Source organism: Stegodyphus dumicola, chromosome 10 (genome assembly GCF_044657685.1).
Source record: "Stegodyphus dumicola isolate Sdum_Otavi_A_Nest chromosome 10, ASM4465768v1".
Classification (NCBI taxonomy): Eukaryota; Metazoa; Arthropoda; class Arachnida; order Araneae; family Eresidae; genus Stegodyphus; species Stegodyphus dumicola.
The window spans coordinates 127340734-127464882 of NC_140777.1; the positions used below are offsets into that span (position 1 = coordinate 127340734).

A 124149-nucleotide genomic window follows, 5' to 3' on the forward strand; every position below is an offset into this window, starting at 1 on the left:
ATGATACATATGTGTGTGTGTGTGTGTAACATACGTAGATGTAACTAAAGTGTACATACTGTAAATATGTTTTTAGAATTCTTTTATTCTTATAACAATTTTTCTTTTATAACAAGGTACGTAACTCACCTCTGACAATAGCTTCTCTTCGCTTGATCTTTATAAATGTCAATGAAACACCTGTGCAGTACGATGGAAGTGAAGAGAATGAAGATGATTTACTGCACAGTTTAATTAGAGCTTTATTGCTCCTCAAATGACGCCTCATCGTCAGGTGCTAGGGGCGCTGGATTGTCGCGGGCAGCTTCGGATAGAGCTGACGTAGCTGCAGGAGGCGGCATAGAGGCAGTAGGAGGAGCTTCTGCAGAACGTTTTTGGTGCACAAGAAACATCGTGATGGGGAGTTGTGACAGTACCTCCTACATACAAAGCCAAGGCTCTAGGGTTGTTTGAACGCTCTGTCGTCTCTCTACTTTGTCAACACCTGCCTCCTCGTGTTCTGGTAGTGTAGTGAACCGACTGTCGTTTGAAAGTGTAGTACGCTGTAGTTGAATATTTTACATTTGCGAATTATTTTATTATTTTTATTATGCCACACAAATACTGTGTTGCAACATGCAAAGGAAACTACAAGAATGGCTCGAAGGTGGTCGTATTTAGTTTTTCTGCGGAAGAAGATCTCAAAAAATAATGGATTTGAAACTGCAAACGACAAGATGGATTCCAGCCTACCAAACATTCAAAGGTAAACATGCATTCCATTTTTAAATTAGAAAATTCCTTACAGATTAATGCTATTGAAACATAAGTGACTTGAAAATATTAAACAAAAAATTCCGACTGCAAGGGAAATAACATACTAAAATTCTATCGCATTCAACCAAAGCAAATAAAACGAACTTTTATATTATCGTTTCATTGCTTTGCATACAAGCATGGTTATGTATTTATTTAATAGGCTGAAATTCCTTTTATACACATTATGAATGAGAATTATTAATGAACTCTTTAATTAATATTTTACCAGGACCATCGAGATTTTTTAACATGTACATTGGTTTGTGATTCATTAATCTTGCAGGAATTTTCATTTATGTAATACAGAGCTTATGTTGAGTTTTAAAGTGATTATAAAATGAATCCTTTTCTCAATAAGTATTCAATATAAAATCCACCTGTCTTATAATATTCATATAATTTTGATTTATTAGATAAGCATACAAAATGGATCAATATTAAAGACGTTAATTTAAAGTTGTTTTAGATTTAAATATCTAACTGTTTGGTATATTATTAATTGCTTTGATTAAGTCCCATTATACCTTTTATATATTTTTTCTTTTTACAGTTGAATGTATGCAATACCCTATTATATTCTAGGAGCATTTGAGAACGCATTTTGCTCATAGATCATGTAAACAGGAAATTAATGCTAACGATGCAATGTTCTAAATTTTACTAATTGAAAAAACCGTTAAAAAATTAAGAATTATAAGTAAAAGAAAACAAACATATAAATTGAATAGTGTTTCACCGTAGTTATTTTAATTTCTGGAGTAGGTTACTGGGTGTTAAAATAACCTGCTAAGTAAAATTGCCACATATTGTAAGCTTACTAGTTTTCACTGTGCATGGTAGCATAAATCCTGATTAGCTTATTAAAGTGTTCCATACACAAATATATATCAGTTAATATCATCTTATACCAATAATGCCTAACTTGTTCCTGGCATTAAGTTTTTATCTAAAAGCACTTACTGGTGTTTGATTTATTTGTAGTTGTTGCAGCCGAATGTAAAAATGTTTTATTGTATTAATAAATTATGTAGATTTAAAAAATTTTGAAAAAGTAAAGAAAATCATGTGGAATATAAACAATCTAAAAATGAGCAATCCACAACAATATATTGTCAAAACACATGACACATGATTGTGAAATTTTCACTCAAAAATCACATAATAGCCTAAAACATTTGATTTCTGCAAGTGAACTCTTAAATATACAAATTCTTGTTTTTCTCTTTTTTATTTCATTACTTAGCACTTATACTTCTCTTAATAATAATTATAAAAAAAGGGAGCAATGTTTTTTTAATGATTTATGTTTTATGTTCTTAAGTATAAACATACATATGTATACAAGTAAATTTGTACTTCCGGTTGTGAACATGTCAGTTCTCAAAATGTTCAGCAAAAGAGCCAGTAAATTTATGGCCGAATGCCAGGAGTGAATGCGAATTGCTTTATCCATCAAATTGATGATTAATCATATTCTTTACATAACTGTATTATCAACTTTTTGATTGTACTTCAATAACCAAGTGCTGTCTTCAAATATCTGAAGAGAAAATTATTTAGGATGTAGCAATTATATGTTACTTGATCTGTGCATTTGGCATATGACAAACAACAAACATGTGCTAATTGTTTACGCTTTCAAAACTTTGCTAAAGCATCCATGGCTCTTTTTAGCTCAAAAGGGCTTTTAATTTTATTTTGGGATTTTGCCGCTTAAAGTGGATTAAATGGCTGTATCCCTTTTCAAATTATTGCCACCAAATATTATCGCTTTGTATTACTTTTAAAGAAATTAAATAACGAAGAATCTACATGTAGAAACACTGTTTGAAATAAAATATTTTCATCTCCAACACACGAGATTACTGCCATTTGGGAATGTAAGATTTTTATCTTTTAGCATCGAATATTTTCTGAATATTTCTTCATCGAATATTGCTATTGAATTGAATTTTATATGGCCTAAATGCAAAGAGCGTGATATTTAATAAAGTTATAATAAAACAGGAAAAGAAAATTTAACATTGATATGATGACTAAGAAAAGAGTGAAGAAATAGAAAAATGTATGCTAACATTTAACACTACATCGGTAATTCTAAACATATCCTGCTGTTAAGCTTTTAAAAAATTTGTGGTTTTGTTGTTGAACTGTATGTGGTGCAAATGGAAAAAGAAACTATGCTTAATAACAATGCTAAAAAAAAAAAAAGAAAATAATGTTAGTAGAAGTGAGTACAAGAGCAGACTGGTAGACTGCGAGGTCAGCGAGAGTGTGAAAAACCCTGATAAACTCTTGCTTGGGTCCATCAGCAGCTGAGCGGCAAAGTTGCTGAACACTGGTCATTCAGTTCGGTGGTTTACCCAAATGTATACAAGCCAAATTCCTTTAAAGTGTCCTCCACGAAGACATCCCTTCTCTTAGGCAGATACCCCTTGAGTGCTTTGCCATGATTAAATAAAATAAAACCCTTTTGGGTGACAGTTAAAATCTGTATTCTTCCAGATTTTTTTCCCCCTTAAGTTGGTAATCTTTAGCATACACATTATACGCTTAGATTAGATTAGACTTATAAGGTCTATGCATGTGTTTAAAAGGATGGTAAAATGCTTACCATTTCATAATTTTTTTAACTTTAATGCGTGTTTATTTATTTATTCTTTTTTGTATTGAAAGGTGTGTGAACTTCACTTCAAACAACATGATGTTCTGAGACAAACTGAATTCTTTGATGGAAAAACTGGAAAGAAGGTAATTGTACCACTTTCATATCCTCGTTTAAAAAATGGAGCAATTCCAAGTCTGTTTCCTGATGGTCCGAGTCATCTTAGCTCCAGTGTTTCATCAAGGGAGTAGCCTGTAGCTTAGCTGAAAAGGAAGAGTATGAAAGAAAACACGTGTTTTATAACTTAGATGAACTAAAAATTTGTCTTGATACTGTGATGTTACCAAATAACTGGATAGTTATACACAGGCCCATTCATACCATGATTCTTAATATTTCTAATGACAATAATCCAAGAATTCTAAAATTGATTGTAATTTGATATAATAAAATCTTCCTCATAATAAATACTCTATCAAAATCTTGGAGGATTTCTATTATTTCATCGTTTGTCTATAAAAAACTTGATTAGCATCAAATTAGACTGAATTTTTTAAAATATTTTTAATGATAAAAGAATATGTTAGTCAGTCAAAATGTATTCTAATTTTTTCAAGGAATAAGAAGGAAACTAGTGGAAAAAATGGTGAATATGATCTAGGCGGAAAATAAAAATGTTCAATAAATGCCAGGTATGTAGTTCTTTTTTGAAAACAATCTGAACATAAACCATTGGAAGAGAACGTTGAATGCCTATATTGAATCCCCAGAGAACGGGCTGGTTGCATGGGTATTTTCGAGATTTTACCTGAGTGTAATATAGACAAGCTACATTCCCTTAGGAAATCCTCCACGAAGATATACTTTTTTAAGCAGATATCTCTACTGTACTTTGCCACAATACATTTCTTTTGTCAATCAGTTGTAGGACCTTTAAAAATAATTTAAAAACAAATTATGTCTATTCTTTATCATACTTAGTTTAAAATACTGGTTTTCAAGTGCGCGCTTTTAAATATTATTTTCGAAAAGCATGAGTATTAGGTAGGTTGTTGAATTTACGCATGCACACTGATGAACAAGGTTTTCCAAAACAGGGAATTATATTACAGCAGTTTCAGAATATAGGAATAGAAGGGTTATAGGGTTGTTATTAATCTGGATGCAATTTAAAGTCCTATAGATCATACTAGACAAGTTAGCGAGTTATCTCTACGTCTGAAATATTATGACAAAGTCTTGAGAAGGTACAATTAACATTTTTATTCCACCCAAAATTTTTTAAATAAAAGTCACAACTTGTGTTACAGACAAACCACCAGTTGTGCGATATAAATCAAGCGATAACAGACAAACCAATTTAAACGTTGTTAAAGCAGTCTAAGAATACACGGTCAAATAAATAAGCTATAAACTTGCTCAATTAATTTTACCGGCGAGTAAGTTTAAAGATTGCGGAACCTGAAGATTGCGGAACGAGTTCTGTGGCGAGGAACGAACACAGCTTTTAAATCCGAACAGTTCCGATATGGTCACTCCTGACTCCTATAAACTCTGAAAGAACGCGAGTAACTGGGAATAATATTTGGCAATTTAATTATGACGGTCTGATGTTCCACTTTTTACCTGTGCCTATACCTGTCTAGTTAAACAAACGAACGGAAGAACAGATATACTTTTGTAGAATCTATAAGATTTTTGGAAACAAAAGGCATGAAAAGTTAACTGTGATTCGGGTCTGCGGTTCATGAGTGGAAATTCCGTCATTCAGTTCCTCACCAGGTCTCTAATTACGGATTTTGCAATGCTAGCTTGACATGTTAAATCCCTTATTCAACGAAAGCACGTGACAATAGTGCCACATACTTTTACCAACTGTGTTATCAGAGGTCTTTAATAAAGTTCAGGTTAAGTTCTATCGATTAAAAGAATTCGATTAATTTAACTTTAATTGACTGACCTTATCTTGATATAACATTTACTTGTTGAAAATATTCACTGCATCTACTTTCAAGCCGGTAAAAAGGGAAAAAGGGTTAAAATGTATTCGTATTTTATTCTTAATTAGTTATTCATTTTCACATTCGAAAAACATAGCTTATATTTGAATGAATAAAAAAGTATTCCAGTGAAATGGATATTTCATATATCAGTTAAAACATTCAGCAAAATCGCTTTACCCCTTTTTTCATAATACATTGAATCTCCAAATATTTAAAATTATCAGTAATCACAATCGCATTGATAAGCTATCATTATCATATACCTTTTCAGCCCAAGCCAAAATTCATTACAGTTTTCTTTACAATAGGCGATACAATAGCAAAGAATCATCTCTTATCTCGTAAACAGCGTTCAGACAATGCTGTTTCCATCCGCGGTCGTTATTATCAATTTAATAAGATAGCTCTATTAAAATTGAAGACAATGAACATAAAAACATGAAGAGGGGCAGGAATCAAAGTCCGCAACATTTCTGGAGGTGGGAGGATCATTAGGTTACGAAAAAAATTTCACTGGACTTCTACTCGGTTCCGGGTGCTCCACGAGTAACGGACCTGAATTCCAGTGCTTAATAAATTCCGCTCTTAGTTGGTTTCAGAGGTATGGAAACTATTTTATTATATATTCATTTACCTTAAATTCAATCGCTAAATAATTTCAATACTCTGCAACTTAATTATTTTTGCATTCTGTTATTATTTTTATTGTTCTTATTCCCTAATTAAAAACGCGGTAAACTATATTAATTATTTTTGTGTTATACAGTAAACCCTTGCCGAATGCGGAGGTGACATTATTAATGTATAGGGCATATGGAAATTCCGCATTCCGAAAAAGTAACTTTCTGCGGAAAAAAATCTGTTAGGTATAATTCAAATATAATATAATATATATATATATATATATATATATATATATATAAATATATATATATATATAATTTACACAAGCCTAAATATTGCTGTAATTGAAAGAAATAAACAAAATAAACATTAACTGAAAGGATTTTCATTACTGCTTAATAAAGAACGTGATACGATTAATTTTTAAAAGGCTGCTGATTTTTGCTTGGGACAATGAATGAACTCAAAAGTTTCGGGCGATGAGGAGGAAGGAGTTTTTCAGTGTCTCTCATAATGTGCCTTATTTCTTCATCTTTGCAGAATAGACAGTTCCTGTGCCTCGTTTAACAGACCGTTTATTTTCTTGCAAGAAAGGGGCTATACTCTTTTTCATTTTCACTGCTTTCACTGTGGGCTGGTGTTATAAGATCAATTAATTCTTCATTCGTAATTTCTTGATTAATTCTTTGATGTCTCCTTCTTTTGTATTTGAAAATCCTTCGCATCCATTTGCTGTTGCTATCTATCATTTGTTTTCATACGTTTTCAATTAAAAGAAACCCTTTAAAATTGTTTGCTTCTGGCCAGAGATGATGCCAGCAATCATTCAATGTTGGCTATAGAAAGTTGAGGTGGACATGAATGAAATTAAAGTATTGTACAAATTCAATACAAACAAATAAGATAACGCGTATATGCGAAATAGCATTCTGCAAATGCGCCCTGGGCAAAGGTTTTCTGCATGATTATTATTTTTCTCTAATTAAAATGTGGTATACTGTATACTATATTATTAATACATTACACGATAGAGAAAAGATAATTAAATATTATATTATTCCACCGAATACGAAAGAATATCTTATATTTCAGCTACAAATAAGCTGATCTTATATTTTCAAAGGTGTTTTCTTAAAAAAAAAAAAAAAAAAAAAAAAAAAAAAAAAATGCTGTCTTATATGTGAGACGTTGTCACATATGTAAGTTTGATATGATAAAAATGCTTTTCAAGAAATATAATTAAATTGTCTAAATATCACATTTTGAGGTGAAACTTAAAATTATCTTACTTTTAATGTAAAAACTGAGGAATAAGAATTAAATTAATATATATATTATTGTTTAATGCTAAGCTACACTTATAAAGTGCTCGTGATTTTCGGAGAGGTATTTAAAGAAACGTGCAATAGTATGTTTGTCACATTATTAAAATACCTACGATTATAGCTATTTTAACTAAGTGATTTTAATTAGTAATATTTTTCTATTTTTTATGGCATATTAATTGCAGTAAAACCTCTCGTTAGACCTTCCCAAGACGACCATCTCTAAAAGGGATGATCTTCTTGGGACTACGTCATAATTAAATTACATCAATCTTTGTCATAATTTAATAACAGCAGTTAATTAATGGTCTTCTGTTAGAACGCAATTACATAAAAGTATTAAACACTGGTGACAAACAGGCTCTCTAAGACGACCATTTTCACAGAAATCTAAAACGGCCTTTAAAAGGAAGGGCCATCTTAGTATTATTATAGCATTTTTTTTTTTTTTTTTTTTTTTTTTTTTTTTTTTTTTTTTTTGTAGCATGCAATTTATTCCTAATGTAATCGCCACCCCATTTGCAATTTGCATCTATAATATTCCACTTATTTGGGGAGGGATGTGTTCTGACAAAGGCAGCACTGATCTTAGATTTGGAAGCATAATCTTTTTTACCTCATTCTGTAAAGCAGAACGGGGTAATACTGTGATTTTCCCCATTCATTTTATCTTACCTGATACCAAGGATTTTTTTTTTTTTCTTTTTTTTTCGTATCTTTTTCAAGCTGATTATGGAACATTAAACTAATTTGCAGCTTTCAGATATTCTATTTGCCCGATGATAATAAATCCTGTAGCGTTATTGATAACTTGAACAGCTCATTCCCCTCTGTATTCGTATATTTCTAATATTATTTCGTATATCTGACACAGAAACGGAGTTAAAAAAACCGTTTACGGTATTACTTGATAATTCATTACGAATAGAGACATTAGGTATATTTTTGGAAGCAGGAGAAAAGTTAGCAACGCCTTCGCCGGGAATCGAACCGCGGATTCTCAATTACGCATTGAGCATGCAGACCACTACACCACTAAGGCACGCGAAGAAGGCGGAGAAATATCTTATATACTCCCCCTTTTATAGGGCGGCTGGGGTTTTTAGGAAACCCAATGCTGGGTGAGGAGAATCATCATCCAGCACCCTTTTAGTTCGGGCGCCACTGTAGAGACATTAGGTATATTTTTGGAAGCAGGAGAAATGAAAAATTAGCAATGCCTTCGGCGGCAATCGATTTGTGGACCTCTTAATTACGCGCTGAGCGTGCAGACCACAAAACCGCGAAGGCATGCGAAGAAGGCGGGGAAATGCCTTATAATAAAATCGAAGAGTAGTACACTTAATAATATGGGCAAACAAGGGTAAGCTTGAATAGCCCATTTCGCTATATATTTGTATATTTCTAATATTATTTCGTTCCATCTGAAACAAAAGCGGAATAAAAGATTATCATTTAGAGTATCATTTGATAATTCCTAACGAGAAATACATTATAGAACCAAATAGAGTAGTGTGCATAATAATTCACGCGAAATGAGTAAATGCTATCAAAGTTGAGCAAATGTCATTTCTGCCCTAGGACCGTTTCTAAGTTAAAGGTTTACTGAAATAAAAAATCTGATGTGTACACCACATGACTTCCTTGTACGGAATATTAAATTATACGCATTTTTTCTTGCATTTCATTTAAACTTATTGGAATGAATTAAATCTACTTCGACAGCGCATGAACCACAATAAAATAAATTCATTCTTTAAAATTCACTCTATTTGTTTACCATAGCGACATTCTGGCGCTAGGTTCAAATAACAGCATTATATTATATTTAGTTCATATTATAACTCTGAATGCACAAAATTTATATCATTTAAAGAATTATCTAATCGTTGCCATATGTTCTATTCAAATAATATAATAAAGCTAGAACGATGTATGAAAGAATTTAAGCACACAAAACAAAAAAGAAACAGTTTTTCATAGACGATTCAGTATTTCTCATTCAATTAATTCAGTTCTCACTTTGCGACAAGGCAAAAATACATAAAAACTCAAAATATCTGTATTAAAAATTACGAAGTAAATCTTAAACATTTATTTCCTGGAAAAAATATCAGAAAGGATTAAGCATGATTTAATTCGCAATAATAAATGAAGGCGTTATCTTTGTTGTTGCGAAGCTTAGTTTCTCTAGATTGGCAACAAATCCATTATCCTGCTGTTTCAAATGTAAACAAGCAATGGCCGCCATAAAAAAAAATGTTAGGCTTAGCAGCACTTAAACAACTTTAAAATTGTTGATAATTCTAAAAATATTGTATACAGATTTATTAAAGGCATAAAAACCTTAACCGGAAGATAAGAACAACATAATTCAATCATTTTTAAAGCAAAAAATGCACATCTTACAAACATATAAGAGTAAAGAAACTGAGATCACTGAGCCGGGTAACAGAGTGGATATATATATAAATATATTTATATAGGTTTGGTGCAGCCGATTGCAACCAAAATACGAGGTGCACATCTACATGTTATAGCAGTCCTATATACAAAATTTCAAGGTTCTGAGGCTACTCGTTTTTGAATTATGCGAGATACGTACGTACGTACGTACATACGTTCGTACAGATGCCACGAAACTTTCTCTTCAGAATTCGTTTTAAAGCAGTTTTGTAATTTTTTTGGAGGAAAAGAGTCTTTTATTGTGTTCTTATGTATAGATATCACGCAAAAACTTCATTAAATTGCATTCGATAGCTGTCAAAATAGATATTTTCGCTGAAATATGCTGCCTGAAACTTTTCGCGATTAACAATACATCCTTTTTACTTCGTACAAGGAAGTAAAAACATGATAAAATAAACTTTGTGATCTCCCTGAACTACAGCTAAATAGCATATCTTTTGTTGACTTGTTCTGGCACTAAAGGATAATGGCTTACCTTGAAATCATCAAATATTATAATAGACTGGTCAAGAACTAGCAGATTCATAGTTTTCAATACAAGTATTCCGCAAATTAAATCAGAATTATTTCTACATTTGTTAGCAAAACAAAGAATAATAGTTTTAGTTATCTTGTACCAAATTTCAGCTCTTTCGTTTGAGAATTATGGGATAATTTGGGCAAAAGTTTACAATAGGGTGCTCTTGATATTTTTGGCGGTTTTTATGACGCCAAGAACGGAACCAAGAAAGCAATATTTCGGAGATAGGATGTTATCTAGAAGAACGCCGCAAACGTATGTTACAAAAACAACAAAAATACTTATCTAAACTTGTGTTCTTGGCTATATCTCATCGTCAGAGTCGAATGACTGTCACACATATTACGTAATGCTAATCAATATAGTCCCAGAATCGATCCTCCTGCTTCTGATCCCGAGATTGGTAACTCCGCAAAGTAGGAATATAAAATGTCATCCGACGACTGCCGAAGATCCCGCTTGCGAAACTCGCGCTTAATGTGGCTCCACATATCCTCGGTGGCGTTGGCATGGCACCAGTTTCAAGTACCTTTCTCGCGATAAACCTACTCATAACCATTCGGTTGATTCTTAAACTCGACCATACACATATCTTTCCTACAAGCTTGACATTCGTAGCGAAAACTAATCAAATTTTCATTCATATACCAAATCAATTAGAACTATTTTACCCTTTCGCTCTAAGTCATGCAGAAAAACCGAGTATTTATCTTGCCAGACATACTTCTTAGTCGAAGTGACGGGACAAGGATTAATTAGAACCAGCCAACAAACGAAAATCAAAGGTCAATTAACCCAATTAAAATTCTAATAATTCAAAATATGGTCAAAATTATAAATACTTGATTTGTAGTACGTGAAAATAATCCCCCAGTCACTTAATGAAGAAGTTTCAGTCAGTTTAAGCCTAAGAAAAGCACTGGCACTTAATCCCCCCAAAAAGGCTGCCATAACTCTGGGGAAAGAGTCAATTCTGGGTTACTATAAAATGGAGAATAGCGTCGGTATTTGGCGCCAAATCAAAAGGCACCCTATTTTACATTAGAACCGAAATTTGTTGTACTCTTTCTCCAAGTTTCTTCCTTAGGAAACATTTTATTTTAATTAAACACCATAGGATTAAATAAAATAATTACAAAATTTAAGTAGTTTTTCTCCTAAAAATATTTATTATATGTTTAAATGTTACATTTTTTTGGATGGCATGGCGAATACTGTGCAAAAGTATTAGTAAACTTAAATTCAGTTAATTGACCTACATGGTTTAACAGCATATCTGCCTAATGTATAATCCTATCTGGTTCATCTTTTCCATCTTCTAATTTATTGCATACAGCCTAGTAAAATCCTTTGGTCTTCATTGTTTTTGACTCTTTGCGATCATTTTGCTAATCTTCCTTTAATGCATTCTGGAAGTCCTGAAAATCAGAAATGATTTCAACAAGTTCCGATATTACTTTAAACCAGTGTTTGTTTAATTTTTAAAAGTGTCTTTTCAAAAACGTCTTTTAAAGCGCTTATTCTTGCGAAAGACTTAAAAAAAATAACCTAGATGCATTACACAAGTCAAATCTTCGAACGACATTGAGAATCTACGACCATTTTAGGGATCGTCTGCATAATGTCACTGTAAATGCACTTTGACAAATAAAGGTAACATTACCAACTCCATTAGCCTTATCTATCGCAAAATAAAATTCCAGCAGTAATGAGCCACTTGATTTCTTGCCTAAAAGTTATTAGTTAAGTAAAAAGCAAAGAAACTGGCATTTTATTTTTAACATTATTTATGTAATTATTATTATTATTATTATTTGATATCTTTCGAATGAAGCATAAGAAATATCGGCAAAGGATAATCTGCATGACGCAATCACGGATAACTTATAATCGAGACTTTACAATTATTACGATATTTAATATTCCTTCTCAAAACATTACATAGGCGCTTGTCCCCAAACCTCTCTCTAGAGTACATTTGAATCCTAGCTTAAAATATTTTAAAAGTTAGAAATTTCGAATATTTTCAGAAAATTAATCTTATCTTAACACTATACAAAAGCTTTGTTATAAATCTGTGGAATCGACATCTACTTCAACTAATATAATAAATTAACACTTTCATATAATAAATATGCAATTAAAATTAGCACGCGAACTTTACTCTGCATCAACACATAAAAAAGGAAATGGAGCTGACTATTAATTCTTTTGAATTATTGCACTTTCATTGTTGCCAATTTCAAAAAGTATTCTTTAAAAAATAATATAATATCTGCCATTCCTGGCAGAGGATTAGTTAAAAGTTTTATTATTCTCATACAAATAGCTAAACTTATTATAGCAGTAAAATAGGGCCTACTTTTAATTATATTTCTCTATTTCATATTTCATTGTGAAAAAAAAAATTAAGTATGATGCTGGTTAAACTGATGATAAGTGAGTATTTTCTATACACTATGTGTACAGGTTGTTTCATATTGAATGGGACAAAAAGCATACCCGTGAATGCTGTAATTAAGTTATTTTGATAAACAGTGAAACTACAGTTATCCAAGCTTCTATAGATGCTCTATGTGTGTCCCTCCAATGACACTCGCAAACATCCAGTTACCACACTCGTGATAGAATATCCTTTGTTAATGATTCGAGCACTTAAGTTATCAGCTGCTTCACTTGTTGTAAATGCTGGGGAAATTGGAGGCACAAACACTTTCTTTGTCTTTAACAACACCCATAACAAAATTACGAGGGATCTAGGTATCTCGGTGTTCGAATGTCGTAGCGTTTGTCCCAGAACGTCCACTCCACCACTGGGGTAGACAATCATTCAGGTACTGGCATACATTTTTGTGTCAGTATGGTGGAGCACGGTCTTTCTGCAGAATGAAGTCGGAAATCGCTTCCTCAGTTTAAGAATAACCACACTGATGACATATCTTGGTAAATGCACCCGTTAACCGATTTTTTCCACTAAGAAGAAAGGACAAAAACACAATTGTTAGAAATGGCGCAGAAAACTTTCATCTTTGGAGAATAACGCTCATGTTCCATTACACCATGTGGAATTTCTACTCAAAATCGTAAATTATGATGACTAACTTTGCCAGAAACGTGAAAAGTGGCTTCCTTCGTAAACAAAAGTTTGTTCGAAAACCATATATCTCCAGCTTATCTTGCAAATTCTAGTGGAAAGTTTCACACAAAGGTTTGTTGGAAATTTTTAACACCTAACCCAAGCCATATCGTTACATAAGGCACACTGAGTTCAGAACTCGCATAACGCGTTGATTTTGTAAGATTTCGTAAAAACGTTCCAAAAATTTTTTTCAACCATTTCGCTTTGGCCTGCTGTTCATTCTGAACTGGTTTTCTTATACAAAAGGCCCCATGTCCCAAAATTGAATCACCCACCGTTAGATGTTGTGATGATCCGGTGGATCTTTATTGAATTTCGAACGAAAATGTCTTTAAACGGCAGTAAACGGTGATGTTTTGGCGTATTCCAAAACACAGTACGCTTTCTCCTGCATGGACGGCGCCATTTTGATTAACAATGCCTCTAGAGGTGATTTTGCAATCGGAAGAATTTCGCCAGATTGTATAACAGTAGTTTCAGAATTAATTTATTTTAGCTTAATAAATCTATTATACAATTTGTACTATGCTATTCTTTTTGTCACATTCAAAATAAATACCCTGTTATATTGGTATATATTTTGCTCGATTTTGGTTCAAATTTGATTAATACGGAACTTTTTGCAGGTGTCGAAACATTCGACATGGCGCCTCAATTCAACAGGATAGTTAGCGTCTTCTTAGTTTTCATCGTTTCTAGTTATGCAGCTGGTAAGTACTTAAACATAATACTTTTAATTACCAATATTTTAGAAACTTTGATATGTATGAAACTGGTGCCCTAAGAAGTAACTCATAACTGTTAAACTGTGAGTAGTATGCTTTGTGTTTGTAAAAATATGTATGATAGAAAAAATATAAATTTCTAGAACATAAAAGTTATCGATGGGATTGGTCTTAGCAAGCAATATTAAATTACCACATTCTTTTATAAGTATTCAAAGTTTCTCCTTATGATATAGGGAAGAATGTTTTATGAACTCTATAATTTCTTGCAGTGAGAAGAGATAAGCAAATTGGTTAAGCTAGATAAAAGTGCACAGATGTTTTGCAAATTACACAAAATGTAACTTAAAAAAGGTTTATATACAATAACATTTTATCGAAAATGGATATGATAATTAAAGCACTAAAAGAAAACACAACTAATCTTATAATTTAATGGGAATAATAGAGTAAATAATTTTAAATACAGAATTCATCTGCAATTGAAAAGCGTGGGGCATCCCCGATAAACTTAAATAGATAATGGCTTATACATTCGATTAGGCAATTAAATTATTAGAAAATTTAAAAAGGTGGTGGTTTATGTATCTGACAGCGCAATTAAATTAATCAATTACGTTATATAAGCACTCCTCGATTTTGTCGCAGAACTCTCTTACAAAGAAAAAAGTATTTGGACACTTTGAACAAACAATTTATATTTAATAAAAACACTAAAATAATGGAACGTTAAGTATTTTAGCTAAAGGATATCCTTTAGCTAAAATTCCTCTTTCCATGCACTTTGCATGGATTCGAATAATTTTAATAATAATTGATAAGAACGCCCTGTATTGTATTATTTCTCTCTAGAAACTGCTTTTAGTTGAGCTTTCGAAAATATCATGCTTCCCTATTCTTTCTCTAACTGATACAGTATATGCTTGATAGCATTCAAATAAAGAGAATTTGGAGAAGTTCTGACAACTTCAAAGCGGTTATATAATAACCACAAGTGAACTTTTAAGGCTATGTTTAAAATCATTATTCAGACAGAACTTCAATGAATTTTCAATTCCAAGTTTTCTTGCACATGCTTTCAGGTTTTCCTTAAGAATTTTGTATATTTATATTTATTCATATAATTTTCTATAAAATTATATTTCCCATCCCAGAGGCAGCGAAATATCTCTAAACTACGAGTATTATGCCATCATTATGCTTAGTCAATAAGTTTCTCTGATTCAGTTTTTTACTCGGGTTTCTCCACACAATAATTTGTGCATCGCACTCAAATATAGTAAATTTTGAGTTGTGTGCAAATATAATATTATTTCAATATAATAAACATTAGCTTACGAAGGAATTTGTGAACGCCAGGCGTATTTTCATCGTTTTTCTTGTTGATGATGATTTTATTTTTTGCTGATCGCCCATTGCATCCATATGCTGTATCGGCTTTTCTACAGTTTGGGATTAACTTTAAAATAATCTACTAAATCCAGTGTAAGATTCGAAGCATTAATATTTCGGTTTTATTTTATTTTTCATAGAATAAAGTTTCGACTCATCATATTAGCTTGTAATGTGGTCCAGACTTCAGCGTATTTTCAATGTAATATCCATCGTTTAATAACATCAAAGGTAGTCGAACACTTTACATCAAGGTTTGTTTCGGATATTCCAAATACTTTTACGATTTTTGGAATAACGAATAGATAAATTTCGAGGAGAATTTGTCGCTAGTTTGTAACGCCTTACTGTGCTCACCTCAGATATGGAACTGTTAATATAGTTTGCTAAACGAGTAATAATATCCAATTGCAGACGATAATTCTTGTGATGTATTTCCATTTAAAACAATAAAATTATGACAAAAATCTTCATATGCCGAAGCATCTCAACCTAAGTTTCGATTGGCCAAATTATTATGTGTGTTGTCGACTAATATGTTATGTTTTGAATAAATTATTTTATTACAAGGAATATTTTGACGATATTTACTTTGTAACAAGAAAGACTTAAAATAGACAAAAAATTCAGTGTTAGAAAAAACGTTGGATCTGTGTTTCAGTATTTAGTACAAGATCTATGCAAATAAATTTCAAAAATACAATTTTCCGAAAACAAATATGTGCCACTGTATGTAAATAATAATTGTTGCGGAATTATTTGTGCTTCAGATCTATAAAATATTCTAACATTCTTTACATTATTATATTTTGCTGTTGTTGACCTTTCTGAATTTTAGCGGTTGCTATGTCAACTAGCCATTTATTTATCATTTAGGAATAGTAATCCGCAGAAACAGAATAAAAAAGAGGAATCATTTATGAAGAGCTGACTTGATATTGTAATTATATTTTGGGTGCTAAGTAACTGTTGTATAATTTTGTGTACTTGTTCGATATAGGTATGCATGAAATATAAAGTTTTTGAATAACATTTTCCTTATATGTTAAACAAAGGCAATAAAAATTAATCTCATTTCAAAGATGATAATCAGAAATGCATTAGGAAACAACTTTTAAACAGTTAAAAGTGCCTTTTGCTATTCCAGCAGAATCACTCAAACTGAAGCGAAAATTGATGAAGAAACTGAACTATTTAAAAGCAATAGATGCAGTTCTTAAGGAAAGGATAAACAGGACACACAATCTAGAACCTTAAACAGGATTCTTTTACTTTTGAATTCGACTCAGTTGAAGAAAAATGACATATCTAATTAAAAACATTAAATATTTTTATAGAATTATATTACGTAATTTTTCTTTTTAAATATATTTTAGCCCAAAATGGCTATTAATCTCAAAACATGATTTGTGTTTTTTTTTTTTTTTTCTTTATATTCGAGTCTGTTGCAACGCGGAAAAATATAAGATATTTATCTTTCATAATTAATCTGTTTATTAGTGATTATAAAACTAAGCTATTTAAAAGCAATGCATATAATTCTTTAGAATACTATTTTTTAAATTTTAAATCTGATTGATTTCAATAAGAATGCATTTAATTCATGATATGTCTAACTAAAAAGATTAAATATTTTTATAGAATTACATTACATAGTTTTTCACTTTTTAAATATACAGAAGATAGCATTCCCCTGTTAGTCTAAATGCATATTTATCTAATATCCTACAAAATATTTCGCTATTCCACCTGGACTATCTCTATCGATAACTTCTACTGATAAACCACATTAAACTTTAAAAGTGCCCCTTTAGGTGAAATTTTAAATCTGAACCCCTTCAAAAATTCTTTTCTCTAAAGGGGAGTTACATTATATTAGTGTACATTTACTGTTTGATCACAATATATTATCTATATTTGCACTTTCACATAAGCTACACGTTGAAAGATAATACTGAAAATGCTATAATATTTTAATATATTTAAAAAAATAATCTTTATTTGCGTCCATGATTATATATCCTTTAGCAATGTATATATAAAGAAAAGCTTCCTTCAATTCTACTGTCCCAGCTTTTTCAGACGTCACAACAAGAATGCACACTGTTATAGATGGTTATTATACATCACTTACGGTGCACGGATTGGAAGCACTACTCATGTTGGTGGGATAGAAATCACGAATTTCTGAAAAAGATGTATTTTTTTAAAGGAAACAGTAACATCTGCTTAGATGCGAAAGAATAAAAATAGATTAAAAATATATCTACCATTCTGATTTTTTACATTCCAGCTAATATAAAGTTGTATTCTCGTAGTATGAAATGTGTGATTCACTCAAAAAGGTTTTTAATCGTTCTTTGTTTTCAAACGGAAAAGTGTTTTTCTAATAACATTTATTCATAGTTACTTAATTAAGGTAGGACACTTTAGCCACTGGAAGATGACCGGAAGATTTTATTCAGTCTGAAAAGGCAAAAATTTCCTCTTTTGATAGGATTGATATATTTTCGGATATTAATTGCATAATGCGGTAAAAACAATACCATTTACTTTCAATTGCCAAAAAACTGTAAAATTTAAATTTATAAATTTATTGAAAATTAAAATAATATATTAGTCTAATTCAAATTCATAGACATCAATTACTATATAAAACTAATTAATTTCAGAATGGCTTATAAATTCCTTCGGCTTTCCAGTTCATTAAGATTATTGAAATATGTGTTCAAACCTGATTTAAATTGTATTCCAATTTAACTAATAAAAAAGTGTCATAAATCGGTATTTGTGTAACATAAAATGCGACAGTTCTACTAAAATGTTTATATCGAATTAGCTGCGACGTCAGAACTGAAGGAAGCTCTAATCTGACTTTTATGGTAAGGATGCGCCCCATACCGCTACACTTTTCTGTGCTCGTAGATAAGTCAAACTTCCTGCTTTGCACAACGCGAATCGCTCTGGTTTTGGTAAATTCTGATGATGAGAAAGGTTCGTTTAAGGAAAGTGTAGTTACTCCAACTAGTGTAATTTTATAAAAAAAAATTATACTTTTAGTTAGATATCTTATTTTTTAAATTAATCCTTATTTAAATCAATTAGTTAAAAAAGTAGAAATATATTTTTAAGAACTGGGTTTATTTCTTTTAAATCTGTTAGTCTGCTATACTATCGCAGAAAAGTTATATTTTTCTGTTATAATATATAATAATAAAAATCTTACGCTTTGCTGAATAACAATACGGTGATGAATGGCATATAAAAATATTTTATTTCAGGCAGTTGCAACACACTGATTTTAAATACCGGAGTTTGTTGATTGCGGAAAGATAATAGTCTCGCGGGCTGGAGATGAAAATTTGTGTATTCGAACAATATTGCCACTGCTCGCTTTCAGATTACTGAATTATAAAAAAATTCATTAAATTCGTACAAAATAAAAAATAAATCAAAAACAAATTCGAAATTCAAATTAGGGCTTCGAGGTGTTCAGTTTTGGGCGGAGAAGTACGTACGTTCAAAATTTTGTAACTCTTTGAGATGTCTCCAAGTTTCAGCAATGCGTGGAAAATACAAATATGCATTAAATATCTTACATTCAGTCTCTTGTTTTTGATATTAAAATGTTTTACTTCGTACAGTGTGGCTCCTGCACATTTTCAAGTATTTGAATTTATTAATAAAAAATTAATTAAATGCATACGAAAATAAAATAAGTCAGCAACAACTTCGAAATTCAAAATTTTAGTTTCGAGGTGCACGTGGGCTACTTGTGTTAAAAATTCGATAGCGCCTAGGTGCTGTCGTTTTTCAACAATGCGAGGATCATACAAACATACATACAAATTCCTCATTATGTAATAACAGAGATAATGTTACGGGAAATGTCTAGCGGCGGTAAGATAGCTTCCCAGCAAGGCGGTTTTAGGATTGCCAGAAAATGGCAAGGGAAGCCATAAGTGCCGTATTTGGCGAGAAATATGCCCAGTTGGCGACAAAATTTGTGATATGCATAGACGGATGGAGTACCTTCTGGAACGAATTCTTACCAGTTAGGCCCAGAATGTTCTCGAACGCAAGCCAAAAGCTATATAAACCTTGCTGATGCACGGACACTCAGTCTAGTGAGTCTATTGAGTGTCTCGCAGTCGAGTTGATCGTCAATCTAGAGTCGAGGTGCCTCGTCACTGTATCGCGAGTTGGTGCATCGAGAGCGTGCATCGTTGAGGCTATCGATTGCTTATCGTAGAGTGCATCTCGAGTTGTAGCGTGAAGAGTCTCGAGAGTATGTAGAGTTCCAAGAACGACTTAATCGAGTCGGGAGTTGTACTCTGGTGCTTTGCCGTGAAGCTGTCTCCACAGTTATAGCCTGATATCCTGAAGTCTATGTTGCTGATTGTTTCAGTGTGCTTGTCGTAGTTTTCAACGACTGTAAACGTGTTTTTGGAACTGTCCTGAATAATATTGGCTAATAAATTATATTTTAATTCTTCATCAAGTGTTACTGTTAATAACTCCAACTTCACGAACCCGTACAAGAACGCAACAATATAGAGTGCAGAATTAAAAATCATCCCACTTTCTCTTTTCATACCGAAAGTTGAAATGGAGCGAATGTTTATTTATTCACACTATGACTATTTAAGACTATTTAAACATTGGAAAGGAAAGAAAAGGACAAAAGGTAAAATGTCTTTAAAATATCTATGATTTTAAGCATAATTAATTATATTTTATGATTACTTTTGATAAAACAGATTTAAAATATCTCATTTTGTTAAATTTTTTTAATAGATCCACCATTTCCTCACATCAAAGATTTTATGGTTGAATTTTACCAGACAGAAGTTCAAGTAACAAATGAAGAACAAGTAAGTTTTGTATACATTTCTCTACCTCGTTAAGTCATTAGCTATTATTCAAATTAGCAAAATCCAAAGAAATAATTGCATTCTGAGATGAAATTAAGTAAATAAAAATGATAGATAAGAGAAGCATCCCAACATAAAATAATAAGTTAGATAAATAAACATTGACCTCTTTTTTCAATTTGTTTTTACTCGTATTTAAATATTTATATCAATAATTCTGAATAAATTAAATGGAAAAAATAACGAGGCAAGAAAACTCCAAATTAAAGTGTATAAACTAGTTAAAATATATTAATATTATAAATTCAAATTCGTGAAATAACAAAAATTTTAATTAGAAATAGATTAGAAGAACAGGTAGAATTAAAAACGCTAAATAAAAGAGAATACGAAACACCCGGTGATAAATTCAGTAATAAAAAATACATTGCATTTAGCATGGAGGAAATAGATAATTTTTCTTCTTTCAGCAAGCTACAGCTTTCGGCACAGAATACTTCGACAGCACTCAAGGACGAGGATCGATGAATCTTTTGATTATGGGTCTCAGGCAATCAGTTTACTACTATAATGAAACAAATGAAATACTGGAGGTTAACGGTAAGTATTTCTATGCATTTAATAAAGTAATTTCATTATTATTCAGTTAGATTAGGAACTTAGAGAAATTTTCAAGGGTGGTCAAACATGTGAATAAAGCAAGTGCGAAGCATAATATTTTGCAATCACCTGCAATTGCCAGTATAGAAGAGAAGAAGTGTAAAATGCGGCTAGCACTCTCCTAGTATTGTCACCCATAAATTGGGAAAAGTGATTTTTTGTAAGTTACAACGTCATTGTGTGATATGGCCCATTACTGACATAAGGCACGCGTGCGGTATAGCAGCGACTAATGTGATATACAGCAAGGAAACGTTCAATCGGCGATGAGTAATGTTTTGGAGCAATGAATATGTTGTATAATTGGCAATAAGGTTAGCAGTTTTCCAGTATTGTGGTACAGTATTGAAGATGATGTTCCATAGAAGTATTCAACAGACGACACAGTTTCAACTTACACTGAGAAGTGTTTTATACGGGACTTATTAATTTTGGAGTAGCAGCAAAAGTCCTTAATAGCTAAATTGGAAGTTAGGGCCATGCTAAATACCGTATTCTCGCGAATATATGCCACACTCTTGTATAAAATACATTCTTAATTTTAATCTCAAATAAAAAGAAAGAAAAATATTTTTGAGGATAAGCTGTGAATAGCCTATCTACCGTCAATAATATCTACAATAATTTCTTGTTTGGAGGTGTAAAAGCAGCTAAAAAATGAAAACAGTCCTTACCACACACTGAGACTAAAATTTTTGTTATCGGTTAAAAGGAACATATTTCTGAGTGTAGGCATTTCTTATTTAATGTCGGTACCACTAGAGTAGTTACTTGCACTACCAGTACCACTATCGCTGGTACCTGTTAAAAAAACGTATTTTATACTCAATCATTAAATACGTGCTGGTGTGTAGTACGCGCCGATGTGTTGTCACATTTTTGTATAATCATTCGGATATATAAGCTGAATTCCTAATTTTCATCTGGTTTTTGTAAAACGTAGGTGTGGCTTATAAACGAAAAAATACGTTATTAAAATCATTATGAGGATGTTATTTTAAACTGCAATTTAAAACATAGAAATATTATGGTAAACTAGTAACTAGTATCTATGAAATTCAAAGTGTTTGAAATGACGAAGATGCTTTTATTCATAAAGCATATTGTGTTAATTAATGGGTTATTATGATTTAATCTTTACTACAATTTCTTTTTTCCCTATACCTCATTAGAATGCAAATCAGCTTTGAATGCATTTAAGCTGAGCGTTCAGAATCTTAGTTCAGAGTGCTTTTGGAGATTGCGTCTGTAATCTATGTTTTATTTGTGTTAGTAATCCTCGTCAGCAATGCTTTAAACTGATATTTTGGTTAAAGCATTCTCGCTAGCCGATGAGTTAAACTGTGGACTGGCAAAAAGCATCTTCATCCCGTTTATTCTCTTATATGCATAGTGCAAGACTACTGTATCAATGTTTTTATCAATGCGCTTGAATTTAATTCTCTGTTAGCTACAAGTGGTGGTTTCATCTGCAGCTCAAGTTGTGCCTTTACGCTCAGCTGAAGCCTAAAAGGTTACTTCAAACCTTCTTCAGTAATTTGTGAGTGTATAAGAACACAGCAATAACTCCCTATCTGTCTAGTAGGATTGCGTGACTTTTTAGTTTCAGGTTGCAGTTACAATAGTTTAAGATAAAGATTAATAATATTTTTCATTCTCAGAAGAACAGCATACCAACTTACTTACTGAGAGCGACGGCATTGCTTTATTTATTATAACCATTTCCTCGTACGATTGTGCAGAACATAATTTCTAACTGATTCAAGCATATTGCGTATTTTATTAGACGAAATATTTTCTCCAAGGCATAACATAAAATGTTAAACTATACTTTCCAGAAACCCTGTTACCACAGTTTTGAAGCTTTTTGTTTTTATAAAACTTAGTTACGTCATTTAAAAAAAACACACCACCTCTTTCAGCGACAGCATGTGCTTAGGATAAATATTTAAATAAATAAGGTCTCCAGCCTGATGTACAAACATCATGACTATCATTTTTTAATAATTTGCTTTATTAGTTCTATATAGTAATGCTCATTAAATGATTTTGATTTAGTTATATGGTTGTTTTTTATGATAAAAGTCACAAAAATTTAAATAACTATTTTAACAGCTACAAACTGTCAGACATGGGACATTGACGAATCTATATACTACTATCAAAGCGCATTTTACGGATGGTTGAACAAAGACCCACTTGTGATTGGTCCATCAGCTGCGCTTTGGTTCGCCGAGAATTATAAGGATAAGATAGTAAGTAATTATATTTGTAGCTAAAAGTGCTGATTCCTCTTCAAGAAATGGAATAAAAATATTTAAAAATGCAATTAAAAAACCTTTTTAATACACTAAACTTTTATTTAAAACGACTATGATAATAAATGCACTAACATAAGAAAAATAATTTATCATATAGTTTAATGGGAATAATAGATTAAATAATTCTATTTACAGAATTCATTTACTATTTTATAGCGCGAATTATAAAAACGCATGGCGCTTATTATAAATTTAAAACGTAATGGCGAATGCATCTATCTGATAATAGAATCAATTAAACAAATTTTGTTATTTAGCGCTCCACGTTCTTATTGTTTGCCATATAAAATTGCAGATAAATTCTGTAAATAGAATTTTTTAAATTAAGATCACCATTAAAATGGCTAATAAGATAAATCGTTTTTACCGTTTTAGTGCGTTAATTATCATATTCTTTTTAAATAAAAGCTTATTGTAAAAAAACGTTTTTTATGATATTTCATTTTCTATTCTCTAGTCTGAGTTACATCTTATCAATGATGAAAATTTTAGACATTATTAAAACATCAGAAATAAATTATAAGAAAATTATGATATAAAGAAAAATAACTGAACGGCATTCACAGAATGAAGAAATTGCTTGAATACTCAGTTTCGGAAATTGGATATAATATCAATATTACAATAAACATTTTATTTGAAGCTGAAATGGAAAAAAAAAAAAAAAAAAAGAATATCTTCAATTCGTCATTCAATGTGCCAGCATGGCAAACTTCGTCATTAAGTGCGCCAATATGGCAAATTCAAAACGCTTTCTGATCCGGCTGCAACACATCTCTTTTTTTGCAGCTCAACCGGTATAGTAGTTAGCGTCGCTGACTGCCGTGCCGAAGGGCTCGGTTTCGAATCCCGGAGAAGGCATGGATGCTTGTAAATGTATAGTGGCCGTGTGGCATGGGGGTACTCTAAATATACGGCGAGCTGAAAGTCCTCACAAGAGGTTGGTGGTAGGGGAAGAGGGATGAGAGACCATCGATACCGTCCCCCGGTATGCTCTCCATCAAAATTAGGGGCAGAATTGAGCTAAATAGCATTGTCACGTGGTGCTCAAGGCTGTTACCAATGACAGGCGTGAACTTGCACTCCTTGCCACGAGAAATGTCGTGGGCATGGGCCGCCTATAGGTCAGACCAGTAAGCATTAGCAACAACAACACATTTTTTTATAATTCAGAAAATCGTCCATTTAAGATTTTTTATCATTCTTGTTTCGAAATAGGGAGAAAAATTTGTTTTATAATCTGTGAAAATTTATCCGATACATTTTTAGGTGTTGACATTTTAAAATCATATAAATAATCATAATCGTAAATCGTCTAAAAATTGAGGGATTTACAAAAATTTATAGGAAGTAAAAATATGTCTCCGGTGGGTTTTTTTTTATCAAAAATAGGGCATTTATTGTGAAAGAACGGTACGTTATGTTTAATTTAAAGTATTGTCCATCGCTAGTCACTACTTTTCACCATCTTTCTAGCAGCTTCTAGCAGCATACGGATACTGCATCGAAAGAACCCTTAATCTTTCTAGGCTATCTTCAAATAAACCTAATTTTTGGTATCTTCACATAATGTGAAGCGCTGCTCAGACAGGACATGCGTCATCAGTCGAAACAGGTAATAATCAGAGGGAGCATGTCTGATGAGTAGCGGGAGAGGTAATTTGAGTGTTTGCAAGCAAGTTTTGATTGGCGCCGCATCATGTGGATGAGAGTTATGCAGGAGAATAATTTCGTCTTGTCTAAAGTAGTAGTGGGAGCATTTTCCTTTGAGTGCTCGCCTCACACTCATCAACTGTGTTCGAGACTCCTAATAAGACCTCGTTCGGTATGAGCAACTCATAATACATGACACCAAGTTGATCCCACCACATACGCATTAGAATCGTTTTCCATGAAATTCGGCTTGGCTATCGATGTTGAAGCATGACCAGGGGTCCTCACGATTTCTTCTTTTTTGAGGTATTGTAGGGGATCCAGTTTTAACACCAGTGACTGTACCAATACAAAGAAAACCTATCGTTTATGCTTAGCAAACAGCGTTTCAAATGTAAAAAATCAGCTTTCGAAATTTCTCGATTACAGTTCGGATGGAACCCAATTTCCTTGCTTTTAAACCATTCCCAATGATTTCAAATGAGGTAAAATTGCTTGTTGAGTCACTCCTAATGTAAGTTGTACTTGAGTTTGACATGAAGCTTCGTCAAATAATTCTTACAGTTATTCGTCGTCGTACAGTTTCATCCTTCCACTCTGTTCTTTGTCTTCGATGTCAAATTCACAGTTCTTAAACTTTTGAAACAGCTTACGACAACTGCTTTTACTTCAGGCAGCCTCACCATCAAGCAATCGATGCTCCTCAGCTTCAGATTTCTTTGAATTAAAGAAATAAATCAAAGGTTCCCGCAAATGAAGCTCATTCGGCTCAAAACTCGACATTTTCGCATGGAAAAAATATATGATACTGATATAAAATCACTAATATTTCAAGCTTATGTTTGTAAAGGTATTTTATCGCTGTATTCGTTGGAGCTAGCAGAAAAATTCTTATTTGTTTAATTTGTTCATTAAACGAAGATGTGTGCGAAAAATCGTTTAACCGTCAACCAAAAAAAAAAAAAAAAAATCTAAATCGAATTTGGAAACATCGCTTCATTGCATTGCATTGTCATCGACCTACAGTGCATATGTACAAAATTTGAACTCGAGCGCTTATCGGGAAGCAGGTTAAAAATCAATGACAAAATTCCAACCACACTGAAGTAGCATGAGTGAACTAACTAAACATTTATGAAAATGATATAAAACAAGTATATTGTTATTACCGTAAGTACTCATTTAAAGTCTTCATAGTAGAACTCAAACTTGCGTATATACTTTAAAGTGATATTTTCTTAAGTGTTTTCTGTGGAAGTATTTACTTTTCTATAATTTTACAAATGCATAATAAGGAGTGGACTATCGAAATCAAATGATTTTGACACCGAAATCAACTCCATGAAATGTAATTCAAATATTTATTTAATTTATAGGACAATAGATTGTATTTTCTTAAAAACAATGTTTATAATGCCATTTCCCATGCCATTCTCTATTTTTGAACAACACACTTTTCAAATTTCTTCTCTATTTGTGCAGCTACTAGTTTGCCATACATGTTTTGTATATTTCTATAGCTCTTTGAAACACGTTGATTAGTGTAGCAGCAATTATTTTCTGTTGTTCAAGGGAACTTGTGCTATTATGTTCAGTTAATTATTCAGTATTACAATTTTTGCTTCTAGGAATACAATGGACAAACAACTGTTAGAGATATCAAAGTCGATAACTATTCATTGCCAGTTTTAGACGACAGGGACAACGTGACCATGTATTATTATTTTGCTGGTAAGTTTTATAAGGTTAATCATTAATATTTAGTATATTACGAGAATTTTGATACAGCTAAAATTAAACGTTTTTTTTAAAATTCAGTGAATACTTAAACCATTCAGAATACGGATACTATATATAATTAACAGAATATCACATATTAGGTATTCCCCGCTGTAATACAATTCTTTTTTCCTTGCTTCATTTTTACAGAGGATTTACGTTAGGTCTACATTTCGCTAATTGAAGAAATTTTGGTTTTCACGAATAAAATCAAACATGATTGTAGCATTCAGTATTTAATTTTAAGAGAACACTGGGCTTTCTGGATGTTATCAAGAACCAAATGATGGAATATGAGTGAGGTTAAGTTTCCACGCCTATTGTATCTTAAACCATATCAGATAGAAACATCTACAACAGGAGAAGTATACCAAGGTGAGGAAGTATGAGCTATTTAATTTTCAAAATGAGGTACACCTTTTTTACAGATATAATATCTGGCACAGTTTGAGAAATTTTAAGTGTTAATACAGTTACGGACGAATTAATACAGACGAATTTTAAGTACTAATAGTATTTTACATATCAAGGCGCTATGCTATTTTTTTCATCTATCGCCAGCAAGACATAGAAACATTAAGTACAAATCTGGCAGTCCAGTCTAAGTCAAACTTGTTAATAGGGCTTTAGTGATAGCCCTAATTATCGAGACCTGAATTGAGACCCTAGATTGAGACCTGAATAATCAGAAATGAATGATGTTGACTTCACATAGGAACTGTACAAAGAAACGATTAAATGCAGAAATAAACAATTACAATATATTAAATACCAAAGATCAATATGTAGTGAAGCTTCCGTGCGCTTTTATTCATTGTGGCACTTAAGAGTAAGTATACGGTTCTTGGCATGGAATCAAATAAGTTTTCAGTATGTACCCCTGAGTAATAATATTCAATATTGTTTTCAAGCCGTATTATCTATCCAAGTTTACTCTATTAGTTGCTGAACGAATGCCACGAGCGTTTTGGCGACCCCAAAGTTCCAGAAATGCTCGATAGGTGATACATCTGGACAATGGTATATTAGTAATGCATTAGTGAAAAAGAAAAAAAAAACAATTAAAAAAGAGGAAAAGTTGATAGCCTCATTTCCTAACAATTAACTAACAATAAATAGTGCAAATATTGCTAAATAATTAATAATGAGTAAAAGAAGCTGAATTTTAATTTTATAAAAACTATTAACGAAAAACTAACCCAAACTGTTGATGATATATCGCATAATTTAGAATATTTTTTTATTTTTTATTTTAGTGCGAATGTTTGCAACAACGAAAAGTGTTTATTCAAGAGTAATCGATCAGATTGGACTATTTATGAAGCTTATTAATATATATAAAAATAAGATGGCACTTTTAGATATGGTATCCAATAATTCACTTTTAGATATATATACTTACTCACTGAGTATTATTTATATGTCCATACTTTTCGTTCGTTTCTTAAGTTCTGAAAATTTAAACATGATTTCTTGTGTAAAATCTCCTTATTCGAAACCTTTAGATAACTTTACAGACTTTTTTGGAAAAACATTTCATGGCAACTCTCCTCTTAAAGGTCTTAGTGCCTTTGAGGACGATAGTAGTAAAAAGGTTTAATTTAAATTAAAAATGCTAATTAGCAATTTTATTAACAAAGCGCGAAATAGCGTTATTAATTCGAGATAGGAAGAGTTCATATTTCCTGTTACTGTCAAAAATCTGCATCTGTTCTCAGTTTTACATAAAACTGCATTTTCTCATATTATTTTAGTTTTATATGTTTCATAAAACAGTTTTATATTGTGTGCATGCACATTAGTTTTTATATTAACATATCGTGTTATTTTGCTATACTGTATAAAGCCCTGAATCCTGCCGTCCAGAGTTCGGAATGATTTAATATTCGGACTTCTGGTCCAATACAATTAAATAAATATATAAATAAAACGGGAAAAAATTCTGATAAAGTCTAGGAACGGAGAATATAATACTCAACAAAAGAAAGAAACTGTCACGTAAATGATATTTTTCTCCGCTCTGAGATTCTCCACTTTCAAACGCCTGCCAGCTAGGGAGTGGCACCGAACTGCACCATGAATTGATTGACGCATTGATGTTAGTCAGGATCACATTTTCTATTTTTGAATGGTTGGGAGGTGGTTAACACTTTTACCATATTGTCCTAAACAAAGAGTAAAGCCTTAATGAGGTAAGGTCCATATGCTTTACTAAATTTAAATTTACTACAATCCAGAAATTTTCAAAATCCGGAATCGCCGAAGTCCTGACGATTTCGGATCTCTTACTTTATATTGTATATTATCCCAAATAAATTCATTCAGTTTTCTTCAAGAGTTTTCTAAAAATCAGTCGTTTTACTGACGTAAGTATAAGTTTTGAGACGTTTGGGAATGTTCAGTATCAATATGTTGAAATTTTTCAAACTTGATAGAACCATCACTAATGTTACAATGCGAAATTATAGATTTTGGTGTCATAACATAGAAATATTTTTATTTCACAGTTAAAGAATGGACTACGCCTTATAAGTACGAAAACTTGCGAGTTCCTATTCGGATTGAGGCAAGAGGTGTGTCGTCTAAGGACACAGCATCAAAAGACCAATGGCTAGTCATCAATCAGATCACAGATTTTGCATACTTCAGTCCCACGATTAGCAAGTGGTTAGCATTCCAGGTAAGGGTATAGATTTTCTTCATATGTCTCTTGTTTCTTTAAATAAATCGCCTAAAGTAGTATTTGGTTTGTCTACGGATACATAAATAACTAACACAAATGTTTTTCTGCATCTCCGCAAAAAATTCAAGAAGCTAACTGACAAATTTTCTTTGTAAATACTTTGAATCTCAAGTTTTAAATATAAAAAATTCCAAATATGATATTTCATATGAACTCTCTTCATGAAGCTACTAACTATCTAATGGCGGTTATCAATTTTAATATTAATTTAACTTTCAGTTGACATGTTGCCTGTCCACGACACCAGCTATAACTTTTAGCCATTACTTTTCTTAATACAATATTTCTTATACTAAATTGCATCATGTGATGGCTATGTTCTGCTTATAGAAAGTGAAACTGTATATCTGTCAAGTCCATAAATTGAAAAACAATACAGAATACAAAGAAACCTCAGCTCACGAATTTAATTCGTTCTTGAAGGCAATTTGTCATCCGAAAAGTTCGTAAACCGGAACTATATTTTTATAGGAATTAATTAAGTTCGTTTTTGGACCACTAATGATTACTTATTTAAATGTTAAAAGGGCCTTTTTGTGTGCAAGTTCATAATACAGAACTAATAGAAATGATTAAATTTAGAAAAATTAAACAAGTAATCAAAAACTCATTTTAATTTTACTGTACCTGTTCGAAGGGGAATGACTGGCTTAAGTATAAAGTGTTGAAGAACAGAAAGGAAAGAGATGTTATTGTTTGGATGAAGAGTCCTTTTCCATTTAAATATCAGACAGCTATCTTCCTGGGACATCTGTTTTCACTTTTTCTCTCTCTCTTAGCGCCATTCGACTCTCCTTCAGATTCATTGAGCTCCAGTTTCTTTAAACATTGTCACATATGATCTGTTGCTGTCTACGTTTTAAAATGCTTTTTATAATGAGTCATAACATTATCATTGAAAATGCGTTCGCTGTAGCTTGATACTGTTTTAACAGTGCATATCTTTACGTGAAAACTGGGCATCTTGCTTCCTTTTGCAAACATTTCTCGAACACATCCTTCCTCTGCTTCTGAAGACCTTCCTTTCACAATCGCCTTTGTTGCTATGCCTGAAGTTGTATTACCTTCTTGTTGAGCTATTTTTTGTCCTTTATTAACTCCTCCATGTGTTTATTTTTAACTTCCAAACCCAAGTCTAGTGTTCAGTATCGTACATAACAAAAGTTGACCTAAGTGTCAGACTTGTGCCTAAGTGTTGACATCATTGTGCCAGCAAGGTGTCGTACGAAGTGTTGACGACACTGCGCCAGGAAACCATAATTTCTTTCAGACTGAATCCATAGTTCCCGTAAGTCGCTTCCTGTTTCCCTTTTTTAATGAGAGTTAAGAAACCGAAAATGTTAAAAAAATATGTTTCAGGAAGTCCATGATTGCTAATTATATAACATAGGTTACCTCAAAAGATCTTTCAAAATCATTTGTAGCCGACTTGAGTATTCGTAACTCGAGACATTCATTGTCCAAGATGTTTTCTGTTCCTATAATTTGTTCGTTAATAGAATTGTTCATGATGTGAAGCCTTCATAATCCAAGGTTTCATTGTAAAACTAACTGGAATCATTTTATTTTATTTTTTTTCATGGGCAACAACTTCCACAATTACTATTAATATCTCAGTTTAAACGATCGTGGAGGTAGTCTTTCCTGGAGTTCTTTCCACATGGCTGTTTTTTATAGTAAACATTCGTGTCTTTCACTTTCCCAAACAGCAATAACAATGCTAGGATAAATTCTTATCTTGCCAGTCCCGTTGTAAGTTTTTATTTATTAACAGTTATTTTTATTTTGTGAGCCTTTCCTGCTTTCTCTTATTCCCCTCCCGTTTCCTAGCCAGGGCCTAAATGAGTTAGGGTGAACGAGAATATTTAAACTATTAGAGTGAAAAGTTTAAACAGAGCGGGATTTCGCTATTGTGAACACACGTTGCTATTCTCTTCCAGCTGTTAACATTAATATTGGCCACCCATTCTTGTCGCTGAGTTAGTATTCAGCCGGTGTAGGTTTCTGAGTTAAACCGGTTAGTTTAAAGTGAAATATGTAGTCTCGCACTACTCTTACCTTTGAACTTTGTCTTTCAAGTTCTCACCGCAAGTGGTCCGTGTTTGTAAGCACATACTTTCGTGCCGACTGTAATTTATACAATGTCTAATAAAAGGGTTTTTTACACCCTTCCTCTGGTTGTGTTCATATCCAAGCCTGCGCCAGAATTCGCAAGGATCAACACTTAGGTAGATCTAGTTACATTTTATGATGGCTAAAATTAGATCTTTCAACGTAACCTCAGGATCATTTCGACATGTACTAACCCATACTACAACTTTTTCATGATTCTACCGAATTGTTTATATTTCTAACGTCATGCCGTTTCTAACGAGTTCATGCATATTCAGTATCTTCTTCGCTAATATGTAAATCAGAACACGTGACCCTCATGTGAAATGAAAATGTGCTGTTTCAGGTTGTAACGTTGCGCGCCTCCAACTTGCACGCAACCAAGAGGTGACTGTGAAAACTGGATAAAATACAGAGTCTTGTGAAGGGTTTAAGTCCCTTTTTATTCAACGTAAAAATTACAATTGCGTGCTCTTGACGCTCACAGACTGCGCCAACTCGGCGGTCAAATAAAAATAATAACCTGAAAAGAAACTAAAGACAAGACTCTAACTACGAGGCTCTCTAAAATAACTAACTCACCGCGTTTTACAATACCGCTGCTAATTCAGCAGACTTGAAGCTCACTTGAACGATTAACACTACTTCCCGCCAAGCACATAGGCCGAAACGCGGGGTTCTTCAAATTCTCGCTAACTACCTCCGCGCTCGTGAAGTAAGAATATCACACCCCGAACTCGTTTCCTTCCTATTTAAATTATAATACTTCCGCTGATAATTTGAATCCTTGCGCGTTCTACTAAAATTTACATATTCTGGCATTGGCAGTTCCAGGGGAAAGTAAGGCTTGACAGGAAAGATAGTTTAAACTTAAAATAAATGTTAGTTAAAATAAATATAAACCCTACATTTTCCGCTGCCAGAATTTGGAAAACTTGGAAGCAGGTCCTACAAACGACCTGTTGTAAGTTTCTCTAATTCTGAACTAACTGGCGAGAACCTCGTTTACACAAAAAAAATCTTATGTAACCAATTGTATACTAAAATTCTGTTGATCGTTATAAAGCTCTCTTCTTACAGCAACTTTTCCTGGACTTCATCAATCAATCTTGGTCTTTCCTTCCAGCATCTGGAAGGAATAAGTATCAGTATCTTTCTAAATACATTATAATTTACACTTTCTTGACACAATAAATTTTTGTTTTTAAACGATTCGTTTTTCTTAGTTATTGCTTACTTCACATTCATTCAATTTTTCAAGCATTAATTTAACTTTACCCTGGCTCTCCACCGTGTGTGGTGTCAAATAGGAATATTCGTGTTTTAGTCTTACAACACTTCCCCTAACCACCATGATTTGTTAGAATTCAACGACCAAATAGACACACCTTACTCGACATTCTGCAACTCAATGAGCTACTTTAATATTCTTAAAAATTCAAATGTAGGTGGAGAACCCTACAAAACACATTCATTCTAACTTCCCCCTCATTCATCTTTAAACATGCAGGCTTTCGCTCTAAAGCATGACTTTATCTACAATTTAATACTTAAATTTTGACTTCATTGCTTTTAAGCATTCACTTTTAGCATCTACAATTTTATGCTTCTAGACTAAATTCTACTTTTACATAACATTCAAGTATTTACGTACATTTACAAAATTTTAATACATATGATTTTTACAATTTACCATAAAATGAATAAGAGAAAATAAATTTTTACTTTACTCATTCTTCGCCCAGCTGGCGGCACTGTAACTAAAATTCTTATTAGTACAAGAATACGAAGTTATTTTTATCTTCGGCCAAATTTTGGCTTTAACATAACAGAATTAGTCTTTCGACCAACAGAAAATGCTTGTTTTTAGCTTTTACACTTAAAGAAAATAATACTTTTGCCTTAGCTAAATAAAGTAAAACAAACCTAAGTCTCAACCGAGACATATTGACTTTCGTCAAAACATAAAACTTCGTACTTATGCATAACATTTCGGAACAAAAGAGAAAAAAAAATTTATAGAAGGTTTTAACTTATCTTTGAGTTTTCGATGCTTGAAACTCCGTCATTCGTTTTTGGCAATATTGGTCCCAAGTTAGAGGTTTCATGGATGTTAATCTTCTCCTTACTGCCCTCCGAGTGTCGTCCACATTACTTTTTCTTTTGCGTCCTCTACATGCTGGCCTCTTGACGGAGTAATCGTCTGGTTGTTGGCCTTTCCGTTTCTCCCTGGGACGGCTGGTCTTGACGTCCTACGGTCTGGAGTCCTTCTTGAATTTCTTCTGTTCCTCGTATTTTTGTGCCTCCTGTTGGCGTTTCAGTTTCCGGAACGGCGGCCTTGCTGGCACCTGACTCTGTGGCCGTGTGCGCGTTCTCCTTGATGTGTAATTTCTCCTGCTATCCTTTGTAGGTGGTGTTTTTCTCTTTACCACGGTTTCTTTACCCGGTGCATCTGTATTTTTGTTTTTCTTAAACGCCGGAGTTTGAAAATTATTTTTTCTTTTTGATACCGACGTCCGGGTTGTAGAAGTGCTAGGTCTCTCTTCAGTTCTCTGTTTCTTGGGTGGTGGAATAGTTGTTGTCTCTGGCTCTTCTATTTCGTTTAGACTTAAGTCCTGCAAGAAACTTTTAAGGATTTCAAAATCATTTGGATTATAGTATTTTTTCACCTGGTCGGGACTTGCTTTACAGATTTCCCCTCTCTCGTTCTTAAGATATAATACTACTCCTTTGATTTCCTGGATTACATAGGGGCCTTCAAACTTTGGAGCTAGCTTTGCCGTAAAATTGTCTGGGGCACTTGATAAAGAAAATTTCCGCTTCAATACTTTATCCCCAACTTTAAAATCTGCTTCACGGCGTTTTCTATCATAATATATTTTCTGCCTATTTCTTGCCGTATCCGAGGTTTTAAGCGCCTGATCAATCAGCTTTTGCACATCTTTTTGTTTAAACTCCTGCTCTCTTTGTTGCACAAAGAATAATTTATCTAAAGGCGTAATTAATTTTCGGCCTAAGAATAATTCTGCTGGAGTTTTTCCCGTAGTATCATGATTTGCCGTTCTTAAAGCATAAGCTAATTCATTTATGTAGCCATCCCAGCGCTTGTGATGTGTGCTCACGTAACTGCGAATTATTTTTACTATATTCTTATTAACTCTTTCTGCTATGTTAGCCTGTGGTCTATACGGAACCATTTTGATATGGCGTATGCCAAGTCCATTGCATATGTTTTCAAATATTTGACTAATGAATTGTTTTCCGTTATCGCTAATGACTTTTATCGGTGCACCGTATTTTAAAATGTATCTGTGTAAGAATGCATCTGCGACTGTTTTGGCTGACGCGCGTTTAAGTGGAACAATTTCTGTCCATTTTGAAAAATGATCTACTATTACTAAAAGAAAACGATTTTTATTTAACTCGCTCTGGGGGAAGGGACCAAGAAGATCTATGCCTAAAATTTCATTCGGAAATGTAGCGCGAATGCTATTTAAGTACCCGGCCGGGCTGTAATTAATATCATTTATTAACTGACATTGATTGCAGGACCTGTAATACGCCGTTACTATTTTGTATAATTGCGGGAAATATACCGTCTCGCGTACCCTTTTTAAAGTCTTTCTGACCCCTAGATGGCCCGCTGTTTTTGCTTCGTGCAACTCCTTCAAAATGCTTAATCGAAGCGAGGCTGGGATGACTGGTTTATACTCAAGATTTTCGTTTGTTGTTTTCGTATAGAATAATAAATTATCTATTATTTCATAGTTTTTTGCTCTATTTCTTATCCCATCGATATCTGTATGCTCAAAGCTTTCGGGGTCTTTCAAATAAGCATAGATATTTCCAAATTCAGGATCAGCTTTCAGTTCAGTAATAACCGTATCTCTAGAATCTAAAATTTTTGAAGTCAACACAGCGCATTTAAGTTCATTTCCTTCATCGTCCAGTTTTATACGAGAAAGTGCGTCAGCTACATTGTTTTCCTTACCCGGTTTATATTTTATTGTGATATTATATTCTTGGAGTTTTAAAGCCCATCTTATTAACCTGGGCGTTAGGTTTTTCCCCGAGTAAAGTCTACCAACAGCCGCATGATCCGAAAAGACTGTTACTGGCGATTTGCCGAAATAAACTCGAAATTTGTGTACAGCCATTAATACGGCTAATGTTTCTCTTTCTGTAGCTGTATAATTCCTTTGTGTCTGATTCAACGTTTTACTAAAAAATGCCAGAGGATGGTTATTTTGCATAAGAACCGCACCCACCGCATAGTCTGACGCATCTGCTGCAATTTCCAGGTTTTCGTCCCCCTCCGGGAATTTTAAAACAGGGGCATTAATTAGCGCTTCTTTTAATCTTTCATATGCTGTGTTAGCTTCCGCTGTCCACGTAAATTTACCCCTTTTCCTTTTGATTACTAAGAGTGGTTCAACAATATTAGCGAAATCTTTTATGAAAGATCGATAGTAAGAACATAACCCAAGGAACGAAGAAAGTTTCTTGGCGGTGTTGGGCGGTGGGAAATTCTTAATAGCTTTTATTTTTGAATCTTGCGTTTCTATACCCTTTTGCGAAATTTTATAACCGAGATATTTAAGTTCTTTAGTTGCGAACTTGCATTTTGAGGCGTTAATTTAAAAACTTGTTCTAGATCATTAATGTGTTGTTCCAACGTACTACTCGTTATAATTATATCATCTAGATAAATTAAAGTTGACTCTCCTAGGACAGGCTTTAGAAAAATGTCCATAGCTCTCTGGAATATTGATGGGGCCCCACACAACCCAAAAGGCATGCGTAAAAATGCATAAGTGCCCGATTTTGTTATAAACGCGGTTTTATGTATATCCTCGGGTCTCATAGCTATTTGATAGTAGCCAGACGTTAAGTCCAAAGTAGACATATATCTTGTCGATTTGATCTGTCTAATGATCTTGTCTATAACCGGCAAAGGGTAAACTGGAAATTTGGTAATACTATTTAGTTTTCTGTAATCAATAGCAAACCTCCAAGCCCTTTTATCCGAAGGAGGAAACTCGTTCTTTTTCCTACATAGTACGACTGGACTCGCGTACTCACTATTTATGGGCGTTATTATTTTATTCTTTAACATCTCCTGAATATGTTCTTCGATGATTACGTCTTTTTTTTTGTCATACCGATAAGGTTTAGTCCTACAAGGTTTTTCGGCATTTAATTGAATCTTGTGCGTAACTATTTGGCAGTTTCCTGGTTTTTCTGAAAATGAATGAGAAAAATTACTCACTACTTGCTGTATTGCTTTCCTTTCATGGTCATTCAGATGGCTAAGGTCCACTTGAGGTGTCTCCACAGGTTCCACCACCCTCTGGTCCATCTCCAACACCACGGAACTATCTTGAAAATTTAATTTGGCCCTCGTGGCCCTTAAAAACTCCATACCTAAAATAAGAGAGTTTTGCAGGTCTTTCACTACAAAAATTAATACTTTGAGACTTTCCTCTTTTACCTGTAAGTTTAATGATAATTTCCCGATGCAGTGACATGTTTTTCCTTGCGCCGCTATAATTTCCGTATTTTTGGTTTTAAATAATCGTACCCTATAAAAATTCTTTTTGAAGAAATTTTCACTCATAAAATTTCCTTCTGCTCCTGTATCGATGAGGGCTTCTACTGGTACATCGCCAACCAGGACTTGTATAATTGGTAGCTGTGAGTTTTTTACGATGACCGTATTTAAATGTCTATTTGAGGGTTTTTTTTAAACTTCCGGGGTCTGGACCCTCCCTTTCACAGGCCCCTCTACTCGTTTAAAGCTTTCCTTTCAATCTGTGTCTTCTGGGTACGCGGATGTTTATTTTCAAATTTTCTTTTTGGGCCTTGAACTTCGAGTTTCGATGAGTTAGCTTGATAGCTCTTTCCCCCATAAGAGCGATTTCCATTTCTGGTTTCCTCATTTGAAGATTTCCTTCGGGTACTTTGAGAATATGTTTCCCCTCTCGCTTTTTCCGCTATTCTGCGATTTTGAAACTTCACCGCCAATTCGAAGAGTTCCTGCAATGTGCTTGGGTTTCTAATTTCAAAGTAGTCTTGAACAGCGGGTAACAATCTTGGTAATATTATTTCAATAATCTCCGCATCGGGTTTCTTTCCATACAGCATATCCGTTAGCTTGATTTTTCGTAGAATAAAGTCCGTCAATTCTGCTATATGCCGTTGATAGAAACTATATAGTTCGGCTTCCAGCCGTGCGCGATCTTTCACTATGGAGAAGGCCTTTACTAACGATTTTTTGAAATTTTCAAATATATATGTCTGGCTTCCAAATTCCCCTAATAAAAATTTGCCTATATTTTTCCACCATAGCGCGGCCTGTCCTCTTAGTGCTGATGTGGCGATGGCAACCTTTTGTCTTTCAGGAACAGGGTAGAGCTGAAAGTGGTTTTCTAGACCTTCTAGAAATACCGCCACCGAATTTTTTCCGTCGAAATGGACGTTTGGCTTGATTGACGCTCTCAAAGTCTGGACCAGGTATCCAAATCCTTCCAACTGAGTTGTCATTTCTTGGTGTTGTCCAGCGGCTTCCATCCAATTTTCGGCCATTTCAGTTCGATAAGTGTTCGGGCGCCAATGTAACGTTGCGCGCCTCCAACTTGCACGCAACCAAGAGGTGACTGTGAAAACTGGATAAAATACAGAGTCTTGTGAAGGGTTTAAGTCCCTTTTTATTCAACGTAAAAATTACAATTGCGTGCTCTTGACGCTCACAGACTGCGCCAACTCGGCGGTCAAATAAAAATAATAACCTGAAAAGAAACTAAAGACAAGACTCTAACTACGAGGCTCTCTAAAATAACTAACTCACCGCGTTTTACAATACCGCTGCTAATTCAGCAGACTTGAAGCTCACTTGAACGATTAACACTACTTCCCGCCAAGCACATAGGCCGAAACGCGGGGTTCTTCAAATTCTCGCTAACTACCTCCGCGCTCGTGAAGTAAGAATATCACACCCCGAACTCGTTTCCTTCCTATTTAAATTATAATACTTCCGCTGATAATTTGAATCCTTGCGCGTTCTACTAAAATTTACATATTCTGGCATTGGCAGTTCCAGGGGAAAGTAAGGCTTGACAGGAAAGATAGTTTAAACTTAAAATAAATGTTAGTTAAAATAAATATAAACCCTACAAGGTTTACTATAGCATTCGCTCTTTCCATGTACACTAAACATTTATTTAAAACATATAACTACTTTCCCATGTGTATGTTCAAATGAACGTGTATTTAAAAGCGTCCACAAAAATATTTAACCTTATTTACTGATCTGCGGGATACAGTCATTAGAGTTGCGCATAAATACTTAACTGCATCAGTTAAAAATTAAAATAAGGACGACAAGCTTTACTATTCTGATGCTTCAGCAGACATATATCTACCGAAGAAAATGCAAGAATACAACTTTCAGCAAACATATTTTCATAAATATATCAACATACATATTTCCGTTGGAGTTTTTCTTGCTGCATAAAACATCTCTCTCCAAAAGTTACTCCCAAATATATTTTCGCAAACAAAGAACTATTCAGGCAGATTAAGTATAGGAGAATAAGGCAGAACGCTGGATTTGAGTTGGCTCAGATTTCAGCTCTGCTTGGAATTTATTGAAATGGTATGAATGATACACATTAAATTTAATAAATGTTAATTTATATAATCTTCATAGTGGAACAAATCAAAACTGAAATTTTTTTATTCACTGTAATAGTTCGAGAACTTATTTCATGGGAAGTTACTATAAGAAAGGTAATGAAAAGACATCTGGAGAAAGTATTATTATTTCTTATAATACCTATAATATTTTGTAAAATTTTATTTAATCTTTTTAACGATTTCATATTTCATGCTTCTCATTTTTCAGCCACCTGTAGGCATAGGTTGTCCTCTTAGAAAGTCAACAAAGTCCATGCCAGAAATGCCTAAAATATTCAGATATTCGGCAGAAGTTTTCGATGTTGTGAAAGCGAAAGATACAGAAATAAACGACATCGAATATCAGCAGGTAAATAAATCTCTCTCTATATATATATATCTCTCTATATCTGTAGCTAGCTTTGTTAAATTGCTGCCGTTAATTTAAACTATATATTTAAAAATAATTATGCCCGTAATCGGAAGGAAAAGGGAAAAAAAAAAAAAATGAAACAATTTCATTTGATATTTTATCACTGCTAATATACCTCCAAATTTATGACTTCTTATTCTTCAAAAAAAAAAAAAAAAAAAAAACTTGCATGTAATGTTTACATGAAAGCCATATAAAATTGCATTGATCTAGTATTTTCCATAGCTGAATAAATCGATTAATTATTTATTTCAAAATCAACCATATATTTTGTGTGTACGGAATTTGAGTGTCCTGATTCTATCTTGAAATTAACTCTGAAGTCGCCTGAACTGTGAGATGGAATTCCAATTTTAATATTTTTTTTTTTTTTTTTTTTTTTTTTTTTACTTTCTTGTACGAAGTAAAGAAAGTATTGTAATCGCGAAAAATGTCAGGTATTATACTTCCACCAAAATAACCATTTTGACCGCTCTCGAATCCATTTGAACGATATTTTTGCATGACATCTGTGCGAACAGATTAAAAGACTCTTTTTTCCAAAACAGGTTGTAAAATGGATTTCAAATGGATTTAGTAGAGATTTTTACGTGAAGTCCATACTAAGTACATATGTATCTCGCATAACTCAAAAATGAGTAGTCGTAGAACGTTGAAATTTTGCATACGGGACTGCTGAAACATGGTATTGTGCACCACTCTTTTTCGCTGCAATTGGCCGCACCAAACCTATGCAAACAGATACATATTCAAATATATATATTCCCACTTTGTTTCCTTAAAAAAAAGTGATTAAGTTATGGTATCCTTATGTTCGATTTTTATCCGCATATCTTTATGTTCCTAAGGTTTTTAAATTAGTTAATCTGCATGCAATAGCTGTAAAATTATCAACGATTTAATAGTTTATGTGGTACTGCTAAGCCTAACGAATCCGCCATTTGTTTGCATTTGAAACTCTTAGTAGAATAGCGAATTGCGTCAGTTGGTGCACTGACTTCGGTGCCTTTTTGCCTAGTGTGACCAAAAGTTAACTTTAAATTTTGTGTACCGAAAATTTTGTCTTTCTGCCCGCTGGCCAAATTGCTTGTTTTTGCGTAGAAACTGTAAAAATTGCTTTTTTAAATGCTTTTAACTACATGTGCTGCTTTATGTTTTTTCTATATTTTACGATTTTTAATGAAGATTAAGATTTTATGTATTTTTGCCTTGCTGCGAATTGACAACTGAATTGATTGAATTAGAAACATATCTCTAATGAAATTCGAGGAAATACGTTTATTTTCCCTTGATATAGTGAAAATTTTGAACTATTCTATATCAGATAGTATATGACGTTAGAAATGTCTTTTATCAATTACATGAACGTATTTTACTTTATATCAATCTCTGTTACTAATTAATGAAGGATTCTACATGTATGTTTCTTCCTTGCATTTTGGAAAAACGGTGGCGTCTGGAGACACCAAATATTGTACTGACGTAGTTCTTCACCCAAACAATGTGTATTTCGAAGCCTGCATTTCGAATTTCGAAATAGTTTCTTTGTTTATACCATATAGTCCCTTATTATGCTTTCCTCATACTTCCTGAGAGAACCTATGTCATTCGAACTTATTTAAAATTAATTATTATTCGAAAAACAAATTGCTAATGGAAATTTAACATAATTAAAAATAAAATGTTACTAACCTTAATCTGGGATTAAAAACATTACAGACAGATTAAATATGAAAAAATAATATCTTACGTTTTTCCAAATGGCAACAGACTCAAATGAAAAGTGAAACAACCCAGAATCGTGTTTCGAGATTAATAGTCCTTTTTTACTTCCTTGTACGAGGTAAAAAGGAAGTATTGTTGCGTGCGTAACGGGTTCGTTTGAATTGAATGCACAAGTCCGATGAAAAATGAACAAATTTATTATTATCACGACAAAAATGCTTAAATTTCCTCAAATATTCGTGCAGTATTACAATATATCACAGCAGTTATCTTTTAACTACTCAAACATTCAAGCGAACTTAATTCAAAATATCTAGAGAAAGCTAAAAGCAACAACAAACAAACTAAAATCACCCGAACTGAGAGGTTTTCCTCCTTTTATAAGATTTTAAATCGCGCCCGAGAATTTTCTGGAACTTTCTCGAAACCAAAAAGAGATATTTATTTATTAATTCTACTATCATTAACTAATTAAATATACCAAATCCGTAACACTACTGTAATCGCGAAAAGTTCCAGGCGTCATATTTAAACGAAAATATCTATTTTGACCGCTATCGAATGCAATTTAACGATGTTTTTGCGTGATATCTGTACGTAAGGACAGAATAAAATGCTAATTCCCCCCCCAAAAAAAATTATAAAACTGGTTCAAGATGAATTCTGAAGAGAATTTTTCTTGGCGTCTGTACGTACGTACGTATCTCGCATAACTAAAAAACTAGTAGCCTCGGAATGTTGAAATTCTGTATATAGGACTGCTATAACATGTAGATCTGCACCTCGTATTTTGGTTGCAATCGGCCGCACCAAACGTATATAAATATTCGTATATATATATCCACTCTGTTACCCGGCTCAGAGATTTCAATTTCTGTACTCTTATATGTTTGTAAGTTGTGCATTTTTTGCTTTAAAAATGATTGAATTATGTTGTTCTTATCTTCCGGTTAAGGTTTTTATGCCTTTAGTAAATCTGCATGCAATTTTTGTGAAATTTTCAAGAATTTAAAAGTTGTTTAAGTGTAGCTAAGCCTAATTCTTTTTGCGATGGCGGACATGTTTGTTTGCATTTTAAACTTGACAAAATAGCGGATTTGTTGCCAATCTAGAGAGAAACTAAGCTTCTCAAAAACAACCATACGCCTTCTTTTATTATTGTGAATTAAGTCATGTTTAATCCATTCTGGAATTTGTTCGAGGAAATGTGTTTAAGATTTACTTCGTAAATTTCAATATAGATATTTTTTAGTTTTTATGTATTTTTGCCTTATGGGTGAGTGAGAACTGAATAATTGAATGAGAAATACTTAATCGTCTGAGAAAAACTGTTTCTTTCTTTTTTTCTTTTCTTTTTTTTTTTTTTTTTTTTTTTGTTTTTTTGTTTTTTTGTTTTTGTTTGCTTAATTTCTTTTATACATCGTTTTAAATTTATTATAGTATTTGAATAGAACATGTGGCAACGATTAGATAATTCTTCAAATGATATAAATTTGCATATGCATTCTGAGTTATAATATGAAAGAAATATAACGCTGTTAAGTGAACCTAGCGCCAAAGAGTGCATTTATTGTATTGTGGTTTATGCGCTATCGACGAAGTAGATTTAATTCAATCCGATAAAGTTTAAATGAAATGCAAGAAAAAATGTATATGATTTAATATTTCGTACAAGGAAGTCATGTGGTATACACATTAGACTTTTTGCTAAAAAAAGAAGAAACAGATATTTTATTATTAATTTGTATGTTATGTTTTGAAGTTTCCAACTTCGCATTGATAAAATAGAATTTAAAAAAAAAATAATTTAGTTTGGATTAACTAAATAATAAAAAAAAATATTCTGAAGGGTAACATTCCAGACAAAATTATGAAAGTTGATCGCCAAGTGCTACAAAATGAAATTTGATCAACCTGCGAGATTTATGGCAGGAAAATATTTTTAAAAGAAAATTTTTAATTTGCCAATATTTCTACTTCAGGCAAACATTACTGCCAAATAGCTATTCTGTGACCTTCATAGATCAGCAGCTCATTTCATGTATAAAGTTTGCCCACTTTGTCATTCTTTCTCATATTTCGTAGCATATGTCTTTTAAATTTTGCATCTAGTGTAACAAAGCATGTATTTAGTTTTTATCGTTTAATTTATTTGGTTTATTACTTTATTCTTTTGAATTGCTTTCTTTGTATATTTTAGGTCTGGTACGACAGTGTTAACAAATTAGGCAGACATGACAAGTACACAAGAATGATGTTTACGTCTGAATTGTATGATTTCAATACTGGTAAGTAGAAAAAACGTCCTTTGGATGCATACCGAGGAACCATAGCTTTTCATTCAAATTCTCTGTGCAAAACCTGTATGTGCTTCTTTAGTGTTATCACGTTTCAACAACATCATTCTAGTTCAAAACCTAGACAGTGAAGAAAACAATAAATATAACAAGAATTTTGCCATCTAATGGTGGAATTGGGCAAATGAGTTTCAAAACCATTTTTTGTCATGGAATTTTATTTTTAATTTAATTTTTCAACAAGTAAGTTTATGATGCTAAGCATTATTATGAAGTTATTATAATCATGTCGCATATCCTTCATTGAAGTGGAACACAAGGTTTTTGATAATCTCTATGAATATCTATGCGAGGTAGGTATTAAATTTAGAAGATATTATCTTTTGTCCGCTTAACAAATTAATTCCTTAAATAAATAGTTTCAGATTTTTTCTTCATTACTGTTTCTATATGAAGCATGCATTCCGTAATCTCGCTCGCGTTCTTGCGGAATGTATTTGGTAACATGGTAAAGAGTCTTCAGGTCCGTAAACATTTCGAATATCTGCCATTCCATTCAAAAGATTCATCAGTGCATTCAGTAACCTCGTTGGCCTTTTTCAGAAAGGTTTTTGGTAACATGATAAAAGATGTCTATAGCTGTCTTCAGGATCAGTGTGTACATATTTCTAATATGTGCTATCCAGTTTTGATAGATTCACTAGTGTATTCAACAAATCTCACCATCTCTCTTTAGAAAGGTCTTAGATAACATCATAAAGCATTTCCAAACCTATCTTTAGTTCCTTAGATATTTTCTATATCACTCATCTATGTTCAACAGATTCATAAATGCATTCAACAGATCTCTCCAACCGTCTGTTGGTTTTCGATAAGATCGTAAGTGTTGTCCAAGGCTGCCTTCCGATATGTAGATATATTCAGTATTTGCTGTAGGAGGAGCTGCAATGTGTAAAAGTAGTTTGCTGCATAGCAATTTTGGAGAACACCGTAGTTATGCATCAAACATCAAATAGTTATTTACTTTACTGACGTAAGTATTTGTTACTTACGTCAAAACTGATTTGAAATAATTGCAATTGGAAGTCAACCTGCAAATTTTAGCTGTCAAGTATGTCATTCAAGCATCTTTTTACTTAACTAACAAGATTTAAAAGAGAAAGTTTCTACAAGACATTTATATATTCTTTCGATATATAATGTCTTCATTTACAGTTTATACAATATTTTTGATATATTACTCACTCACATTTAGTTAACCATTTAGTCAGGAATGCAACAGGTATAGAATATAAAAGAAGCATTGCATTCTCTAACTACTTAAAATCGATTCTTGAAAATAATTAAATAAATACTTTGTTCATTTTAAGGTTATATTCAAAGTTAATTATTATTTAAAAAGTTTAAAATGCTTAATGTAGTTTCAAAATTAATTTGTCTATTTATCTCTGATAATGATAGATGCCGTATATTCTTATTTTTGATACCTATTTAAAGGTTAAAATATGAAATTGTGATCTCTAGGTGTAACCTACAGTGTAGCGAATTTCCAATCATGTACTATAAAGCCACTTCGAAAGTCAATGTTTGAAGGTCATGAAGGAAAGTTAGTTGGTCATCTAAAGGAACCAGGAGAAGTGCTGAAGTTAGATGGAAGCTTTTACTACATGGGCGAGGTAGGTTGAGATTTATTACCCTAAGGCTATATCTGGCTATATTTCTCAGCTGAACACAAAAGTTTCTTTACATACACTGATTCGTTTGTGTTTTAACTCTTTAAACTGAAAAAGGTTTTATATTTCTTTTCATGTAAATTCAGCTCTACAAGGAGTTTACATGATTTTAAGATTGCAAAGATGCGTTCTTTCCTAGGAGTTCAAAAAGTTATCATTAAATTATGTTTTACAATTTAAACGATACTAAAAATACAGGATTATTACAAAGGGTTATTATTAATTTATAGAAGTGCTAGATATTATCAGTAGCTTTCTATTAAAATGCACAAAACGTTTGCAAGTTTATTAAATAATGTAACAAATGTTTTTAGGTGTGTACCATTAGTGACATGGTACATTCTAGTTCTTGGCAAACCAGACTTAAGGCCTCTCATTCAAGTACTGCAATGACTGTAGTTTCCATGGAATGAATGTTAACACTTTCTGCAAAATTATCTGAGATAGAAGCTCAATATTCGCCCTTATAAATTGAATTCCTTGGACTTTAATGGAAACGACTGTGAACACATTCAGCTGGTTCATCAGATGAGAAGCAGCGACCATTAAATCAAAGCAGAGTGAAACTCTCGCTTATGAATTTATTTCTTTTCTGAAGATAGTTTATAAGGTATTTCTCCCGCCTTCTTGGCATGCCTTTGTGGTGTGGTGGTCTGAACGCTGGGCACGTATTCCAGGGGTCCGCGGTTCGATTTCCTGCCAAGGCGTTGCTCATTTTTTCATCTTGCCTACTTCCAAAAATACCTAATGTCTCTACAAGTTCACCACCCAGAATATTCGTAAATCGAAGCAATTTTCCCCATAGTATTTAATGAAAAATGAATCTATTTGTTTCTGGATAAAAAATGATTGCACAGATAAACTTTACTTTGTATTTAACGTAAAACTGATGAAATTCATTAAATTCAACGTATACAAAATATTTAACACAATACTAAACATGTAAAAAATAGGGCAATTTGGATTACATTTTACTGTCTCTACGAAGGAAAGTTGACGGTCTCAGTAGAAAAGGATGAAGAAGTAAAAATATTATTGTCTGAAAGGAAATTACTATTCCGTAAAAGTATAAGACAGTTGTTGTCGTTTTGGGTGCTTTTCTTTCTCTCAACAACGCTCGCGTCTACTTCAGAATCACTGGAATCTGTCTTCCACTGAAAATGTGTTCACTGTCATTTGTTCCTATCTACGTTTTAAAACGTTCCTGACGAGCAAATATTTATGCTTCTGGCTATTGCAGCTTTATCAAGGTGACAATTTTCTATAAACCCTTGCACCTTACCCAATTCGGCACACATTTCGTGGATTAAATCACTAAAAAAAAACCTTCTTTCTTCTTTTTTTTTTAAAGCATTTTTTCCACGTTACCTGTATTTTGGAGTATTGTTTGTTTCCCTCTTAACTTATTCGTATCTCGAGGCTTCATTCGTCATCGAAGATATTTTTCTTTTGAAATATTTGTTCGTTAATCGATTTGTTCGGAATGCAAGGCTTCCCTGTACTAATTACTTCCAATAATTCAAAACTTTACTCTACAAATCTGCCTCTCAGTAACTCTTTTTGCAACACAAACAAAAGTAAGCTTACTACAAAATAGCAAAGCATTTCAAACAAGAAAGTATGAAACAAAGGTAACACATATTCATATATATACATTCATACACTTATACATGTTGTACTCTATACAAAAAGGCAAATAATAATAATGCTTTATATTTCGTGCCTTTGACTACCCCTTGAAATTTGTATAGGGCCATATATTTATATCTATTATCGCACATTATATATAATATCACTACACATCTGTTCGTGATGAGATTTAAATAGGTAACCATACTTCGCCCTTTGGCGCACATTTGGCGACTTAAGCCCCATTAGCAGAAAGGAACCGTTACTATCTCTAACCTTCCCACCAGCGTGCAAACCTCTCCATCAACGGCCGAATGATAAGGTCCCTGAAAACTCGTAGTTCGTTCTGGAGTTCGAGTTCCAGCGAATGAAAAGCGTTATGGACGCTTTTGTGGTTTTCCCCATGTGTAACGTATATACAAGCCAGTTCTCCTTAGAAAGGCCTATACGAAAGCATCCTTCCCCTTAGGCAAATACCCACAAGTGCTTTGCCATAATTAAATAAACCAAACCAAACGGCAGTCCAGGTTTAGCCTCTAAAGCGATGGTAGGCGTTGCTTGATGTGGAGAGAATCTGGAGCCTGCTATCATCCATAAAACATCCGTGAAAGAGATGCATACGGAGAAGGAAGTGTCTCTGTTTGGGGTGGTATCTCTTTGGGTGGATGCACAGACCACCATGTTTCTTCCACATGCTGTAAATGCTCAGGAAATAACATCCTTGATTGCTTGTGTGTGCCTTTATGACAGGGTAATAGGTTATGATTTTCTGCTACATAACGACAACTCTAGACAGTGCAAGGCTCGCATCGTGAATGATTATCTTCAGAGCAAACAATTTAGAGTATGAAGTGGCCAGCTCGATCACCGAACCTGCATCTCATTGAGCATGTTTGGGTTGCTTTAGGAAGACGTATAACTGCTCTCAATCCTCCTTTTTAGCCATGGTTGCAATTGCTTTGTAAGAGCTATGACTCTCATTTCCTACGGAACAGATAGAACGTATAGTTGACACCATCACACATCACTCTATGTGTTGTATTGCTTCTAAGGCAGATCAAACTCCATATTGAAGGTACTGTTCCTATACCAAACTGACACATCCGATTTGTTCATTTTATACATATGCTAATTTCTATAACACCATAATTGCCTGGGAATTTTTTTTCATGTTATTTTATACTTTACTATGTGTTATATACTGCGGATCAGTTTCATTGATTTTCTACTTGTAACTTTTTGAGTAATCGTCATTTTTTGTGATTTTTCCTTAATTAATGATAACTAGTGTATGAAAGATGAAAGATAATTCATTATAAGTTTCTTTAGAAACTATGTAAAATAATATTCCCACTCATATAGAAATATCATTAATATATACTTTTTATATAATACAGCTTATATATATATACAGTTTATGTATGATTGCGCTTTAATTCTTTGCCTGCAATCGATATAGCGACTTAATTCTCAGACGTAAGCCCTGATTTCATAAAATAATTTAAAACTTAATTTCTTTCTGCTCTGTTATTTATAGTCTAATCATGACTCTTATCTTTTCAGCGATATATCAGAGGAATTAAAGTTGATTCATTTGAAAGTATTCAGAAAGATGTTGTATTCATGGACAAAACGTTAGTAAAATTAGTCATCACAGTATACTTTACTCAGGTAAATATTTTAGCTTGTCAGTTGCTAAAATTAAAATATTGTTTATGAATGTTGCGCTATTGTAAACGAGTTTTGCCTAAATGATAATAAACAACTTGTTTTCTGTCAGCAACATTTTCACTGTGTTGTAGCTCCACTTTCACAAAAATAGCCATTTGCCTTTTCCCTCGAAAACCCAGAATTCGTTTCCTGTTCATGTTAGTAATGATAAATAACTACTGCTATTAGTAAAAGAAATCTTTAAATGCATTTTATGTAGTCTTTCTAAAATAAGTTTAACCTTGGCGAAATTCAAAAATATTCGCCAAGGTGATGGGCCGAGAGAAAGAAACATTTTCAAAATAACGTCATCAAGTAATAATCAATCAATAAGTAATCAGTAAGTAACAATCAGTAAGTATCAAATGTAATTTTAAAGTTTTTTTCTCTGTCCTAAATCTGTAAATAATTTGAATGCTTTACGAAATTACGTGTTCATCAAAAGCACCGTGGACGGAAATATTGTCGTACAAAATATAGCGGAAGAAAAGAAAGCAAACAGAAAACTTTGCAGACTTGAAAACACTGCTGTTCACACACACAAAAAAGCGGTTAAAAAAGTTCGCAAATTTAAAACATTATCATAGACAATATCGTGGTAAAAATTAAGCACCTTACAAATCATCGCAGGTTCGCAGACATGTGTTTCCACTTTCAAATGCATATTCACATAATGATTTGTGAAGGCAAGATGGAAAGAGGAATATTTTTACCTCTCTATTTCATATTTTTGAATTAATTAATAAATTTTTGCTGAAAATGCAAGAAGGAAACTTCATTTAAAAGTTGAAAATGAGTCGAAATGATTATTAAGGTTATTATTTAATTAAACTGTTTTATAAACTTTTAATACTACTTTTTCACGAAAACAATTTTAAATATGAAATATAAAGGTAACACTATTCCTCATTCCTTCTTGGGATCACAAATCATTATGCCAATATGCATTTGAAACTTTTAGTCTCGAAACACATGTTTGCGATGATTTATAGGTGCTTTATTTTTCCCCACTACATTTTCAACGACGATGATTTAAATCTACGAAGTTTTGAGCGCTTTTTATTACAATGGGGATTTGTAGCATGATGTTTGAAAGGAGCAATGTTTCCTTTTTGCTTTGTTTTCTTCCCATGATGTTTTGAACGACCATGTTTATCTCTAGTGCTGTTTTCCCCGCAAAGTTTTCATTCGCAACGTTTTTGCCTGTAAAGTTTCTTGCCCCATATCAATACCATGAAGCAAAAATAAAATAAGTTTGAAACTTATCGGTGAAAAATTATCGAAATTCTAGTTTTTAAGGCCATACAATTCTTCATGCTGCATGTCATTTTTACAGACGGCATTTGATCTGATTAGGTCGTTCATCCATACACTATTCCAGAACATTTCTTAGACTTTTACTTCCTGCATCCCAAAAAAGTCTCAAATTCAACTTACCAATGAACGCTAATTTACCCAATAACTAGCGCAACCGAACACTATGAAGAAGTGGACGCCATTTTGCTTTAGAAACAGCGACGTTGAGAATCATTTCAGTTAAGGAAAGAATCTGCTGAGGTTTTTTGATTCTATAAGGAAAGACGATTTATTCAGTGGTTGCGGAATCTGAAAAATTATTCTATTATTTAATCAAAAATTCTTTTAGATATGTTTTCTTCAGTAATGGAAGAAACGGATGAAATTTTAAAATTATTCTATTATGTAATCAAAAAATTCTTTTAGATATGTTTTCTCTCAGTAATGGAAGAAACGGATGATATTTTAACCCTTGCTGTACCTACATCAAGACGCGCGTTCCAAAAAGTATCGAATTTAATCTACACTTCATATTAAACTTCCAGACATTAGCTCAAATTAACATCGCGTGAGAACGAGGTGTGTGAAAATATTTTGAATGAGGCGGCAAATGAAAGCTTGACTGTGAAATTGGCATTGTGATATAGCATCGGATCAAAATAGGAAATAGTCGTATCTGATGTTTATCGTATTAATCGTATTCTGAAATTGAGCCTAACTTCACGGAGCTCGCTTTCTAAAATAGGCTTCAAACAATTATAACATTGGCTATGCTTCTAAATCCTAAATTTCAGCAATATTTAAGCCTACAGCAGGAGAAAATGATCAGATGATTAAGTTTAAAAAAAAATTGCAGTAAAAGAATTCATATAGAGGAAAGTACATCTTATCTGAACTTTCGGGAACTCTTCATAAAGGTTATGTTTACTATTTTTAAACTACTTTTCTTTGGATCCGAAAAGGGATTGCAGACTCTCTTGAAATGCTGCTACCTACTGCTTTGCTTCAGTACTTTTTCTCGACTCTTCTGAGATGGTTCCGGATACCGAAGAGTTTGCATTTAAAATTTTAAACAAGTTTAAACTTTTTTTTTAAAATACAAAATGTGAAAAAATAAAAAATAAAAAATAGGCGATTCTATGCCAGTTACCTAACGTATGTCTTTAGAAACATGTTTCATAATTTAGACCAAAAACAATAAAAACAATTTAGCATATTATAAATTAAATGTATTTTAAATTGCATTAATTAAACACACTGGTAAAAAAGCGAAACAAAAATTTACCTTATACAAATTGATTAAATTTGGAAGATCAAATAAAGATCTTAGCTTTCGTGCTGTAGAACTGTGGAAACAGCTGATAGTGTCTGTTTCCAGATTATATCTTTCTCGTTCATGCATTTTACGTAATTATGTCTAAGGATTTTATTTTACAAGATAATATTTGGCATCTCGGTATACGCCATTATCTCATCCAGATACGGATACTAAACAAACGTTTCCATTAAGAACGAGAAAATAATTAATCTGTTCTTATAAAAAATCGTACTGTTATTACAACACTGATTAATACTAGAAATGCAAATGCAGTGCATGAAATCTGAACTTCACACAAAAAAAGCATTGCTTTTAATACTATACATATACGTTTTTCTGCTTTCCAGATCAACAGCAATTTTTCAACATCATCTTCGTAATCGATTTCACTCTCTTCGCAACGTTAGCCTATTTAATGACGTCTTTGTTTTTCACATTCGTACTCGGCATACTGCATGCAATAGCCAACTGTCGGATAGGCATGTCATCTTATTACATTTCGATAATCTCTTTTTCACCACTGGTGATCCTAACAATTTGACTCTTTTCATTAACTTTCCTAAAACTCATTATTAATGAATTTACTTTATGTTTACGCAAAAAACACAAAATCAGTTTAAAGTTCAGAGTTATAGCGGGTCCTGTGTGCTGAATAGTAGTAACAGGTGTACTGACGCTCATGGGTAGTCATAGCATTGTACACAAAAGAATAAATCAAAAGCTAATTGTACAGTCATGATTCATCGACTTCGAGTCGTATCCCAAACAAAAACGTTCGCTTTCAAACAGGAAATATATTAAATTGGTTATGTTTCAAGCAGATGTTTCCGATGTACCTCTTCATATTATGTTAACTGAAAAGAATTCACCTGCATCGAGATATGAAAAAGTATCAATAGCATAGTATGTCTACAACAACATTAACGTTACAAAAAGAAAAATAGTTAATAATTTCGCCGTTGCCACTTTCAGGTAAACGAATGTTTCAGTAGCCGAGACCTTGACACTTTTAATTTGGACAACATCTGTAGTAAATCCTTTTGTAATTTAAAAATAGTAAATTAAAATAAAAATGCAATATTAGCCCTCCCATTTTATTTGATTTTTATGATAAAATCGATATTCAGTTTTATTAAAGACCTAAGCCAGACTGTGGATAGAGACAGAAATTAAGAAGTTGATAAATAAGTAGAACAAACAAATATTTTCGTTTGAGTACAGCAGCGATATGACGCATGAATTTTCGAGCGATACATTCCTTACGAAATGCTTGTAAACTTATAAAAGTAGCCGCGTGAGTGATATAAAAAGTAAATATAGAAAAAATCTCAATAATTACAATTAATTATGTTTGTAAATATATGAATTTAATTTGCAGTATCGTTCATCTTAGGAATTCATGGAAATAGCAGTGGATGGAGAAGAAGAGTCTAAAATTCCTGTGTACTATGCAGTAAAAGGGTGGGACACTCCAACCAATGTAAGAAATAGTTTCTTGTTTATTTCTTTGTTCATAAATCCATAACTACCGAAATGTATAATCAAAAATAGTATAATGAATTGCTTTATTTTTTTCTGGTTCTATAACTGGCAAGTAAGAAATTTTGATTTACCAATGAATTTAGCATTGAAACATGTTGGGAAGTAAGGTATCTCATAAAACTGTATAATATGTAGATTGTTAGTAAGTTACAAGTAACTAGATTGAACTTTTCGTGGAAATGACATCCGACCTAAGGTCTTGTAAATCAAACTGACGACTTTCTCTCCAAACAGTATTTGTTAAGTCTCTTGGTTAAGTCTCTTGAAGTCTCTCCAAACAGTATTTGTTAAGTCTCTTGGTTAAAAAAAGTGTACACGGGTAGATAAGGCCATAAATGTTACAAGCAGCTACAGGCAGATGAAGCTACAGAAAGAAGAAATTGCAAGTGGCGACAGAACGAAAACTGCATAAAATTCTCAAGTAAACAACTAGTTTTGTTTTATCACATATGTAACTCCCATATATACTGATACACTTAACGTAGGACTCTACAGGGCTCTAAAAAAGCTGCAATCCGAATTCCGCAAGACATTCCTTTGTTGCTCGATCTGCACCAAGGCTGTCCTTCTTATGATTCAAGGCTTCCTTCTGATGACTCAAGGCTGGCCTTCTTATGACAAGACTCTGTATCTGACTATACCACGGTATTTTGGCGAGATGCAGCCTGAAGCTGCAGGTATATGTGCAAGTATAAGTGAGTGGTCGGGACGCATATAAGCAAAATGTACACTGCTAGGGCAACGGCTTGAATTTGGCCAATGACAGTCCAGATGAGGGTCCCATTAACTCCGCCCACATGAGTGACGTCATATTTCTGACATTTGTTTACATTCTACTGTTCGGAGTTACGGAACAGGGGGGGGGGAGGGCGCTGTGATCACGTACGATGGAGGCAGGATCTTGGAAGAGCTCCTGAATTTTCAAAGGTGTTTTCCGGAAAATCTTCATTTATTTCAGAAAATTTTCGCGAATATCCTCTGCATTGTCTCGTTCTCAAAGCTGGGAGTTCTCCTGTACCTGGGGGGTCTTGTCTTCTTCTTTTCTCTAAGCTAAATCAAATATCTGTCACTAAAGTACCTTTAAATTCATTCATTTATTATGATCATTATTATTATTATGCTCATTTTATTATGTTTTGGCATTAAATACTTAGTAATTGCTTTAAATCATGTGGTTCGTTTTTGGTTACCATCTCGTAGGAACGCTATCCTTATCAGTAGCCCTTATCAGTAGTGTTAGCCCTACCCATTGGGGCCCCTTTGAGGAATGTCTCGAGAGCTAAAAACACGATCTCGGGCCTCAATGAATGTACAGAGTTGTAGTTTTTGCTCCTTTAATCTATATTTCCTATCTATTTAAATTAAAAGCATATATTAATACAGTGTGCCTCAAATTGATAAAATAGTACACATATAATAAATTATGACCATTAACTTAATAAATAAATAAAATGCTTATTTAAAAAAAATTAATTAATAATAATAATAAAAAACTCCGTAATTTATTTACTTATTTATTTTTGCTGATATGTTCTCGCCTTGTTTTGGATTTATGATTTTATCTGATGGTGTTTTCTGAATATATAAATATGTTGGAAACCGCAATAGATGATGTTACTTAGTTTAATGTATAACTTTGCATGATATTATATGTATCTTGATCTTATGTGTCTTCTGTTACTGTGTCTCAAGGTAGAGGCTAATATTGGTTTCCATGTAAAAAAATAAAAGTTTAAATTTAAAAAAATTTAAATTTTAGTTTCCCTGTTATAGCAAAAGTTAGCTTCTAAACTTGACTTATACTGTTATGTGACTGGACCCCCAAAATTTATTATTTTATTATTAATTTTCCCCATCTTTACCTCTATTCAGCTTTACAAAACAAACTCATTACACACACCTGGAAGACTGTATTTAATGTAAATGATAACAACTTTGACTACACTCATGAACACAATCGTGGTTTTTTTTTTTTTTTTTTTTTTAACAAAATTTTCTTACTTCCTTTCCTTTTCTTTCAATAGGCCCTTTTTTTTTTAATTATAAATAAATTTTTTTTTTTTCCTCTCCATTACTTTTGGGCCATTTATTTTTTACTTTATTTTGTCCCATCTTTTCTTCCTGGCCTTTCGATCTCGTATAAAATATACGAAGTTCCTTTTTACTCTCCTCTGAAATACGAAATTGTCCCCTTTCTATATACCTTTCCTTCTCGCACCTATGCTTGATTTTTCGCTCATCGGTGCAGAAAGACTTAGCGGTGCAACGAAAGACATCTGTCTACTTTGTCTGTCTGTTCGGAGTTACGAAGTGCGTTATTTGAATGTACATTTAGTTTTTCGGAATAAAAGTATATATATATGCGTATATATCTGTATATAACGATTTAATGTTTGTTTCGGAATATTAAGGATTATTCTTCTGTTCCAATACAAAATTAGGTCTAGTCAGATGGAAGTTACTGATGGCTGGAAGATACATGTAAAGTGTGGTTTACAAATTATTCTGCATATTGATAATAAGAAAACTTTTAAGTGACAATGACTTAAATCATCTACTATATAAAATGTACCTGCGGGAACTAAACCAAGTAAAGTTAATGTTAAGTTAGTGAATCCAAGTGCTATTTTGTGTCGGTAATTAATGCAGTAAATATTTTGAATCAAAATGCCACCAGTAACTATTGCCCAGTAACTATTGACATAGTGTGTGTCAAGAAATCCTTAAAATACATTTCATATATATCTATCTGAATATTTACAACATTAATTGTGCTTTAAGAAATAAATATGCTTTACAGGATTCAATATGCTTTCTTAGAAATAAACTTCATTTCATTATTAGAATGTAAAGAGTACAAAAGATGAAAAAGTGTATCCACTCTAATAAACATATTGAAATGTAATTTAGCTGTGAAACTACTGAAGTTAAATGATGAACATGTTATTAATAAGAACTGAATATATTTAAGATATGCTACCAACTTTGATATTTCAGGACTGTTGGATATGCTTATGTATGAAGATTAAATCACTATTTACTGACAAATTATGGTTCTGGTAAAGCATATATCATATTTGGAATCGTAGAAAGGAAGTTCATTATTTTTCTGAAATGTAAAAAAAATAATACTGAATAATTGTAAGTGCTTAGTGTAATAGACCTACTGAAATCTAATTTAGCAATAAAACTGCAAATGCTAAATGATGCTTAACAAAATTTAGCAAGAACTGAATTTAGTAAGATATGTTATCAGTAATGATATTTCAAGACTATCGAAAATGCCTAACAATGAGGGTATCATTACCTGTTCTAAGGGTGTAACGCTGAATTGAATAAGTATATTTTTATTTTCAGGAAACATACCTTCAAGTGAATTGCTTCAATTAATCAAATTCCAATTTAAAAAAATCACTATTAACTGACATTATAGTTCTGGTAAAGCATATACTACAATATTTGGAATTTTCATTGTTCAGTATGCATTCTTAGAAAGGAAGCTCATTGTTTTGTTAAAATGTTAAGAAAATAATAGTGAATAACTCTAAGTGCTTAGAGTAATAGACCTACTGAAATCTAATTTAGTTATAAAACTGCAAATGCTAAATGATGCTGAACATAATTTAACAAGAACTGAAGTTAGAAAGATATGTTACCAGTTATGCTATTTCAAGACTATCAGAAATGCCTAATAATGAGGTATCATTACGTGTTCTAAGGTGTAATGTTGAATTGAATCCAATAAGTATACTTTTATTTCCTGGAAACATACCTTCAAGTGAATTGTGTGAATGTGTGTTTATAGTTCTTTGCATCTAGTTAAATACAGTGAAACTTACATAAGCCAAAAACTGAATGGATTAAAAAAAATAACTTAAAGTTGTATTTCAAATTTTACATTTTGTCATATTAAAGACTGATTATCTGGGTTTCCACTGATGGTTGGACTTGATAAAATATGTCTTCAACAGGGCATTTTTTTTTTTTTTTTTTTTTTTTTTTTTTGAGAAAAAGCATTTAAATATTGATTTTCTTACATTAGTATGTATTTTTAACTGTGAAGTTTGTGCATTTAAAAATTGTAATGACATGCAGATTATTATATTTTCATTTATTTCTAATTTCATTAAATGTATTTTTTTACAATTTACTGCCTGATTTTATACATTATATGTATGAGTAATAATAATTATTGTTAAATATGCTATGTAACTTATATTGTGATCTTTATATTGAAACAACTTATATATTATGTATGTATGAGTCATGCATCAACTCATGGCAATTTAAATTGTATTGTTTGTAAGAAATTAATGATAATAAGATGATAAAATTAATCAAAACTGTAAGATATACAGTTAAAAGGTACTATTCTATTTTCGGAACCAGATTTTGTATGGATGGATGGATGTATTCATGTTTATGTGTGTGTATGCACACACACTTAGACACACGTGCATAAGCCCACTAGTGGCAGAGTGGTAAGATCTTTGAACACTGGATTAGATTCTATATGGGCAAATTCTTTGGCTTCATGGGCGTTTTCGTAGTTTTCCCCATTTGTAAAGTGTATACCAGCCAGTTTCCTTTAGAAAGTCCACAAAAGCACCTCCTCAACAGACAGATAGCTTCCACAGACTATAGCCTTGTCCATACTTGCCATACTAAAAAAATGAAACCCAAACCACTCGTGGATACATACATTACTTGTCTGAATCCTGTCTCGATAACAGACAAGTACCGGTTAAAATTGGGCTTTTAAAGATATGTGAAAAGAGTTTTGAATTAAAATCCAGACTATAATTTCATTATCTTGTAATAAATACATTGGACTTAATTGCACTTGCTGTAACTATTTAATATGAGTTCCACTAAGCTGTCAATAATGCTTTACATTAAGTGCTAAAATCGTGATCAGAATGTTATGAATTAGTATTATTGTTCGCATAAGTGCTTCACATTTAGAAGTCCATTCTATTATCAATAATTTAATATCCATTCTTAATAAATAAGAACAATATAATACTAACTATTACATTTATTTATTTACAAGTTCTATGAATTGCAATAATTTCCTTTCCACATATCTTCTTTTACAAAATACTTTCAGTCTATAATTCCTTTTTTAAATGTTAATTTCTCTCCATCATAAGGTAAAAATATAAGCACACATTATTGAAGAAAAATTATTTTAATTAAAATGTTCAAAGTATATGTTACAAAAAAACTACATACTGACGTCTATAATACATTTATTAAAACTTATTTATTTACTGCACTGAAATAATCAATTCTTAGATAATAATAGATAGAGTTTGAAAAGCAGAGGTCTAAGAAATCGTGTAACATTTATTTTACATAAGAATGACTGTATAATACATAATGATCTCAAGTTATCTTTTACTCAGACATTTCATGCTAACCTGTTTTTATTGCATTCGAGTTTTAAAACTAAGTATTTTTAATGATTTTTCTACTACTGTTTCAAAATTCTGATTTTTATGCCAGTCAGAAATGATTTTCTTCGAGTATACAGAATTAAATTATTTATTTCTGGATTAGTCATCGAGTAAATTAAATATAATACTTAGGACTATTACAAAATTTAAGAATTCCAACTTTTAACATGCTGCTTTTTATCACATAAAAAAATTAACCAAAATGTAAACTTGTAATCTTGAAAAATTCTCTATCTCTTAAGTCAAAATTGCCACTACAAACTTTCAGCACAAACTAAATATTACAAGTATATAAAAGAATACAGTGTATTGCCTGTAAAATAATGATAGTTGCATATTAACACAACACTACCCTTAGCTCAAATTTGGATTTAACACATGAAACGGTAAAAATTATTCATTGGGTGCAAGTTGATGGTTTGCACAACTTTTCTTAAATAGATACCCAAATTATTGATATCTATCATAAGTTGGCTAACATTATCAAATTATGAAAGAAAACATACTTTAGAATTTGAAAATATAAATTTTAATTATTAAATAAGGAAAATAAAGCACGTCCATCTCCAAATCTTTCTGTAATTGTTTTGCCCTATTCTTTTCCCCAAGCGGTTTGTTTTTTGCTTAAAAAAAATTAAATAATTTCAGAGACTTGGCATCACACAAACTTCAGCAGCATCGGCTATCTACCAAATGCATTTCCTTTTTCTTTCTTTTAGAAATTTTGTATTCCTGTAGAGTTTCCACTGTAGTTTTTTTTCCATTGTTGATAAATTCCAAAGAGCATATTTTAAAATTAAGGCAAAAAAATATCACAATTTGTTCATTAAAAATGTTGAAACTTGAAATACAACACAAAGAATGTATACGAAAACGGCGACATTGTCCTATTAAAGGATTGTTATGAGCATGGTTGCTAGAGTTTGGCACATTTAAAAAATTTGACGAGTTCTACTGAGGTGGTTGCAAGTAATAAATTAATTGCATTGTAATATGTGTATTTTTACTGTTAAGAATATAAAATTTTTGCTTATAATAAATATCTGAATATGCTAATTATTTATTTGCCCTCTTATGTGATTTTGATAAATTAGACACTATTTATTTTACATCAGTAATCTTCAGACTAATTTTAAATTTAGTTTCAGTGTGAATTTCTTTTGTTCTCTGCTTTCTTATGTTTAAATTGACATCATGTAAAGCAACATAAAAAATAAAACTATTAAAAAATATATGAAAAGCAAACAAATGAACAGATATGAAAATTTATCAGTTCAGTTTCATAGATATTCCATAGAAAAAAAACTTTAAGTTAATTAATAGGTGGGACTAATGAAAAGTACGAACTTCACATACAGGATCTCTCAGAAAAATACATAGAAACTTTAATAGATGATATCTATATATTGGTTTCTAAGTTGAATTATCTTTATAATATGTAGTATAATATTTCCTTAACATGTTCGTACTCTTGCATATATGTAACACATGACAGTGAACCAAAATGGATTTGGAGGACTCTGAGGGATGTTGTGTAGTACAAGAAATCGGTTAGGCTAAAGATCCTTCATCAAAAAATTATAGCAGAATTTTCAGCAGTCGCCTGAGACACATCGACTAAACATTGTTCAGTATTGTGCTATAACTCTAGCTGTTAATGGCTACCGCTGTGACTGAGCAATCTAAGTTACTGTACAGGTACACATTCATAAATATTATTATTAAACCTAGCATAGCCTCTGATATGTATGATTTAATTATAATTAAGTTCAATACTAAAGTACAAGAATTTTCAGCTAATCTTTGGAATATGGTAAACAGGTAGTTTGGCGACATTTTGATAAGGCGATAAAGGTTACTAGCTAGGACTTTAGCAGTGTACATGGATAAAGTCAAGAGAGTGTGCGCAATGCCATTTTGTGCAATGTTTTTTTAAGTGAAAATAGGTCGACATGTGCATGGATACCGTGTATGTGCAATTCTTAAAAACGCGGCAAGCAGTGGGCGATTCTGCACTTTCTCCCAATTTCGCACCTAATCTTCGTCACTTTTGTTCCATAAAAGTTCTAGCATAAGCGTAATTCGGCTAGCAGATTGTGGGAAAAATAATGTTGAATTAAAAAAAAAAAAAAAGCCTTTACTTTGTAAAAACAAAATGGCGTCCCCCCCCCCAAAAAAAACTAGCAGGGTTCGTCACTGAATTTTCGCCCCAAAATCGTTAAGTTACCATAATCCGAAGATTAACCGAATTTTCTTTTATTATTAAAGTGTGTGCATTTTTTTGATAGGCCGTTTATAAATATAGATGAATTTTAGTTTAATAGGACCGAGGGCCAGACCACCAGCCACCTGAGTGGTAAAGTCGCTGAATACTAGATATTTAGCCCAGGGTTCCAATTTTGCCGAATGCGCTGGCTGCATGGGCGCTTTCATGGTTTTCCTCAAGTGTAATGTGTTTAAGAGCCAGTTTCCCTTTGAAAGTCTTCCATAAAAGCATCCCTCCTGTTAAGCAGATAGCACTCGAGTGCTTTGTATAATTAAATAAACCAAACCAAACCGAATGCAAAAAAATCACTAAACTACTAAATCACTAAATCATGCTACTTGGCCTGTCAAAGGGATAATATGTAAGAACCTAAAACAGTATTAAAATTAATACGCTGCATTTTTGTGGATGCCAATTGCCTCGTATTTAGCACACATTGCTAATTAGCATCTATGTTCCCCAAAGCCTTTTATCATTTGAGCAAAGGATCTTTTGTCAAACTTGTGACTATTATACATTTTTCTGTAAACTTTAAATTTAAAACTGTGTAACTTCACGTTCAAGTCAAGGATGAATATTCCATAACATGTGAAGAAAACATATATTTATTTTCTCATATGTCGAACCTTTTTCAGTATTATACTCAAATATAAGGCTTCATACTATATTTAAAGTTTATATATATCAATATACCAGAGCCTGATCTTTAAAAAAAAAATCACATCACAGGAAATGAAATTTGAGATTAACATTACATGATATTCAAATTTATATAATTTTAATTTCAGCTTCAACATTATTCATTTCCTAGATTAAATCTTAACATGGACTATTTAGATAAAGCCCACCAGCGTCAAGCGGTTAATTCGCTGAACACTGGTAGTTCGTCTGAGGTTCGAATCCCTCGAACAGGCTGGCTGCATGGACATTTTCATGGTTTTCCCATGCGTAATGTGTATACAAGCCAGTTCCCTTAGAAAGTCCTCCATGAAGGCATCCCTCTGCTTAGGCAGATTGCCCTCGAGCTATAAATCACATAAACCAAATCAAACCCTTCAAAAAAGTTAGGAACAGATTATCATTTTAACACAGTAAACTTTTTCTTTGTGATCACTTCTGAAACTGACTACTTCTCCTCAATACACAAATTCTGGTACTGAACATCTTTTTGAAATGACAAGCTTTACACAAAATTAAAATCATGTAGAACTGCTGGTGGTCATCTTAGAGAGAGTTCACTGTATTTATTAAAGGTCAGAAATTTATTCAACTATTTCTAAAAACGCAAATTAATCAACAAAATCTGTACTTTGTTTCTGTAAGCATAATTAATAACAACTTCCAAGTTTGATTTAGTATATATGATTACAGTTTGTTACATTAACGAATGTCATTTGCTTGACAGATATGAAGAATTTCTTTTGAGGAGCTGTTTTGCTTGGAGGGTTGTTTTGGTTTGTTTGATTATGGAAAGCATACAAGGTCTATGTGGGAGGTATGTCTTTGTTGAGGATTTTCTAAGGGAAAACTCTCATATCCACGTTACGCATGTGGAAAACCAGGTAAGTGCTCATGCAGCCAGCCTGTCCAACTGAAATCAAACTCAAAGCGAACTATCAGCGTTCCAGTCACTTTACCACTCAGCCGCTGTTGGGCTGTGTGGGGAGGACCATGAAGGTTAGGTTAGGTTATTTAATTACGGCAAAGCCTCGAGGGCTATCTGCCTAAGGGGAGGGATGCCTTCGCGGAGGACTTTCTAAGGGAAACTGGCTCGTATACATGTTACACATGGAGAAAACCACGAAAACACTCATGCAACCTGCCCATTCACGGGCTTCGGACCGAACTACCAATTTAAAGCGACTTTACCGCTCGACCGCTCGAGGGCCATGAAGGAGAATAATTACATGCATTGAAAACTGAATTCTAAACTAAATGTATAAAGAAAGCAATGGAAATTTACTTATCAATACTAGTTCTTTATTAAATTTAAATACTGCTTAAAATAAATTTATAAAGCTATTGAATGAAAATTTTCTGTTAACATATTTCAGACATGTGTAAGGAGTAACAGATTAATTATTTCTAATATTATTACGTAATTTTCTTATAAAGGAATTAAAAAATAAAAACAAACAAAAGCTTCTTTAGAGAAATTATTCTACTATAAAAAACCATATACTACTGGAATTAACATCCCACTTTATCCAAAATTAAATAAATGCATTTTTAAGTGATAAATCAAGTTGTGAAGAAATATTAAATATGAATATATTCATCTTAATTATTTAAAAAAACTGAATGTGAAGATGGGAAAAATTAAGAGAAAAAAGCTTTGTAGATTATTTGCTAGAAATCTGACATTCTGAAAAATGAATACACGCATGCACACACTCTCACTCATATTTATATGCATAAAACAAACACATATTGATAGATATAATTCACATATGATTAATTATATATTGAAAATATATGTATGTGAGCATGCGTGTGTATACACACTCACGCATATAGTGAGAAATTTTGTAATGTTTGAAACATAAATTTATATTCCTTCTGGAATAGTAAGGAAATAATACTTTAAAGGAAAATTTCAAAAATAGTATCACTAGAACAAATTTACGTTGCGAAGTAAAATTTTTTTCATTCAAAGAACGCACATCCTAACGCCGAATAGCAGAATGTAAACAAACGTCAGGAATGTGACATCACTCATGTGGGCGGAGTTAATGGTGAACCTTATCTGGATTGTCATTGGCCAAACTTAAGCCGTTGTCCTAGCAGTGTACATTTTGCTTATATGCGGTCGGGACCCTAAAAGTTCACCATTGGTCATACAGATATGCTTTCTCAACGCTAACTGTGCAATTCCGTGTAGTTTTGAGGATGAACACCCCGAAGCGGTTCGAGGGTATCCCCCGCCTCTTCCTCTATCACCAACCTTTCGAAAGAACGTTTGACTCACTGTTTATTTTGAGTGCCTCCTTGCCGCACGGACATTATACGCTTGCAAACGTCATGTCTTCTTCGAGATTTGAACCCAGATCCATCGGTGCGGCAGTCGGTGTCATTAACCATTATCCTCTATGAGATTACATAGCACTAGGATGCAACAGTCACATTCACTTCTCAGATACAGAAATAGACTAGCAGCACATAAAATGCCATCAGAGCGCCTGGCTCTTCTAATGTTCGTTCCTCCAGAATGTTATCCATTTCCAAGCTCTGATGCGCTTTGGAAAACGTGTGTAGAATATTTAAAAAAGTGTACTGTGTGGCGAATATCACTAAGAGCGATGTATCCCGTTGTCATCAGTTAATCTTATTTAGCAACTTCTCCGGAATCATAAGTTATCAACTCTTGTAAGGGAGACAGGGGTATGGCTCACTGACACTTTATATGAATGTACTGCTATCTGGTGACATCTTTTGAATTACTCAGGTCTTTTTCTTGTCATCCTACATTTGAAATTACTCAGGTCTTTTTCTTGTTATTCTACTGAATAGTTTGTAACCTATTCATTGGTTTTCCCTTACACTAGATTTTAAACAGCAGATTTTAGGTTTCATTTGTACATATCACATCTTCAAAACGCTACACATATATTCGCCTACATAGAACAGGCATCTTTCAAAAACCATTAGTCATTTCCCTTGTATAAACTAGAGATGTGCTGTTCACTCACGAACTATTTTAAAAAACTGACTCCCATTACTGAGCGAGAGAGCGCTGTTTCATCGAAAGAGAGTAGCTGATCTTTTAGAGTTCACCCACCGAGAGCTCTTGTTGGAAGAGTGCCAGGAAAGTTCATGTCCCATTTTAGAGGAGAAAAGAAAAAGTTGATTTTGGTTCCTAATTTTTCATGTTTATAGTAGATGATGTGCATTGCTATACCATCAAGAAAACGAAGCATTTCGAAATAATATTTTTTATTCGATATGGTAATGCTTGTCACAAAAAGTTCGGTTTATTAACAATCTGTAAGTTATAATGATATAAAGAGGCTTAATGTTTGCAAGCAAGTGTTAAGAGAGTTTAAGATGCATAAAAAAGAAATCATCAAAACTTCAAATGGTTGATAAATCAAGTCTTAACATGTATAGAATATCCCAAAGGTTAAACTGGTTTTCATAACCGTATTTTATTTCTTAATTAGGTTGCCATCAATCTGCAATACAATATTTTCGAATTTGATGACGTTATTTATCCCGACATGTACACGACGTTCCGTCTTGGACGATGCTTCCCATCCATGCAAGATAAATCTTATATAGTTCTAATCATAGATGGTAAGAAAGTTATTATTTTCCTGCAATAAGTAGTAATGGTTTTGTCATACTATTTGATAAATGCATTTTACCTTATCTAAACAAATTAGTTAAGAAATGAAATTCGCAGCAACAGTTTGTTTAGAGCACAGAGCAAATAGACGTTCTTTCATTTTTTAAAATTGCATTGTATTAGGAGAAAAACTAAATTTATTGTCGAACAAACAATATTTACGTGCTTCTACAAATATAAAATTGAAAATGAACAAAATATTCTTTAGAAATTGATTCTTTAGATATTTTATTTCAGACACTCTATAGAAATTGATTCTTTTGATAATCTTTTTTTTTTTATATATATATATACTCTTTAGTAACTGATTCTTTTGATAATTTATTTTTCATATCCTTTTGTATCATCATATTAAATAGTGTCAAATAGTTTCCGAATAGCTAAAATGTTTTTATTAAAACAATTTCGTTTGGTTAGAGTTTGTTAGTTTGTATAGAATAAAAAAATTCCCCTCTAGATTTTCGTAAATATTTCCATACATTTATCCCTTCTTACTCATACGCTACTCAAGGAATATCCGAAAATTGCCCATCAGAAGGGTTAAGTACTTTCCCATCAGGGGAAAATCAGGGGTTCCCAACGGTGTCGATACTGACCATCCCCTGGGAATGGATAAAGTATTAAAGAGGATCAGTTTCTCAAGAGGTCCTGGGGGTCGATAAACGAATATGCAACGGCAATTGGTGAGCATAATCAAGATCCCAATGATTACAAAAGATTTAGTTATAAAACTGGTAATTAATATTTTATTGATATAAAGCTATAATATGTAGAAGGAAGAAATCTCATAATCACAAATTGTAACTGAAATTTTAAAAAGTAAAACGTATGAACGCAAAAAAGTTCAACCTTAGTAAATGCGTTTCTGTTGCTGAAAATGGAAGAAAAAAAACTTTTATAAACCAATATTATTGACTTTTCTTACCTTATTGAAGCAAGCTTTCTTCAAGTCAGTATTTTAATACGGAAAACAATAAACAGCTTGAATATTGCTGAACGAGATGTTTTATGAGGTAACCAGTTTCATGTCAAATGATTTTTTAAATCATTGCATTAGTACATCAAATGCAGCCATTAAAAATTAAACTGTGCAGTTAGAATCTGTGATTTCGTTTCTGAAAACTTGTCTATACTTGTAAAATTAATAATAATAAAATCATAAATCTGTTAACCAATTTTTAAAACACGTGTTCATATTCTTAGTCTAACTGTTAAGTTACTTACGTGCAATTTTATATTTGTATTTCTGTTATGTTGTACGCTATACATTATAGAAAAAATATAAGGTGGAGGGTCGATGAAGAAAACCATTCGCTTAAAACGGGTCGATGCAAGAAAAATATTGTGTAATCTATAGTTCTATGCAGATGATTTTCTTGCTTTTGTGAAGTAACTGCTGGAGAGACTGTTTTACAGTATGTCGCACATGCGCTCATGTTTACCTAAAGTGCTGCTCTTTCTGTTCTAACATATCCTGTAATTCGAAAGCTATTAGAATCTTTAATATCTAATATGCAGACGAGCTTATTACATAATAATAACAAAAAAGGTCTTCATTCCTTTGCAGCAATACAGGATACCCAAATTTTTTCTAGCATCGACCCCTTTTAAAGGAATTGTTTTCTTCATCGACCCCCCCTTATTCTTATATATGCAATATATAAGAATATAATATCTTATATATGCAATATATAATAATAATCCCCTTCTCTATAATATGCAATATACTATATAATCCTAATACAAATAATTGCACATAAACAATTTAAAGATTTTATATTATATAACGTAATAGAAATTTGGAAGAATGGATTATTAGATTTATGTTAAATTATTTTTATTTTTTTGTTTTACAAATATAAACACGTTTTCAGAAACAAATATCACATATACAGAAGTTAGATTATTCCTTCGTTAAAAATATTCAGCCTGTTTCCATTTTAATTTTGCGCTCTTCTTACTTTTTCCTTTATTTATTTATTTACACATAGTGTTCATACATTTTTGCAACGATTTTGATTTATGATAATTGAATTTATATTTAATTTTAAAATACAAACGTGACTGGCAACCAATTGGGATAAGCTTTAATTATTGTCTATAGCATTAAAAATATTCTTTTCTTTAAAATGTCGCGGAAAAATGAACAGTGGACCGAAGGCTATATTTTTGTGCTGTCTGAAGAGAAATGCTGTTATTCAGGTATTAAACAAGATGTGAAAAGCACGGTTTTAATATTTCTACACGTAAAATAAGTGGTAAAATTAATATGAAAGGAAAGAAATGTCACACTTTCTCACTAAGAAAAAGGCAAAAAAATGCATACCTAACAAAGGTATACATATCTCTTATTAAAATAAAGTTGCATCTCATTAGTTAAAGGAAAATCTAGCCCCCCTAAGACCTATCGAAAAATTTTTAAATATCTCTGTAAGAATTATAAACAAAATTATAAAATCTGATTAAAAGCGAATCAAAACAAAAAAGCATGACGTTCATCGCCTAACGCCGAAACATGTTTCTCGATGTAAGACTATGTGCAGATTGCTGTATGAAAATTATTTAACAGGTGAAAAATGGAAATATATAAGTTACAGTTGATGAGGCTGGGAGACATTTATCTGTTTACAAAAGAAAAAGATCGATTTACTACCGAGAATGAGGAGAAAAAGACTTGATATGTCGGTTTAGAGAAAACAAGGAAAGATTTTCAAAAGGTTTTATGGTTATGACTGGATTCTAGTATAATGGAAAACCTAAACTAAGCAAAGTAGAAAAAAAATGTCATCACTATCAGAAATATGTTTAAACACCTATTTTTAAAAAAATAAATTCCACATCTTTAGAAATTCCGTGGAGGACTTATATAGGTTCAAGTGTAGCCCCTTCTGAGCAATTTTTAAGAGTGATATGATCGGAAAATGCCCGAAGCATGGGCCACTTAATTTCAGAAAGAGTTCGAGAAAGGGTGTTTTCGTTCCATTATAACAAGAGATATACGGATTGTGGTAAAAGAAAACGTTATCGTACAATGTTTAAGGGACAAGCAGCCTTAATGATCATGATCTTTGAAGATAAAGCTATATCGTACACACTAAGTCGTAGGTGAATGAGGAGTCAATAGACGGATTGTGTAGCACTCGCTTTTAACCATATGGGTTTCAGACGCCGAAGACGCCTCAGAGGTACCAACTTCTCACAACCATCACTCAGCGTGTTGTATGGCTTACAGAACTTTTTATGACTAGATTGCTGACGACTGAAAGGAAGTACAATAAAGAGATGAGTTTTTATTCCGATTAACATCAAGCTGGTAATAGGCTAAGAATAATGGCCCAGCTCTTTATTCAGGCTTAAGAGTACAGAACATCATGGTGACTCAGCGATCGTTTCGAGCATTTAGTACTTGTAGCTTGAAATCAAGCATATAAATCTATCTATTGGATGAAGTTTACTTACATCCCTTCATACGTTTGCGTTATTTGGATCGAAATGGAATAAGTAAGCTTCTGTAACAGATCCCGGTTGGCTATCACCCGGTTCGGCAAACATCCTACTGAATTCTTCTTGATGAAACAGCCACAAGCCTGTATTTAAATCCATTGAACAACTTTCGGATACTCTAGGAGAAAGATGCGTATCTATGTCATTCACAAATGGCATCCGTTACTGATTCATGGGAAATTCTAGACGGTTTTAGGCAAGTTAAACATGTGGAACACCAAGGGCAAAAGCAACTCGTAACTAATCAAGTATTTATAATTCAGTGACATTTCAATGAATATTTTTGTTTACGTACAATTAAATTACACACTATTGTGAACAAAAAAATTCTAAAGCCAATGACATCATCTGCCACCATTAATATTATGCCTATCCTCTTTTCCTTATGCTTTCGTGGAGTTTTATGTTGACATTTTGTGACAGGGATGAACAATCTGTTCCTCAATAAGCAAACATAACCTTTTTTTTTTTCAGATAGGATCCCCTTTAATCCGCACCTATTAAACACGAGTTGGCTGCATATTTTTTAATTTCTGATGATTCTTAAACTCGTAATCCTTAAATTAGTAGAGCTCTCATAATTGCTTTATTTAAAATTGTTTCACGTTTTTAAACTGAAATCTGCTACCAAGATTAAACTGAAATTCCTTTTTAATCATATAATTTAAAAATTTTTTAATTTCCTAAATATCTTTTCTTTTTAGCATTCAAAAACTTTAATACTAAATTTGAAGTTTTCAAACTGCAACTGTTTTTCATTCTTTAGACGAAAAAGGTTATTTTAGAAAATAAACTAATAGTCATATATAGTCAAAAATATCGAATAATTTGAAATTCCTTTCTACTGGGTATACTGCTCAACAATGGTGGCATTGCGTTAGTTGCCTTTTAAAAGGGTTACGAGAAAATCTCCCAGAAGATAGATAGATATGTAATTTGTTATAGTATATAATTTTGATTAATAGTGGTATACTCATTAATGTTTTCCTTTAATTACCGAAAACATTTATCGTGGATTATCCGAAAAAAGATGATATCCTAAAAGACTGTGCTTAGTTCAGATAAATAGAGTTCTGTTGTTCCACATATATAATAATAAATCGAACTACATATATTTTAATATCCTCATTGCATATTAAAGCTACTGTGAGAGCCTTATAATACTTTAATCCATGTAATCAAGTTCTTTCACTTTCTCATGACCCTTTCTGGCAATCGGATTTTTTCACTTTCTTTTTTATGATATTTTTATTCTTTCGCTTTCAACACATTTGTCCTGGAGCAGCATGTTTAATTTTCCCTTTGTATTCAAAAGTCTAATTTGTGTTTGATGTTTAGTTTTTAGCTAAATTCGATTTGACATACCTTTATGTCTAAAGAAAAGTTGTAGACCTATTAGGGTTTAAGGAGCAAGTAACTTGCAAAAGCAGCTATGCCCTTTCCCGAATTCGAAACCTGAATCTTGCGATTATAAGCCGGTGGGGCTACTAGTTACAGCGCTAGAACACACACGAGGTAATAATTCCTTATATACTTTTTCCACCCCACTCAAAGAACGACTAGGAAGGGAAGAAGGAGACGCAATTGGCCAAACTCAGGTGGGGACGAATTATCGTCCGCCGCCATTGTAGTCCGATGCCACTGCTAAGTATTATAGTTCTTCGGAGCAGAAAACACGAAACAAGCTATGTTGTCACCTGAAATGACCAGGTGTCCTGCCAATTACATCAAGAGAACGCGCACGGAGGAAGGTGATAATTCCTTACAAAGTGATCAACTACTTCTGTTTCAGACAAACCTATAATGGAAGCATCTAACAGCAATTGCAATTAGAGTTAATGTTTTAGGAAAGAGAGCTCTAATCGAGTATCTTAAGCCGCTAAACACTGGTAGCTCGATAAAGGTCTGTTCCTAGAGGCTAAATGGACTGTTTAATCTCCCCATACGTGATGTAAATATTAGTCAGTTTGAGCTAGAAAATCCCAAAAATCAATACTTTAGCTAGACGTTATGGATAACATTCCTTCTGATTGGAAAACAACCCTTGCGTGCTTACTCTGTATTTATTAATAATTGCAGATCCAGTTCAAAATACGAGTTAGATATCGAAATGGCTTTCGACTGTAAATTGTCACGTAATTTTAGTAATAATATCTAAATACCTAAAATATAAGCATTAATTACAACAATTATCGCAATATTGAGTATTGTAATATGCAGGAAAGTTTTATTTTCAGTAGGAATACCTAAATCCCTAAACAGAAAACATCAATTACAGCGATAATTTCAATGTAGAATAGTGAAATATGTAGGAAATTTTCTAATCTATTGTGTATACCTACAAAGAAAATATAAGTAAACATTGACGTAATTTCCTTTATTATTTAATATTTGTACACATTTGTACTTTTCAATTTCTTTTTTTTTTTAATTTAGATCGCCCAGCTTGAATGTGTAACAGTTTTAAGAACATTAACAAAATTATAATATTAGACATAATGGTGAAAGTTGTGGATGTAGTGTAACTCAAAACTATCACCTGATATCTTTTCCGTTTTGCAGCAACCCCACAACTGGGTGCTTTGATGGAAAAACAAGACGATTTTGTCATCGAGGAGTTGCGAAATCAAATTGTCAAACATGCTAAAATATCCAATATGAGAATTCCCTTACTGAGAGTAAGTACATATATTTTTTGTCATATGTCAGATTATGTTCCTTAATTCTTATGCGAATCTTAATAACTCATCATGATGTACTTTTCATTATCGGTGAAACATTCCTTTAAAGCTAAATTCTACTTTACATTTGTTAAGAAATTACGGAGGAATTGTTTGTTCACATTTCATGACGACTTAACCCTTTCAGCCCTAAATGTTTTGTAAAAAAATAGTAATCTGCAAATATTGTTTAAAGGTATCAAAACTCCCTTGCAACATATTAAGGAGCTCCTAATTGAGTTGTAGAAATTAGGAAGTCGTAGCAAGTTAACGTCAGGTTTCGAGGTGAACAGTCGAGTGGGATAACATATGCAGACAAGTTGCTAGATAAGATCTGTAGCTGTGAATAGTGAAACAATCTCTACCGCCGATGAAGTCGACCTCCAATCTATGAAGGTAGCAAAAGTCAGTAGGGTCGAAAGAATCAATATGATGACGGAATTCAACTAGCTCGCCATAGCTTTTTTACAAAGCTCAACTAGCTCGCCATAGCTTTTTTACAAAGCCCTATAATAGTAATTTTCTGTTATAAACTTCCTATCAAAAGATTACATCCATCTCGACTTTCAATGGACGTAATCTTTTGACAGGAAGTTTATTAACAGAAATACAACAAGAAAGGCTTTGGAATTTGGGGTAGTAGTCGTTTTTCTCTAAGACTGCGACTCCAAATTCCCAAGTCCTTTTCTGCAAGTGATCCTCATTGAGAGATATTTATTCTCATTTTATGAGATAGTCGTTAAGAAACGTTCGATGTGTGGGGTTTCACTGTATGTAAGTAACTTTATTTCTACTGAGATACTCAGGCGAGTTTGGCCTGTCTGTAAATAACAACTAATTCATATAAAGGTTTAAACAGCCTTTTTATTTAAAACTTTAAGCTGAAGAATTGATCTATTTATGTTTGCAATTTAAATCTCCTCGATTATTAGTGGAATATCGGTTAACAAAAATATGAAGTTAAAATTTAAGTTATTTAAATTCACTAAATACTGGAGACTGCAGTGCAAACAACCAACTCGTGTTGGTTCAAATTATTAAGAGCCCGAGTGGCTACCAAAATGGCTAACGCCAGATACAGCAAAAGTGATATTACAGTTACTGCGAAAACCTTTGTCTTAAATACTCGTACTTCATTTACATTCTGGTGACAGCAAAAGAAAAAAAGAAATGGCAATACAGTTCTAAATAAAGAGAAAATAAAAATAAATAAATAAATAAACTTATTATAAGTTAATGCACCTTATAAATAAGTTTCTCTTATTCTGCAGTAATATTTTCAACAGTTAATACCTGCACGTGATTTAGCAATAAGGGGAATAAACACTCCGGACGCTTTCACGTTCAAGAGGAGCAATCTCTTAATTTATATTATAAGGTACTCTCACTTTCCTAGCGTGCCTTCATGGTGTAGTGGTCAGCACACTGAGCCGGTATTTCAGAGGTCCGTGGTTCGATTCCCGGCGAAGGCGGTTGCTAATATTTCATCTCTCCGGCCTAAAAAAAAATCGTAATATCTCTACAGTGGCGCGCGAACTATAAAGGTTGTGGATATGGCGATTGGATCCCCTGAAAAACCCAGCCGCCCTTTAAAAAGGGGGAGTACATAAGGTATTTCTCCCACCTTCTTAGCGTGCCTTCGTGGTGTAGTAGTTCTGCACACTGGGCCCGTATTCCAAAGGTCCGTGGTTCGATTCCCGGGGAAGGCGGTTGCTATTTTACATCTCTTTTGCTTCCAAAAATTACATAATGTCTCTACAGTAGCGCCCGAATTAAAAGGGTTGTGGTAATGATTCTCCGCACCCAAGATTTGGCGACTAGGTCCCCTAAAACCCTAGTCGCCCTTTAAAAAGGGGAGTATATAAGGTATTTCTCCCGCTTTCCTAGCATGCCTTCGTGGTGTAGCGGTTCTGCACACTGGGCCGGTATTCCAGAGCTCCGCGGTTCGATTCCTGGCGAAGGCGTTTGCTCATTTTTCATCTCTCCGGCGTTTCCAATTAACCTAATATCTCTACAATATATAAAGAATACTTAATTTATACATAAAGAATACATCTCTTAATTTATATATAAAGAATGTTCAAGAAACACTAATTTAATTAAATAATCACAAAGATTAACAGAAAGTTACTTTAAAAATTAGCGGTGGCCTTTGTTGTTCATAATAAGATTATAAATACCATTCTTTATTGAACCCTGCCATCCTATGAACTTAGTTCGATGTTTAACCTCTTTTCGAACTTGAGTACCTCTACAGATTCGTAATGCTTCTTTTCGGAGCATAACACAGACCACCAATGTTTATGTATACTGTATAGATATTACATAGTTGTTACATTGTTATGTATAGATATTACATAGTTATGCGAGGTATCTGTTAATTATCACTGTATTATCACTGAAAACATATCAAAATATACACTCATGTCCATAAATTAAGGATAATTCGGAGTGACGCGGAAATCGAACTCTAAAATAAATATATCGCCTGTAAAATCACTACACACATCTTCAAGAATCATATGCAAATTTCAAGAAGTAACCAGATGACACCGACGGTACGTCACAATGACGAGAGTGTAAGAGAGTGATATATAAGGAATACAGGCAAAGAAGTAAAATTGTTCGCAGGCGCTTTATAAGTATTTCAGTGCAATAACCGAATAGTTATGACACAAAAGACGCATTTGGATGATTTTTTTTTTTTACGTGGTAGAATTATCGGCCGTCTGGAATGCGGGCGTACCCAACTGGAAGTATCAGACGAACTTGGAATTGCCCAGAGTGTCATCTCCAGGCTTTGGCAACGATTCCAAGATGATGGAAATGTGAGTAGACGTTACAGCACAAATCGCCCCAGAGTTACAACGCCGAATGAGGACCGGTATTTGGCAGTTACTGCCAAAAGAAACAGGCGGAGCACAGCCTCAGACCTGTCTCGTCAGCTTTCTTCAGCCACTGGTACGACAATTTAAAGGCAGACCGAGTACAGACGCTTAGGGCAGATTAGTCTATATGCTCGTAGACTTGTCAGATGCGTTCCACTTACTGCAACTCACTGTCACCTGCGGTTAGCCTGGAGTAGAGAGCATGCATTTTGGACACCGCAAAAGTGGGCTTGTGTGATGTTTTCCGACGAGTCCAGGTTTAGCTTGCAGCCTGATTCTCGCCGGACTTTCATATGGAGAGCTCCAGGTACCCGTTACCACCAAGAAAAACATCATTGGACTACACTGTTACGGTGGTGCAGGAGTGCTCGTTTGGGGTGGAATTATTCTGGGTTCCAGAACTGACCTGCATGTTCAAATTGGAACCATGACAAGCCAAATCTATCGGGGCGTCATTCTGGAACAACATGTACATTCGTTTCGGGGCGCCATGGGCGAACAATTTGTGTTTATAGATGACAACGCCCGTCCTCACCGTGGAAACATCGTAAGCGAATGCCTTAAATCGGAGGATATGGATCGGAGGATACGTAATCGGAGGATACGTATGGACTGGCCAGAATTCTCACCGGACTTGAATCCAGTAGAGCACGTGTGGGACATGCTTGGCCGACGAGCTGCAGCCCGTCAACGTCCTCCTACATGTCTACCGGAACTTTGGAGAGCATTGCTTTTTGAGTGGTGTAATATCCCCCAAGATCAGATCGATAATTTGATACTCAGCATGCCTAGGCGTTGTACGGACTGTATTGCATCGTCTGGGAGACATACAATGTAATATTGGTTTATCATACCAACCATGTAATATTGGTTTTTGTAAAAGTTTTTTTTTTTTTTTTTTTTTTTTTTTTTTAAATTTGCTCCAGGGAGAAAAAATCGCTGATTTTTTTAATTATATCAAATATATAGCATCTGTTTTTGCTCTTTACCTTTTGTTTAATAAATAAGCTTTACAAATAAGTCAAATTTGTTTTGCTTCTAACTCTTCCTTTGCCTGATTTTGCATTATCCTTAATTTATGGACATGAGTGAATTTATTTCAATTAATTTTAAAGATCATTTCATATTATACTATTACTTTTTATTGACACAGAATTCTATGCAACTTTTTTTTGTTTACTCACTACTGTACAATAAAGTAGCCCAGAAAGAATGAGAAACACTGGAACAGCCGTGTGACAAAAGTTTTGTTTTAAATATTTCAAACGGTTGGCTATCGCGCAAAGAGTGATTTGCAACTCCAAAAATGATTGTCTGAATGACGTTTCGCCCAAATGGAAAGAACTGTGTTTTTTAAAAACGGACAAGGAAAATACGGCCCAAAGCTTTGGTTACGTTACAACACTGACTGAAATTATATCCATGAAAATAATAATACTTTGTAAATTTTAACTGATTTTAAAACCAAACCTATTAAGTAAATGTACCTTTCGCATTTGATGATAATAAAATCATGTACCTAAAAATAAAGTCTTTGAGTAACAAGGACAGTACAGTAATAGAAGCAGATTGCAGATTTAAAATCAAAATTACCAAAGGGAATTAAAACAGATGGAACATAACTATACTTATACATGTTATTTCTGTCTATTTGTTGCTCCTCGAAATTTTGGCAATATCTAAATACAATTCGTATACGAGCGCCCGACGATTTTAATTGACATCAATTCTAATCAAGAGTATTTTGATAGAAAGTATATTTTTAATGCATTTAGCTAAAAATAGCGTAATTTCCACAACCGAAGTAGTAGGAAAATTTTTCTTTTTAATCAGCACAGCAACAAAATACACATGGAATTATCTTTTTTCAATTAAGGTTTTACGATTTAAAAGATGGCGTAAGATTAACGTTCAATTCGTTTAAATTTGTATTTGCTTTAAAAATCCCACCCTGTCATCACTTAAAATTGTAGGGCTGAGACAGTGAAGAATTAAATCTTTAAAATTCTATTGCTGTTACAGAAAGAACTTAAAGACTAAAGGATTTTTGAAAAACAAAATGATATAAAATTTGGCAATTTTGTTTAAAAAGGATGAAATCCTTAAAAAATTATTTTTTGATCTCTTCGATGACGTTAAGATCAAAATTTTGCAATGATTAGTTTTGAACATTGTGCAAGGATGTGTAAGAAAAAATGGAATTCTAAATGAAGTTAAAAGTTTATATCCAGTTCTGAAAATTTTTTGTAAAATATAGTACTGTCATTGCAAACACGTCTGTATAAAAAGTTTTAAAAGACTGGATTTGTAGAAAGTGATTCAAAATTAGTTTCATGATTTAAACCTGAAAATCAGTCAGAGAAACAACGTTAAATAAAATCGAATTTCAATTTCTAGCATAAGAAAGCTGTAATTAACGTGTATACTTCAGCTAAAATTAAATTCCATATATACCTATAAAAGAACTCTCATGTGACTTCAGATACGATATTAATTTGCAGTGGCTCTGCGAGCGTCGCCCACGAAGGACATCCCTATTTATGGATCGTTCCAAAGACAACACAGTAATTACAGGCAAGGGCCTAGATTTTTATCCTCCCCCATATAGTTCACCCATAAGCGGCAATCCAAATAATGTCTCATACGCAAGGAATCCCGTTTAAGGGGCGTCCGAGGGGCTGGTAGAAGCGCGATGAAGATCGAGCTGAGACCAGCCTATTAAGAGTGGTTGGACCAAGGAGCGGAGTACCTTTGCAAATTAATTGTAATTACCTCCACATCATAATTAAGAAGAACGAATTAAATATGTGTCAGCATTAGCTAAATAGTAAAGAAAGAGAACCGTTACGGGTTTAACACAGGAGCTGAATTAAGAGGTCCTCGTGGGACAAAAATTGAAAAGCGTCAAACTGAAGAACAAAAGGTCACAAGTTCTGTCCTCAAGCCGGTAGCATCGGTTTAGATTAACGGAGATTTCACAACCACCCTCAGTTGGCAAACATCGCCATTAAAATATTTAGTTAAACCAAACCAGGGAGCAACTGGTTCATAATGTCGATTATAGATGGTGTCACGAGACCGTAAGTTCTCAAATCAATCAGCAATGGACACACCTAACAAACTCCGCTGCAAGCTTTTATCAGGATCTTAAGCACCCATATACCATCTCTCTAAATTTTATTCGCGACGTAAAATGTCGTAGCATCTGATGCGCACTATAGGAGAATGCGCTGCTTGGAGATATTTATGTAATTATAAGATATTATAAATATATTCACTTTTAGTTACACTACTGTTTAATTGGGAATGTAATTCATGTCGTTGGAGCATGACTGTTTGATGTTTAGCTAAATTACATGTTTATATCCAGTTTGATGTTAGCTAATTTTGTTTTAGGCGGATTATAAGTCATCAGGAGTTATCATCACTGGGCTGATTTTGGACAGGCCACCAGCACTCAGTAAGTTCAGAGATTTTTAAAATATATTTTAAAAAACAATTGATTCAGACTGTTTCAATTTACTGATAACAAATACTTGTTGTTGAAGAAATGGCTAAAATGCTTGATTTTTTTAATGTTTTTTTGGTAACTTAATTTCTACAACAAAATATTCATGCAAATGATCTTACACTTGGAAATTATGCTATATAAATTTGAAAATATTTTCTCAGTAATCTGAACGGAATTTTTGGTAGGTATCAAAAGTGAAAATGCTAAACTGCGCTATTAGATCGTTGCATTTAACTGAATTAATTTACTTGAAATTTCTTTCGTACATAATCATTTCAGTAAAAAAAAAAAAAAAAAAAAAAAAAAAAAAGCTCTTAAATAAAATGATAATTTTTTATTTAATTGACGCTTTTCTCTTAAAGAGATTTTGAAATACTACAAACTGATTTAATGTTTAAAAGCTTTCTTTTCCCCCTATGATCATAACTATTGAAGTGAAAATGAAAATATTCTGGAGGTATGTTCTTTCAGAATGAACAATTCGCAGCCTACTTTTCCTAAACAGAAAACAAAATAAATAATTCCAAATGAACCAAACTCCATTTTTTTAAAGAACTATTTATTGCACTTACTTTACATGAAAGGTCATTGGAAATTTTTAAGACTGCTTCTATTTACTTTTTTCGACATTAAGCATAGCAATCTTGTACTGGATTTTGTGAAGGTTATCTATCGATGTACTAACCCCGCATTTAGATAATCGTGGCATTTAGTATTTGGCCATAGTAGGTAATCTGAATACGGCAGAAAAGAAAGGGCTATTTACCTAAGAGAAAAGATGCCTTCATGGCGAACTTCTTAAGGAAACTACCGGTATTCAGTGGTCTTACAAGTTCTCGTCTAGCTGTAGAGAAAAATGACATTTAGTATTCCGCCATAAAGTAACGAAATGGGAAACAAGTAGGCAGATTTCAGCGTCCATTACTACTTCAAAGCCTAGGGACCAGATAATTCATCATACACCAGTCAAAAATTTCTCAAGATACCATAAGGTATTTCTACCACCTTCCTAGCGTGCCTTCGTGGTGTAGTGGTTATGCACGCTGGGCCGATATTTCAGAGGTCCGTGGTTCGATTCCCGGCCAAGGCGGTTGCTAACTTTCCATCTTGCCTGCTTCCAAAAAATACCTAATGTCTCTACAGTGGCGCCCGAATTAAAAGGGTGTTGGATGAGGTTTCTCCACACCCGAGATTTGGCGATTGGGTCCCTTAAAAACCCCAGTCGCCCTTTAAAAAGGGGAGTATATAAGGTATTTCTCCCACTTTCCCAGCGTGCCTTCGTGGTGTAGTGGGTCTGCACGCTGTGCCGGTATTCCAGAGGTCCGTGGTTCGATTCCCGGCGAAGGCGATTGCTACTTTCTCAACTTGCCTGCTTCCAAAAAATCATAATGTATCTACAATACAATGAAGATTCTATAGGGTTATACTGTATCTAAAAGCTCATATATTCTGTTGGGATACACTGTATCTGGATGTATCAAAGTCCTGCAGATCCTACTAGGTAGATAAAGAGTTATCGCTTAGTCTGAAACAATTCACAATTCGCTTAGTCTGAAACAGTTTTGAGGAGGTTAAAATAACCTTTTTTACTTAAATTTACCTCTTTACCCTTAAATGAAAAGAAAGGCACAGCTTGTGAGACAAATGAATCTTCGTACGTAACTTTATTTACGTAACTGATTTAAAGTAACATAACAAAAATTTTAATTTCAAATGCAGATAATAGAATCTCAAACAATATGTAAAATAGGCTGCTTAAGCTGGCTCAGATAGTTAACGGCTTTATTTTAAACGTCAGGTAACAAGACACTAAAACTGAAATACAACCTAAACAGATCTGGCGACAGTAAGTGACAGCAAGACGTTCTGTCGCAAGCTGTAATCTCTACAGTTTAAGCACACACAACTAATTTGGAGTTTGGTTACGAAAATGAGAACTTATAGTAAAGGTTTGTCAAAATTATTTGTTAAATAAAATAAATACCTTATAACTTGAAAACTCAATTCAAAATTTCAGAGCTCCATGTTTTTTTTTTTTTTTTTTTTTTTTTCACTACATGTACCCTCTTCAATGATTCCAATGCCTAATTTGTGAATTTGTGAAAAGCACCTAATCTAAAATAATGAGTATGGTTATGAATGAATTTCTTATAAAACAACAGTCGGAGACGTGAAACACAATCTTATTGTGTTTAGTACCTGCCTCTCGCAGAAGACTCATCAAACCTCATCTACGACAGAAGAGTTAATACTCTGTCCTGCACTAACTGGTTTATCGACATCTTATATATGAGAGAATATCACAGGAATCAAAGAATCACTGCATACAAATTATGAATAAAATTATTGAGCATAAAATGTGCTGTTTGCTTTTAAATCGAACACGACGTACTTTTTCTTATGTAATGCAATTTAAGAGATTTTCTTTAGTAATATAAAAAAAAAACTTTTTTTTATTGTAGAGCAGTTTTGGTTTGAGACTGAAGGTGAAGTTACGGAAGATGCTTTTAACTTGAAACCTGTCGCTGATGCTGACACGAAGGAAAAATGCGCTTATGCTTGCGTTGATGAATCAAACTTTATTTGCAAGTAAGTCAAAGTACAACTCCTGCCTTAATTCATTATCCACTTAATTTATATTTGTGATATTAATAAGGAGTCCAAGAGCATGTTCTGAACCTTTGTAAAACATCAAAAAAGGATAAGACTATGTTCTGAACCTTTGTAAAACATCAAAAAAGGATAAGATTATGTTCTGAACCTTTGTAAAACATCAAAAAAGGATAAAAACCATGTTCTGAACCTTTGTAAAACATCAATAAAGGATTTTTAAGTTTACGGACATCTGGACTTCAGCTCGAGATTAACCCACAACCTTAAATACGCGGAGAAGTGTTCTACTAAATGAATTATCCAGAGCTAATTAACTAGTTCTGCACAATTCCAACTTTACTATTAGACCCCAAATAATTTTACATTTCCTAATATAACCTTAATTTTCTTGAATGAGTCCGTCATGCAATTGGTAACATCATATAAAACAATTTTGAAGAATCAAGAATGTTCCCTGTTAAGAAGTTCCATACGTGTATCAGCTTGAAAAGTATCTGTACATTAGAGAAATTTATGAACCTAAAAATGTTTTTATACCAATCATGAACGTTAACGTGAATGCTTAAATTTTTAATGTAAATGTCCTTTAAATACTTCTTTATTTGTTTCCATGCATTTAGTGTTATTTCTTCAATCAATATTATCTTTCATTATTCTGTTTAAAATAAATTATTATCAGAAAACAGTAAGATGCATTGAACTTTGTTGATTTGTATAAACTTATAAGTGTACAGCATCCTTTGATTAACTACTGTATTTTAAACTAACACCCATGATATAGTATCTGCCTTTATAATACATACACATCTATACACCCTCTGCCCCAAACGTTAAAAAACTGGATTATTGCAAACTGGAGAAAACTTAAGATCAATATTTTAGTGTTTCAGGTGTGCTGCACAGTTTCTTCCCCCACCACCACCACTTCAATACAACACATATAACTATATGAAACTGTCAGAAATGTCCCTGTTTAGAATGCCATTCAATTTGCGCATTACTGTGACTTACATGTGAGGTACGTCATGATAGTTTTGAGCCTTCATGTGAAATTTAAATTTCGGGAATAAAAAAAGGTCACTTGTAGCCGAATCAGGTGAACATTAAGCGCTGTTAAGAACTGGCACACATTTTTTTCTCCTAGAAACTGCACCACAACTCCAGCCGAGCAAGCGGCCGCATTGTCACTCAGCAAGAAATTTCTCTCTTTCCGTTATTCAAGATGAACCCGTTGAATCCTCATGCATAACTGATTTGTGTCACCCGGGATCTGCGTTTCCAGATTTTATCCCGGCTATGATTATATGACAGGAAGAAAATCTGCTTTAGATAGACGGTTTATATGCATATATATTAGTTTCTACCATTATATAGAAACAATAAATATATCTTTGAAATCTCTCGTAAGCAATAAGAGCGTAAAACGAAAAAAGGCTCATCATTAATAAAAAAATGAGTTTTGAAGCCACAATAGGCTCCTTCCAAAGATTGAGCTGTACGGAGTCATGATACCATTCCTCATTTCTGATAGTGGGTAATTCAGACACATTATTTGTGGTGCTAGCTGTGAAGTTTGGTGAACTATGCTTGTGAGGGAGGTTAACGTCAAAATTTGAACTGTCAGGCTTAATGGAGAACATTACTCGAAAATGAACCTAGACAAAGCCACAGGGTAGTAGTAATTAAATAAGAAATTTGTGCAAAAGTCGAGGAATACGAGATAGAAGATTACAGTAGGACAGTTTGCCAGACTGCAACGAAAATAGAACGTCGATTCTTAACTGCTATAAGAAAATCTTGTATGGAATGCTGAAGATAATTTTTACGCACAACCGTAAAACTGGGAACGAAACAAGAGGACACAGTGAACCTCTCTTACCAGTAAAATTCAGAACTCAGAAATCTGTTCGAACTACTTTGGGCACTAATTTTAGGAAGATGGAAAGAGTTTGTTACTCATTGATTACATGCTACTTAACACCAAGGAAACGGATATTATGTTAATATGTTGACTAATCTCTGATTATTATACTAATTTGTTGACTCATCACTAATAGAAACCACAATTTTTCTTAACGGGCAGTAACGTGTTCAAACTTACATTTGCAACTTACCTTGGGCAGCTATTTCAAAGGACTCTTCTGCTGCGCTCAAGTTTACCACCAGACATTCGCCAACAGTTAATTACCTACATCGAGCGCGAATTCATTGTTTCGCGCTAATAAGGGCTATACTAAGTTAATCTTCTTTATTAGCAGAGATTATTATTATTATTCACAGTGAAGTTTTGATGGAGGAGAAAGCTTCATGTTCTACAAAGAAGCTATATGCAATTCTGAAATGGAATTTATTGCTTTTGACCAGAAAAGGATTTATCAGGTAACGGGTATTTTTGTTTCCATACGCAATGTAATCATGATTAAAGCTTTTTTAGCAAACAAAAAGATACTGCTTTCTTCTCTCTAAAGTGATGATACATCACGCTGGGGGATAAAATTTCAGCAGCAGTTGGAAATATTCAGAACACATATTGATTTTTTGTGAACTCTGTGTTAAAATTTTCTAGATTTATTATGCATACGTTAGAAATAACGTATGCGCAGATTTTATTTCGCATTACGGAACCGGAAAAGTACTATGAAAATCAGAGGTGGTGATGGTTACGACTATGTGTTGAGTTATCGAAAATTGACTATAGAAGCATTTCTGGAAACATATTCATCCTTTCAAAATTGAAGTCACAGTTTTCTGTAGTCATCATACGAAATAAAGAACATTAAATAAATTAGGGAAAAATTTAATTAAATTAAGAAGCGTTAAAATATTTCCTCGAAGAACCTCATGAAATACTTTATCACCATGTGGCAAAACACATACGCACACACACACATATATACATATATATTACTTTTACTATGTTTTAAATACACCTTAATTAGTTTAGCATATTGATTACTATTAGTATTGATTTTTACTTGTAAATAATCAAATGTTATATTTTTCTCTTTTAACACATTTCATTGCAACTTATTTTTCTTATGTTAAAGTTTTCCCGGAACTACAGTATTTCAGCGGCTTTTTAGCGTTCGTACTAGATTTTTCTTTTAATTTTTTTAATTTTGCAGCACAATGCGCAAAGTTTTTGACCACATAGGTCTTTTATTGTTTGTTCTTTCTACTTTACTTTAAATTATATATATATATATATAATGTTCAGAGCAGCATTGTAACTGTACACAATGTAATCAGTAGAATAGAGTTGTTTATAAAATTTGTGTTGTTAATTATTTAAAATAATTAAACTACAGTATTGCATCAATATGATGAAGCATATAAATTTAAGATTTCCTTTTTTGGTATAAATCTTTGTAATTCATATTTATTCCTCGTGTCAGATTTATGATTTAATTTAGTAATAGACACTAAATTCCTCATTATTAACTCGAGCATTTCCTCTCAATATTCTAAAAACAATAATAACTTTTCTGACCTGCATCATTTCCATTCAATCTATGTCACATAGCTTGCGTAACTTTGATAGCGTAGCTAATTCGGAACCTGAATTCAAAATTTCAATTACTGAAAATTTTATCTTAATAAGCAACCTAAACCAACACCTTCTCTTGGTGCTCCTCTGTATTGCATAACTGAACACTTTTGCTTCTACTTCTGTTCTGCTTGAAAGCATTTTATTCTGCTTTCTTTATATCGCAACAATATCAAAAATATAAACATTCTAGAAATAGGTACGATTAGAGTGCCAAGCGAGTTCTGACCACAAATGACAATTGAAATAAAAATGAAATTTAATCTTTCTGGGCGACTAAGTTTGCTGTCTATTACGGATTCAACATTCTGCGTTATATCCCATTAACATTTATTACGTCTTTTTCTGTTTTCGTTATAATATATATATATATATATATATATATATATATATATTTCTTTTCAACATAACATGTAATTAAATTTTGTATCATATAATGTATCCAATAAAATATAGAGCGTTTTTATGTAATTTGATATTTTATTACTATAGCAATAGATTTGTAGCATTAGTTCTCTACAAAATATATCAATCTTCCGTTTTCGTTTTCATGAAATTCTTTATATAATTCACATTTATTCTTAAAAATATTAAATTATTCTTTATTTTATTTTCATAACAGATTTTGATATATTATCTGCAAAATGATAATTAAATCATATATAATGTAAGCTATACTTTCTGTTTTTAAACAATGCATATTTACACATTTTAAAAAATATTTTAGAGGTTTCTATTTCTGCAATGAGGCTTGTTTCTTAAAATCGAAAGACCTCTTGGATCCATCAGATAGCGATGAAAAGAAAGGAACCTTAGGCCAAAAATGTCAGACTTATGTCAGTAAGTAAAGTTTAAAATTAGTTATGCATAAAAAACCACTAAGTATAAAGAAGGAATTTAAAGAAATAAATAAAAGATACATTAAAATTGTTTGAAGTAAATTCGATTCTTCCTCCCCAATGATAAATATTCCTCTTAACTTTTTCTTCTTCACAGTATAGTTTTTACTTTGATGAAATAGATGTTTCTAACTGGAACATATAAATGCTTAAAATGCTTAGATATACTTACCTACAAACTTATTTAAGCATTTTTCATGGTACATACATATGATAGTGCATAAGATTCTTAAAATGTCTAAAACAGAGGTTGCAAGATCGAATAAAAAATGAGGCTATTAAGCAGTACGGTCCACTTAAACAGCTAGCTCCGAATACTGGAAATAAGGCAGCTTACGATTCCCTATGATGATCGGTTCTACTCCTACAGCAACGCTGTTTTCGGGTTCTAAAGGGTTCTAGAAGGAAAAGGTGAGTTGCATTCGTCCTTCCAAGAGCGATCCAATCATATCCTGCTAATTTTAAGTCTGCATATCTGGTTGGCTAATCTACCTGATTAATAACCTCCCTTTGCAGATAATAATTTATTAATTTAGTCCTATGTGAACGAACGTTGTAGTCCAGAAAAATGAACTGAGGGCCATCTGCACCCCTGAAAAGAGAAATATAAGGCTCTAAGATCTCGTCTATTTGCAAAGCCTGCCGTTTGCATTTCACTCACTTGTATGCACAAGAGCTGGGGGCCGTTTGCATACCACTCACTTGTGAGCATTTAGTACGTTGCAGAGAACATCGACTTTGGATGAAATATCAGTGAAGGATTGTATTTTCCATGCCTGAGTCCTGGTTCAGTCTAGCCATTGGTTGTCAATGGTCAGTGTACATTCTTCTGGAGAGAACTCAGGACCACTTATCTATTCTCCAGCATCTCAGAGAGGAAGTAAACACCAAAGTTTGCTGGTTTGGTCGTCATGTTCGACAGATGCACAGATCTTCATGTCTTTGACAGAAGCTAGGTGTTTGTTGGGAAGTGTAGAATTAGATCTTAGAGACGTATTTTCGCCTTTAAAGGAATGCATTTTGCCCTCAGTTCATTGTATAGTATATGCTTATGCATTATGTCCACCTATGTGTATACCAAGTTTTTTAAAATCTGTTCATCAGCTTTGGAAATAATCAACTAAGTGTGAAAATTCTCTTAATTTTGAACACCAGGGTAAATCGACTTGCATTCCAAATATATCAAATAATTTCCATGAACCTATTAAAACTCAATTAAAATAATTGAAAATATGTCAATTTTTTGCGCTGCTTTGAAACTGGTTATTTTTAATTTAAGAAATTAAAAATTTTAATGGGAGGTCAGTTTGAGCTCACGGGCCATTTTTATTTTAATACATACACCTCACTGGTTTAATTACTATGAGCTTATTTCATAAATGGGTTTAAGTTAATGAAATAATGAAAGAGGCATTTGTTTTCGAATAATGACAATCACGACTTAAAATTATTATAATTATTATTTAAAAGTCTCGAACATTTAGGACAGACGCCTTATCTGCCAAAATAAAAATATTCTTATTCGTACTTTGCAAAGCCGTGACTTCAAATTTTTTATCACCCATAAATCAGCTGTCGAAGAAATGAAAAATAAAGTCTTAGGCCTCTCTCTAAATTTAGAAAAATCAACTAGTTGTCAGGGCTTTTATCAAATATTTTACTTAGATTACACAAAAAGTAGAAAAACTGGTAAAAACCACCGAGTGGATTTCGACAGGTGTACTCCTTTCCAAAGACATTGTTTCATTACTTCATGGGTCATTATTTCCTTACTATCTTTATGATATATGTTTGTATATCTTTTTAAATATAATATACCTAATCATACAATTAACAGGCTCACTAGTGACGAAATAGATAAGATTGCTTAAGTCTGATAGTTTGACCTAAATTCGAATCCGGAGGAATAAGTTTGCTGCATTGCGCTTTCACAGTTCTTCACATGTGTAAAGTGAATTCCAGCCAGTTTCTCTTAATTCTTCATAAAGGTATCTTTCTGTTTAGGCAAAGAGCTTTTAAGGGCTTTACCACATTAAATTAAACAAACAAACTCTATTTTGAAAACGTTAAACCATGAAATTTTATATTTTATATTTAAGCCATAACTTAGGCTTTCTCATCGTTGAATTGTCGAACCCCAATATGCTCATTACTTGTTAGAATGACACTGAAAGCTACGTATAGTAAATTTTCTTGTTGTAACAATTATTATTCTAAAATCGAAACTTTCGAAAATTTATACATTATGTGCAGAGTGAAAGAGCAAGATAGAGAATGTTTTGATTATCGTTTTCTATAGATAAAAGAACACAACGGTATGATCTGATGTCAGTTAAATATGGCGTTATATAATTTGAACACTTTTGCTCTGAGTTCCTCTCCTTTTAAAACACGGTTAGTTTTTTCAAACACATATTTTCGCGTTCTATTGCCAAAAGCTAGGTATACATATATGCAAATAACTTTCAAAGAATTGCAATTTCAAGAAACAGTTCTTGATGTCGCGCACACCTTCCTGAAAGATATACTGAATCATTTTGATTTTGTGTAAATTTGTATTTGTGAGTTTTATTTTCATGCAGAAATGATCTATGCCTTGAACCTTTTAAAAACCTCTAAGCATAAAAAAGGCATTTCATTAAAGAATATACAAGTTTTTTGTTTAGATAACGCGAAGTTTGATGTAGTTTTTTATTTTATTTTTTTATTAATAATGTATAAAATAACTAGAAAAAGCGTACAATTTTAGCCTGTAAAACATTTTATTCTTACAATATCTGGGCATCTCCTATACAGTATCCCATTGCTTCAATTAGTGGCAACAGAAGTTTAATAAAAATATAATTATTCAACAAACACTACTTTTTAATTCACAGACACAACAAACAACATTACCGTTACAACTTATAATATAATAAAAGATTTAAAATGTAAAGTTTTCATCATTATTACATTAAAAATGCAGTAGAGCTGGAAATTCAAACTTTTAGATTATAGACAGTAGTAGAACAAACTACTACTGTCTATAACCTTAAAAAATCTTCTTCGCAACTAAATTTAGCCAGTAATCAGCTATGCCAGAAATTTAAATACTTTTATATACTATATGTGAATGTAAATCTCATTCTACTATTTTTCAAACAGGACAATGTATGTTTCAACAATTTTTCAACAGCTCATTTTCTTGCTGTTTAGTAAGTAACTCTTGGATTACAGCAGTAATCTCTTGCATTATAATCAGCGTTGTTCTATATACTTCAGTCTTATTTACATAAACTTAAAGACGTCGTGTAGAAGAGGAAATATCGTGATCAAAAGAAGGTATAGTGTGCAAATGGAAAAAGTGATTTTTGTTAGGAAAATTCAACAAACTTTATAAGGTTCCTTTATATTAATTTAGCCAGTTATGATTTCGGTCTTTGCTGTATTTTTCGCCCTTGCTTTTCCCTACCAGAATATAAATTTAGTACCAGAGTATTTAACCTGTGATTTTTTTCGGTTGGTAGACAGAGCGTATTTCTACCACCTCTCAAGGCCACGTTACTAGATTTCGTTGCTAAAATTGTAATCCTCGGTTTTGCATTGTACAGTTGCCAACACTTAAATTGTTACGTTGGTGAAAAGTTCGAGCCAACTTCGCGTTAAATTAACTGTCTAGCCTTTGGCTACTAAGTTTTAAATCTTGAAATTGAATGTTACTTTAAGTTACCTCGTATCAACTGCAGGCTGAAACTTATCAACCAAGAATTGTGAATTTATTAAAGCTCTGATTTAATAAAAAGGTTATTTTGTAACCTTCTGAAGTTTTTGTTGTTAACTTTTGACCAAGCGATAATTTTCTCCAAGGTCTGTTAGCAGTTTATGTTATCAAAGAACACTAAACTTTATAACTAATATCTAGCAGTTTCACATTGTTTATCAGTTCCTTTTATGATAAACTGAACGCCATATTTAGGGAGTATATATAAAGCTGTATTCTGCGCCTATATTATCTTGTTTAGCTATTTTTATCATTTAAATTTTTTATCCACTGAGGCATCTTATTGTTTCCAAACATGTTCGGAAGTACTAAAAGGTAAAACAGCAATATAAAAATGCGAGACTTCTGATAGTTCCACAAACAAATATCATGTCAATAAATACAAAAATTTAGTCATTTACTTTCATTTCATATGCATTACTTCTTAATTCGAATTAATATTTTATGAAAATTACCTTTTAACGCTATAAACTATACCGGACTTTTTTTATATTTTAAGGAGCAGAAATAGATTCTAATAATAATGAAGCTTACCTTAAAGATGCTCTAAAGAGCTTGGAAGATGCAGTAACAAACCAAACAGTGAAGATCGTACTTCCAATCGACAAAGACTCAACAGTGAGTAAAATGTTAATTTCTTTCAATTATACCATTTTATTCTTTTAAAACATCTGCAGAGCGTAATAAATACAAATATTAAATAGCTATAAATTTTTAATAAGAAATGTACTTCTCCTTCTCTTGAAACTATTTCTGATATACGAAAATAACGTAATCTTAAGGGTGAAACATCGATCCGCGATATCGCTTAATTAGTAAATTTATTTGTAAACAAAGTATGTGACGAAATGTTTTAAGAAATTCCGATCGAAAATAAAGTAAGAAGAGAACGCCGAACAAAATTAACTCAACGTGATCAGAGATTTATAGTTGGAAAATTTGTGAAAATCCACGTTTGAGTGAGTGCTATAAAAATTTCTACAAAATTGTATTGAAAACTTTTCTACTTCAGTTTCACTTGAAACTGTAACCTATAAACCCGAGTAGTCTGGTCAGCTGGACTGCATGGGCACTCTGCTCAAAGAATGTTTACTTGCAAATGCAAATTTAAGAAGAAAAAAATAAATAAATAAAAATCTGAAAGGTTTCAAATTTTAAATTGCGTTCAAAGGTGCGTTTTTTAACATTTAGTCTGTTACCTCTATTTATTAAATATCACGTTCTCCGCACTTAAACCATAAAATCCAGTTTAAGAGCAATATCGCAAAATAGTTTTAAATTGAGCATATCTTTAGAACTTCTGATACGCAGTCTCACGCGCTGGAGATAAAAATGTTTTTTCTGTACAACGTTGCTATTGCTCATTTTGAAATTCTTGAGTTTCTTAATCAAAAATTCGTTAAAAATTTGCAAAATATGAATTCGATCATAAAACAAATTCCAAATTTCAAATTTGGGCTTCCACATGCCCATATTCGCAGTAGGATTACGTTATTCAAAATTCGGTGGCTCTAAGTACCGTTGTTTTATCACAGTGCGAGAAATATACATACATTTATGCAGACTTTGCATTATTTAATTTCTTCAAATATAATGCAGGACTATAACATCTGGTGGCAACAGTTTGAAAAATAAAGCGGACATTTATAGTGCAAATCGCAAAACGCAAACGCAAACACAAAATCGCAAAACGAAAACAATATTCCTTCAGGGACAAAGCCCCTTTGGACTTAAAAAAAAAAAAAAAAAAAAAAAAAAAAAACCTTATTTCTTCCTTCTTTCGCAAAATCAATACTAATAAATACGAAGCGTATTGGAAACCTGTCTTACTTGCAGATAAAAGCAAATTTAACATTTTGGGGTTCGATAGGCGTATAACTCTATTGGAGAAAGAAAAATGAGGAAAATGAGTTGGAGGGGGAATGTTAAGAACTTGCTTAAAATAGTAAAACAGGGCGGTGGAAGTGTCCTCGTGAGGGGATGCATGTCAGCATCAGGATTAGGCAATTAAGCATTTATTAATGGCATAGTGAACCATGCTCTTTATTTAAATATCTTAAAAGCTAATTTAAAATTATCCGACCAAAATTTTGGCATTTGAAACAACTTTTTATCAGGATAACGATCCTAAGCACACGGCCCTCAACGTTCGCCATTGGTATGTCTATAATTGTCCATAACTTCTGAGAGCACCAGCTCAGTCACCATATTAAAACCCGATAGAACGCATTTGGAGGGAATTAGAGGTTAGAATTCGAAGACAAACCATACAAAAGTAAACCGAACTAAAAACAGGAATGATGAAGAAACATTGACGCTGATAATACGAAAAAGAATTTGATGTGTACACCATATGACTTCTTTGCATGGAATATTTTGTTGGTTCAAAGCTTAGTTTCTATAGATTGGCAACACATCCGCTATTTTGCCAAGTTTAAAATGTAAACAAACATTGTCCGTCATCGCAAATTAATTAGGCTTAGCCGCACTTAAACAACTTTTAAATTGTTGATAACTCCACAAATATTGCATGCAGATTTACTAAAGGCATAAAAACCTTAACCGGAATATAAAAACAATATTGTTACGAATTTGGTATTTAAAAAGCTAATGTTAGTTCAATTATAAATTAAATGGTTTTATTTCTCGCATAGTGCAGCGCGTGACGAATATTAAAGGAAAGCTAAGCTGGAAAATTGAAAATACAGGAACGCGTGCATTAAATAAATAAATATCTCTTTTTGATTTCGAGAAAGTACTGGAAAATTCTAGCGCATGATTTTAAAATCTTATAAAAGGAGGAAAACATCTCAGTTTGTAGTAGTTGCTTAGTTTGTTGTTGTTTAGAAAACTGCTCTTGTCGATTATAGCGAATTCGCGGATTAGCGTTCTTTAGCTGTTTTGAATTAAGTTCTATTGGACATTTGAGTAGTTAGATAACTACTGTGAGATATTGTAATACTGCATGATAATTTGAGAAAATGTAAGCATTTTTGTTGTGATAATAATAAATTTTTGTTCATTTTTCATCGGACTTGTGCATTCATTTCATAACGAACCCGTACGCACGCAACAATTTTTGGTGTCAGAAGTGGGATTTGAATGCCAATCACAAGAGCGATGGAAGAGCAGATAAGACAGCTGATATCAGCCTTTGCTGCATTTAAAGAGGAAATGAAAACAGGTCAAGAAGAAATGAAAGAGGAGATGAAATCTAATCAGGAAAAGATTGAAGCGGGACAGGAAGAAATGAAAGCGGGACAGGAAACCGTCAAAGACGAGATGAAATCTATTAAAGACGAGATGAAAGCAGGTCAAGAGGAAATGAAAAGAGAAATTACCTGCGTAATAGAAAACAAATTCGAGGCTATAGAAGGTAGAATAGACTCTGTCGAAAGTAAGGTTGGAGAAATTGAAGAAAGAGTCTCCTCCGTTAAAGAACAAATAGAAGGGAGAGTTTCTGCTGTGGAGGAACGAATTGAAGGAAGAGTTTGTGCCGTACAACATCAAATCGAACAACAAATTGATGATAGGGTTTCTGCAGTAGCCAAAGAAGTGGATATTTTAAAGAAATTCGTAGCGACGGCAGGGAACAATAGCGATGGCTTTAAATTTCTACCCATGCCTGCTCGTCCCTCTCTGAAATTATCTACATATGATGGGAAGACTTCCTGGCAGGTGTATAAAACACAATTTTCTATCGTTGCGGATGCGAATGGATGGGATTCCCAAGCTAAGGCCTGTCATCTCGCCTCTTCTTTAAGAGCCGACGCAGCGGATATCCTTCAGACTCTTCCCGAAAACAAAAGGTTAGATTTCGAAGCTCTATCCGGCGCCTTGGAGCTGCGCTTCGGGGAGAAATGTTTAAAAGACTACAGCAGGCTCCAATTAAAATCCCGTCAACAGAAGTTCAAAAACAGAAGCAAAAAATGCACAACCTACAAACATATAAGAGTAAAGAAACTCTTATCATTGAGCCGGTTAACTGAGAGGATATATATATATATACATATATTTATATACGTTTGGTGCGGCCGATTGCAACCAAAATAGGAGATGCAGGTCTACATGTTACAGCGTTCTATATACAAAATTTCAACGTTTTGAGGCTACTCGTTTTTGAGCTTTGCGAGATACGTACGTACAGACGCCACGAAAAATTCTCTTCAAATCTCATTTTAAACCAGTTTTATATTTGTTTGGGTGGAAAAGAGTCTTTTATTCTGTCCTTACGTACAGATGTCACGCAAAAAAATCGTTAAGTTGCATTCGATAGCGGTCAAAATGGATATTTTCGTTGAAATATGATGCCTGAAAATTTTCGCTATGACAATACTTCCTTTTTACTTCCTACGAGAAAGTAAAACAGGAAGTATTGTAATAGCGAAAATTCCTACGAGGAAGTAAAACCGTGGCGAAGTCCTAGACCCAGACGTTTGAAAGCTGTCATAAATGCTGCAAGATATCTTACAAAATGCTAACTAAGAGATATACTACAATATTTTCTAATATATGCAGATTTTTTTGATAAACTCACAAATACTCTATCATTCAGTTTGTTAATTAAAAATTCTTTATGTCTGACAAAATATGAAATATAATAAAACAAATTCCAAATTTGGGCTTCCAGATGCTCATATTCGGTGGAGGATTACGTTATTCAAAATTTGATGGCTCTAGGTACCGTCGTTTTATCACAATGCGAGAAAGATACATACATTTATCCAAATTCTTCATTATTTAATTTCTTTAAATATAATACAGGGCTGTAATATTTGTTGGCAACAGTTTGAAAAGTACATCAACGCAGAAAATGAATCAACGCAAAATGCCAAAACGAAATTAATAGCCCTTCTGGGCTAACGCTCTCTGGGCTAAAAAAAAGTTATTTTTCATTCAGCAGGCAAGCTAAACAGCTGCATTACGATTCGTTACAATTAAAACACACGCACACTAATCACAAGCAGAAACCACAAACAAAACCTTCGAATTTTCCCCAAATCGCGCGAATTTATTTGGGTTGCCAGATAAAATACATTTCGTAAAATCTTGTTCTCTACTTCGGCGACATACCGCTTTGCGTGGCGATTTTTGTGCTAGTTGGAAGGATACCGCTTTAATAGTTCCCAGTTGGGAGAATAATGCGATAGATATTGCTATAGTACGAACTCACAAGCTGGCTGTCCACATACGGCTCTGAAACTATTTTATGCGACCCGCGAAAATAATTCAATTATGTATTTATTGAAATAGTGTTACAAAAATTTCAAGGTTTTAGTTGAAGTCTGAGATTATATTATTTTCATTTCCATTAGAAACGAACATGAAAACTCAACAGAAATATCTATAAATGAACTATACCAAATTATAATATTTTGTCTAAATGTAGCATTCTTCTAATGAAAAAATTTGTCAAAAGTTACAAAATGAAAAAAAAAAAATTGTATCAACTCATTTTAATGGTTAAGGATGAATTCAGTGATTCTAACTCAATTTTAAGAGAATAAGAACAATTAAAAGAGATTAATTTGAGTTTCATATAGTAAAATTTATTGTTTATTTCTTTCTACAGAAAGATGTTTATATTCAAGACATTATAATTGGAGATGGACCATATACAGGTAAATATTTATTTTCAATTACTAACGTAAGAAAAATTTAATGATTTTTGTTTGTCTTTTTAGAGAATGCCTTTTTATAATTCGCATTGCACGAAAGGCAAAAAATTTGCACTTGCGTATACTGCAGAGAAAACATAACTTGCTTTACGTAAAACTTATTCCATTCATAATCATTTTATAATTATTGCATACTTCAATGAAATGTACACTAGGCAAAAAAAGTGTTAAGCAAAATTCGACCTTATTTTGGTATGAATTTCGAATAACACTTTATCGAATTTGAGGGCGATAAGATACGGGTCTCTCTTCTCCAGGGGCAAAACATTTTTGAATTTGTAAAATAGATAGTAAAACCTTTTCCCCCTCTCTATCCTCTTGAAGAACAGGAACCCCTACTTTATCGCCTTCGAAACTGATACAAAAATACAAAATGTATGCCAAAACTTATTACATATTTTATTGCAAGTTAAATGCAAAATTTATGAGAAAATAAGATTGTTTTCTTTTGGTTATTTTTTAATTTTATATTGGCACATTTTTTTTTCAATTTGATGTGAAATTTTAATTTTATACTTTTTGATAGCCTTTCTTGTTTTTTGATGTCATTAATTGGGGTGCAATGAACTCCATGGTGGAATTAAATTTCTCTCCGTAACGCTGATACCAAAAGGAAGCAACAAACTGCGTGGAGTTTTGCATTTGTTCTTCTTCAGTTAGTTCGCTTTTGAGCAACTGATTGACAATATTTACTACAAAATATAGAATACAAATTGTAACTCATGCTTCAAGTACGAATACGTGTTATTATTACATAAATGAGAAAAGAGATATAAAACATGAGAAATTTAATTTTAAAGTATTTTAGTAGTTTAATAATAAATAATACTGCTGCAGAGGGGTCGTTTTAGATAGGGTAACAGAAGAGTCCTGTACAGTGTAACAAGTATTTATTAACAGGTTTAAGTTACACACGGACATTACATTTACTAACTTTAAGAATATTTACAGAGCAAAAGTCTGATACAACCTATCAAGTGGGATTCTTGGCTTTTACTGAAGTACTTCTCTACCAGAGGGCAGCCTTGTTGTTACAGTTAGTCCAACAGTTTATGTTAAAGGATTGGTTACACTGCGAAAATGTCAGTAAAACATAAATAAATGTAATTAATTTAATTTAATGATAAGAAGTTTATTTCTTTTCTAAAAGAAAATTAAAAGAAATTCGAAATAGATAAATGTTATCATTTACCACTTAAAGTTTGGGATACATTGTAAAGATTTTTTTCTTATACTGTAGAAGTATATATACACTACAGGCACGAACCCCATATTTTGCTTCAATTCATTTCAGGAATTTTCCTGAAGCATAATAAACCTATAAGACTATAAAGTATATTTATTCAAATTCCAGTTATTCAAGCAAATTCCTGTTTACTCTTTCTTCGCTGTTATTAATATATATATATATTCTTTTGCTCTCTCTCTCTATATATATATGTATAAAGTATAATCATTCAAATTCCATATTCCTCTCTCTCTCTCTCTATATATATATATATATATATACATATACAGGGTGTTCATAATTAAACTTGAAATTTGCGAATAGTCTGTAGCAAAACCTATGCAACTGAATTACATGAAAATTGGGCAATGGCCGAATGAAATGATGGGAGTTTTATCGAAGAAAAAGAAACAGTAAATTTCAAAAACCGCCACTAGATGGCGTTGTCCAATGTAAACTATTGGCATATGCAAATGTCGTAACCAGAGTAATCCTGTGCGCATACAGCAACCCTATAAAGATACGAGAGGTGAACCGCAGTCATACTCGTTTTCAAGTCAAGGGAGATGACGTTGACTCTCCAGGAACAGGCTTTACTGGTTAAATTGTTTTATCAAGAAGAAGACTCTGCTACCGAAGCTTTGCGGAAATTTCGGTCTTTGAAGCGATTACGAAAAGGTGGACTTACTGGTCAAAGACTAACAAACATGATTAGAAAATCTGAAGCAACGGGAACATTGGAGATTCAGCCAGGAAGGGGACGAACGTGTGTTGCAGCACAGGTAGTGGATGATGTAGCGATGCAAGTAGAGGAAAGCAGATCGCAAACCATGGCAGCACTAGTGTTCGGCGTATTGCAGCATCTGTGGACCAACCTCGCTCCACGATTCATAGGAATCTTCAAAAGGTCTTACGCTACTATCCATAGAAACTGTCGCTAGTGCAGCAGCTCTTACCAACTGATCTGGAGAGTCGACAAACTTTTGCGTTGCGGTTTCTTGCGCGAGTCGAGATCCAGGATGAATGGCTATGGAACATTTTGTGGACCGACGAGGCCCACTTTCATATGGAACGTGCGGTTAACATGTGCAATTGCCGTATTTGGGCTGCTACAAACCCACATCAATTCCTGCAAATTCTATTACACTCTTCGCATATAACGATTTGGTGCGGCTTTACTGCAACCTTCACTGCGAGTCCGTTTTTCTTTCGAAGAGCACAGCGCCCCGGGGCCTGTGAACATGCACCGTCACCGGTCAACGATACGCTTCATTATTAGAACAATCCCTTATTCCGACTCTTTTTTAGGTAAGGCAATGTGATACAACCACAGTGTTTATGCACGCTGGTGCTCCTCCACACCTCGCCCATTGTTTGAAACAAGTGATCCGCCGCCCTTTCGGTGACGGCAGAATCATCAGCCCGGCAGTTTCCTACAGCTTAGCCTCCTAGATCCCCTAACTTGAATCCGTGCGACTTTTGGCTGTGGGGATGTCTCAAGGCCGTGATCCCATTACATCTCTATCCGACCTTAAAGAAAGCATAGTACGTCATGTGAGTAACATTCTTCAATTCGTGCTGCTTTCAACAGTCGAACATGCGATTTTACGCTTCCAGATGGTAGCAGACAATGGTGAACATCATATCGAGCATGTCTTGTAAACGTTTGTAAATTATTTATATGTTCTCAATAAAGCTATCATACGCCAGCTAGGGGTGGTTTTTAAAACTTGTTGTTTCCTCCCCCCCCTCGATAAAATTCAAGTCATTTCATTTTGCCATTACTCAATTTTCATGCAATTCCACTATATAGGTTTTGCTACAGACTGCTCGCAAATTTCAAGTTTAATTATGAACATCCTATATATATAAAGTATATTCATTCAAATTTCCAATTATTCACGCAAATTCCTGTTCTCTCTTTCTTCGCTGTTATTAATATGTATATTATTCTGTTCATTCTCTTTCTCTCTCTATAAATATATATGTATATGTATAATAAGACAAGGACTTTCGATATTGATGGTGTAGAAAGTAGACGGTTGAATCCGTAATGAACAGCGAGGATTTTGATGTCGTAGAATGCTGAAATGCCAATTCATAATGGATAGAAAACTGACAGCCCAGACAGATAAAATATTTATTTTACTTCAGTAAACATATTGCTGCCATAAGCAAATTTTGACATTATTTTTGCCTATTTTAAGAGCTTTACATATTTGATAACTTTGCAGTAAGAAGAAGCAACAGAGAGCAATCCAGCTAGGCTGAAGAATAGCGAACGAGTACGTTACGTTTAGAATGAAATCTTAATACAGACTGAGCTAATTTTAGTTTTCTATGCATTTTGATTGGATAATTAATATTGCTGTAAAATTATTATTGGATGTTTGAGTTTTAGTTCTGTTTCCACATCGGAATTATGCAAGAGTCATATGACAAGAATTAATCTCGAAATGAGTGCAGTGCAAAAAGAGATTACTATTTTTAGAATACAGAAGTGAAACTAATTTACACTGTTAATTTAAATTATAATTTATCTTTTATATATTCTTTATTTTTCTGACACACACATATATATACACTGTTCAAAATGTTCACGGTAAAGTCATACTACTATGTTCGTATAACTCATGACACTATTACAAGAGGCAGTTAGCTACAAGGAAGATTGAACTCTGAAAGAGGTCCTGCGTTCTTTTTATAGAAGAAATGTGTAAGTTTGCTCTGTTTCTAGAAGCTTGTGTCAGTTGCAGACCCTACTCAGGCTAGAAGCAAGGTATTGCTTTATTTGCAACAGATGACCAAATCTTAGGAAGCTTAAAATAACCTTTTTTTTAACTCTTAAGTGAATACAAAACCCTCTTTGTGAGATAAACGAACTTCCACTACTTGCGGGTATTTCAATTAACATTAAATATAACGTTAAGTTCAAAGTAAAAGTCGGAAAATACACATAAAATAGACAAGAATAATTCAAATAGAACTGCTCTACAAATACTTTCCGAGAAGCCTTTTGAGCATAGAAGTAAAATATTTCCTCTTATTCGTAAATAATATAATAATGCTACATTTAAATAAAAAAATTTCATTTTTAAATTGCAAGCTTTAACGAATAAAAAATTATGAAAAATGTATTCTGATTGACCAATGAAAACATATAACGAAATTTTATTATCATCTGAATCTTTTAATACTTTTTCATAGGAGGAAGTAATCAGGAGAAACCTTACGATATAGTCATCAATTTCAGCAAATTGAAGAAATCTGAAACTACACTGGAACTTCACGAAGTGGATACTCTCAATGATTGTTACAAGGCTTGCAAAACTTCGGATGCTATTTCTTGTTCCAGTTTCTCTTACTGCCCAAGGAGCGATAACAAGCAATGTGTAATCAGCTCTCTCTTGGTGGTAGATAAGGCAAAAAACGCTGAGGACACAGTAGATGATGCCAACTGCTACGTGTATTCCTGTAAGTAACAACATTTTTTTTTTCAATTTTAACGAAGAGAACAGATAACTTAGAAGAACTTAAAGGTTTCCTTTTTTCATTTATGTGCATATTAAATCTGAAATGTACCGTGCAGTTGCCCAGTGTGTTTATGGATTTAAGAGAATATAAAGCAATTTTCTCGTTCTTTTGCCAAGGCTGTTAGTTCTGAGTATCAGGAATGTTTTATCTCAGTCCATATCGTTCAGTCTGTATTTAAATATTGTGTTTTTAGAAACTCAAAAAAATTCAATGAAACATACGTGGAAGGAGGATATTAAGAGATTGTCTTAACTGATGCAGCGTTTCACAAAAGTGATGTGATACTTTTTCTTTCCGACAGTAATTTAAAAACTTTTGAATGGGTTAAACTGAAATTATAAAACATGGTTTCTTTTGAGGAATATATATATATGAGGATGTCTAACGTGGATGCAAGCCAAGTTTCCTTAACGTGCTCCACGACAACGCTCCTTCCCTTAGGCAGATAGCCCTAGTGTGCTTTGCCATAATCAAATAAACGTAATATATCTCTTTTGGGACGAAAAAATTGTACACTACCCGACATTGAAACTGCAACACCAAGTCGACAGAAAGTGATGAAACTCGGCAGAGAGAAACAGCAACGAAGAATAAGTGATCTGTATTTCGAAAGGATATGCATAACACAGAGCGCGAGACGGCGATACACAAAGCAGCATGCCTAAGTACAAAATCAATAAGGCTGCGAATGATACTTGAAGAATGGCTCTCCACCTCCTGTCAACCATTTGCCACCGTCAGTCTTCTGAACGCGGCAATGGCAGGGTCTGCAAATGGGGTCCAAATCACACTCCAAATGAGTTTAATTGGTGAGAGAACAGTAGAGAATGGTGGCCAGAGAAGCATCTGTACATCTTGCAGTGCACGTTGGCTGATGCCAGCAGTGTATGGTCGGACGTTATCCTGCTCATAAAGAGCATTGGGCACACCCCGAAGGCACGGGAGTGTCACCGGTCACATCACATCATCCACGTATCATTGGGCCGTCATAATGCCTCGAATACGAAGTAAAGGTGACCTGGAAAGTTACGCAATTGCATCCCAAACCATGATGTCGCGTTGTCGTGCAATGGGTGTTTACACATTTACTGTCGGATTAGACCTGTTTCCACATCGACGCCCCACTCGTACACAGCGACTATCATTGGAGAAACAGAAGCGTGACTCATCTGATAACACGACCCTGTGCCATTCCGTCGTCTACATGGCTCATGCCTTGGCACCTTTGCAGACGTTGACGTCAAGATGTGGAGTCAATGGCAATCTTCTTAACGGACACCCCGAGTGCAGCCACCAATTAATGGCAAATGGTTCTGCTCGATATGGGAATATCCAAGGTGTCTTGAACGTGCTGCAGGATGAAGGTAGAAGTGGCTTGCGGGCGCGCCACTGCTTGTCAGCGGATGCGTCGATCCACGCTTACTGAGATCCCTCTCGCTGCACCGGCAGCATAATGGCAGACTGCACATTCAGTTAATCAATGTTAAACGAATTTCGCATACTGCGCATGCCCAGAAGAGAATTTGGCGTAACTATTATATTGGTGCAATCTTAAAAGAAGATAAATTCAGTATATGGTTGATATTCTGTTATCTGTTATCGTAAACAGTTCGAGGTTTTAAACCTTGTTAGGTTGAAAGTTAATTCATTACTTAGTGTGTAAATATCGATTGTAAACTACGCACATTTTCATTTAAGAAGGATTACAAAACAGGAAACATTACAAGATATATTAGCTGAATGTTCATTGATTATACTTCTGGGGAATAAAAGCAATCGAGTATTTACCATACCTTCCATTCGTATATACTTGAACAAATTAAGGAATAAATCTAGTTTAAATTAATGGATTAAAATCGATAAAATTATTATAATTGGTATTAAATATAAGGTTTATGAACAAAATAAGCCAAAATGAAATAAAACAGAAGCAAATACAATAAGCACAAACAAATTTCCGTAGTATTGCAGTTGCAAACAGTCGATAAGACTGTTTGCAACTGCAATACTTATATGACGAACTTATATGACGAACAAGCTTCTGTAGGGTTGCTTATGCTTAGTCGCCAGTATTTCCTCCAAATATTCCAGTATTCCAAAGGTACAACATTGAGCATACGCAGTAAGCGAAATTCATTAGCATTGATCAACTCAATCTGCGGTTTGCCATTACGTGCACCGGCACCTCTCGAACTTGCCACATTTCTTTGTTCCAACCATCGTCTTGACAGCTGGGGCGCTGTCCAGGTTATACCAGCTCCGATTTGCCGTATGGACCAGCTTGCCGTTCTCAGTCTGATCACAATGCCCCTCGTAAAATCGTCTGTCTGCTGGAACTGACTCTGCTGCCGACGGTCTGGCATTCTCTGCTATTAGACGCGTCCTCAGAGACAAGAACAAATTTTCTACGATGATTTCCCTAGCATAAATAATGACACTAAAATTGAGCATTCTGCAGGTTCCTTCCTTATAGCTTCCTCAACGTGCGCTGGAGAGCTGCGCATTTCACATCATTCGCATAACTCGGTGACGGCGTCTAACCTGAAATTTGCATAATTTTCGGGACACTCCTTCTGGGTGTTGCTTTTTCAATGTCATGCAGTGTATTACAAAACAGATCAAACAATTTATGTTATTTCAAATAAAATGTAAATGGAAATTCTTAAAATTTTTCTAATGCTGATTTGTTGTGTTGTTATTAGATCTTAAAAACATGATTTAACTAATTTTTTGGTCATGGATTCAACTACATTTTTTATCATTTTAGCTTAATTTTTCTCCACTCAGTTTGCATTACTAATTTCATTTGTTTTTTGCAGATATTTTGCTTTTTTTACAACAGTTTTTTAACCTATTTTATTAGTGTAAGACTCATTTTCTTTTCCCTTCCTTTCAAATAAAAAAAAAAAAAAATGTGAGATGTTCATTTTTAACAGCCAATCAGATATTAGCATCGAATGCCCCATCATCAGTCATTATTTGTAATGGGAAACTAGTTTCTCTTTTACATGGGAACTCCAAAGTATTTTGTTGTATTTTTACTGTTTCATATCATGTGGCGAAACAGGAAAATTGTACTAAACAGTTGCTCTTTCGAAATGTTTTGAATGTGTAATACAAATTTAAAAAGTATTCTGAGCATTTTCAGAATATTAAAAGCAGCCAGAATAGTAATTTCAGAGCAGTATCCTCTATGTCATTATGTTAGTAGAACTTAGAACTGTATTTTAGGCTAAATTCCTGTGCTTGGGTTTCAAATTTATTTTAAAATATGAATATGTTTTAACACTTTCATTACAATATCTATAAATTTAAGATCTGTATAATTGGGCCTGTGAGCTTAAGTTAATTACCCACTCATTTTATGTTTTGTATCTATACTGTCCCTTCTCCTTTCCGTTTTCCTGCCAGAATGGAAATTTGGTTCGAGTGTATTTAAGGTGAGGTTTTTATAGATTCTAAGCGGTTTGCCTTTCGTGGCCAAGTTATTAGGTTGCTATCTTAGGTTAGAGTTACTGTCTTCGGTCTTTCATTATAATTGCTGAGAGCTGAATACACGTTGGCTAAGGTTTGAGCCAACTTCGCGTTAAACTGATTGCATAGCTTTCGGCTACTAGCTTATTTGAATTTAAATTTACATTTTACTTATTGTTAACTTAAATTATCTCGCCAGAAGTGGCTGGCAGAGTTGTAAGCACAAAGTGGTCTAATTTAGTGAAAAGTTATATTACTTCTGTTCTTCTGATTGCTTCTGTATAGTGTGTTATAAAGTTATCTTACTTCTGATCTTATTTAATTTTAAATAAAGGGTATTTTACACTCTTCTCAAGTTTAAGTTATTATTTAGCGGTAATTCGCTTAACGTCTGCAAAGAGTTTACATACTTCGAACGACTGCTAAGAACACTTAACTCTACAGTGTTTTTTATTTCGGAGCAGGAGATGTGAAAAATGTACTTAGCTCTCGCCGGAATTCAAACTTTAGACCTTCCGATTGCTAGCAAGATGCGTTTTCCAGTTACACCATGAATGCATCTTAAGGAGGCAGAAAATATCTTACAGATCATTGTTTCAAAACGTGACATACAGTCTTAACATTGTGGTTTCTTTTATACCATTTGTTTTTCTTAGAACTGACATCGGTTTTTGAAATTCTTTAGCTCTTCTATGGATTCAAAATAAATGTTAAATATCTTCTCTTATTAAATTTTACCTTATTCCAAGATTCAGAATTCTTGTTTCTCATAGATTTGAAGGAAGAATATTGAAATTTTCTGTTCATAGGTGTCGTAAGAACTTTCAGACTGCCACCTGGTTAATTTAGCATACAGAATTACTGTTTTAACGTTCTCTCGATTAATTAATACTCTACATAATTAGTAAAAATAAGTTCTCTGTATACTAACCCCCAATTTTTCGATTGTTTTAATTATTTTATACAGTATTATGTTATATTTCACAAGACATCACATACGGTTTCCTAATTTTCCTTCAATATTGAATGTCGTCATGCAATAAAATAGCATTTTATTGCACCAAAACTGACGAATTCCTTAACAGAATACTTTCAAGTACATTTCTGACAGATTTAATTTTCTTACTTGCATATTAAAAGCAAATTTAATAATTACTAACAGAACAGTGCGGCCTTTCGGATGACACATATGTATGTCAAGGTGTCCGCCGATAACATCGCGGCAAAAACATCGTGGACGAAAACGTCGCGGAGAAAACAACGCAAGGCGAAAACGTCGTGCTACAAAACATCGTGGGAGAAAACATCGCAGTTCTAAAACGTCGTGGTACAAAACATCGTCGTCGAAAATAAAGCGGTTCAAAAACATCGCAGTTTAAGAACATCGTCGTCGAAAATATCGTGGTAAAAAATAAAGTATCTACAAATCATCGCATGACGATAACATCGCAGACATGCTTTTTTCAGGTTTTAATAATTGTAAATGGATATTCCCATAATGATTTGTGAGCGCAAGGGGTAAAGAAGGATAAATTTTACTTTCACATATTTTATTAACTAATAAATTTTTGCTGAAAACGTAAGAAGGAAACTTAAGCATAGAAAATTAAATGTAACTTATAGATTATACTTTTCATGAAATATTACCAGTAAAAACTTTATAAAAATGATTTATTAATGACCTTTGTTAGTTAACTATGTCGGTTTAAAATTCTATTAAGTGCTATAAGTTGCATTAATTTTTTATGCTCAAGTTTCCTTTTTATTTTCTCAGCAAAAATTTATTAATTAATAAAAAATATGAAAGTAAAAATTATCCTTCTTTCCATCTTGCGCTCACAAATCATTATGGGAATATCCATTTACACTTATTAAAGGATGCCTGAAAAAAGCATGTCTGCGATGTTATCGTCATGCGATGATTTGTAGATACTTTATTTTTTACCACGATATTTTCAACGACGATGTTTTTAAACTGCGATGTTTTTGAACCGCTTTATTTTCGACGACGATGTTTTGTACCACGATGTTTTAGAACTGCGATGTTTTCTCTTTGCGATGTTTTCTCCCACCATGTTTTGTAGCACAACGTTTTTGCCTTGCGTTGTTTTCTCCGCGACATTTTCGTCTGCGATGTTTTTGCCCCGATGTTTTCGGCTGTAACCGTATGTCAAAGTCAGTTTATAGTGATATTGTTGACATTTAAACACTGAAGAATGTTTCAAGATTTCCGTAAGTAAGAAATTATGGACATATTCAGAATTTCGCGGTGGATAAGGGTAAACTTTATTAAACTTGCCAGGGGCTACCGTAAAGTAACTCACGGGCCACATGTGGCTTTTTTTCAAACCACCAGTTGTCTACTACTGGGTTTACTTTACGTAAAATGTTATATATAAAATACTATATCCATTCTGAATTTTGCAACAGATAAAAAGCATTATAAAACGAAACTAAAAGAATTAAAATTGTCTTATTTTGGAAGTAGTAGACATTCTTTGTTCTGACTACATAACCATGATCATAAGCGACTGTTAAAAGCATCACTTACACCAAATGCCACGTGTTTTATAAAATAAAGTGAATGCAATCGAATGACATACAATAAAATAAAAGCAGCTACCACTATCCTTAATTAGAAACTAATATAGAGTTTTTAACAAAGTACGCTATAGTTTGTTAATTGAATTCACAATGGATTTTTTTTTTACTTCAGTGAAATATCTGGACTTCTATGATCCCTACCCAGGAAGAACTGTGCTTATCAGCGGAGAGGATGTGCAATCAAATGTTAATAGCACAGAGATGTGTGCTAAAATCTGCCGAGATGAAAAAACATTTACCTGCCGAGGTTTTGAGTACTGTCGGACGGCCAGAACATGCGTGCTTCACTCCAAACATATCCTAGATCTCAAACCAGGGGAGAGCGCAACTACTTCGAAAAAGTCAACATGCGTCCACTACGCAGGTGAGTGATTTAACTAAATAGATCATAACAGTTTTCCGTTATTTTAACAGATAGCTTTGCATACTTGAATCTAGATTCGTGTGGTCAAGAATTTTAAATATACAGTGTATAGTTATTACGTATAAATTTCAACTCAATAAATTGATTACTTTTACATTGAAATATTGTAATATTACTTAGGTTTTGGCCGAAAGCATAGCAAACAAAACAATGCAAGCAGAAAAACATCATTCTACAAGACTTCTTAAGAGAAAAAAAAAGCAAGGAGAAAACATCACAGTTTGGTATAAAGCATTGCGGTATAAAATATTGTCGTAGAACATAATAGTTGTTCAAAAACCACTTGGCAGCTTTAAAATGTACTAGTGAAAAATATCGTTATAAAAAATAAAGCAACTGCAAATAATGTACAAGCAGCTATTAATCGAAATATAACTGAAATTCTTATCAGTGAGAAAATGAAACCAAGACTTCAATAGATTTAATCTAAAATTTGAAGAAACGACAGCGCTTAGCAAGTTCTAAATTCTGATTTTTATCAGTAAAAGATAAGATAAATAGATAAAAATAATAAACTGCAATATAGTCAACTCCTTATCATCAAACTTCGAAGTTATTGTCTCATTCTCGCTTTAACGTAACTTTTTTTGCGTGTTTTATTTAATGGTAGGAAGCAAAAGAAGTATTGTACCCACGAGAATTTCGGGTTTTAGTTTCGAAGGAAATATTCATTTTGACCATTCTATCTATTTTAACTACTTTTTTGCTTGATGTCTATACGTATAGACAAAATAAAGGACTCTTTATTCCAAAACGAATTGTAAAATAGTTTCAAAATTGATTCTTTCGCCACGTCTGATACTTCTTACGTATATATCTAAGTCAAAAATCGTAGCTGTAAAACCATAGATTTTCTGTAGAACTTGAAAATTTTGTATATGGAACTGCTGTATCATCTAGTCATGCATCTCTCTTTTTTATAGCAATCGGCAGTACCAAAAGTGTATACATATATACATATATATACGCGCATACACTGCATATATATGCACAACGTACCCACTATACTCGTAAAAGTGGTGTCCATGTACAGTAAAGTAGCTATGCGCTACTAGATCAGATAGCTTACAGCGTTACATTTATTTGTTCACGATTTCCGAAGCTAAGACGTCACGAAACGATATTAGAAAGAAAAAAACAACTAGTTATCACAAGCTACTTTTATTTTCGATGTTCAAACTTCTCGTCATCAGCTGAAATGTACATCTGGACACCCTCGTTAGAACTTCATGTTGCACGCGTTGTAGCATAGCGGGTGACACTGTGAGACAAGCATCTGTAACACGTCATTGAAGGTTCTGCAATGTTTGTGGAGGGTTCGCATACACTTGCTATTTGAGGTATCCAAATAGGAAAAGGTCCATTGGAGTGAGATCAGGTGAATGTGGAAGCCACTCTTCGAAACCACCACACCCGATTATTTGTCCTCCGAATTCCTCCATTAGGTACTGCTTCACTTGCGACGACTCGTGCGCAGGTGCGCCGTCACGTTGGAACCATTCATTCCGGAGTTGAAGCAACGGCAGGTTCTTAACAAAATCGGGTATTATGTCTTGCAGAAATTCTAAATATTGTGCGGCCGTTAATGTACCTTGGTAAAATATTGAGCCGATTAGCCTGTTACTATAAATTTCACATCAAACATTAATTGAAAACCGTATTTGATGTTGAATGTTGGCAGAACATGATGGATTTTCCAGTGCCCAGAAATGGGTGTTCTGCCTACTGTACATTCTATTCCGCGGAAAGCATACCTCATCCGTGCACACTATATCTACTGCCAAGAATGTTGGCTGGACCTCTATATGGTTCATAACGAAGTTGCACCATGCGAAACGTCTCTCGGCGTCCTCATCCAGTAATGACTGACTAGGTGTTGGTTGGTATGGATGAGCACCTAATTCATTTAGGATTTTCCAAACACGACGTTTAAAAGGCTATAGGTTTCATTTATCTCTCTTGTGCTGCTGTTTGGATATGTGAAGCCGTATGATAAGACATTTTGCGGTTGCACTTTCCGCCTTACATTAGCTGATCGGCTACTCACGCAGCCTATCTACCTTAAAAGTTTCACAACCTTTTTTTGTATGAAAGATGCGGGCCTGCAAGAAAACGTGCCGATACAACCGCGCTGCCAATCCTGTCTTACACTCACATTCGCCGTAAAGTAGAACCATCTTACAAACATCATTTTCTGAAAATTGCTTCATCACCAAGAGCTTCCACATACAACCACAAAGAGATATCTTTTTTATAGCTATCTAAAGTGAACAGGTGTGACGTTTTATACATTTGCAGGATACACAAATTCGCACACCAAGTTGCGTTGAGTGATGCATTTTGTGACACGATTATTCTGTTCGTAAAGACAATCAGTACAATGATGCACCCCGCGGGGTTTAAATTAGTCTTCTCGTTCGTGAATTATAAGCGATACCACTGTGCCGCGATGCGAGCCCGTTTTTCATTCGAAAGTTTTTCTTTTCTCCTTTCGTTCAAGTTTCTTGACGTTACAGTTTCGGAAATCGCTAAGAAACAAATCTCTGGTTTTAGCATTCATATCCACAAGGTGTCTATACGTACTAAATCGACGATGGTCTACAACTCTGTAATTCACGTTTTCTCCCTATTTCGGATCGTTTTCGAGATAGGGAGCCTAACTCCGCCGTTTTCTATCAGATGGCGCTGTAAGATATCTCATTTAGTAGCCCATAGTCACTTTACATAGACACCAATTTTATGAATATAGCTGCAGCTTTCGGCAGTTAAACTGGTGGTACAGGTTGTAACAACTTTAAATAATATTAAAATCTTGTAGTTTAAATAATTTAAATAGATGAACATTAAGGTATTTGTGAATGGCAATATTTGAAACCAGACTCGAGTGCCACGTGCGACTCTCGCACGAAGAATGCAATTTATTTTTAAATGTTAGTATTCTTTTCTCTTCTTGTTTGTATGTCGCCATTTTTTTGAGTGTTAAATAAAAGTTATTGCTGTGTTCCATCATTGGAGTTGCTTCATTTCGCCAAAGAAGCATCACAGTCTTAATTCTTTTGGAGGCACCGACCGAGATCGAATAATCGTGCGTATTTTTATTTCATTAGTTCATCACTGAACATAATACTAGTGATACCAGATTATTACTTCTTGTTAATATTGAATTGCTTTATTTTATTAGTTCATCACTGAATGCAATATTAGCGATACCAGATTATTACTTTCTGTTAATATTGAATTGCTTTATTTTATTAGTTCATCACTGAACGCAATATTAGTGATACCAGGTTATTATTTCCTGTTGATATTGAATTGCCTTATTTTATTAGTTCATCACTGAACGTAATATTAGTGATATCAGGTTATTACTTCCTGTTAACACTGAACTGCCTTATTTTATTAGTTTATCACTTGAACGTAATCTTAGTGATACCATTTTAATGCCGTTTCTACTAGAGCTCAAAGGAAAAGAAAAATAGTTGAAGAGAAGATCTTGGAACCGATGAAGGAAGAAAATAAAGCATCCAAAGATATCTTTGAAGAAGAAGTTAAATCACCGGAATTAAACGTGGAAGATTTTTAAGAAAATTTGAAAACCGATAAAGAAATTAATATTGAGAATCATTTTGCAATGCAACATTATCATCATCTTTCGGCTTTCGATTTAATATCAAAGGCGCTCTAATAGACGAAGAAAACAAATGTCGAAAGCAAATGACAAATGAATAGTATTCGAAAGGCACAGATGAACTGAGGAAAGGCTTTGCTGTGAAATAGCCGAGGAACTGGTCCGCCATGGAAGAGATCTAGGCGCCGTCAAGAAAATAAAAAGGAAGAATAATTTGAACACTGTCTCTTTTCTTCCTATTTAAATGTGGTGTAAAAATATTTGTTTAAAACTTAAAATTTTCGGCCTGAAAATTTGGAAACTTATGAGAGAAGTTATCTTTTCTCTTTAAGCAATTGAGCAAGCCGAGCTTATAGACTTTCGAATTTTACAGAACTTTTCCCTTCGGCAAAAGTCTCTCCGTTGGGGGAGAGGTTGTAACAGCTTTAAATAGTATTAAAATTTTGTAGTTTAAATAATTTAAATAGATGAACATTTAGGTATTTGTGTATGGCAATATTTGAAACCAGACTGGAGTGCCACGTGCGACTCTCGCACGAAGAATGTAATTTATTTTTAAATGATAGAATATGTTTTTCTCTTCTTGTTTGTATGTCGCCATTTTTTTGAGTGTTAAATAAAAGTTATTGCTGTGTTCCATCATTGGAGTTGCTTCATTTCGCCAAAGAAGTATTACAATTAGAATTATCCCCCAAAAAATCTTTTGGAGCTTCAATTCTCTGTTCCAATTTCCCGACGCGTCCGCATCGTTGTCCGTAGACATATATTTACAGCTACAGAGGTGTTTGAAATGACAAAAATATTCATGTTTTGGCAATGTCATATTTTAAGAAAATTTAATTTTGCAAACAACGAAATCTAACTTACATTGCAGTGTTCCTATTCCTATACTTAAATTTAAGAAAGTTTTTATACTCGTTATGTATAAAACTATATATTTTTATTTGTTTTATACTCGTTATATCGTTATACAAGAAGTTTGGTTTCCGATGACAAACCAAACTTCTTGTAAGTAACCTGCGGGATATTTAATTTCAAAATTTGAAATGTTTTATGTCATTTTAAACTTACCTTTAGGAACCAGTTAATTAAGTTAAAATATTTCGAGGAAAAAAGTTTAACTGAAGTGCAGTAAAAGGTGTGTATAATTTAATAGGCAAACAAGAAATTCATGTGGTGTCACCACCAGTTTTTTTTTTTTTAACTTCATGATCAAACACCACTTTACTAGCGCTTATGTCGCATAACATTCAACAAAATCACAAAAATTTTAAAAGCAGCATATGCTTAAAATTCTGGATACAATAATGTATGAATGAATTCCCATACATTTTTTAGCTTAGAAGGGCTATTATTATCAAGCCTCATTTTGTGTCAAATTATTTTTCTTATCCGTTTCACTTTACAAATAACTAACAGGTTGTCTAAAATATTTACTAAAAAACAAATATAAAAATCTAAAATGTTTCAGATGTTATGCCCAAAAGAGCGTTTTTTTAACATTTTGTGTGTTACCTTTATTTATTAAATATCATGTTCGTCGCACCTAAACCATTAAATTCAGATCAACAGCAATGTCGCAAAATAATTTTAAAATGAGCATGTCTTTAGAATTTCTGATACACAGTCCGCACGCTGGATATAAAAATGTTTTATTTTTCGTACAGTTTGCCATTGCTTGCATAATTTATTTTTAAAAATACATGGCGATAACATTTGGTAGCAATATTTGAAAGAGATACGAAAAAAATGAGATTTGAAAATAATAGCTCCTCTAGGGCTAATAAAAAAAGGGTAAGTAAAGACAGTTAATTCCTTCTCATCAAACTTCAAAGTTATTGTTTCTAGCTATATTAAATTCATCACATTTTCCTAGCTTTTCACGATCAATTGCTTTAACATTAAACTGCAATCGATACTCGATTACTCATTAAATGATCCCTACTTAAAAAAAAAGGTTAAAGTTGTTTATTGTAGAACATTGGAAAATTACTATTACAAACAATCGCCGTCAAAAACTGTATACAGAAAATATAAAGCGTAAAAGAATGTTATGTGGGACAAGAAACAGTGATAGCAGATGATATCGTAATATTTAAAAGTTGTTTTCATCCACAATAGTACGTAGTTTGCAATATAGAAAAACTGCATAATAAAAAACAAAGTTCTGTAGAAGTCTGAACTCAGTGACACTGTTCAAGTTCTCTCGTAAATATTTTAACGCCATAAATGTAAGTGATTCATATTAAAGTGCAATAAAATTCCGAAAGATCTACGATGGATTTGTAAATTGTTCTTCCAGTTCATAGAATGGCCAACAGGTGGGCAGTATGATATCGCATCACCGAAGAAGGAAGCAACGTTAGGAAAAAATGGCCACCCCATTACAGACCGCCTTAAGGCAATTGATGCGTTGTTGAGTAATGAAGGTTTTAAGTGAACTGGAAGTTCATCGCAAGTGAAAGCGCAATACCAAGGTTACTTGCTATACCAAGAGGAACTTCTCACTATTAAAATCAGAAGATTAGCGCTTTCCTACTAGAAATCTTCGAGCATGTGAAGTCACTGACTCATAGTCTAGTCAGAAACAACTATTTCCTACTTCCTTTGTGTCTTTATTTCTTCCACTTCCGAAAGTCAAGTGACGTAATTGAACTTGGGCATTGGGAAGAGAATCATCTTGTTTGTATACTGACCTTGCGCAATATGGTGGTTCTTACTGTCCCTGCAGCGTAGCAAGTGTACGAGTGATGAAGGTATGAAAGCGGTGAAAAAAGATCTTTCAATCAGTAGCCATTAAAATGATGCTGACTTTCTTCTAGGATGTAAATGGGAATGGAGCATACATGAAAAAGAAGGTAACAGCTACCAATGCTTCTTAGATTTGCTTTAAACCGCCTTCGCTTTGCAATCAAAAGCAAATGACAAACTATGGGCTTCATTTCTATTGTTAAATGATGGCGATACTTGATCGCGTACTGCCCATTTAACGATTGCAGCAATTCAGGATATTGGTTTTCAGTATCTCATATATTCATCTTACTTACCAGACATTACTTCTAGTATATGTTCTAATGGCTGAAAAAGGCTATGGGAAACAAGTATTTCTGAAGAAACCAATGCACAGGACAAACAATGCAGAAAAACAATGCGCAATGGGAAACAATACGCAGGACAAACTACAGTGCATGACTGTTACCTGTAACTTTAATCATAATTTCAAGGTTAAGAACTGAAGATAACTTGATCAAAAGAGCTTCAAGTTATATTTCGCCATCCGAGTTACCTTGTAACCATAGGGAAACAGCTGAAGTAGACAATTTTAATAATTATTTTTTCTTCGCCTCATTTCCGTTTAACGTATTTTGCTTCATGAAAAGCTCATGAATAAAAACTCACTTGAATTATTGTCTCAAATGAGGTGGAGAAATAAGAGTTGTGTAGCGATGACTACACGCGTTACGATTGCAAAAGGCGGAGGGTTAGCGACGGCTTTGAAGCTCCAGTTTTACCCCTTTGATAGTCATCAAAGAGCTCAGCTCGCAATTCAGTTACGCACCGCAGTGGGTACAAGCGAACTAGCTCTCATTACATATTTACGATTGATAGATATTTACGATTGATTGTACTTAAAACTAAAAAAAGAATTGCTTAAACAAGCAGACGCCAAAGGGTTAAAGAAACAGACTATGGCTATGGACGCAACCAAACGAAGTCTTGTCTCGAGTTATCCACGTAATTCCGAAACGCTAGAATACATGCATTGCATGTCGTAAGAACTAAATAGTAAAATGACATACGTACAATCTTTCAGCATTTTGTTATTTGCCTCATAGTAATTGATATTTTTTAATCACTGCCATGTTATTTATTTTCTTCATTTCTAATTATGTTTATTATCCTTTTATTTACAGTGTGTTCTTTTTGTTTTGAATAGTAATTTAATTTAGTTAACCAAATGAATTTGTTCTCTAAATTAAGCTGCTTAAAGCTACGGATAAATTATTTGTAGCATTTCTATGTTCATTATGTAAATATAAAATAATAAATATAAATTATTCCTTTCACCTGTGTTTTTTAACTGCATTCAGATTAAGTGTGATTTTGATTATGCGTATGCGGCGTCCCCGACGTTACCCCGATAAATCGGGAAAATAATTGTATTTTGAAAATTTTCTCAATTAAAATTCGTCTCAAATTAAAAACGGAGGGAAATTTAAATTCCAAGCACTCTTTGTTCAACAACAAGCAAAATAATTGAAAGACACACATTATTACTATTCTATAATTAAAATCTGGACATCATAGAACTGATTTGAGTCATTTCCATGTGTTTATTTACATCATATTTTGGTCTTGCAGCTAGATTCTCGGCTGATTACTATGATATGGGTTTCAGTCTTCTTGATGACGACAGCGACAAACGAACGGAACTCACTTTAGAAGAATGTGCCCGAATATGTTCTGAGGAACTGAAAAGCACTTGCAAATCCTTCAATTACTGCCCCGCATCAAATATTGGAACAGACAGCTCTTGCTCTCTAAGCTCCAAGATGATAACGGATAATGCAGTCACTACTACTTCTATGGCAGACAAGAACTGCCATCATTACGAAAGTAAGGGGCTTTTACATTTATTTCCTTACCTTTACTTCTGAATAAAGATAATCAATGGATATATTTACGAAAAATACAAACGTGAGACGGAAGAATTATATTTAATTACATTTAATTATTAGAATCATATTTAACAGAAAGAAAACTTGACAGGAAGCTTTCGAAGTTTCATTTACTTTTAAATTGCAACGATGCTGTAAGATTTAAAGCTAATAGATAATAATAAATATAATGCAAAAATTCCTTTCATTTTTTAGAATATTAATTTTTATATTCAAACCATCTGCAATAAATTATTTTCCAATTTTTATCATCGTAAATTACGTTACGTTGCATTTATCCCCCATGCAGATTGACGAGTTGCCAGTTTTCAAATGTGATAACATTCGACGCTACATAAGATTTTTAATTTTCTTTTAAAATTAAAACTGTGCATTTATTAATTAATTAAAAGCTTTAAGAATAATACGAACACTTCTTAATAATTTAAACTGTAAAACCTCTTGAGACACCTCCTGAGACCCTCTAAGTTATTGCCTTTTTAAAAGAAATCAGTATTTTGAAAAACGTAATTAAACTAATGTGAATATCACCATCAATTATGTTCTATAAAGCGACCACTTCGAACGAAGCTAAGAATAATCTCTAATCTGGATAGACGCTTTAAAGAGGTTTCTCTATATCTCCATATTATACTTTAATAATATCTTAAACTGATGTAATTTATAATGAATCTAATTCATGCGATTTACAGAGGGTGTTTACACATTTTTAGAATGATTTCGATAAAGATTTTTTTTAATAAATGCAAATATTTTGGAATAGACATTTCTAACAATAGCTTATTATTTAAAAAGAGAAATATCGTCTGCTACTTTTAAATTTATTCTTCTTTCAAAATGTCGAACTGTAAACAAACTGTGGATGAAAGGATATGTTTCTGCGTTTTTTGAAGAGAAATATTCCCGTTCCATAATTCAAAAACGTTGCAAAAGGCACTATATTAAAATTTCTGTATGCATAAAAACAACATTATTAATTGAAAAGAGAAAAACCTCCAGTTACTTCTACATGGAAAGAAGACTTACTTGAAAAAGGTACGTACTGTTTCTAACGTTTCACAAGCTAAATCATTGGTAATAAGAAAACTTCGCCGAAGCAGAAATCAATACCAAAGTCATTAAATACATCTTTGGCAAGAATAAATAAATAAAAGAAAAAAAAAATTTAAAAAAAAAAAAATTAAAAAAAAAAAAAATCTGAAATTTTTCAGATTTTAAATTACGTCCAAAGGGGCGTTTTTTTAACGTTTTGAGTGTTACCTTTATTTATTAAATATCATGTTCTTTGCACTTAAACCATAAAATTCAGTTCAAGAGCAATATCACAAAATAATGTTAAATTAAGCATATCTTTAGAATTTCCGATATACACAGTCTCGCGAGCTGGAGATAAAAGTATTTTTTTTTATATATAACGTTGCCATTTCTCGCTTTTAAAGCATTGAGTTTGTAAATCAAAAATTCGTTAAAGTTTTACAAAATATAAAATCTATAATAAAACAAATTCCAAATTTGGGATTTCAGATGTCCATATTCGCAGTACGATTTCGTCATTCAAAATTCGATGGCTCTATGTACCATTGTTTTATCACAATGCGAGAAATAGACAATCATTTATGCAGATTTTTCATTATTTAATTTCTTCAAATATAATGCAGGACTCTAACATTTTGTGGCAACAGTTTGAAAAGTGAACCGACGTTTATAGGAGTCCGACGCAAAATCGCAAAACGAAAACAATAGTCCTTCAGGGACAAAGCCCCTTTGGACTAATAATAAACCAAAATCTAAATATATCAGAAGTTCAAACAAGAGTAATTAGCGTTAAATTTTAGAATTTACACTACTAGTTTCTAAAGTTTTACTGCAGAACCTTCTTCTTCACCTGCAAGACCTATAATGCTTGTACTCATGCGATACCAATAGAAGCAATAGAAAACTCCCTTAAAAGCGGAGGGTAAATTCGGATTGGAATTTGTATCATTAACTAGAACTGAAAGATTTTTATGAACGTAAAACGCATGTGAAAAATCTAGGTCGCCAAAGGACGATATTTTTTAATAATTTTGGTTACAGAAAAATGAAAAATATGAATTTTGTCCAATAATGTTGAGCAAACAGGTTAAGTATCAAATGGCAAGCTCTACATAGCTAATACTGAAATACATTATTTTAACTTTTTTTTTATTAGCAACATCCATTTTAATTTGCAGAAAGCAATTTTTGTTTTTTCTTTTAGCGACTAACATTTGAAGAATCTTTCCAGCATCTGGAATGAAAGTAGGCTAGGTATCAGATTACAAATTCTGTTTACCTAATTCTTTAATCTGTTTTATTACCATGTTTGATATCTAGATTTTAAAGTTCTTTTTCAAAATTGCGTAATCAAGGAACAAAATTTTTAGCAATTTATTAACCGGAAAAAAGATGAAACAGACTGATATATAACAGAATGGAAACAAGAGAATAAAAATCTGCATTTATCTTTTCAAACTACTCGGATTCACTAAAACGCGTTATTCTGTTTACAGTTTCTGAGAATGTCATTACATAGTGGAGGAATATTAACTCAAAAATTAAGCCGTATCGAGTATCTATATGTCTCAGCAAGATTGTATTTCGTAAAAGCGAAGATAAAAACGAATCGTTAATAAATATTTTCCTAAAAAAATGATAAATCTCGTGCATAAAAATGATAATTTCTCGCTCTAAAGAGAATAAGATCATTTTTGGTAACTCCAACTAAAAAATATAAATCATGCCGAGTAATAACAATAAATAAGAAAATATTCTCAAAAATTAAATCTTTAATTAAAAATATAATGCAACTAAAAACACTTTTTATGCGATAAGCTTTTATTTAAATTAGGTATGGCAATGCACTAAAAAGAAAAAATAATTCATCGTATAGTTTAATGGGAATAATAAATTGAGTATTTTTTTTACAGAATTCATCTGGAATTTTATATCACGAATAATAAAAGTATGAAGTACCCGTCATAATTTTAAGTGACCAGTCTGCATTAGACTACAACACATTTTTTAAATAAAATTCATAAAATCGCTCAATTAATATTTTCTATCATTCTTGTTTTAAAGTAGGCGAATAATTTCTTTTATAATCCGTTAAAATTTCAAAATTTTACATTCCATACATTTTTAGGTATTGAAAGTTAAAAGTAAGCGTACAACAGTCTGAAAAATTTCCCGAAGAGGCACATGGTAAGTTTATTTAAGTAGGCATACCAACTGAAACCATTCAATCGCTTCTCATTTTCAAATTCAATGTCACATGCATTCATCTTTCTCGCTTTGAGACTTCTTGAGAGTGTATGTTGCATACAGATTGAATATTCCTATTTTAGATAAGGAAATTATATTAAAAAAACCACGTGATTTATGTGGGACTACGCCATCAAATAATGTTAACAATGTCAGAAACAATCACCGTCTTTAAGACATGGTCAGTTTCACGGTGTAAATTTTCGACAGAAGCCATCTTCTGTCTGCAAAATTCAACCAAGGCTGAGGCTTGCAGTCAGATGGCAGTCATTTATCCAAATCCTTATCAGTGTCTCATTAAATTACCCAAATGATACAAACAGTGATCCCACTGGTACAAGATTCCTTGAAGCGGATGGAGGGAGACAGTTGATTTCAAAATTTAAACGCAGGAAAATTTGCGGTCTTGTGGGGAAAGTCCTGAAGATGCTTATTGCTTGAACCAATTTTTTTCAATGTGTGTACAAAGTCATTAAGACAGTTAAAACAATAATATAAAAATTATGATACATTAAATACGGTTACAAATATCATGAAAATAGAGTCAGAAGAACTTTCCTAGATATACAAGAATAGTTTGAGACTAGAGCTGTACAAATACAAATCTCATTACTATACTAGACAGAGATAGAAGCAACAAATTCGTACAAAAATCAGATATAAGAGTATTCACTAAACTCTAAATAAAGATATATACAAATACGCTAGATAAACATGTAAAAACATAATTATATAAAAATAATTTGAAAGTGTCAGATTTTATATTACGCCCAAAGGAGCATTTTTTCCCCTTTCCATACATATACACGTTTCGAGAACATTTGGAATAATATTCCTTTGGGCTAAAGCATTTGAAAACAACCTATCTTTAGAATTTCCGATAGCCAGTTTCCTGCATTGGAGATAATTTTTTTTTCCGTACAGCGCTGCCATTGCTAGCTTTGAAATCGTTGAATTGTTAATCAAAAAACGTTAAAGTTTTACAACATTTGAAATACACAATAAAATATTTCAAAACAGCATATGTTTCAGAATTTCCGATAGACCGTATATTTTTTTTTCTACAAGAGACCTGTAGATAAAAATGCTATTTTCCGAACAGTATTGCAATTGCTCGCTTTGAAATCAGTGAGTTTTTTAATTAAAAATTTGTTAAAGTTTCACAATAAATGAAATACAGACAAAAAAAATTCGAAATTTCAAATTTAGGGCTTTGAGTTGTCCATAGTCGGCTGGAGGACTACGTTATTCAAAAGTTAATGACTCTAGGCGCCGTTGTTTTTTCACAATGCGAAAAAAGTGCATGCATTCATGCAGATTCTTCATTATTTTTTTTTAAATATAATAATACAAGGCGATAATATTTGGTGACAACAGTTTGAAAAGTGATTCAGACTTATATAGTGATTCAATGCAAAATCCCGTTTTGAGACTAATAACCCTTCTGGGCTAATAATATTAACGAGTAAAGATGACTATTACATAAATCTGCTTCGAACAGCTTTTGTGCATAGTAAGTAAGAGGACAAGAACACAAGTCATTAAGATTTTTTTTACACATGGAAAAGAAACAGTTTTCTGACAGTCGTGTAGTATGAATGAGTCCTGAGTCCATGCGCGAATTCAGCATCAATTCATTGATGTCAATGCTCTAAGACCAGCAAAGTGTAACAGTCATCTGTTGTATTAAAAAATACGTATAAAAGAAAAAATCAGCAGTTCAACAACTCAGTATGCTTTGGGCCCGAAACTCAGATCACTAGTTCACTGTTTAAGGAAAGGTTCTCAATATTTCAACGTTCAAGAGACCTTATCTTACTATCATGAGTGGCAGCGCAAGCTGGCATTTATGACATCGAAACAGCTGAATGAACTTGCCAATAAGGGCAACCAATAATATGCAGCTTCAACTCCGTTCGATTGTTTCCAGCACGTTTTATTGTCTAGAACTCGGTGCCCTAGCATAACAGCTTATTACTTTTTTTATTGTTATTATTATTATTATTATTATTATGGACTTCAATGTGCTGTGAGATTTGCTTTGTTGTTACCCGGGGTTACTTATGATAGTCATTAATTAAATACAATCTGAGATGTGTTATTTTCATGCAGTAAATTGTAGCAAGTATGCATTAATGTGCTAACTATGCATGTTCATGTTTGAAGTACCTTTTATTATTTAATGCTTATAATCGAACATGTCAGTCCGCTTCTTTCACATTCACTGAATTCGCATACTTTTGAAGGAGGGATTTAAATACATAGATAATTATCTAAATGTTCTGTGTGTTTTTTCAAATAATTGTCGATGTTACATGTAAATTTATTCAGAAATTATTAGAAATTATTATACTTTATGCAAATTTCTTTTTTAGAGAAAAGTTCTGTTGATGACTGGGCTAAAGCTGAAAAAAAATTAGTTACGTCAGGATATACAAAGTGTAAGTATATGAGTTTTGCAATATTCTTTTACTCGTTCTATTTCTTTTTCACGAAACAAAAATATGTTAATTCCATTACGGTGGTGGTAGTGGTGGTGATGGTGTGTTGAGTTATGGCAAAGCACAAGAGGGCTATCTTCCTAAGGGGAGGGATGCCTTCGTGGAGGACTTTCTAAGGGAAACTGGCTCATATACACGTTACACATGAGGAAAACCACGAAAACGCCCATGCAGCCAGCCCGTTCGCGGGATTCGAACCTAGGACCGAACTACCAGTGTTCACCGACTTTACCGCTCGGCCGCTGGTGGGCCGTTAATTCCATTACATATTTTGAGACGATTTTTTTTTCCGCGAATGAGGTTGAACTATTTGGAATTCTGAATCATCATTAACACTATGTGCACTGTGTGCACTAGGCACTATGACAGAATTTAGAACAGGTGCAGATTCATAAAAGAATGCTAAAACTGTAAATCTTATTGCTTCTGAAGTGAATACCTTTATCCGAAAAGGATCTTCAAGTAAAAGCGACTTTGCTGGATAGTCAGAATTTGCAAGCAAAATGTTCAAGTACAGGAACTTCAAACGAAAAATCTGTTGGAGATGTTCCAGGACCATCCGCACAAAATAAGACTTCAAAGAAAATTCTACCTCATGAGATTCTAGTTAAGAAACCTTCTTAAAACTTTATTGTTGTTGATGAACGTTTATGCGCTTAAAACTCATTTATAAATCCATTTCTTGTTTGCAATTTCCACTGTATAATTGGTAGTAATGAGAGATGAGTTATCATTGAATGCACATTGTTGTCAAATAGCAACAAACGGTAAATAATCTATTAAAACAGTAGAAGAGGAAATCTATTTATTTAAATATTCCCCTATGTTATTGGAAAGACTTTTAGTAACACACATATATATATATTTGGTTCCAAAATAAAGCTTCATGCAGTGCAGGGTGAAGTACGACAGTACTAAATTAATTTACTAGTACTGAATATTTATTATTTAAAAATTTACCCATTAGTATCGCAACCATGGGAGTAGCTTCTAAAAGGGGTTTTAAAATTTTCTCACGTGATGTTTCGTGAGGAGGAGAAACAAGATCCACTTTCTGAAGTTCTGCGGAGTATCTAACATTCATTCCTATTCATTTCTAAGTCAATTGATCAGATACAGATCATTCCGCAAATAATATCAAACAACAAAATCTTCTTCTCGATTTCAAATCGGTGGCAAAATCTTCGTAAAGCAAATAGACTTTAACAGTTGACTCCTGACAAACACTGCAAGCCGAATGTATGAAGTCTCTCACCCAGTTGTGATAGCAATGTGCAGTTAGAAAATTCACCGACCATTATGTGTTCCCCTATACATTTATGGCCTGTACTGAACGCTAGTTTTATTCACGTTTAAAAACTATTCGAGTTAATCACTGTGGGTACTCACTGTTATATATATTACCTCATTCCTTAATGTACGATGCAGTTAATACCCTAAAATCCCCTCGTGATATTATGGTTTAATCACAGTAGACAGTTACCATTATTTATGTTACCCTATCCTTTTGCGTGCTATGTAATTACACACTCAGATCTTCCCATGAGTTTTGTGACTTTTATTGTACCCTAGCATTATTCATGTTTTAATGACTGTTATATTAATTCAGAAGTCAAACAACAACTGTTATATATTTATCATTTTTTTCTCTTATAGCGGGTTTTGCTGGATTAGTTGTTGGTATGCTAGCTCTTGGTCTTCTTGTAGGAATCGTAGCCTTCCTACTCTATTCTTATTACCGTTCAAGATATGCAGGTGATGGATTGAGCGTCCGGTTCACGAAACAAGAGAATTCATGAGAAAGCAAATATAATTTAGTGGCACATCCAAAAAAGCAGACAAGTAACAAACATCAAAAGTTAAAGAACTGTCTGAACTGTGTGAGTCACCAGATATTTAACCAATGACTTATCAACGTGTATTAGAAACTTATTTTCTCGAAGTGAATTCCGTTACTTGTCTTTTTTGTTTTTACGTGTTTGTGTCGTCTAAAGAATTTTGTTTTTGTAGTATTACAATAAAATGTATTCTGATTCTACTATCTTTGAGTCGTTTTGCGTATATTAAGATATTAACTGCTGCAAACAAACTCAAAATTTCTGGTAATTTTTGCAATAACATTATTTTTTTTTCTTAATTAAAATTTTCTTTTAATGGCGTACATTGCCTAATTCAGCTTAAGGTACGTCTGCGAAGAGTTGACAAAAATTAAACCAATATAGTTTTATTAAAACTAAAAATTTTAAAAACTTTTCTGCATCTGAATATGATTTTGCTCCAAATTGTTTGTTAGAGAAGGAGATTTCTTTCAAGAAAGACAACAACATATACAACAGAAAATTCCTCAGAACTCAAAACCTCTATAAAAATTCCGATTTGAGTCAAATTCTTCAGTTTTGAACAATATTAATTTTCTTCTGTGCAAAACGGAATTGTAATACACTTCATATAGTTCATGGCATTAGTGCGATAAATCTTCTTCGTAAGAATCTCAGTAATAATAATGTTAAGGTAATTAATTATAAATATGGGAAGAACAGAAAATTAACTTTATTTCTCAGATCCTTTGAGATATAATAATTTTTTAAGTCCTAGATTAAGCGCGTGAGTGACAGGTGTCCCACAGTGATATTTGTCACAAGTTTCCAACATAATCTGTTGATTTTCGAAGTAACTGTGAAACAGTGATGATTTCGAAGTCACTGTGAATAAACACATTGTGATGATTTTTGCGCCTTTCTGTAGCTAAAAGTTAATGATTGGTGTTTTTTTGTGTCGGCAGTATCACAAAAATTATTTTCCTTATTCTAGATACATTTTAATGGGTAGATGTCTTCTGCCACCCACGCGCCTAATTGTGCAACACAAATACACGAATTAAATATCCTTCGTTGATTTTTAACTCGAAGAAGAGTCAAAGAATATTCCGAAATCTGAAATTATTTCTAATAGTAGAAAATGTTAAAGATTGGTTTGATTTAATCACGGCAAAGCACTTTATCTGAGCTTTATAAAAAGAAAGATACCTTCGTGGATGTCTTTTTAAAGTAAACTGGTCGTATACACGCTACATATGGGGAAAACCCCGAAAGTGCCCATGACACCATCCTATTCGCCTTGAAGGCGGTGAAATGTTCATAATTTAAAGCAGATAATCAGAATAATGCTTGGTGCCTGCAGTTATAAAGCTTCATGTTCCGTGGTCGGAAGCCATCATAGCGGTGCATTCACTCACTCACTATTATTAAAATTTGTCATTCGATTTTAAACTATTACCTGTTAAAATGCGGAGATCAAATTTTAAGCGCACACTTGCTGTGGATGACTCTATAATATACTGAAGCGGCCTTTTTCAAAATTTGATTTAAAGGTTTTTAATTTAATGTTGAATGTATTTTTCGCACATATTTTCGCTTTATGAACAAACTCTCAAAACCTTACTGTTTATACCTTTGGATATAGCAGAGAAAAAAAATCTTTTAACTGAAATAAGAGATTTCAACGTAATTTCTGTTTTTTTTGGGGGGGGGGCTAAACCGCTATAGGTTTTCGACCATCTGACGTAACAAAATTGTTGGAGGTAGAAGAGTGACTATTCGTAGTTGTAAAATAATTTTTCAATTGAATAATTTGATCTATAATATGTCACTGAGACGAAAAGGATGAAAATTAAAAATAAAAGTTATTAAAAAAACGTGAAAGGTTTTAGATTTTAACGGTCGCCCAAAAGTGCTTGTTAAAATTTTTTACGATCTCGCTGCACTCGCAGTCTCCACTCTCGTCCTGGCACTCGCTCCTGCTAACCTACTTTTTTTTTAAAAAAAATCTTTTTAGCTTTACTGTTGAGCATCATTTTCTTCTCTTTTACATCCCATGCGGCTCAATAGCAAAATAAAAAAAATATTTAAAAGCTGCATAGCAGGATATATTTATCATTCCCGTTGCAATATTAACTTTTAGCATACATTTTATATTTATAAGTTTTAGCATACATTTATATATATAAATATATATATATATATTTCAGTCTTCTCTCAGTTCATCACATCAATATTCAGTTTTTTAGTTGTCTAACATTTTTTTTTTTTTTTTTTTGTCTTTTCATTATTAACCTTTTATGTGTTAACTTTATTTATTAAGTATCATTTTCATAGCACTTACGCTACATAAAATTCATTCAATAGCGAAATCACAAATTATTAAAAACAGCATATCTTTAGAGTTCCTGACACAGTGTTAGAGGTTGCCATATATATTTTTATATTCGATACATTATTTCTTTAAAAACTAGCCGCTTGCGCCAGCTATCTAAAATAGTTACCAGGAGGAAAAAGTATATAATTATTTTAATGACTAGTGCTAGTATAATTTCTTAAAAATATTGAATATTTCTAATTAACGTATGGCTTAGTTTATTACTCAATACCTTCCAGATTAAATTCGAAAGTATAGAATGAACGGCAACATGCATCCACACGGAAGATAAAAATATTTTATTTTCGGTCG

The 124149-nt window shown here is 33.1% G+C and overlaps 1 protein-coding gene across 1 annotated transcript; it reads left to right on the top strand.

Annotated features, from left to right (window-relative positions):
- The first annotated feature begins 5853 nt into the window (after positions 1–5853).
- Positions 5854–121684, top strand: LOC118189260 (uncharacterized). The gene is made up of 24 exons (XM_035359843.2): positions 5854–6007; positions 14110–14193; positions 20398–20474; positions 20945–21074; positions 23250–23389; positions 26737–26839; positions 29395–29567; positions 39646–39786; positions 43775–43862; positions 45396–45547; positions 48797–48904; positions 52951–53037; positions 64985–65117; positions 71236–71351; positions 77678–77741; positions 80255–80381; positions 84680–84792; positions 89111–89229; positions 94184–94232; positions 98725–98991; positions 105242–105493; positions 113544–113798; positions 119518–119583; positions 121300–121684. The coding sequence occupies exons 2-24, from the start codon at positions 14127–14129 to the stop codon at positions 121440–121442; spliced, it is 2970 nt and encodes a 989-aa protein (XP_035215734.1). The 5' UTR covers positions 5854–6007; positions 14110–14126; the 3' UTR covers positions 121443–121684.
- The last annotated feature ends 2465 nt before the right edge of the window (positions 121685–124149 follow it).

Excerpts from the sequence above, each read along its gene's own strand:
- LOC118189260 (XM_035359843.2), top strand. The coding sequence starts at position 14,127 with ATGGCGCCTCAATTCAACAGGATAGTTAGCGTCTTCTTAGTTTTCATC. Across the intron at positions 20,475-20,944 it reads AAGTAACAAATGAAGAACAA|CAAGCTACAGCTTTCGGCAC; the intron begins GTAAGTTTTGTA and ends TTCTTCTTTCAG. Across the intron at positions 39,787-43,774 it reads ACGACATCGAATATCAGCAG|GTCTGGTACGACAGTGTTAA; the intron begins GTAAATAAATCT and ends TGTATATTTTAG.